General features: G+C 44.8%; 1 protein-coding gene across 3 annotated transcripts; it reads right to left on the reverse strand.

Annotated features, from left to right (window-relative positions):
• Positions 1-7,984: 7,984 nt before the first annotated feature.
• Positions 7,985-91,978, reverse strand: LOC144681475 (EF-hand calcium-binding domain-containing protein 14-like). 3 transcript variants are annotated; one of them, XM_078543094.1, is made up of 11 exons: positions 91,394-91,956; positions 69,682-69,863; positions 47,669-47,766; positions 44,829-44,933; positions 40,543-40,656; positions 37,449-37,622; positions 27,185-27,274; positions 11,276-11,471; positions 10,842-10,928; positions 9,987-10,163; positions 7,985-8,431 (listed from the first exon to the last, which is right to left on the reverse strand). In XM_078543094.1, exons 1-11 carry the CDS (start codon positions 91,696-91,698, stop codon positions 8,427-8,429), a joined length of 1,533 nt encoding a protein of 510 aa, XP_078399220.1. In that variant the 5' UTR covers positions 91,699-91,956; the 3' UTR covers positions 7,985-8,426. The 3 variants fall into 3 exon arrangements, with proteins under 3 accessions (XP_078399220.1, XP_078399237.1, XP_078399229.1); XM_078543111.1 differs by lacking the exon at positions 40,543-40,656 and having other exon boundaries at positions 91,394-91,978; XM_078543103.1 differs by lacking the exon at positions 10,842-10,928 and having other exon boundaries at positions 91,394-91,973.
• Positions 91,979-144,179: the final 52,201 nt, after the last annotated feature.

A 144,179-nucleotide genomic window follows, 5' to 3' on the forward strand; every position in this document is an offset into this window, starting at 1 on the left:
ACTGACCAACTCTTCTACCCATGTGCAATATCACTTAGCTTTTTCTGGGTGACCCACCCAAGATTGGGTGCTAAATGCATATGGAGTATCGTGGTTCTGCTATGTGCATAGAAGTGTAATACTATAATGTGCAACCAGATATCACATGTTTTTGAGCTGTGGTTTGAAACAAGACAGTCATTTTTAAAATATGCAGAACATTATTGGCGCTGTTTTATAATAGCCAGAATACGTCCATCAGTGGCATCTTTCCACAAACACATGGGTACCCCAGAGTTTCTTGAGGTCCTTTTGCTTAATGACATGCTACTCTATGGTAACATCCATAGGCATAGGATCAATTTCCACAAGTACTTTGACAACACCCAACTCCATATCGCCACCATTTATCATAACCTTTCTCTTAAGACAATTTTGCCTCGTTAAACATTCAAAAATATTGTTTTTATTCTTTGGGGCTTGGCAGGCACTGGCTAGGCCAGTATTTTTGTTGCCCATCCCTAAATGTCCTCTAAGGTGGTGGTGAGCAGCCACCTTGAACTGCTGCAGTACGTGTGGTGAAGGTACGCTCACAATGCTGTTAGGAAGAGAGTGCCAGGATTTTGACCCAGTGACAATGAAGGAATGGTGATATAGTTCCAAGTCAGGATGGTGTGTGGCTTGGGTGTTTGGGGTGGGGGGAGACTTGCAGGTGGTGATGTTCCCATGCATCTACTACGCTTGTCCTTCTGGGTGGTAGAGCTTGAGGGTTTGGAAGGTGCTGTCGGAGGAGCCATGGTGAGTTGCTGAGGTGCATCTTGTAGATGGTACCCATTGCTTCCACTGTGGGTCAGTGGTAGAGGGAGTGGACATTGGTGGTGGACTAGGTGCAAATCAAGTGGGCTGTTTTGCCCTGGATGGTGTTGAGCTTCTTGACTGTTGTTGGAGCTGCGCTCATCCAGGCAAGCAGCTGAAGCTGGTTGGGCCCAAGACAATATGCTGAGGAACTCCTGCAGTGATGTCCTGGGACTGAGATGATTGACCTCCAACAACCACAATCATCTTCCTTGGTGTTAGGTATGAAATGTTTTCCTCCAATTCCCATTGACTCCAGTTTTGCTAGGGCTCCTTGCTATCAAGGGCAGTCACTCACCTCGGCCCTTGAGTGAACATCACTTGGAGGAAGCACCGAGGGTAGCAAGGGCACAGAATGTATGTTGGGTGGAGGACTTCAATATCCATCACCAAGAGTAGCTCAATAGCACCACCACTGAATGACCATCACTTGAGAAAACACTTCAGCTGTTTTGTCCATGTTTGGACTAAGTCTGCAATGAGGTCAGGAACTGAGTGGCCCTGATGGAACCCAAACTGAGTGTTAGTGAGTAGGTTATTGCTAAATGCTGCTTGATAGCACTGTTGATGACCCCTTCTACCGCTTTACTAATGATCAAGAGTACACTGGGTGATGATTAGTCAGGTTGGGTTTGTCTTTTTTTTTGTGTACAGGACATACCTGGACAGTTTCCCACATTGCTCGGTAGATGCCAGTGTTGTTGCTGTACTGGAACAGCTTGGCTAGGGGCGCAGCAAGTTCTGGAGCACAAGTCTTCAGTACAATTGGCGGAATATTGTCTGGGCTCATAGCCTTTCCAGTATGCAGTGCCTCCAACCATTTCTTGATATCATGTGGAGTGAATCGAATTGGTTGAAGACTGGCATCTGTGATGCTGGGGATCTCCGGAGGAGGCTGAGATGGATCATCCACTTGGCACTTCTGGCTGAAGACTGTTGCAAATGCTTCAGTCTTGTTTTTTGCACAGATGTGCTGGGCTCCCTGCCATCATGGAGGACGGAGATATTTATGGAACCACCTCCTTTGGCTAGTTGTTTAATTGTCCACCACCATTCGTGACCGGATGTGGCAGAATTGCAGAGCTTAAATCTGACCTATTGATTGTGGGATTGCTTAACTCTGTCTATCTCATGCAGCTTTTGCTGTTTGGCATGCAAATAATCCTAAATTGTAGTGTCAGCAGGTTGACACTTCATTTTTAGTTATGCCTGATGCTTCTACTGGCATGCGCTCCCGCACTCTTCATTGAACCAGGGTTGATCCTCCAGCTTAATGGTAATAGAAGAATAGGGGATATGCTGGCCATCAGGTTACAGATTGTTGTTGTATTCAACTCTTTTGCTGTTGATGGCTCACAGTGCCTCATGGATGCTCAGTTTTTAGTTACTAGATTTGTTCAAAATCTATACTATTTAGCATGGTTGTAGTGCCACACAACACGATGGGGGGCATCCTCAATGTGAAGGTGGGACTTCACAAGGACTGTGCAGTGGTCACTCCTATCGATACTGTCATGGACAGATGCATCTCTAACAGGTAGATTGGCAAGGGTGAGGTCAGGTAGGCTTTCCCCTCTTTGTTCCCTTACCACCTCCCACAAACCCAATCTAGTAACTGTGCCCTTTAGGACGCAACCAACTCAGTCAATGGTGGTGCTACTGAGCCATTCTTGGTGATGGATATCAAAGTTTCCCCATCCAACGCACATTCTGTTCCCCTGCTACCCTCAGTGCTTCCTCTGAGTGATGTTCAACATGGAGGAATATTGATTCATCAGATGGGGGGAAGGCAATAAATTGTAATCAGCAGGAGGTTTCCTTGCCTATGTTTGACCTGATGCCATGAGACTTCATTGGGTCCAGAGTCGATGTTGAGAATTCCCTGGCAACTCCTTCCTGACTGTATACCGCTGTTCCGGCCCCTCTTGTGGGTCTGTCTTGTTGGTGGTACAGGACATATCCAAGGATAGTAGTGTCTGGGACATTGTTCATGAGTATGACTACGTCAGGCTGTTGCTTGGCTAGTCTGTGAGACAACTCCCAATTTTGGCACAAGCCCCCACATGTTCATAAGGAGGACTTTACGGGGTCGACAGGGCTAGTTGTGGCACTGTTGTTTCCAGTGTCTAGGTCAATGCTGGGTGATCTGTCTGGTTTCATTCCTTGTTGTAGACTTTGTAGCAGTTTGATACGTGAGCGGCTTGCTAGGTGATTTGAGAAAACAGTTGAGAGTCAACCACATTGGTGGGGGGTCTCGAGTCATATGTAGGCCAGCCCAGGTAAGGACAGCATCCCTAAAGGACATTAGTGAACCAGATGGGCTTTTACAACAATCAACAATGGCTTCATGGTCAGTGTTAACAAGTGTAGCTTTTCTTAAATTCCAGACTTATTAACTGAATTTTAATTCAATCAGCTGCCGTGGTGGGATTCAAACCCGTGCCCCAGAGCATTAGCTGGCGCCTCTGAATTACCAATCCGGTGACATACCACTAAATCACCGCCTCCCTGAAATTCCTACTTTTTAAACTCAATGGGTGAAAAAATATTGGTTGAGGGGGGGCACGAAATGACAGCGCCCCACAGCCATAAAGTGCTGCATGTGGACTAATGAAGTTTGAGTGGGACTTCTACCCCTCATTGTGGCAGAAGTTCCACCCTCTGGAGCTGCTGGCCAATCTGATTGTCTGGCAGCTCCATCAGTACTGGCAGTGCCATGAAAGTGTCAGTCTAGCTGCTGGGACTGCTGCTGAAGAGAGGAGCCCAAGGCCTAAGATCCTTGGAACAGGGAAGTCTGGGCCGGGATTGTGTGGGTGTGTTCGGGAGAGGGAAAGTGGGGTGGGTGGGGGTAGGGGGGGAGAGGGGTGGGAATGAAGGGGGAGTTCAGTCTGTGGGGGGGGCTACCCTGCAATCGGCAAAAGGGCAGCCCCCGATGAGCAACCAGCCCATCTTTCCCACCCTTTAAGCATTTCATGTGTAAAAAAAAAATCGGCATTCCTGCTCCCGCCCTGCTGCCCACACCAAACCGTTAATGATGTGGACAGCATATTATCAGGGTCAATAGGCTCAATAACAAACCGAATTGGCCATTAATTGTTCATTTAAATAAGGCAGGCAGGCTGCCAATTTCTTCCATTCTAGTCTCTTATGCATTCTCTATTCCCTTTGGCTCACCATCAGTGGATATGACTTCAACCCAAACCAAGAAGTATGGGTTTTCCTAATTGATCCACAGTGTGATCTACAGTGTTAACTACAGGGCATATTAATTTTTTCTAGGTTTCCTGCTGACAGCCTAGATCCCTGTTAAGCAGGGAAGGCTGTGGTGCAAGGCTGCAGCCAAGAGAAACAGGTAGGTTTGATGGGGGTTGGGGCTGATATAGTGCGTCAGGGGAAATAGATGTCAGAGATGACAGGAGGTGGGAGTTTATAAAATGCTTTGATTGGGCCAGGAGGGAATACTCCTGTTCCTCCTGGCCCACAAACATGCTGTAAATGAATTTGCCTTGTGCCTTATGGATTCAGGCTGCCTCACCTTTTATCTGTGGGGTTTCCTGAGACACTGGAAACTGGGCTGACATGAGGCAAACATAGAAGCCTTGTTAAAATAGAGGCACATAGCCCAATTAAAGGTTTCAAAGACCCACCAACATGCCACTCTTCTTCCCTTCCCTCCCTCATCCTGTCTCCTTTAAAATTGAATGTAAGTGTGTTGGGTGCAGATTTGATATTCTTCACTTAACTTCCCACCTATCCTTTATTTTTTTGCAATTACAGTTGCCTCAAATTCTTTGTGAAGCGCCTTGGAACATTTTTCTACATTAATGACGCTATAAAAATGTGATTCATTAAGGCTTTCCTACCTATATATTATAAAGGATTTGGACAATCTACCAATAATAATTCTGTGCACAGTAATAAAAATTATAATGCATTGCATCTTCAGTTAATCAAACACCAAACAAAAGACAAAATCAAGGTAGTTAATCCTTCTACCTGTCCCACCAAAAGAAAAGCATCTTGTGAGAATTGCAGATCAGAAATGCCAGTTGATGCATAAAACTGGAAGACAATTAATAGAGCAGAAGCTGGTTGTTATGAATTCAACCATATCTCTAATGGCTATCAGTTTCCCTCAGTAAAACAAATTGGGAAGAGGTCTGGAAAATGTGTATTTATTGAATGTTATTTCCATGAGAAACACAGCACCTAACGCCTAGCTATTTGGCCTCACACTGGAAAAGGATGATAAATGCTATGATCTCTACTGATTCTGCTAAGGAACTGTTCTGTTTCTGTGGTGACATAATTAACTTACAGGATCATAACTTTGGTATTTAATAAGCAATGCTGAAATCCTGCTTACTATCTAGTGAACATGCAAGTCATTTGTGTGTAGTTCTGTGATCCATCAGAATCAATGCATATCAAACAGCACAATAGAACCCACAAAAATAAGCACCCACTACAATATTGAGAACTTGCACTTAGAAAAGTGTCATCATTGTCACGAGTACCATTTAGCATTAAGCATCTGGTCATTATGATAATTTGGCTGCAGCTGTTGGAGACAAGACACCAACAGAGCAGTAGGTGAGCACAATAAGCAGTTGGCTTACTATGAAGGTGCTTGAGCAATTACTGTTGATTAGGTTTCTAGTAAGTTAGATCAGAGGTTAACTTTTGATTCCCTTCTCTTTCCTGCACTATTCCACCCCCCCTCCCCACCCCAATAAGAGATGAGTTGTGCACGAAACTATTGTTAGTCTATCATGGGGGATGTGGCAACCAAAACTTTTAGAATCATTGACTTAGACCTATAAACACATTAGGGAATCAATGTTAAGTGCATTGAGTAATAATCGGTGTTATCTATTAGGGAAATTAGCAGAGCTTCTGGAGTTTAGAAAAAAACTTGCATTTACATAGCATCTTTTGTAACCTCGGTCGAAGTAAGTGCTTCACAGCTTTTGATCTGTAATCATTCTTGCAAATGCAGGGAAATGTATCAGCTAATTTGTGCAGTGCAAGGTTGAACACAATGCAGAACTCTGAGGACAGGCAGGACTAGGTTTAATGTCTCATCTGAAAAACACTACCTTCAACAATGCAGCATGCCCTTAGTATTACATTAAAGGGTCATTCCAGGTTATGTTCTGTCTCAGAGATGACAATATCGCTGAGCCAAGGCTGGCATTTTGTTCATTGTTCTGCCTCTGGGAGATTGATGCCTGCCTTGGGAAAATGCAGAATACCAAGAGCTGAGCTTGGCACATCAGAACCAAAACAAAAAGTTCAAAGTCAGCAACCTAACCATGATGTCAGAGGACAAAGGTCATACATCAGCTAAGGCCCAAGTGACATATTACGCTGTCCATAGCAATAACTTGGACAAACAGTGACATCAATAGATTCGATTGTTCTCGTGGCCTTCCCTGCAACTTGTCACAAAGTCTATAGTCTTGTTGCAGAAAGAAAAGGTTCCCATTAAGTGTTGTCCTTACTTGTCATCCTGAGTTATAAAAGCACTTAACAAAGTTGGCTTTGTTCTCTTTGAAAACAGCATTGACCCAACTGACATTTTCAAGATTTTGAAAGAAAGTGATAAAATTGCTTAAGAACCTATTTACTATAGTTCCAGTTGAAAATTAATGGTGCCTCTTCACTGGAGGAAAAAAAAATTCAGGGAAGGCACTTATGAGACTTTTTAAATGAGGAATACCACAGATAATGTAGAAAAAAAGCAACTTGCTGACAATTTTTTTTTTAAAAAAGCACATAAACTGGAAAATCACTGGAAATGTGTACAAGAATCTAACAATAACAAGGAAGGCGTTTTTGGATTGTGAACATTTTGCTTAAATGCTCCTTTGATTCCAGAAATCTAGCTACCTCCAATCCAATAATACTTTTCACATTAGTGACCTTCCCTTGTAATTTATTCCAAGGATTGTGTTAAAGGATAATCTGCCTCAGTTCAATACTTGTCCTAAATTTTAGTTTGTTTTATGGTATTTGATATCTAACAGTAATTTTTGACTTGTGCACGCTATGTTAATTTTAACATATTTTAGTAACTTTTAATAGCTTTTTATAGTCTTTACAATGAAATTGTAATTTTAATTTCTCCTGAAATATTACATGCCATTGTGAAAGCATGATTAGAAAACAAAGTTACTGGTTTCTTAATATGCACTGTTAGCAAGGATCTTTCTGTACTCGATTAACAGGTTTTTAAATTGTTAGCTGCTGACCTTTAAATGGACCAGTAGGTAGAAAGATCTGTCAAGGGGTTTGTAAAAACACTCATGGAGCCATCTCATTAAATAGTTTAGGTTCAGGTTTCAGGGACGTACAGAAAAGCCTTCAGGATACATGATGGAACTTTGAATAGCAGGTCACGGAGCTGCATGGATGGAAATCCTGGAACTTTCACATGGTGAGCAGATTGACCAGATAGCCAGCCTGCTTGCCAGCTGCTCTGGCTCCAATTGCAAAATACAATGCCAAGCAATAAGCTGCCCAGGTTGTCATCTTCAGCACGGCTGCAGTACCGTTGCATTTCTTTTAGTTTTTCTGACCTCTCTCATTATCAAGTTAGAAAAGCCCCAAAATATTTCAAATCATAATAAATATGAGACTGCAAATACAATTTAAAAACAAATTGCAGGATTTATGCATAACTTTACTTCCTTATAAGCAGTGAAAGAGTAGTTCATGAGGCTGAAATGGCAAATTTCAATTTTATTGTGTGGTAGATGAGGTTTTCTACTTTAGTATTAGCTATTTTTGTAACTAAAGTCACTGGTTTATGGTAATTTAGTCAAATTACAATTTTATTTCTTGGGATTCCAAAGTTTTTCACCTTAGCACAAAACTGAGCTGATTTTCATCTGATCCAATTGAAAAGCAAGTCAAAACTCATGAGACATACTTTGAATGAACCAAGACTGATGCAATAGGATGAACGTACTTAACTTTGGTGGTAGACCAGTGGAAACCTTGGGGGGAAAAAGTCTTTGTGGTGTTTCTCTGGACCAGTGGGAGAACCCCAAGGGAAATACACACACGTATCGTGATGTATATTGTTCACTATGCTTGGAGGCATAACTCATCAGAGTTGTTTATCAATGAAAATAAAACTATAACATTATTTTCAAAGGAGTAAGTTTATTTTGTCCCATCTGATAATTATTTTATATGTCATTATTTTCTAGGTCAGTTACATTTTTGCACTGCATAATTATGAAATATATTGTTTATCATAAAGCACGCATACAAACTAAATATAGGAGCTACTCAACATTCAATATTATTGAAAATCTGTAACTACAAAAAAATGTTGGGTTAGATACCATCAACCAAAGATCTTTTCCACTGAATAATAGTAATTAATAGTAATTATAGAAAAAGAGATTTAGTCCATGTCTAAGTCTGATAACAGCATTTCTAATTTACAAAAATATCTCTACCGCACGTTAAATTGTGTTGATGTTAGTGCAAAGCATTGATGTAGGTGTTAGCCTGGTTTTGCACAGCAGTAATATATAATTGTGTAGATATCTGTCCTTGATCAGGTTGACTTGACAGCTTTATTCTGGAAAATAAAAATGATATATAATCATCTACATTCTTCGATCGTCGTCTTTAATAAAAATGTGAGTAAATAAAAGCAGACTTTTCCAGCTGGTGGCCTCTTTTTCCTTTGAAGAAGGTTTCAAATCTTTACTCACAAACTATAGTGGACAATTGTCTTCATAAGCAACACTAACTACCTCTTCCAAACATTCTCCCCTGCATCCTCCACCCTTGCCTCGGATTCTAGATATGTGAATCTCATGGTCAACATTTTAAAAATAAGCTTCTGCTTATTTGCCTCTCCAATCTGTCTTTTTTCTTGTCGCTGAGAAAAGAGACTTTTTTGTCAAAGCTTTTTGTCTTGCACTCATCAGGGCAAGACAAGAAGCTTTGACAAAAATAAGTCTCTTTTTTCAACAATACTCAAGTTCTGTACTACCAAACAACTACTTTCTCTTATCCTCCACTCAGTCAAACTCTGTCTCCCATCCCTTACTGCTGCTTCTCATTTTTCTTAGCTCCATACTTGCTAACCTGGAAATATCTCTCCATTTCTTAAGGAATTGTTTCTAAACTTTTTAAAGCTGTTGTCTAATTGCAATCCTTTTCTCCTCTATCAACACAATCTACCAACTTCTTCAACAATTGCCAGCATCCAAGTAACCCTGAAGTTGACTCAATCAACTTTTCTAGTTTTTATTTCAGTTTGGGCACAGTAGTGTGCAAGTGGATAGAAAGCACAGGTTGAAAGAAAACAAAACACCAAGAGTGTCACCATCTACTTCTGGAATGTTCCTCTTGTATATTCCCATCTCATCTCCCTACTGCTGAAATTCTGTCATACGTCTTTAATTCCTTGATCAATTTGTCTAATATCATCCCAATTCACCCCTTCACATTGCAGATAATCCAGATTTCTGCAGCTTGAGCAGTTAATGTTTTTGCATTTGGGGGGAATGTTTTTTCATAGCTTAGAGTTGATAGATTTATTTGCATATTTGAGTACTTTTTACTCATGTAAGTAGAAGAATTCTTGTAAATTGCACTACCAAGAAAGCTAAATGCCCTTGATGTTGGAGCATAAGCATGCAAATTGAGCAAATGGGCTTCCCTGAAATTTAGAAAATTTGAATCAACCCATAGATTATATAAGTCTTTAGTCTAACAGCATCACTCCCAACCTCACGATGAGAAGATAAGTGATGATATGACTGAAGATGGTTGAGCCTAGGGCACTTCACTGAGGAACGTCTGCAATGATGCCCTGGGCAATTCACATTCTTCAGTTGTTCTCCCAGATAGCAATAGCAATTGCTGTAGACTAACAATGGTAGTTCTGTTTTGTGGGCATCCCTAATGTTTAATTATCCCCCCCAACCCTCAATAGTGAAAAATAAATTGTGCTGGTTAAAAATTATTGGTCAAGATATTTTAAATTTAGAAAAGTCACTTCCAAGATTTAAAATTATATAAAGTTTAATACATAAGTTCCTGGAATCTTCAGCTTGTTCTTGGTAATATTGTCAGTTTTCTTGAAATATAAAATATTGAATCATTGTTCCCTTGTTCCTTACCTTGTAGTCCTAAAGCATTTATCATTTCTGTATAGGAGAATCTGTCATCATTATTTTCATCAAACTGCTTAATGTCTTTTTTGGTAGGCGCCCATTGTCCAAGATTATTCACCAGGTCCCTATATGTCAGGTAACCATGTCCAGTCCAGTCTGCATCATAGAAGAAGGACTGGAGTGCTATTAGAAGGAAAGGGTCATACACATTGATCAAAAATCAGTTTTTCTTATTATGGAGCTATCAGATAAGCTCACAATGATACTAAAATTAAAAAACATTAACATAAAAAATAATGCATAATCTGAATATATATATTTATATTTAAACAGTTAAGTTTTGCAAATATTTTCACTGCAAAACACTTGGCTTAAGAGAAACACTGCATAGGGCTGATTCCCTGAAATTGCAGGGTATGTGCTCACAATTTCCTGCTATGTACTCCTGGAAGTTAGAGTTCTTCAACGGGGATGTGCATTATATAAACTTTAGAATATGTCATTAAATGCAAAAGATCAATTCTTAGTGAGAGTCGTTCTGAATTAATTGAAACTATTAACCATTTTATTAATATGCTAGTAGATCTCCCGTTGCATTGCTCATGTAAGTTAGAGCTTTTTAGAACCAATGTGACATTATGCATGATGTATCATGAGGCTCAATCATGACTGAAGATGTGAATTTTTGATTTTTATTGTATGGTGTTCAGGGAGTTATTGCCATCGCATGAGGAACAAATTTTCAGTTACGCATTTGTATATAAGTACTTGCTGTGGTTTGAGACATGGCACAACAAAAGTGTAGTGATTCCTAAAGGAGGGGTTATTTAAATCAGAATAAAATATTAATATATTTCCCACCTTTTAGATTTGTTATTGAAGAAATTGAAATGATATTTCTGACCACAGATTTATTCGTGGTGCCCTTTCTATAAGACGTCTGGACATCTGGAAACAAAATAATAGATTTTTGGTATTGCTGAAATGTAAATTCAAACTGCAATGGTCTGAACAATTAAATGTAAAACAAAAAAAAAACATATTGGCATCTTATGTTTTAACTTATCCTAATATAAAATTAAGCATTGCAAATTAGGTATTGAAGTTGGTGTATAAATGTCATCAAGAAAACTATTAGATTTTTATATGTTACCTTGATTATTATCTGAAGTACATTTTAGATAATCTGATTATGAAGTACTTATAAGGCCGTTTACTGGCATATTGTCAAATTCTGCAACTCTATTATAATTCAGTTTCTACCATATGCATTAACAGTATCCATGACTGGTTACCTAGTTTTCCATCATCCTCATGGCTCACTAATGATGTGACTTTGGTACTTTCCATCTGCTGCGGTGAGTATGGAGTACTTTCAACTTGGAATTGTGGCATGGTTGCAGGGGGCTGGCTTGTGCGGTTCAATGCATCTTCTCTTTGATAAACCTCATCCTTGATCTGGGAGATCTGCCGGTAATTACTGTCTAAATCCTACAAGAGATAAACAAGGTGCTAAAGGTTTGGAAACACAAAGTGATTCAGTAATGGACCCATGCTTCAGCAGCAATCATCAGTTTGTATTCATTCACATAGCAGCATAAGAGGAATTTAAACAATTTTCAGCTTAAGAGGCCTGATAGTAGCGTAGCATCAGTGCTCTGGAGAAATCCTATGTAGGTGCCAGCATAGCCTTTACCAGTTACACTGCTCCCTACTTTAGTACATTTGTTCCTGCAATACGCATAAGCAAGATAAATTTATGTGTGGGCTCTCCCAATCACCCACTAGAACTTCAACAGAAAGGCAGAAGGAACCCTCAGAAATTCACCCCCCAATAGGCTTAAACATGAGCGAATGCTGGGATGCATTATGCTTATTACATGGTTAATACCAAGTAGCAGTCTCACTAGGGGTTGTGTTGTGGAATATTATTAGCTCCAGGGGAAAACATTCATGGATAAGTTAATGGAAGGCAATCGATTTCCCAAAATTTTAATGATGTTTAACTTAGCTTGATCGAATTCATTCATTCCTATATTACCGCAGTGAATATACTTCAAAATGTACTTAAGTTGCTGTAAAACGCTATGGGATTTTACAGTAACAACATGGATACGAAATTGGCTGGAGGAAGGTTCGTAGTGGAGTTCTCCAGGGGTCAGTGTTGGGACCTTGCTCGTCCTGATATATATTAATGACCTAGGCCTTGGTGTATAGAGCACAATTTGAAAGTTTGCGGATGATACAAAATTTGGAGGCATTGTGAACTGTGAGGAGGTTAGTGTAGAAATTCAAAAGGACATTGTAAAGTTGGTGAAATGGATGGACAGGTGGCAGGTGAAGTTCAATGTGGAGAAATGTGAAATTATTCATTTTGCTGGGAAGAACATGGAGACACAATATAAAATAAAGGGTACAATTCTAATGGGGGTGCAGGAGCAGAGGGACCTGGATGTATACATGCATAAGTTATTGAAGTTGGCAGGGCAGGTTGAGAGAGCGGTAAACAAAGCATACAGTATCCTAGGCTTTATTAATAGGGGCATAGGCCGAGGTATTCCGCGCCCAATCATGATGGGCGTGTTTGGTGGCAAGATCAGCGATTCTCCTGAGAAGGCCCTAGGTGCGTTTCCAGGTGATGTGAATCCAGGAAGTGATTGTTCCCTCCTCCCATCAATGGCGGGTCGCGTTTCCCGCCAAATGTTGAGAACTTAATTTGATTGCATTTGCATCTCATTATTGTGGCCACAAACCGGAATCATCACCCCACATCAAATTTAAAGCCCACATTGGCACGATTTTACTACAGTGTGATTTACAACTGCCTTTAAAAGCCGTGCATCTGGCAACCTCAACTTCAAGGGGAACTCAGGGGTCAGTGCACGCAACTTGGGATCAGAGCAGCGCTCGTGGTGATCCCAATGCAGTGAAGTGGCTCCGTGAATTCGGTGGGGTGGGTCACAGGCAAGTCTCCACAGTGGCTTCTTTGTGGCAGACTTGTGGTGCTGGGACATGGGTGACAGTGCAGGGGGGATGGGGGAAAAGGGAACCTCAGGGCAAGGGTGATAGTGCAAGGGGGGGGTCATGGCAGCACAGACTGAAGTTTCAACACAAACACATGCCAGGGTGGGGGGGAAGTAAATGGCTGGGCAAATGTCAAAGCATGTCAAAGGTAAGCACTCTTCTGCAGCTGAGAGCATTTAGCCTGAGCTCAATTGACATGCTTAGAGTCAGGCTAGTCAAGCAAATGTGCCCACTCAAGCAGCACTAATTCCTCTCAGCGCGAATAATTTAGCCTTGACTGTTAACCCCTCACGCACACACATCAAACTTGAATGAGTGCTATGGTGCTGCAGAACCATTGCGCTCCCAATCCCTTGCATTATGTTTAAGTTGACATTGAAAAGTCAATCTCATGGTCCAAGCAAACTGCGAAGCCTTGGAGTCCAGGTTAGGGCAATGCCTACACGTGAGATAAGAGTTCAGGATGCAGTCGAAGGGCCGAAGTCGCTTCCACTCAGTCATATGGTGTAGTTGTGTGGGGGCATGATATGTCATCATGTGCACTAAACACAGGGCATCCATGCAGTGGCCTGGACTCTCCGGCATGTGTTAAGGGGCTTGAGAGGCAGCCACAGGCGATGACTTGACCAAGAGTGGTCCTGAGGAGACAATTGATGACCCTTGCACCTCTCTCTTTGATTCTGCCATAAGGAGCCATCATGGAGCCTGGTGACTTTGCTCTCTGCCTCATTGCTTATAGACAGGTGAGAAGAAGGAAAAGAATGTGATGGAGGTGCCTGGCTCACCAAAGGGACGGGCAGAACCCTGAAGACCAAGGGGTGGCATAGCCTCCTCCACACACAGAGGATGAGCCCCACAGAGCCGTTGTTTGTAGGTGCATCATTAGACCCAGGGTCTACAGAGAGCACATGTGCTACCTGCAGATGAGCGAGAACCAGTATCGCTGACGCCTGCGCATGTCAAGGGAGCTAGTCAAGCACATATGTCATCCTCTGCAGGATTAGGCACCACGGGGACTCGGAGGGCATCCACAGCCATTGGCAGTTAAAGTTACCGCCGTGCTCAATTTCTACAGCAGTGGCTCCTTCCAGGGCTCCATTGGTGACCTTTGTGGGATCTCGCAAGCCTCTACCCACAAATGTATCCAGGCGGTCACGGTCGCCCTTTGTCAATTTCGACAGGGATCAGGCCAGCCAGGAAGCAAGAGCGCTGGGATTTGCTCAGGTTTCCAGATTCCCACAGGTGCAGGATGCCATCAACTGCACCCATTTGGCTCTCAAATCTCCCTGGCAATAAGGAGTCCAGTATGTGTACTGCAAAAGCTTCCACTCTTTCAATATTTAGCTGGTCTGCGACCATAACAAATAGATCATGCAGCTGCGTGCAAGATACCCCAGAAGCTCCCATAACTCCTACATCCTCAGCAGGTCTCAGGTCCCTGACATCACACAGGTTGCAGGGTTGGCTCCTCAGGGACAAGGACTACCCACAAAGGATGTAGCTGATGATGCCCGTGCGGCAGTCTCAGACTCTTGGTGGGAGAAGGTACAACAAGGCTCATGCTGCAATAGGAGTTTGGTTCAACACACCATTGGCATCCTGAAAATGAGGTTCCAGTGCCTGAACAGATCTTGGGGGAGCACTCCAGTACACTCACCAGAGGGTGGCATGCATTATAGTGGCTTGCTTCGCGCTACACAACTTGGCGATGCAAAGGGAGGACGACCTGGATGATGAGGATATGCAAGAGCAGCACATCTCTGATGAAGAGAAAGCCAAAGAGGATGAGGGTGATGAGGTCCTGAAAGGTGAGGGTGCAGGCGATGAGGCCATTGCAGTGGCCAGATGAGGCAGGTGTAGTCATGAGCCCTCACTGCCATAAGATTCTATGAGGATGATGACTAGATGCAATGAGGACACTCTTGAGATCTTCACATTGCATCTGGGGACATCTGACAGCTGTCTGGCTGAGGGCAGCACACATACGCTTTGTGAAGAGGCTCATATCATCGAGACGCTGCTGAGAAACAGCGGGCACATTGACTTTAAGACAAGTTTGTCCTTTGGCAGGCTTCATCGCCTGTTCCCTTCAGCACCATACCTTCAACTGTAGGAATGGTGTTGAGATGGGGGGGGCAGCCATCTGAGGGCATACAGAGAACATCACGGAACCCAGTGACACTTGGGTACGAGATCCTTGTAGCAAACACAAGCCACATGGAGGTGCACGCATCATTAATCTGGAGAGTGACTTTGAAGCTGGACAATCACTGTGCTCAAAAGGTTACACACTGCACAGGGGACAGGCCCTGGACTGTGACACTAGCATTCATTTTGTGTAGAAAACAAGGATTCACATCTGATTGACATAAACACTGCTCATCACAACATAGACAAGGCAACATTGTTGGGAGTTTATTTACAATGGCAAACATTAAGTACTAGTGATTAACACCCGTGTCCAGGCTGTGCAACTACACCTTCTTGACCTTCCTAACCCTGCCGCTACATCTTGTTGCTCCCCGGACATCCACAGCAGATGTAGAGACATCCTGCTGACCGCTATGCCCTGTCTGTGATGACCTTGATGGGCGTCCTCTGGAGAGCCGAGACCTGGGAGGCCTGCTGTATGGCAAGGCACCCTCCTAGGCCTGAAGAGCTGAAGCTGCTAGGGTCACAGGAAGTGGGGACTCGGATGGGCCAGACACTCCTTGATAGGAAGGTGCAGCTGGAGTGAGCTCAAGATTCCCCCTGCCCCTTCTTGCGTTGACACGGATGGATGCCTGCAAGTGCCTCAGCAATGGAGTGCAGCTCCTGCAACAGTGCAGGACCGATGTCCTGGACTAAGGTCTCATTGGCAGCGCCATCCTACCAGAGTTGACCTCGGTGCCGGCGCTATCACCTCAGGCTGAAGGCGGACGGACTCTTCCTTCGTGCTTTGCAATCTGAGGAGTGCATCGGACATCCATTCCTGATATGTCCAGGCTTGCCTTTGGAGCTCCAGCAACTGAGGTATGACTGAGTCCAGAGGCTCCTCACTTGACTCGGACTCAGCAGATTTCTGGCCTCCAGCAATCCTCCGAGTGCCAGCAACCTGGGAAGTCCCTGCTGCAGCCTGCTCTGGATCAGATATTGCGATGCGCTCATCAAATTGTAATTTTGAGGCTACGCTAAAGCTAGGTCCCATGAGGTGTATGCCTCTGTGCTGGTAGAGGGTGTGGGTGAGCGCTGTGACAGGTCTTCAATTCTGGTGTTTGTAGATTCCTCTTCCATGGTGTCCTCAGGGCTGGAGTCGAGGACTTGGCTCGTGGACCTCCTCGGCTGCTTCCCAGAGGTGCCTGAGAAAGCAAGGAGAGATAATTAGTGCATGGCCGGGGACTGCGGATCAGGGGAACTCACTCACAGCATAGTTGTCTGATGGATGTTGTACTGCTGGATTCTCATTTGATTGAGCAGCACCAACCTCACCATCAGGACAGGAATGGTCCAGATCGTCGTCAGCCAGCTGGATGACTCTATTTTCAAAGCCCATGAGGATCTTGATGTCGGACATTCCTCTACCAGTCTGCGACCTCTCCCTATTGTTGTGTGCCAGCTTGTCCTGCATGAAGACAGATGGAGAGAGTGTAAGCAGGATGCCTGCCAGACCAGGTGAGAACGTTGCCTGGCATTTGTGGGTGGTGAGTGGTGCCATGGAAGGGATGAGGACACGATCTGCAAGGCAGATGAAGGTGTGTGTGAGAGTGTGAATGGCAAGGTCCCTTGAGCTGGCAGTGAATGAGATCCCTGTGGATGTGTGATGGGTTTGTGAGTATGAGAGTTGAGTAGTGGGAAGAGTGACTTACCCTGGTGGAACGGAAGAGATCATTCATCCTCTTTCGGCACTGGGTGGCTGTCCTCTCTTGGAGAGCTTTGGTGCTGCCCACTGCTGCCACTGCCTCCCATGCTGGATTTGTCACTTTGGATGCGGTTCTTGGCTCAGAGTGGAGGTAGAGGACATTGAGGTGGGCCTCCACAGCGTCCTGTGGGCGCTCAAGGGAGGCATCACTAAGTTTGAGGGCCGCATGTTTCCTCCCTTCAGCAGCCATCAGTTCCCAGCAGCTTTGTTATGTTCCTTCTACCGGGTTGCTTTGTTCAGCCAACATGGTTGTATGCCTATCTACTGATGAGTGAGTTGATAATCAAGACAATGTAGATGAAGAAACCATTGTAAAATGAAGCACATGCTATTTATTCACGTAAATAACAGAGCACTAACACGTGTGCTTCTCAAACCAAAACCCATTCTAAAACTGCTGATTAACAATGTAACCTGCACTACACAGCAATTGGGTAATGTAATCATGTGGCCATTCTGCTTACCTTCTCTTAAAGGTGTATTGTAACTCAGATTACCACATCCCTCCCCCTTTACTCAAAGGCACAAATTACAATATTTATAATATATCGACTATTTACATAAATAAACTATTTCCAAATTCAGTCTCTCTGGAGACTTCTTCAAATGTGTCAAATGTCATAGTTCTACCACTTCGGATGGTTAATCCCGGGCCTCCCTCTCAGGAGTTATTTGTCTACTAGGCTCTCCAGTAGGAAACTGTAGGTTTGTTTCTTCGACTCTCCCAGGCTCAACGGATCCTACAGGTACCTCCAAGGGGAGTTCCTTCCACATGTAGTGTAGAGTCAAATGGGAATGCTTAGTGCATCCTTTCTTATAGGTCTGTTTTCCTTTTCCTGAGGTGATTGACATGCCTCCTAATTATCCAACCTTCAATCGATATGTGGTAGGAAAGAAGCCCTGTCATTGCACTAACTTCACCTGACAGCCATTTGGGACCATCTCCAAAGTTCCATGCAAAAACTGTGTCTCCAATAGTGAAGTTTCTTTCATGACTGTGGTAATCGTGTCCATTTTTCTGGGCCTCCTAACTTCTCTCTACCCTCCCCGCTAAATTCAGCCTTATAACGTGTCCCGAAACATCTCTTCATCAATAACTCAGCAGGGGCAATGCTGGTGGTTGTGTGTGGCGTAGTCCTATAGTTGAGTAGGAAACGTGATAATCTAGTTGCAATAGAGTCTCCACCCAATTTTTTCATTCCAGACTTGAAGGTCTGGACTGGCCTCTTGGCCAACCCATTGGATGCAGGGTAGGGTATGACGAGGTTTTAATATGTGGCTCAAATATTGGTATGGGAGAATTGGGTTACGATACATGGGTCACTGGCACCAGTACTGGGGAAGGAGAGAGCTGTTCCATTGGGACGGGCTTCATTTGAACCATGCTGGGACCAGTGTCCTGGCAAATCATATAACTAGGGTTGTAGATAGGAATTTTAATAATTAGTTGGCGGGGGGGGCGGGGGGGTGCAGTTCAATTGAAGGGAAGTTTAAAAAAGCAAAAAGAAACAAGAAAGCAGAGGTGCAGGGTAGTGAAGAGGTGAACAATAACATAAAGTGTGACAAGAAGGGGCAGAAAATACAAGCAGAAGAGTGCAGCGGAAATTAGAAGCAGAATGAGTAATAATGGTAAAAAGTCGAAGCTTAAGGCTCCTTATCCGAACGCAAGCAACATTTGTAACAAGGTAGATGAGCTGAAGGCACAAATAGAAATAGATGGATATGACTTGATAGCTATTACAGGGACGTGGTTGCAGGGTGACCAAGGCTGGGAACTCAATATTCAAGGGTATTTGAAGTTCCGTAAAAAAATAGGCAAAAAGGCAAAGGAGGTGAAGTAGCTTTATTAATAAAGGAAAGAATCAGTGCAGTGGCGAGTAGTGATATAAGTGCAATAGATCGCAATGTAGAATCAGTTTGGGTTGAAATAAGGAATAGCAAGGGCAAGAAGTCATGGATGGGAGTCATCTATAGGCCTCCGAAGAGTTGCCTCACTGGAGGACTCAGGAAATAATGGAGGCATGTAAGAAGGGCGCTACAATGTCATGGGTGATTTTAATCTGCACATTGACTGGACAAATCAGATTGGCAGGTGTAACATGGAAGACGAATTTGTAGAGTGCATCAGGGATTGTTTCTTAGAGCAATATGTTCCAGAACCTACTCAGGAACAGGCTATTTTAGACCTAGTAGTGTGTAATGAGGTAGAATTAATAAGAGATGTCATAGTTCAGGATCCTCTAGGGGGAGAGCGATCACAACATGGTAGAATTTCAAATTCATTTGAGAGCGAGCAACTTGGGTCTCAAACTAGTGTCCTCAACTTAAATAAGGGCAATTACAGAGGTATGAAGAAATAGTTGTCTAAAGTGGGCTGGGAAAATAGACTAAAGGGAAGGTCAGTGGATAAACACTGGCAGATATTTCATAATGCTCAGCAAACGGAAAAGGGGAACTAGTAGATGTAGTGTATTTGGATTTCCAGAAAGCATTTCATAAGCTGCCACATAAAAGGTTATTGCACAAGATAGAAGCTCATGGTATTGGGCGTAATGTATTAGCATGGATTGAGGATTGGTTAACATACACAAGACAGAGAGTCAAGATTAATGGGTCTTATTCAGATTGGAAAGATGTAACTAGTGGAGTGCCACAAGGATCAGTCCTAGGGCCTCAATTATTTTTTATCTATATTAATGACTTGGAGGGAGGGGCAAAGTGTAATGTATCCAAATTTGATGACGATACAAAAATAGGTGGAAGGGCATGTTATGATGAGGACCTAAGGAATCTGCAAGGAGATATGGACAAGTTGAGTAAGTGGGCAAAAACTTGGCTGATAGAGTTTAATGTAGGAAAGTGTGAGGTCATGCACTTTGGTAGGAAGAATCAAAAGGCAGACTATTATTTAAATGGAGAGAGACTCTAAAAAAGTGCAGCACAGAGGGATCTGGGTGTTCTTGTGAATGAAACACAAAAAGTTAGCATGTAGGTGCAGCAAGTAATTAAGAAGGCAAATGGAATTTTGGCCTGTATTGATAGGGGGTTGGAGTTTAAAAATAGGGAAGTCTTGTAGTTTTGGTCACCATATTTAAGAAAGGATATACTGGCATTGGAGGCAGTTCAAAAGAGATTCACTAGGCTGTCTCCTGGGGTGAAGGGGTTGACTTACCAAGAATGGCTAAACAGGTTAGGCCTTAATTCATTAGAGTTTAGAAGGTTGAGCGGGGATCAGATTCTGTATAAGATTCTGAGGGGGCTTGACAGGGTAGCTGTTGAGAAGATGTTTCCACTAGTGGGGGAATCTCGAACTAGGGGACATAGTTATAGAATAAGGGGACACTCATTTAAAACTGAGATTCTTCTCTCGTGAATGTCTGGAATTCTCTACCCCAGAGAGTTATGGAGAGTTATGGATATTGGGGAGTTGAGGCTATGAGGAGCTGGCACGAAAGAGGACTTGAGACCTGGTGCAGATCAGCCATGATCTTATTAAATGGCGGGGCAGGCTTGAGGGGCGAATGTCCTACTCCTGCTCCGATTTCTTATGTTCTTATGTTCTTAAGTGTTATGCCATTGAGACCTGTAAGTCTTTGGAATTCCTCCGGTGAATGCTGTTCCATTATTCAACACTACCATTTCCGGTAACCTGTGTAACGCAAAACTCTGATGCAATTTGTCTATGGTGGCGGTAGATGTAGGTGATCTTACTTTGTGTACTTCCATCCACTTCGAGTGAGCAACTATGATCAAGAGGAACACTGTGCCCAAAAAAGGTCACCGTGGAGGTGGACCCATGGCCTTCCTGGCCATTCCCAGGGATGCAATGGAGCCGATGGGGGCAATTTCTGTACCTATTGGCACTGTATGCAGCTCTTGACTAAGTTTTTGATTTCTATCTCCATCCCTGGCCACCATAAGTAGCTGCGCACCAACATTTTCATTCTAGAGATGCGGGGGTGAGCATTATACAATTCGGTCAATAATGGCTTTCTTCCTCTCGGAGGCACAATGACGCTCACTCCCCACAGTAAGATGTCATCCTGGCAGGTGAGCTTGTATCTCCTATTAAAATAGGGCTTCATTTCATCAGACGTTGGCTCGTTAGGCCATCCCTGTAAGAGTTGCTCCTTTACGTGAGACAAAATTGGATTGAGGTTTGTCCACTCTCTTATTTGTTTGGCAAGTACTGGTGACAAATCCAGAAAGTTTAATAACAAGACAAGTTCTTGAGGAATTTGGACGTTCACATTGTTGTCTTTTAGAAGTAATCGGCTCAGTGTGTCGGCATTTGCAACCTGGCTTCCTGGCCAGTGAATAGAAGTATACTCATGAGCAGCTAGAATCAGTGCCCACCTTTGGGTGCATGCAGAGGCATTTGTGGATATTGCCTTCTCTTCGCCAAACAAGCCTGGTAGTGGCTTGTGGTCGGATACAATGGTGAAGTGACAACCATGAATGTATTGGTGGAACTTCTTAATGCCAAATATAATGGATAAGCCTTCTTTCTTTATTTGTAAGTATCTTCGTTCTGCAACACTGAGTGTTCTTGAGACGTAACCAATGGGCCATTTGGAGCCATCTGGTGGGAGAGTACTGCCCTTGCTCCATAAGGGGAAGCATTGCAGGTTAAAATCAATTCTTTCTTGGGGTCAAAATGTACCAAGAGGGCCGAGGAATGTAGCAACTGCTTTACTGTTGCAAAAGCCTCTTGTGCAGCTTGCACCTGTGGTTTTCCTTGAGCAAACCATATAATGGACCCAGTACTATTGACAAATTTGGGAGAAAATGGCCATAGTAGTTAATCATTCCTGAGAAGGACCTGAGTTCTATGGCGTTGTTTGGTGCTGGCAGCTCACGAATAGCTCTCACCTTTCCCTCTACTGGGCGAAGGCCCTGCGAATCAACCCTATAGCCCAGGTAAACCGCTTATTTTGCTTGGAAGATACGTTTTTCTCTTTTCAAACGTACTCTTGCTTGTGAGAAATGCTTCAACACCCCTTCCAGGTTAACCAGGCGTTCTTCCTCAGTTAGTCGTGTTACTAGGACATCATTGAGATAAACTACCACATAAAACAGGGCTTGAAGTAAATTTTCCATGGTCAGTTGGAAAATGGCACAAGCCGCTGAGAGTCCGAAGGGTAACCGGATATATCGATATAATTCCCTATGTGTGTTGAGAGTCACAAAGTCCTGAGAGGCCTTTTCTAGCTCGACTTGCTGGTAAGCATGGTTCATGTCAAGCTTCGTATATGCAGTTCCCCCTGCCAGCTTGGAGTACAATTCAGTTTTCGGTATAGGATGCCTGTCTAGTCTGGCCACTTTGTTGACGGTCAAACAGTGGTTCCCGCATACTCGCACACTCTTGTCAGGCTTTAGAACTGGAACTATGGGTGCAGCCCGTTCATAAAATTGTACAGGTTGTAAGACTCCCAACCTTTCTGGCCTGTCTAGTTTGACAGCAACTTTTTCTCACAATGCAAAGGGTACTGGCCGCGTCTTTATGAATCTGGGGGTTGCCTTCAGATCCACTTGGATTTTAGTTTGCAGCCCCTGAATCTTTCCAAGCTCCTCCCTGAAAACGGAGGCATATTTCCGTAATAATTCTTGCAGATCTTTCATTCTGAGTTGAAATATCTCCGTCCACTCCAACTTTATTTCCTTAAGCCAGTTCCGACTAAGTAGGGTTGGACCCTCCCCTGCTACCACTATTAGAGGTAGACTAACAAACTGATTTCCATACGATACTGGAACCTTTCATATACCTCTTACTCATATGTCTCCACCAGTATACATCTTTGATCTAGCATCTGAATTTTCCAGATTTAATGGGTAGTCTCTTCCATTTAGATATTTGAACGTGTGTTCCCCTATAACTGTCGTGGATGCCCCTGTATCCACCTCCATTCGGATGGGTTTCTCATTGACTTTCACTGTCATGTAGATTGGCTCTGTTTTACCCATTTTTAAGTTGCATAGTAAGTATCTGACTCTGTTTCTTCTGGTTCCTCTATTTCGTTGATTTCATGACTTCTACCTTTTTGCTTAATGTTTTGTCTTAATCTGTCTTTACAATGTCGCATTTTTAAAAATTCATTCACGGGAAGTGGGCTTCACTGGCTGGGCCAGCATTATTGCCCATCCCAAGTTACCCTTGAGAAGGTGGTGGTGAGCCACCTTCTTGAACTGCTACAGTCCATGTGGTATAGGTACACCCACAGTGCTGTTAGGGAGTTCTGGGATTTTGGCCCCATGACAGTGGAGGAACGGCGATATATTTCCAAGTCAGGTTGGTGACTGGCTTGGAGGGGAACGTCCAGGTGGTGGTGTTCGCATTTATCTGCTGCCCTTGCCCTTATAGATCGTAGTGGTGGTGGGTTTTGAAGGTGCTGTCCTGTGAAGGTATTTTGCAGGTGAATTCCTGCAGTGCATCTTGTTGATGGTATACACTGCTGCTACTGTGCATCGGTGGTGGAGGGGGTTAATGTTTGTGGATGTGGTGCCAATCAAGTGGGCTGCTTTGTCCTGGATCGTGTCAAGCTTCTTGAGTGTGGTTGGACCTGCACTCATCCAGGCAAGTGAGGAGTATTCCATAACTCCTGACCTGTGCCTTGTAGATAGTGGACAGGCTTTGGGGAGTCAGGAGGTGAGTTACGCGTTGCACGATTCCTAGCCTCTGACCTGCTCTTGTAGCTATAGTATTTATATGGCGAGTCCAGTTCCGTTTCTGGTCAATGGTAACCCCCAAGATGTTGATAGCGGGGGATTCAGTGATGGTAATGTCATTGAACATCAAGGGTCGATGGTTGGATTCTCTCTTGTTGGAGATAGTCATTGCCTGACACTTGTTTAGTGTGAAGGTTACTTGCCATTTGTCAGCTGGATATTGTACAGGCCTTGTTGTATTTGGACATGGACTGCTTCAGTATCTGAGGAGTAGCGAATGGTGCTGAACATTGTGCAATCATCAGTGAACATCCCCACTTCTGACCTTATGATGGAAGGAAAGTAATTGATGAAGCAGCTGAAGATGGTTGGGCCTAGGACACTATCCTGAGGAACTCCTGCAGTGATGTCCTGGAGCTGAGATGACTGACCTCCAACAACAACAACCATTTTCCTTTGTGCTAGGTATGACTCCAACCAAGGGAAAGTCATCCCCCTGATTCCCATTGACTCCAGTTTTACTGGGGCTCCTTGATGCCACACTCGGTCAAATGCTGCCTTGATATCAAGGGCCGTCACTCTGACCTCACATAATGTGACCATTACGATGGCAGAAGAGACATTCAATTCTTCTAAATTGTTGTTTGTTTGCAGGCTGCCTGGTTCCATTTCTGTCATTATTATTGTAAGTTTTCTCTGTTAACCCATTGCTTTTTGCTGGTCTGTTAATGGTGGTTGTTTCCCGCCTTTCCCCGGAGCCCTGCACTTTCGCACTATTTCTAACTGGTGCTTCCCTCCCGACACGAAGGACGGCGTCATTTTGTGCTCCCTTGATTGCTTCTGAATCCCCGACTGCACTCTCCATTGCGAGCACCAACTCCAGCGCCTTGCTGAAGTCTAAATTCATTTCTGTCAACAACCTGTTTTGCACGGCGTCTTCATTAATCCCACACACTAATTGGTCTCTTAACATGTCGTAAATCAGCGTCCCGAACTCTCAGCGCTCTGTCAATTGTTTTAAGGCTGCTACATAGCAAGTGACCGTCTCTCCAGGGGCACGATACCTCAAATTAAATTTAAAACGCTGCATAGTTACCAAGGGTTTGGGCTGAAAGTGGCTTTTCACTCAATTTGCCAACTCATCAAAGCTCTTGAAATCTGGGGCGTTGGGTGCTGTTAGGCCACGAATTAGGCTATACGTTTTACTGCCACATGTCGATAAGAGGATCTCTCACCTATTCTTCTCCCCCTAAATGTTGTTGGCTAAAATCAATATAATGTGACCAGTTATCTCGGTGGACTGATCAAACGGATCGATGCCAAACTGCGGCATACTGGAGGGAGATAACTCCGACAACTAAGATGAAGGCTGTACTTACAATCGCCTGCAAGGTGTGGCTGATCTACTTCTGTTTAATTCCTGCGGCTTTCCTTGGTGTCGTTGACTGGCCGCGTTTTGCCTCGTTGCCAATTGTTATGTTCCTTCTATCAGGTTGCTTTGTTCAGCGAACACGGTTGCACGCCTATTTACTGATGAGTGAGTTGGTAATCAAGATGATGTAGATGAGGAGACCATTGTAAAATGAAGCATATGCTGTTTGTTCACATAAGTAATGGAGCACTAAAACGTGTGCTTCTCAGACCCAAACCCATTCTAAAACTACTAATTAACAATGTAGCCCATGCTACACATCAATTGGGTAATGCAATCACATGGTCAATCTGCTTGCCTTCTCTTAAAAGGTATTGCACCTCAGATTACGACAAGTTTCCTATCTCTTGAAGATTGCTCGTTCTGTGCAGGGGTGGCCTTTAAACATAGCTCCTGGTTTATTGAAGACCTGAGATCACAGTGGGGCGGGGGAATCAGAGGCTGCCGTGCCAGCGATCCAGTGTAAAACCCGTGCCTCTCAAGTGGCACAAGATACAGCAGAAAAAGCTGCCTTTGCTTTCAGTGGGTCACATGCTGATTTCCCCGCCTGATATTGGACTTTGCCAATTTCTGGAATGATTCTGCCCATAGAGTATAAGACCAAGGAAGTTGTGTTGAAATTATATAAGGCACCAATTTGGCTTCAGCTGGAGTATTGCATCCAGTTCTGGGTGCTGCACTTTAGGAAGGATGTGAAGGCACTGGAGGGTGTGCAGAAAAGATTCATGAGAATGGTTCCAGGGATGAGAAACTTCAGCTATGAAGCTAGATTGGAGAAGTTAGGGCTGTTTTCCGTAGAGGAAAGAAGGCTGAGAGGAGATTTGATAGAGGTATTCAAAATCATGACGGGTCCGGACAGAGGAGATAGGGAGAAACTGTTCCCACTCGTGAAAGGATTTCCAATGAGAGGGCACAGATTTAAAGCCATTCACAAAAGTAGCAAAAGCAATATGAGAAAAGACTTTTGCACGCTGTGTGTAGTTAAGGTCAGGAATGCACTGCACTGTGGTGGAGGCAGTTTCAATCAAATCATTCAAAAGGGAACTAGACTTTTGTCTGAAAAGAAAAAAAATGTGCAGGATTACAGTGAGAAGGCGGGAGAATGGCACCAAGGGAACTGCTCATTCGAAGAGCCGATGCAGACACAAAGGTCTCAGTGGCCTCCTCCTGTGCTCTAACAATTCTGTGATTCTGGGATGTGAATGGTGTTATATCATTGCAAGTCTTTCTTTCTTTGAGTTCTGCATCTAAACCATCAAAGCATGCTTACAATTGGATAATCTCCTATCCTTCTTACTTCCATGTAGTTTCTATGGCTCTTGACAGTGCATTTTTTGCTTACATTTCAAAGGAGACTCTTTCTACAGCCATTTAAAGTTAAGGGACTTTGTGGTTCTGTCCAATTGAACAAGATGGTTTTGAGAAAAGTTGGAAGATTTTAAACTTTTTGTTTTTCTGTTATCTTAGAGATTGAAAATATACCGTAATCCAAAACTAATGGAAATCTCTGATTAGATATCAGAACATATTCTCTTTTGCGCGCTAGTAATTTTTAATGGTTTGGACCTATGGACCATTGTGATTGAATACTCTCCACTTGCCTGGATGAGAGTGGCTCCAACAACATTCAGGAAGCTCAACACCATCCAGAACAAAGCAGCCCACCTAGTTGGCACCCCGTCCACCACCTTAAACATTCACTCCCTCTACCACTGGTGCACAATGGCAGCAGTGTTTACCATCTACAAGATGGAGCAACTTGCCAAGCTGCTTTTGACAGCACCTTCGAAACCTACAACCTGGACAACCTCGAAGGACAAGGGCAGTAGATGCATGGGAACACCGCCACCTGCATGTTACCCTCCAAATCACATACCATTCTGACTTGAAACCATATTGCCGTTCCTTCATCATCATTGGGTCAAAATGCTGGTACTCTTTCCTTAACAGCATTGTAGGGTGTACCTGCACCAGATGGACTACAGTGGTTCAGTTAGCGATGGACAACAAATGCTAATCTTGCCAGCGATGCTCACATCCCATGAATGAATAAAAAAACAATCATGATGAATAGAATGCTTCTGATAAGCTGTGACTTGCTCAATTAGTAAAACTTTACACTGAGCTATCTGAAGTACCTTAGGGACAACCCCAGTTAAACAACAGCATGAGAACAATACTAACCTGCTCCAGTTGACCTTGGTGAGATTTCAAATTTTCTGAAATGTTATGCATTCTTTCTAATGATTCTTCAAACTGGTCCAGTTCAGTAGCCTGAACAAAAACAGAGTGAGATACCTTGGCGCATCTGAAATAAACACAGCTACAGTCTTCTAAGCATGCGATAGTAACAGCCTCACTTTCAGCTTTCTCAATGTTGTTTTACGTCTGCATGCCACTTTATCCTGTTCTGTTGAAAACAATACTGTGCGACAGTTTGGAAGTTTCCTGCAGGTGTCCCTGTATCAATGAGTGAGTAACAGGTTCTGTGGAAATTGTATGCTGTACAACACAATAATGAGTAGAGACGCAGTGCAGAGCCAGCCAAATGTGGGCTAAAAGAATTGAAAGTAGCAAATATTTATATTTGATTTCATAGTTTCCATTACTGGACAAAAGGTAACTTGTATCAAGTTCCTCACTCCACTATTTTAATGGGGCTGTGATTGTTTTCTTTCTGTCACAGCTCATATGGGGTTAAAAACCAGGATCATGCACAGAAAATGGCCCTTTTTATTTTTATATACAATTGCCCCAATACGGGGCAATTGTATATAAAATATATCTGGCAAGATATCTGATGGATGGGCCAAGTTATTCATTTTAAATAAGAGCACCTGATGGAAAATCCTAGTTTGAATGTCACCAATCCAGCTTCTGCCCTTCTCACAGCACTAAGATTGCCCTGGCCAAAGTCACAAATGACATCCTTTGTGATTGTGGCCATAGTCCATTATTCCACCTTGTCCTTCCTGACCTGTCTGCAATAACTGATCCAGATGACCAAACCATCCTTCTCCATCATCTCTCTTCCACTATCAATCTTCATGAACCTGCCCTTGCATGGTTCTATTCCAGTTTGTCTGAGCACAGCCAACCCATCTCTAGTAATAGTTTCTCCTCATGCCTTGACTCCATCAGAATTTTCCTAGGATCTACCCCTGATCCATTTGCTTCTTAACCCGTTTGTCACCCCCTTGCTGACATCATCTGCATGGGCAAACTCAATTTCCACATGTATGCTAATGACCCCAACCCTACCTCTCCACTACTTCTCTCTGCTCCATGACCTACTGTCAGACTGACTGGACCAACATCAAAGCTTATCACCACTTTCTCGAACTGAACTGGATTTTGTGTTTGATCCCTGAATTCAATACAAATTAGTCGTAAGACAGGAAGAGGTATAGAAATAAGGGCTCATCTATACGAGTGGTCTGAAACACTGGGTTCCAAGAAAATATCTGGGGTAAAAATACAAAAGAAAAAGTGAGACATGCACTAATTAACTTAAGATAAAATACTAAGTATTGTAGGATGTCTTTGTCAAATGTAATTCATACCCCAATAAAATTTCCTTGTTTGTAAGTATATTTTGTTGTAAATACAGGAGTAGAAATTCTGCAAGGGATCATTAACCTCTTCCCCATAATTTGGTGGAAAATTGACAGAAGCCCTGAAGAAAGTGCATAAATATTTTAGTGGAAAAGTGGCAGGTATTCCTGAAGAAATCCCGGGTGGAAGACTTTTCTGTTTGATCATTACTACTTGATGGTTTAAAGGTATGGTTTGAAAGCACAATTATTTTTTTATCTCTCTTTGCTTTGAAAATGCAATTTATTTCTGAGTATAGACCAGCCGAGGGATATTCAATTAGTTTGAAAACAGATCTGCTTATCAGAAATGTCAGAGAGCTTTGGGTCTGGAATCCATCATACCCTAAATTATTCATCCTTGATCACTGTACAAGGACAAACACAGAGAAAGCAGTAATGTATTTGTCATCATACCTGATAAGAAATAGGAGCAGGAGGAACGTACAGCTCCTTGAGCTTGCCCCTCCACTCAATAAGATCCTGGCTCATTTTATCTTGGCTTTAACTCCAATTGCCTGCCTGTTCCCAATAACCCTTGACTCCAGTATGATCTGATGGTAATGCAGAAACCAGCAAGGTCTGTTAGTTTAATAATCTATCAGTGTAATACAGGATATTAGTGTTCTTTATGGTGTAACTGGTGGTGTCTGCCTCTTATATGCCTAGCAAGAGTTATTTCCTTCCTAACCACCACCTACAACTGTAGGTGCATTATCAGTTGCCAGTCATATAGGGAAAGGAAACACTTTTTAAGAGAGATTTAAAAATGGCTCAAGGTGTGTTCAACATTATGCATTTTTTGCCTAGCGGTGAGAATCAATCCCCGAATCACTCACATATTTTTATCTTTTTGTTTAAATTACGCATGCCATGTATAATTGATTTCAATCTTTGTGTATGGTTCTTACTGTATTGGTATTTCAGTGAAGAGAACTCTTATTAGGATGGGACTTCTTTTTAGAAAATTATGTAGTGTTATTGCAAAGCATTTTTACAAAAGAGATGTGAGAGTGAATGCAGTTTGAGGGTAGTGACCTAGGTGTGGTTCAGAGCACCAGACTAATCCATGCGACGAACTATGTCTTCAAAGTTGCAATGGTGAGCTTGCTGGTAAAACTGATGGAAGAATGAATCTCCTTATGGTGGTGCTCTGCTGATATTTTCAGGCCATCTACAGTTGTTATAAGCCATGGCTGTAACCCTGCTCTCACAAGATCCAGCGAGAAATCCAGCTCGGTAAAAATCCAGGAATTCCCCTCCTAACAGCACTGTGGGTGTACATACACCACATAAATTGCAGCGGTTCAAGATAGTGGCTCACCACCACATTCGCGAGAGGAATTAAGGATGGGTAATAAATACTGGCCTAGCCAGCATCCCATAAAAGAATTTTTAAAAATTGCCTTTCTGATTGAAAGATCAGTCACAAGTGGACAGTTACTAATATGAAGGTATCCTGTCAGCTGCCGTGTGAGTATTTACTTTCATAATGTGATGTTACAATTTACAAAGGAACTGGTCATTCAATGATTGGAATCCATTCCTGGGAATTGATGACTCCTTGCACTGTGTTGAATCTTGTCAATGGGTAAATTGCACTACATTGTCATGTTGCCACCAATTTTCCATGGTGATGATCTGGCTTGCACTAACAAGAATTACATCCGTGACTTTTAGCCTTGGAAAAGCCACAATTTATTCCAGTTAACCATCGGGAAGACGGTAACCATTGTCTTTAGCTCCCATCACAAACTCCAGAACTTGCTATGAATTCTGCCTTTGTCAGACTTGACTATTCCGATGGCCTTCTAACTAACCTCCCTTCCTCCAGCCTCCAGAAACTTTAGTTCATCAAAAACTCTGCCACCGTATCCTATCATTCGTAACTCATTTCATGACTTCACTCCTTCCTGTCTGATTTAACCTTCTACAGTCCGACAGCCAGCATCCCCTATTAACCCCACCCTCCACTGCAAACTTTCCATTCCCCTGACTCTGGCTTTTATACATTTCCCCCTCTCTTTGTTCCATCTTCAGTAATCTATGCCCCGTGTTCTATCATTCCTACCCTAAACCACTTCTTTAAAACTCACCTTTTCAACAAGCTATTGGTCACCTACTTCTTGGTTAACTTGCAGGTTGAGTCGGTAGTTAGGAAGGCAAATGCAATGTTGGCATTTATTTCGAGAGGACTGGAATATAAAAGCAGGGATGTGCTGCTGAGGCTTTATAAGGCTCTGGTCAGACCACATTTAGAATATTGTGAGCAATTTTGGGCCCCGTATCTCAGGAAGGATGTGCTGGCCCTGGAGAGGGTCCAGAGGAGATTCACGAGAACGATCCCAGGGATGAAAGGCTTAACATATGAGGAATGTTTGAGGACTCTGGGTCTATACTCGATGGAGTTTAGAAGGATGAGGGGAGATCTGATTGAAACTTACAGAATATTGAAAGGCCTGGATAGAGTGGACATGGGGAAAATGTTTCCATTAGTAGGAGAGACTAGGACCCGAGGGCACAGCCTCAGAGTAAAGGGAAGACCTTTTAGAACAGAGATGAGGAGAAACTTCTTTAGCCAGAGAGTGGTGAATCTATGGAATTCATTGCCACAGAAGGCTGTGGAGGCCAGGTCATTGAGTGTATTTAAGACCGAGATAGATAGGTTCTTGATTGGTAAGGGGATCAAAGGTTACGGGGAGAAGGCGGAAGAATGGGGATGAGAAACTTATCAGCCATGATTGAATGGCGGAGCAGACTCGATGGGCCGAATGGCCTAATTTCTGCTCCTATGTCTTATGGTCTTATGGTCTTTGGCTTAGCGACCATCTTTTACTGATTATGCCTCAGTGAAGCAGTTTGGGATATATTTGTACATTGAAGGTGCTATATAGATGCGAGTTGTTCCATTGCCTTGCTATAAGTATCTGTGTAATGCCAATTCAAAAATATTACTGATGTCCTGAGAGCTAGTCAAGGACAATTCCAAAATATAAAACTTCAGGGTGATGGTCACTTTGATGGACAAATCCGTTGGAGTCTACAATAGGGTGGACTGCGGGTCGGATTGCAGCATATGGCATTGTCCATTGATGGTTTCATTTGAAGACTCCCCACACACAGCTGCTGTATGTTATTGAGTGAGATTATCAGAAACTTGGTGCTAAACACCTCCTGTGGTGCTTGATTCTGTATGTTCCTCCTGCTTTTTCTCCAAAGAGCAAAGATAGCAAGGTATTGCTAATGATAAACCCATGAGGCTGAATTTAACAGGACACCATGGTCCCTGCACCCCCAGCTAAAAGGTCAGGGGGAAGCCCACCCATGATCTTGATGGCTACCTTGCAGGAATTTAATGCTGGGAGCAGCATTAATTGCTTTAAAATGAGATTTCTGGCCCTATCTCAGAAGGAAGTTCCGCCTTACAGAGCTGTCAGTCAATCAGATGGCCGGTGGTTCTGTAGTCTCAGCAGCACAACCTGGGAGTGGTGGCCACTGCTAGGACCACAGGCCGTCCCATCATGCCGAGAAGTCCGTGTAAATCTGGAGCCAAGGGCCTTAGTGAGGCGGGTTGGGGGAGCCAGGTTCAAGGGGCCAAAGGGGAGGGTTAAAGGTGGGCATGGCTTAGTGGTAGGTGCCTCTGATGGGCCCAGGAATACCCAAAGGAGGATGCCCCCAACCCCCACCACTCCCACGTTCCTATCAGCAGCTCATGCAGCTAAAGCTGCTGAGCTTTCTGGATGACATGAGCCCCCACACTGCTTACGTTGGGTATAATATCAGCGGCGGTAGGATCAGGCCCTTTAAGTAGCCATTAATTGACCACTTAATGGCTGGAATAGGCCCAAGAAGTGGGCAGGCCACCTCATGGCGGCGGGGGGTGGGGCGGGAGTGGCTTGTGCAAAAATTGGGAGAGCTGCCTCACGGACCAGATATGCTCACAGAATCATACCTTACTGATAATGTCCAAGACACCCCCATCACCATCCCTGGGTATGTCCTGCCCCACCGACGGGACGGAACCACCAGAGGTGGCAGCACAGTGGTGTACTGTCGGGAATGAGTTACACTGGGAATCTTCAACATCGATTCCGGACCCCATGAAGTCTCATGGCATCAGGTCAAACATGGAGAAGGAAACCTTCTGCTAATTATCATATACCACCTCCCCCCCACCCCGTCCCACCCTCAGCTGATGAATCAGTATTACTCTATGTTGAACCCTAATTGGGGAAAGCACTGAGGGTGGCAAGGGTGCAGGATATACTCTGGGTGGGGGACGTCAATGTCCATCATCAAGACTGGCACTGTTGCACAACTGCTGACCGAGCTGGCCGAGTCAGCTAGCTGAGGGAACCAACAAGTGGGGAAAACATACTTGACCTTATCCTCACCAAACTACCTGCTGCAGATGCTTCTGTCCATGACAGTATCGGTAGGAGTGACCACCGCACAGTCATTATGAAGACGAAGTCCCATCTTCACAATGAGGATACACTCCATCATGTTCTATGGCATTTCCACCATACTAAATGGAATGGACTTCAAACGGATCTAGCAACTCAAAACTGGGCATCCATGAGGTGCTATGGGCCATCAGCAGCAGCAGAATTGGACTCGAACACAATCTGTAACCTCATGGCTTGGCATATCCCCCACTCTACCACTACGCCAGGGGATCAACCCTGGTTCAATGAAGAGTGCAGGAGGGCATGCCAGGAGCAGCACCAGGCCTACATAAAAATTAGGTATAAACCTAGTGAAGCTACAACTCAGGACCAGTTGCGTGCCAAGCAGCAAAAGCAGCATGACATAGACAGAGCTAAGCAATGCGACAACCAAGGATCAAATCTAAACTCTGCAGTCCTGCCACATCCAGTCATGAACGGTGGTGGACAATTAAACAACTCACTAGCGGAGGAGGCTCCACAAATATCCCCATTCTCAATGATGGAGGAGCCCAGGACATCAGGGCAAAAATAAGGCTGAAGCATTTGCTACAATCTGCAGCCAGCAATGCCGAGTAGATGATCCATCTCGGCCTCCTCCAGGGTTCCCCAGCATCACAGATGCCAGACTTCAGCCAATTCGATTCACGCCACATGATGTCAAGAAATGGTGAAGGCACTGGATACTGCAAAGGCTATGGGCCCTGAAAATATTCCGGCAATATTACTGAACATTTGTGCTCCAGAACTTGCCACACCCCTAGCCAAGCTGTTTCAGCCCAGCTACAACACTGGCATCTACCCGACAATGTGGAAAATTGCCCAGGTATGTCCTGTACACAAAAAAAAGGACAAATCTAACCCGGCCAATTACCGCCCCATCAGTCTACTCTCAATCATCAGTAAAGTGATGGAAGGGATCATCAACAGTGCTATCAAGCGGCACTTGCTTAGCAATAACCTGTTCACTTACGCTGAGTTTGGGTTCCTTCAGAGTCACTTAGCTCCTGACCTCATTACAGCCTTGGTTCAAACATGGGCATTAGAGCTGAACTCCAGAGGTGAAGTGTGAGTGACTACACTTGACATCAAGGCAGCATTTGACTGAGTGTGGCATCAAGGAGCCCTAGCAAAACTGGAGTCAATGGGATTCAGGGGGAAAACTCTCCACTGGTTGGAGTCATACCTAGCACAAAGGAAGATGGTTGTGGTTGTTGGAGGTCAGTCATTTCAGTCCCAGCACATCACTGCAAGGGTAGTGTCCTCATGGTAGTGTCCTAGGCCCAACCATCATCAGCTGCTTCATAAGGTCAGGGGTGGGGGTGTTCACTGATGATTGCACAATGTTCAGCACCATTCATGACTCCTCAGACACTGAAGCAGCCCATGTCCAAATACAGCAAGACCTGGAAAATATCCAGGCTTGAGTTGACAAGTGGCAAGAAACTTTTGTGCCACACAAGTGCCAAGCAATGACCATCTCTTGCAAGAGAGAATCCAACCATCGATCCTTGACATTCAATGGCATTAACATCACTGAACCCCCCCACTATCAACATCCTGGGAGTTACAATTGACCGGAAACCGAACTGGACCAGCCATATAAATACTGTGGCTAAAAGAACAGGTAAGAGGCTAGGAATCCTGCAGTGAGTCACTCAAATCCTGACTCCCCAAAGCCTGTCCACCATCTACAAGTTACAAGCCAGAAGTGTGATGGAATACTCTCCGCTTGCCTGGATGAGTGCAGCTCCAACAACACTCCAGAAGCTTGACACCTTCCAGGACAAAGCAGCCCACATCCCAAACATTCACTCCCTCCACCACCAACACACAGTAGCAGCAATGTGTATCATCTCCAAAATGCACTGCAGGAACTCACCAAGGCTCCTTAGGCAGCTTCTTCCAAATCCATGACCGTTGCCATCTAGCAGAACAAGGGCAGCGGATGCATGGGGACATCACCACCTGGAATTTTCCCTCCAAGCCACGCACCATCCTGACTTGGAAATATATCACTGTTCTTTCATTGTCGCTGGTCAAAATCCTATAACTCCCTCCCTAACAGCACTGTGGGTGTACCTACACCACAAGGACTGCAGCGGTTTAAGAAGGCAGCTCACCACCATCTTCTTAAAGGAAATTAGGGATGGACAATAAATGCTGGCCCAGCCAGCAATGCCCACATCCCATTAGTGATTGAGAAAAAAGCATAATTTCAAAATTTATGAATGAGACAAAACTTGGAAGTATTGTGAACAGTGAGGAGAATAGTAATAAACTTCAAGTGGACATAGACTGGTGGAGTGGGCGGACAAGTGGCAGATGAAATTTAATGCAGAAAAATGTGAAGTGATTCACTTTGAAGGGAAGAATGAGGAAAGGCAATATAAATTATAGGTTACAATTCTAAAGGGGGTTGCAGGAGCAGAGAGGCCTAGGGTCATATGCGCACAAATCAGTGAATGGTCCAGACCTGCAGTGCATTGCTTGAAAATGTTGTGGAGGCAGATTAAATTGAGGCCTTCAAAAGTAAATTGGATAATTATCTGATGAGAAAAACTTTGCAGGGCTACGGGGAAAAGGCAGCAGAGTGCGATAAGGTGAGTTGCTCTTTTAGAAAGTAGGCACAGACATGGTGGGCTGAATGGCCTACTGTAACTGCAATCATTCTATGGCAAGGATTTAATGTGGGCGAAGGGAGTCTCACCCTCTGGGTTGGTGAACCGGTGAGAGCCCCGCGTTGTTTTTCTCCGTGAGGCACCATGTTATTTGATTCCAATCAAGCACTTACTGGGCAGTCTCGTGCCTCCCATCCAATTAAGCCCCAGTAGGGTGGAGGTCTTGCCCCCGAGAGCTACTGGCCAATCAGAAGCCGCCAGCTCTCCAGTACCTCTCCAGTGGGGCCAGGAGGAGGGATCGATGACAGAGCTGAGTGTGGATGGTTTGCGATCATGAGAAAGGGGTCGCAAGCGGAGAGGAGCGTCATAAAGCAAGGGCAAGGCGGTAGCTTTCTGCACCCATCGCCCCCAACCTACCCAATACCATGTCCATTGATCGGGCACAGAGTACCTGAGAACAATGGGCGCCCACCACCCCACCCCTCCCCAGTAGGCTGCAAACAATCCTGACAGGGTTTTCTGGGCTCAGAAAAAGTCCTTTTCCCACTGCTGGTTGAATACCAACGGGGGTGGGATAAAGGCTCTTAGTGGCTAATTAAGGTCCTCGTTTGACCTCTGGGTGGGAAGCCTGACCATAAGCCCTCTCTCCCTGGTCTTGATTGGAGGGAGGAGGGGGGCAGTAGGATCTCCACCCCATACCCTCCCACCCAATCACATGACCCTCCCCCTCTGAACTCATCTCTGGGAGGTGTGAAGTTATTAACTTCCACCCTATGACTCTATTCAATGGAATAAAATGAATTCACATCATCTTCAGAATTACCTGCTACAACACTTCAGAAGTACAGAAAAGCCTTGAAATCAGGGACATGTGAGGGGCTTGCACCAGGTGTCCCTTATTTGCTGGTGTCCTTATTTTCAAAATGATCACAGTATACACAGTAAAGCGATGAGTGAAATATCCCGGGATTGGCCACAGTATTTCTTCTTTTTAATCACTTTCCGCTGGGATCAAGCCTATGTCTGGAGCCCTGCCAGCTGGGTATGATTTCAGCTCATTTTCTGTTTGTTGAGTTTTCAAATTCATTGCCAACCTCAGGTCCTTTCCATTGAGGAAGGGATATTAGGATCCTGAGAGCTAGCTTGCACAGGACAAGGCGGCTGCTTGTGGGACTGGAGGGCCTCAGACAAGTTGGGGCAAGAGGTGGTGGGGGTTGAAATTAATGTCCTGCGGTTAAATATTATAGTAAGGCTGCGTGCCTCAGATATAATCTGTCTTCCCATTTTAACCCTGGCTGGCCAGGTTTTCCAAGCTTTGGGAAACCCAGCAGATAAAAGGAGAACAGGACTGCTTTGAGCAAAAGCTAAATGACTTTAAAACACTGTTCTTGGGCCCTTCAGTTTCATATTTAAATATTAGTTTCTACCTTAAATGGCTCAAGCAATGAAGGATCCTACGGTCTCATCATCTTCAGTTTAAGAAGCTTCTTCTTCCCATCCCCCTTATTTCATCCACTTTACTGGCTGCTCCTGTCTCAGTAAAGCTCCTACTTTGTGTTATTGAAGGAAATATCCTATTAGTCCCACTCCCCTGCTTTTTCCTGCTATCTTCTCCACTCTTCCTTAATCTACCTTTCTGTTCAATCTACCTTCTGTAGAGCAACCTATTTGATCCCATTTAGTCAACTGTTGGGATATTCTGATGCTGCGTTACAGGTAAACTATAAAAATACAAGAATATCGTCAGCATGATCCACAGAAATGATTAAGAAATTTGATACTAAACCTGTGTGTTTGTCAGCTCTGTGAGAGAATACAGACTCATTTCCATGGATCTGAACTTGTGAGTGAGATCAAATGTTAGGTTGCGAAGCTCACGAATTTCATCCTTTATTTCCACGGAACAGGAGACAGTAGACTCATTCAGTTTCCGCATCAATTTGTACAGTCTGGACAAGTCCTGAAGAAAACAGAGAAATGTCAGTGGGGCTTTTAGTTTCCCCTGGTATTTGAGGTAAAATACATGTTGAAGTCAGCACTGCCTGAATATAAGTTCTGTACTTGTGCAATATTCACTTGTGAATCAGATTTGAGAGTGGGTTTGGTCATTCACGAGACAGAATACAGAATACATTTTCATCCCCGACCTATTGACAAAGATCTACCTCTTCTCATTGCAGGTAGAGAAAAAAATGATAATGACAGTTTGGGAGAGAAAATAATGAGAAAAATAAGATAATTTGTCCCAGATTTAACTTGAACCAAATCAGAGAATGAATGAATTGTTCATAGCCTCAGGAATTATACCAGAACCGTTACCACAATTCATTTAATCTGACTCAGTAACAATACAATCTAATTTAATTAGTAGTTAATATTTATAGATACACGTTTTGTTGCTTCGATTAACATGTTGGAGAGAACTTTTAACTTCCTAAAACAAATGGGTTTGGGTCCGGTGGGACATTGTAGGAAGTGCTGGAAATACTCAGCAAGTCCGGCAGCATCCGTGGGGATGCTGTCAGATCTGCAGAGTATTTCCAGCACTTTCTGTTTTTATTTCAGGTTGCCAGCATCTGCAGTATTTTGCTTTTATTCAGTTGGATAATGCTGTGCAGCCCACTTAAATGCGGGAGGCACCCCAGCAGGAGGCAGGAGAACTTCCCCTGATTAAGGGACTGACATGGGATTCCTGGCTGGCGGTGGTGAGATGTCAAGTAGATTTATTAATGAGCCAGTTGACACCCATTATCCCTGAGGCCACCACAATTTATTGGCGCCTCAGGAATTTAAGAGGAGCAGCACAGCTATGAATTGCATAACAGATGTGTTCAAAGTAACAACGAAACAGTAGCAATTAAATGACATAGCAGATTACAGAAGCCAACAAAACATAACTACTCCTATTTAAATTTAGAAAACAGATGTAATCCTTCATAATTTTGTTAATAATTATTGTGCCTGTGATAACTTCTGTTATTAATAGCTCTTACTGCGGTACTTTGTCACTTTCTTTTCCTCACTGACTCTCTAGTCTTCCTCTTGATGGCTTCAGCATAATTAGTGAGCAGAAGTCATGATCGCTCAGATGCACCTTACCCTTTGATGATCCACTAGGAATAGATGAAAGTCACAGTGCACTTTCCGAAAATCAGGTATAAACCGTCAGTTATACAGATCCTTAAAGACACAAAAAATCTCTGCAACTCCCAAGCACTACCCTTAATAATGTCCAATAGGTTGGACATTTGTTGCTTAGTTACAAAGACTGTTTGACTTACTGACCATTTGCTCAAACAAAATTAACAGCTAGACAAGGTTGCAATGAAAATGTGAACAAACTAGCACCTTCCTGACACATCTAAGAAAGGGAACTTTACTCTGTGTCTAACCATGCTGTACCTGACTTGGGAACCTATTACATTCCAATTAAAAGGTGCCAGCCTTGGTTAAGTGATGGCACAATTGCCCCTGAGTTAGAAGGTCATAGGTTAAAATCCCACTTTAAACACTTAAGCACAAATTCTCAGTGTAGTATTGACCGAGATATTGTCTCATAAATGACATGTTAAATCAAGGTCCGCTCTGTCATATTTGGCACCAATCACTCATAATGGATTGGGTAAATATGTTGTGGGTTCATTTATTAAGACTAAGCACAGGAGAACAGATATACATGGGTCTTAAGCTTGAAGACATCAGAGCTACAGAGCTGTGTGTCTATGCTCTACTGAAAGTAAAAGTTAAACTAAACTGGATTGCATGACACACTTCCTTTCTAGTGATTTCATGCTCCTAACCCTTAAAGTTATATTACAACAACATCCACCTTGTAGAGTAGACATAAAAAATCCTAAGGCATAATTGAAAGATGAGCAGGGATTTGTACCAATTACCTGGCCAATATTCAGCCTTCAATCAATATCACAAAAATATGATTTGACCATTTATTATATTGCTGTTGGTGGGATCTTACTGTCAACTATTGGCTGCCATGTATCCCCACACTACAACATTGACTATATTTATGGCACTAACATTTCTCCCCTGAATAGTTGCATGCTTCAAATTTACAGTAATTATATTTCATCAATGCTGCAAGTCTGATTGAAGGTCACTTAAATTGCTCCTACTATTTGAAATGCATGTAAGATTGTGCAGTTGGTATGTACAGAGCAAAAATCACCACTGTACTTAATCACAAAATAGGAATATCTGTCAGTTAATGTTCATGCCATCTTTCTTTCATTTGGCAATTCATATGTTTTAGCTTTAAATAATTTTTGGCTAAACTTTGATTGGTCTGAAGACAATGATAATAAAAGGCACAGACTTATAAAAAATTAACATTAGGGTGGTTGATCATTCAATTAAATATTAGTTGGAGAGGACATGCAGGTCATTTCTTTTCTATAAAATGAATCCTTTCATTACAAGTTGGAGGTAGTTTTTTTAATTTATGCACTTTATCGGAACCCAATCTGTACTGCAGAATGAAATACAGTATGACTCATGTACAAAGTAACCCAGTTGATCTCATACTGCCAACAACACCAATGTTTAACAGCAGTTTCAAAATATTTAATGGCCATTTGTTTTGAATAAAAATGCGGAATCTGTTTTTCAAAACATTTACAACAGTCGGGCGACTACTGTTGCATTTAATCGCAATGTTAAGTGAAATCGCTGTTTCTAAGAGTAGGCTACTACATTATTTAGAATTTTATTTGCTGATTATAACGTGTATAATGTTTTACTAAATTTTAAGTCTACAGCCTTGAGAATCAAACTGGGTGCTGTAGAACTTAAAATGCCTCTAATTGTCCTATCAACTAATGGTAATGAAATTATGCAGCACAAAAAATATATGAATTTGTTACCTGGTTACCCGTTGGCTTGTCCTCCGCATTTTCGTTTAACTCTTCACATTTAGCCTGAAGTAAATTCAGATTTTCTCTGATATGGATGATGCTATCCTGCATGATGTTAATCTTCTATATATGGGTTGAAAAACAGAGGCAAATAGAAATGGAAGGAATTCTAATTTCACGAAGTAGATGATCACTGCTGTGGAAATATCATATTGGTTATAAGATTCCTCGATAATATGTGGTGAAATAAGCCCAATGGACGTGCAATTGGGTCCCATAGCGCTGCCGATACTGGGCCTGCTGTACGTGCACTGGAAGCATCAGAAGGGGTCCGATCATAACATCAAACAGCCACTCTGGTTGATTTGAAGCTCGTTTCATGAATGTAGTCTATACATGTAGACTGAACCCCTGTGAGCATGAGTGCCCTTTCCCCATCCTTCCAACCCTCAACTGGTGTTATTTAAAGGACAGTTCACCAATTTGTAGGTGAGGCACTTTAGGCAAAATTAGTAGAAGTACAGTGATTTGCATTTGGAGGTGTTTTGGAGAGCTGCTACCTATAGAGAGACAACAGGATTTCATGACCCAATTCTGCATGAGGCATGGGGGCTATGTTTGAGGGTATCTAGGCCTGAAAAAGGAGCAAAAGCAGCAGAGAGAGGAAACTCAATGAAGAGAGAGAAGGAAGAGGGCTCTCCGCAGAAGGCCGTGCCTGCCATGGGTTTTTAGAGACCACTTCCTCTCCCTCTACCTGACAAGGAACAATGCTTGAGGTGACTCAGCTTCAATGAGTAAGAGATCACAGAACTGTGCCACCACTTTCAGCCCATGCTGACACCATAGTGATGTCAGCACTGTCAGTGCCAGAAAGATCACTGCATCCAAATCTTTCCAAGTAGGGGTGGGCTACATTTCCAACATATCCCATCACTGCACCTGTGAGGTGACAAAGGCAGTCAATGCCAAGGGAGTTGAATGCATTGTTTTCTCCCTGAGCAGAGAGAAGCAGGGTGATGGGTATATGGATTTGCCAGGACAGTGGGATTCCCGATGGTGCAGGGAGCCATTGTCTGCACGCACGTGCCTCTGGGAACTCCCATATCAATGGGCAGAGGTACACAAACCACAAGGGCTACCATCCACAAAAACCTTGTCAATAACATCTTTATCCAGCATACATCAGGGAGGATTTTTCCCTCGTATGGTGGGCTCGGAAAGCCGACTGTCGCCTGCGATTGGGGCCACACCGCGATTTCACCTGTGGATGAGGTTTCCTAAAAAGTGCAAAGGCCGCTTGGCCTTTTCACCTGCCCACCAACCATAAGGCTGGCCAGACAGCGAAAAATTTCTTTCAATTAACTTTTTAATGGCCTTAATAAGCCTTTTAATTGCCAACTCCGACTCTGGCATGGACCAGCCAACCGAAATATTGCGCGTGTGCATGATGACGTCAGGACGCTCGCCCGACATCGTCGTGCGTCATTTTATGCTCGGTCGAGTTGGGCACGCGCCCGTCCACCGAGCTAGAAATTCTCCCCATTAAATTATATAAACAGACTGCCTCATGACGCGGAGTGAGTGAAGGTATAGCTGCTGCCTACCAATTCTCTATTGCTCTGTTGTATTTTGTGAGTCCTGAGTCCTAGGGATTGCTGATGCATGAGTGATGGGGGTGTGGTGTAGCGATCCGTGTGAGAGATTGGTGGTGCGGCTTGATAGGAGATGTCATGTGCCAATGCTTTCAGTGGCTTTAACCACCCATGTGAGGTCAATGAACTTCTTGTGGCGCTGTGGCCAGATCCTCTGAGCAAGACTTTGGGGTAGCTCCCTGGTCACCTGCTTCTATTCCCTTCAGAGGCCATTCCTTGAGGGCCTCCTTGCCTCCTGCGAAAACATGACCACACTTTCCTCCTAACCACCTCCATGACTAAAGCCTCCAGAGCTGCATCCATGAACTGTGAAGCCCACTTACTGCCCTGCTGCTCTTGTTTCAGCACTGGCAGTCAGCAGCTGCCTCTGTACAGCTTTCCTTTAAGAGGGACAGACTGCCTTTAAGAGACGGAGGCTAGCTGGAACATTTGCAAGCCTTGCATGCTGTTAGACCTCCTGTTGAGCATTCAACCAAGCAGCCTTGCTGGGTTGCATGCTGAAATCATCGAAATGATGAGGTAGCACATAGTTTGCTTCAATAGGAATGGGAACAGCAAGTCACAGATCACAAACCTCTGCCAACAAGTGGGTGCCATGCAATTCTTTGCCGATTATTCCTGTAAATTCAAATTCCTTTGTACGATATCACTTCATAGACCAGGCCCATTTTTGGTAACTTTCTCTGTCCCAAACCATAAAGGGAGCTGCTGAACAAGTATATTTGTTTGTTTCACTTGGACTCCAATATTTGCAATATGAGTAAATTAAACTGCTGTACTGGCTGGGGGTGGGGTGGGGACAAATTATAATACAATTTACAAATTAATTCTGGATCTCATGAGCATTCTGTGAGATACTGCATCTCATCAACTTGCCTCAAACTCTGCTGGCGGGTTTTAAAAGACATTTCACTCTTAATTGAAAGTATACTTGGGCAGGGTGTATAATGGATGGGTATGGTTAATTTTCCACCTACATCAAGCTGAAAGTACCTCCCTTACTATGTAGCACCCTTGTCTTTGAACCATAAGATTGTGGGTTTGAGCTCCATTAAAGCAGTTGAGCACAGAATCCCAGCTAACACTTCAATACAATACTGTGAACATGTTACATTGTCAGAGGTACTGAGGGGAACTCTAACCTTGAGAAAATGGTGGTCTTGGGTCAGGTGGATGTGAAAATTTTAAAAATCTCAAACCCAAACCTAAGCCCAACTGGCCTCAAGTTCGGCCAGCTCCAGTTTTAACAGAGGCTAGATGGGGTTGGGCAACAAACCACGCCCAGGAGGTACGTTGTTCTTTTAGATTTTTTAGTGAGGCTGCATCACTCAGATGTTATATCTTATCTCTCTTTCAGGTTTGCCACTGGCTGGGAAACTCAGCAGCTCAAGGGAGTTCTGTGCAAGTGCTTTCCCACCACTGCTTGTACCCCAGGAGGAGGAGGAGTGCTTCCTTCTGGCCCAGCAAGCAAACCTGTGAACTTCCCCATGATCACACTACTACCCCCACCCCCCACCCATAATTGGGAACTGCCCCCACAATCATTATATTAGCCCACCCTATGATCATGGACAGGCTCCTCTTGACCCTCTACCTCTGCCTGGATCTGTCCCTTGCCTTCTGCGATCATCCTGCAACCCTCCAAATCAACCTCCAAACCTTGTGATGTCTACCCCAACAGCTGTGGTCTTTGCTGCAGTATTCTCTGCCCAACAGGGAGCAAAGTTTGTCAATCAGGCTGGCTTCTGGGCAGGGATCCTGTTGAAAAAAAGCAAGCACCACAGCAGTTGGGGAAAGCCATCTGTCCAGAGTTTCTCACTCCCTGCTTGGCAATCCGACATCATTCGGGTGAGAGGATGAACCAAAGTTACATCTGCTTTTTCAGGTGGATATAAAAGATTCTGTGGAACTATTGAAGATGAAGCCTGATTAAAACCTTGTAGAATAAAGATGCAGCTCCTTTTGTTTTGACTATCTCTCTGTTTAAGTGCACCTGACATCTCTGCCTCCAGTCCCATTCCAGACTTTCATAATATATAATGGTATTTTCAAAGATAACATGATTTCTATCAACTAACTTTAACCTCAACTGTATAATAGAATTAGGTAATAGGTAACATAGCACATCTATATTGCAAAATCATCTCCAATGTTGTAAGGCTCGAGGAAAGATTTATCAGAACAGTGGGTGTAACACTGAAACAATTGTTCTTTGTAGAAACCAGCTCACGAGTATCTCTTAAAAGTTTTCATTATGACTTTAAGTTTCTGGAAGTGAGGCAGTGAACCTTCCTGATGTCAGCGAGTGTCAAATAAGCCAGCAATATTAGAATTCTAAAAGAAAATTTGTGGCGAGGGCAGTCATTCAGATAATTAGCCTGTTATGCTTTCCCTTCAGAGGGCCCCTGGACATCCACTCTGTGAACCAGGCCTCAGCGGCCCTGGAGGCAATGTTGTCAATTAGGCATAGCATTAAACCATATACCTGACCGACCAAGTATACAAATCCGTGGAATTCAGTACAAAAAGTGTTTTGAAATGTGAAAACGCCTATTTTCTTTCAACTAATAATTACAGTGTTGTTTTCCATTTTCATGCTGTTATTAGGCCAGTATTGATAAGTAGTTTTTTTGTCATACACACCTTATCCAGAGCCTGTATTTCCTGTAAATTATACACGTGTACTTCAGTTGGGTCTCCATCAATCAAAATTTTGCTTTGTGGAACGAGGGGTCTAATTTCCTTGGACTGTAAAAGAAAGGCACTGCAATCGTTAGGAGAAAAGTTTGTAATTGTGGAAGTGAGTAGTGTAAATATGTGTGTAAACCACATGGGCAAAGTGCGAATACAAAAGATACACTGGACTAAAAATCTGCCGGTGCTGCAACCATTTACAGTCATAAATTGGTACCTAAGCAGTATGCATACCCACATTCTGCACTGGAAGCGCACTGTCCTCCGTATTAGCAAAGGATCCTATATTGACTCGCACTTGAAACAGGCATTAGGCCCTGTTCATATGCAGATGGAGGTTTAATACCAGCTTGAGGCCCCCTTTCTAAAATTTGCTCATAACTGACTGCAGTACATGCAATGCATGCTATAGTCAGTGTTCTCAGGCACTTGACAGCCATTAGTTTCATAAGAATTTGTATGGGCCTATTTTAGACCAATTATTAGAGATTGATTAGCATCAATAATCAACAACAACTCCATTATCATTATCATGCAACTACTAGGATGGTAGAGGATGAACTAGGTGAACTTTGACCATCCAGCTTGTCTTTTATATTAGTACAGATAAAATGATGCTTCACCTGTTATGTTATTTGTGTTTGTAGAGAAGTACTTATATTCCTACAATTCTAATCTGATGAAGTTCAAGGTAGCATTATTCCTGTTGATAACAACACTCTCCGCCACCCCCGCCCTCCCCACTCCCACTTCACGATAAAATGTTTCAAAGCACTTTACACAATGAATTTCTTCTTGGAGAATGGTGACTATAAATGAGGCATGGTTGCCATCACCAGAACAAAGAAATTGTCACCACAAGCCCCAGACACAAATTTAAATAGACTGTAGGTTTGGCACCAGAAGCTGCCAAGGTTTTCTTGTTGTCAAGAACTGAATGACTCAACCTGTCCGTGCAGCCATTGATACAATTTTATTGTATTGTCCCTTACTTGCCTGACCAGGCCTTCCCCAGGCATGCATAATCTGTTATGTAGTCATGAGATATGGATTCAAAAGAAATGTTAAGGTGGGACCAGCTGCTATAGAAACCTCCGATTACATAAATTAGTTTCTACTGTATTAAATGCTTGCAGCTTATATTGTAGTACAGCTTCAGCCTGTGGCTTTATGGTGTAAATACAGTATTCTCAAACTCACTTTCCCTCTCACTTCCAGAATCTTTGGTGCTTCATACTGCTCACTGTCCCCAAGCGCTGTGCCAGTTCTTTGTCCCTCTTCTGGTTGTCCATGTTGAACATTTATTCATGTCTCAATTCTCTACCTATCTCTTGTTTCTTAATTAGCCTTTTCCCTCTCTATCTATGTATCTTTTCATTCTCGGTACCTTGTGTATCAGCACTTTCTCTTACTATTTCTTCATTCTCCCCCTTTATTTCTCCTTTCTGTTTTTCTTCTGTTGAATTTAAAATGTTTGGTTGACTGGAAGACACATTTAAGAACATGATCATTCAGGGAGACTAACAACAGGAATCTGGGGAATGACTTTTGGGTTTCCAGCACTCTGTGTCTCTGAGAAGCAACTGTAGCAAATTTCAGTGGGTACTTGAGTAAAGAGAGTAAAATTAGTTTACTGACCGTTTTAATTGTACAGAAGAATGACAACCCAACCATTAATTAATTTTACTTTTTTCAGTTCAATCACAAGGACGGGCTGGTAACTTGCTTTCTGATCTCTGCCGATGGCATCAAAGCCAGCTGTCATGAATGCTTTGAGTTGATTTATCATTCTTAATGTAGAGTATTGCCTCAGTTCCATTTTGCATTTTCTTATAAAGGCCTGAATGAGTTTGAATCTACAATGGAGTCGAGGGTTACAAAGGGCAGGCATGATCTTATTGAATGGCAGAGCACGTTTGAGTGGCCAAATATGCTACCCCTCTCCTATTTCTTATATTCTTATGTCCTTATGGGATGTCACAGGATGAAAATATGCAGGTGCAGGCCTACACCAAACTACTCCGTTATACACAATGCTTCATTGTACAGGGTTAATCTCTGATAAACCACACGCTTACTAGTAAGAAAGAGAATACTGGACAACAAGACAGCCACAACTTTTAGCCAGTCCAAAACTGGGTATAGTAGGGGCAGGAGAGCAGATGGGATGGTGGGTGTTTTACTCCTGATGAAAATCCAAATAGCAACTTGCATCTAAACAGCATCTTTAACACAGTAACTGTCTCAAGCAGGCTCAAAGAGGCTAAGTCAATGTTGGGCAGGAATAAGAGAAGAATTAGTGCCATGCTTTTAGCAGGAGCTGAAAAATATGGGCTGGGGTTCTCCCAAAGATCCAGCAGAATTTCATGGGAAGATCTGGGAAAAGCCTGGTGAAATGGGTTCAGTTTAACTGATTTTATGTTTTAAAAAGTTCTGATTCACCCACAACTTAATGTTGCATAAGTATTCAGACAGCAAATTGGTGGTTATCGAATTTAGGTTTATTCATGGTGGGTGCTCCCATGCATTTGTACAGGTGATGTGGCTAAGAGGGTATATGTCGACAAGAATGGGACTATGGGGCACTTCCCAGGTGACTGCTAGGATGAGAGCAGAAGGTATTCTAATAGTAGCCTAACCAATGACGTGTATCCTAAACAAAAAAAGAATTACCTGGAAAAACTCAGCAGGTCTGGCAGCATCGGTGGAGAAGAAAAGAGTCGACGTTTCGAGTCCTCACGACCCTTCAACAGAACTGACGTGTATCCTAAATGGTTTGTGGAAATTACCTTCTTATACAGTTCCTCTAGTTTGGATTTTAAGTTTGTGTTTCCTTCCACTTTGTCCACTTCACTGTTAAGTTGCTTATCAAACTGTTGAATGGGTTCTAATGGACAGCAACATAAAAGAAAAGCATATTTAGGTTCTTTGAAAGAAATGTGACTTGCTATAGAGAAAATCAATTATGCACAATTCATGATCTAAAGGACAGTGCAGTAGTTGTGACACTTTAGGAGTCATCTGTTATATTTTTATATGGCCAAAGATCTCTAGGGGCAGGATTTTCCCCCTGTTGGGGGAGGGAAGTTGAAGTGCGGGCACGTGGAGGCGCGCCTCCGATCGGCACCCCCAATTGGGGCCGCGCCGCCATTTTACGTGGATGGGCCAATTAAGGCTCGCCCAGCGTGACGTCCGCACAGAAGCTGTATGCGCTGCTGGTGCAGGCGGGGGATGGAATCTCTAAACCCGAGAGTGCACTCTTTTGCGCATGCGCATGAAAGAGCACTTTCATCTCCCTGAGGCTAAGTGCTGCCTCAGGGAGACCATCTCTAATGAACAAATTATTAAAAATAGAAAAATAATCCCTGACATGTCCCCTCATGTGACACCGTCACATGAGTTGGGACATGTCCATAACTTTTAAAAAAAATGTAATTAAATTTTTTAAAACCTACACGACACTTCATCCCGCCCGTGGATGAGGTTTCATGCTTTTTCTAATGCCCGCCGGGGCTCCGGGTCTGCCTACCAGCCTTAAGGCTGGACAGGCAGGTCCATTAATTATTTAAATGACTCTGTCAATGGCCTCAATTGGCCATTGACAGGTCGGTGGGTGCACAGCTGACTCTGCTGAGCCCCTGCCTACCTGAAAATTTAAATGAGGCGCGGTAACGTCAGGAGTTCCGCCCGACGTCACCACACGTCATTTTACGCATCGGTGAGCGGGCCCCACGCCCTGCTCGCCGACGGGAAAATCCTGCCCTAGGTAAAGGAGAGGTTTTGCCCTTTCAGACATTATTATAGAAACCCAGTTCTCTGCAAGTTGTAGGCAGATTCTTTGCTGTGTAGATCATCAAGATGCAGTAGCTTGATTGTAGATAGTGATCAGATTTTTGGTCATTTGAAGGAAACAGGATATTTGATATGTAAACTAAAGTTAACTAATAGTCAGATATAGGAATTGTTGGAAAGTGCGGAGAAACTCTAACGGCTGGAACAGCTATAGGAACGTAGCTCTAAGATGAATCAGGCATGTTGTTTTTTAAATACAGAAAATGCTGGTCACAATCAGTGGCCAGTCAGAATCTGTGCAGAGAGAAATAAGTTAATGGATTGAATTTAATCAACGCGATGGTGGGCCCATCCACCGACTGGAGAGCTTGTGGCAAACCTCCAATTGCGGGAGCCCAATCAAGATTAAAACCCAATCAGGCAGTCTGCTGGTGCTGCCAGAGTTCCTATACCCTGCAAGGGGCATTTCCCACAGGAATTTCTCATAGAGGGTGAATGTCTCATCTCCTGAGCTGTCAGCCAATCAGAGGCCAGCAATTCTCCACTACCAGCAGTACCCAGGATCTCTGAGGCCAGTCAAGAAGGTGAGGTGGGGAAAGGGAGATCGGTGTAAAAGCAAAGGGGGCTGTCTTCCCCCGGGTCCATCTTTTGCCGCTGGAGGTCCCTCCATTAGAGGCAGGGTACCCGAAAAGGAGGGAAAACCAGGCCACAGGCATGTCCGCCAGGGTTTACCTGGCAATTTGTACAGATGGCATGGGCCTGCCTGCCACTAGTATTCAACCAGGAGTGGTGGGATGAAGCCCTTAAGTGGCCACTTAAGGGCCTCAACTGGCCTTTGGACGGGAAAGCTGTTCTCGACCCCTCAGGCCCCAGACTTAATCGAGTGGAGTCAGGAAGGTGATGGGCTTGTCACCCGAGTCTTCCTGTTCTACTATGCGGGCAGCCCCACTCCCTCCCTCAGCGTCCCTGCCTCCCATCCCACATCTGGGAGAGTATTAAATTCTGCTCAAAGTTTCAGATCGTGAACCTGAAACATGAACATGCTGCCTGACCTGCTGAGTGCTTCCAACAGTTTGTGTTTTTATTTAGATGTTCAGCATCCACAGATTTTTTTGCTTTTATTTAGTCATTTCAAAGCAATGGCAGAGATGTGATGCTGAGACAATGCATGATTTCAGCTGATGTCAGGCATCAAAAGTGATTGGTCTATCAGAAGGTTAGGAAGCTAGTGTTCACACCCATTTATTTAAGTCTTAGCAGCGGTCAATCTCTTCATTATCTGTTTGATCATCAAAGTAAAGTTATGCTTATAGTTGAGATCTCCAGTTCCCTGCTACATACTGCCTTGATTACATGAGAGAAATAACCAGGTATCACAGAGAGACCTGGAAAAATTTATCAATTTTGCTTCCAATTTCCACCCCTCCATCATTTTCACATGGTCTATCACTGACACTTCCCTTCCCTTCTTTGACCTTTCTGTCTCAATTTCTGGCGATAGACTGTCCACTAATATTCATTACAAGCCGACTGACTCCCACAGATACCTCAACTACAGCTCCTCACACCCCGCTTCCTGTAAGGACTTCATCCCATTCTCTCAGTTCCTTCGCCTCGATTGCATCTGTTCTGATGATGCCACTTTCCAAAACAGTGCTTCTGACAAGTCTTCCTTCTTCCTTAAGCGAGGTTTTCCATCCACGGTCGTTGACAGGGCCCTCAACCGTGTCCGGCCCATCTCCCGCGCATCCGCCCTCACACCTTCTCCTCCCTCCCAGAAACATGATAGGGTCCCCCTTGTCCTCACTTATCACCCCACCAGCCTCCGCATTCAAAGGATCATTCTCCGCCATTTCCGCCAACTCCAGCATGATGCCACCACCAAACACATCTTCCCTTCACCCCCTGGCGGCATTCCGCAGGGATCGTTCCCTCCGGGACACCCTGGTCCACTCCTCCATCACCCCCTACACCTCAACCTCCTCCCACGGCACCTTCCCATGCAACCGCAGAAGGTGCAACACTTGCCCCTTTACTTCCCCTCTCCTCACCGTCCAAGGGCCCAAACACTCCTTTCAAGTGAAGCAGCACTTCACTTGCACGTCCCTCAATTTAGTCTACTGCATTCGTTGCTCCCAATGCAGTCTCCTCTACATTGGAGAGACCAAACGCAGACTGGGTGACTGCTTTGCGGAACACCTTCGGTCTGTCCGCAAGCATGACCCAGACCTCTCTGTCACTTGCCCTTTCAACACACCATTCTGCTCTCTTGCCCACATGTTCGTCCTTGGCCTGCTGCAATGTTCCAGTGAAGCTCAACATAAACTGGAGGAACAGCACCTCATCTTCCTTTTAGGCACTTTACAGCCTTCCGGACTTAACATTGAGTTCAACGACTTCAGATCATGAACTCTCTCCTCCATCCCCACCCCCTTTCCGATCCCCCTTTTTCTAATAATTTAATTTTTAAAAATATATTTTTCTTTTCCCACCTATTTCCACTATTTTTAAATGTATTTCCATCTATTGTTTTATCTCCACCTTTTAGCCTTTTTCGATCCCTTCCCCCCACCCCATCCCCACTAGGGCTATCTGTCACTTGCTTGTCCTGCTTTCTACCCTTAATGTCACCATTAGCATATTCCTTAGCTAATATCACCACTGTCAACACCCCTTTGTCCTTTTGTCTATGACATCTTTGGCAATCTCTTCTTTGCCTCCACCTATCACTGGCCCTCTATCCAGCTCTACCTGTCCCACCCCCCTCAACCAGCTTATATTTCACCTCATTTCTATATTTCCTTAGTTCTGATGAAGAGTCATACGGACTCGAAACGTAAACTGTGTTCCTCTCCGCAGATGCTGTCAGACGTGCAGAATTTTTCCAGCTATTTTTGTTTTTGTTTCAGATTTCCAGCATCCGCAGTATTTTATTTTTATCACAGAAAGTTAACCTTCTACATTGATTTTAGATTTTATTCTCTTGGTAGAGAGGAAGTTGTGCCCTGCATGCTGAGTATTCTGTGACTAGCTTCTTGTATTTATCTGCTACCATGCAATCATCTCAAATTTAAAATCTAGTGATTTTACCCAGAATGTAACAGTGTGGTATTTACTGCTTTTTGGAGGGAACTAAATGTTCTCCAATGCGTTATACTGTCTGCTTGTAGAAAGTGCCTCTTTCCCATGCTGCAAAATAAAATTGTTAGGAGAAAGCCCAAACTTAAACATGAGTGTTATCTATTATTTAATTCTTGGATCAATTACATAAAGTGGAAGCTGTTGGCATTGGTTAAATAAATCATATTGTGACTTTATTTTATCTGTAGTATCATACTGCATGATGGTAGTCAATCGGCACTCCATCACACAGCGTCCACACATTCAACCACGTAAGTATAAATACGTGTGAGAAAATAAATAAAAAGGGGATGAAGCATTGATCGAAAAATGAATTAAACTTTTAATACAATAAAAGAATTATCTATATACCTTCAAAGAATCCAGTTTATGCTTCAACTGCAGTTGCATGTAAAAGGGAGTGTAGGTACCATGCCTCTATAATATCTCGCAAACTTAATTTATAAGCAGCATGGTGCTATTGTACTCTTTTGAAGTAGATGGCCTTTCTAACTCAATGAGTTTTTACAGATATCAATCTTCACTCTGTCATCTTGTAATTTAACCTTCACTTTCACGTGGTATTTTCTGTGTTAGCTGTCTCATAAAAGACTCTTTGCCTTGCCTAAAAAGTTCATAAAGCTCTATTGATTGATCCAGTACAAAGGAACAAGGGGACTCTTCTACTGAATATAGCTCTCATGTATCCCCCTGCTCACACCTGGCAGACCCTGAGCCCTGTGGGGGCCATAGAAAGCTGACCCCACTTGAATCCCATTTTTTGCTCTATGATCAGGCAACAGAGTTAACATTATAATTTTTAAAAGACAGACTGTCTTAAGAATGTAGGAATGGAAAAAAAAAGTCAAGCCATCTGGAGTGTCTTTTCAGTTAGGTCTATGATCAGAACCAATCAGACTTTTTTAATTTGCCTGATTAGAATTCAAGAACAGCATTTTGCCAATAAATCAAATGTAATTTGATGAGACATCATGCACGGTTAAAACTACACCTATCCCTATCTTTTACCAAGACCACTAATCCGGGCTGCATTTTGTCAGCAACTGCCACTTAAAACTGGCCCTAAGAGCTGCTGGCCCTTAGCAGCATAACGCTAGCAGGGGCCACTGCTGAGGTTGCAGCTCCAGGGAGAGGACACCTCATTGGCTGGATACCCTCAAAGAGGGCTAAGCAGGGTTGGGGAATGGTGGGGCCAGGCCTTGGTGACAAGGGTGTGTGGAAGAACAGGGCTGCTGAGTGCTGCCAATGCCTTTGCCGTTAGGGTAATCATTCCCATTGGGGACCCTCCTTAGGCCATGGAGCGCCCACAAAGAATGCCACTCCACCCAGCCTCCGCCTCCCCCACCCCCACCGGAACCACTGCAAGGGCACAAACTCCCCAGGCGGCATTGGAGCTTCCCAACATGGGCAAAGTGCTGATAGAGGCAGGAAGTGGCACAATTGGCCTTCTGGTGGGTATCTGAACTGCCACCTTTCCCGCCACTGGCAATATTGCTTGGCGACAGCAAGTCATCAGCAGCTCTCTCCCCAGCCCCACCATCACCAACCTGAGACCTCCATCACCATTATGCCAGACTTCCAAGCACCCAGCCTGTCCCCAAAGGACCTGGAAAATTCCGGCTGTTATGTTTCTGGCAACGGAATGCCTTCAAGGCAGAATGGGAGCAAGTGGCAAGTGCTGTTAACGCCCAGACTGTCACTCTGAGGACATGACAACAATGGAGAAAAAAAGTTTGATTACCTCATTCATGAAGATGAGTGAATGCATCTCATCTCAGACTCAGCACATCACACACCTCTCTCACTGCTTATTGCATGTACACCTTCATCACTCTCCCAGCAACACATTCTGGCACTCAGAACACGCGCCTAACATTCTTATGGCAGCCCACACACACCTTCCAATCACGTTAACTGCACACAGGCCACACCAACGCAAATCTATTCAGCTACGGCAGGCACATCACTCCAGTCACTGGCATTCTCCTCTATCTCGCTGGAGAAGGTGACCCACATCAGGAGGGAAAGCCAGAGGACCAGCTGAGGATCAATATGCCAGCATTCCCTCAGCGCCAACGAGGAGATGGTGCAATGAATAATTGGGACAGATGCTATAGAGCAAATGGCAGCTGGCACTGCTGAGGGCATAGAGGCTGATGGTGCGTTACTGCCTTATCCACCTTCTCCTTTCACTCCTCACCCTCATCCTGAAAGGTCCCACGAAATGGAAGCTGCAAATGGTGTGACTGTGGAACTCCTGTTTTCCTTCCCACCAACCTATTCCCTCACCCCAATCCTCCACTTATATTTTAGCGCTTTCAGCAAGCCAAGAACCAACCTTCTTAGAACCATGAGGAAGAGCAAGCCCATGAGAGTGAAGATGAGATACCATCATTAACATTTGCAGCACCAGGTAAAGGCACCATGTGAACTTTAGAGGCTCGTAGGGTTCAGAATGTGGTGAGTGACCGGGCATGAGTGAACTACAGCCGGGCGGGGGGAAGGGATAGCACATATGTGAACTCCAAGGAAGGTAAAGTCATACCCTGGTTCTGCTCCAGGAGACTTGGATGAAGACCTCTTTGGGGAAGACGACAGGAGAATGCTGATGAACATGCACACTGGTGCACTGGCAGCCCTGCCAGAGAGCTCCAATCACTGGTAAAGATCATAAAGGAGTCCATTTACAAGATGGCAGAGGGCATCATTCAGAGATTGGACCCTATCCTTTCCCCCATGGAAGTGGTGGGACCTCCATGCAGCGCTGTCAGACAGACCCATGATGGAGTGTCAGCTGTCTCAGCTTCCACTGCAGCACAGGCAGAGGCCTCTCAAAGTCTCACTGCTGCAGTGGGAGCTCAAATCGAGGTCATGGGATCTTGGCTCAGACTGCTGTCATCATGGCTGCACATACTAGTGCTCAAAGAGGCTTGCAGGCTCTCGCAATCTGTCCAACAATCTGTGCTCCAGCAGATTTACTAGGATTGCTGAGGACCACCCCTCACCCCAGTGGAGCGGAAGTGCTACCGTGGAACACAAACCTGCTACCGTCTCTCAGGATGTCAGCATTCATGCTCTGATGGCTCACAATACAATCCCTGTTGTTCTATGCAGTTGCATGGGATGGATGTGGCCTCCTCCTCCTCTTCTTTCTGGAAGCCTATTGGTGAAACCATGTGTCCTTTGACCCTGCTGTTCCCTCCTCAGAGACCAGAGGATGAAGTCCCCTCTCCTTGTGTACAGTGCCTCTTTGACCCTCCTGATGCATCTATGGATGGCAAACTGCGAAATGTTACAGTCTCTCACTCCTGTCTCGAAGGTTCTGTAGCATTGAATGTGAGCAGAACAGTAACTTTCATGGCCATTGGGAGGACATCCCTGCCCTGCTTTGAGGCTCCAGGTTGGTGTGATGAATGTGGTATAACTCTGCAACTTCACTCTTGGTGAAGAGTAACCTCCTGAGGCACTCTTCCTGCCTCCTGGCTAAGTAGGAGTGGTGCTCCCGGAAAACCCTTTGTGGTTAGGGCCACAGCCTACAGATAAGTTGAGTGAGTGGGCAAAGATCTGGAAAATGGAGTTTAATGTGGGAAAATGTGAAGTTGTTCACTTTGGCAGGAAGAACAAAAAAGCAGAGTATTACTTAAAAGGAGAACGGCTGCATAATTTTGAGGTGCAGAGGGATCTAGGTGTTCTAGTACATGAGACACAAAAAGTTAGTATGCAGGAACAGCAAGTAATTAAGAAGGCTAATGGAATGCTATCCTATATTACGAGATGGATTGGACATAAAAGTAAGGATGTTATACTTCAGTTATGCAGGGAATTGGTGAGACCGCACCTCGAATACTATGTGCAGTTTTGGTCTCCTTATTTAAGGAAGGATGCAAATGCATTGGAGGTGGTTCAAAGGTTTACTAGATTGATACCTGGAATGAGTGGGTTTCTTATGAGGAAAGATTGGACAGGCTGGGCTTGTTTTCACTGGAGTCTAGAAGAGCGAGGGGTGATTTGATTGAAGTATATAAGATCCTGAATGGCCTTGACAAGGTGGACGTCAAAAGGATGTTTCCTCTTGTGGGTGAGTCCAGAACTAGGGGCATTGTTTTAAAATTGGAGGTGCCCTTTTTAGAACAGAGATGAGAAGAAATTTTTTCTCTCAGAGGGTTGTGCAACTTGGAATTCTCCGCTTCAGAAGGTGGTGGAGGGGGGGTCATTGAATATTTTTAAGGTAGAGGTAGATAGATTCTTGTTAGGCCAGGAAATCAAAGGTTATCGGGGTTAGATGGGAATGTGGAAATCGAAACACAAGACGATCAGCCATGATCTTACTGAATGGCGGAGCAGGCTCAAGGGGCCAAATGGTCTACTCCTGATCTTATTTCTTATATTCTTATGTTCTATAGGGAGCTCTCCTTATCCTGCATCCTTGCAGAGCTTCTCTCTGCCTTTTGTTATCCTGGTCATGTTGCAGACCTAGACTTCTTGCGAGAAGTGCCTCCATACTAGTGTAAGGTATTAACCTTTCCTCCCTCACTGTGCGCAACAAATATCTCAAAATAGCTGCAGCAATGCAGCACAGTGATGACACCTCAGCTGCAACTTGGTGAGTGGCCATTTAAATATGTTGACCAAATTTGATATTCCTGGCATTGCATCATTCAGCTGGCAGATATCATAATAAAGTATATTCAAGGTCTTTGGGCTTTTGTAGCAGGTGTACCTGTGTGCACCAGCTAAAGAAGCAACAGTACACCGGTGGTGGACTGTACCTCCAGAAAGTGAAGGTAGGCGAGATGGCAACAAATTTCTATCCAAAATCTCCTCTGGTCTCTTCTAAATTTCCAGACAAAAGGTCACCATTATTTTCAATAACCCTTCACAATGTTTTTGCTGGAACTAGAAAGAAGACTCCAGTTTGAAGCCTAGCCTTTCATTACATTCTCCAAATCATTCAAAAAATCCCAGACAAAATGCATCTCCTCGCCTGAACACATGTTTCTGATAAAAGTTTGAGCAACAATTGCTGTGAAAGCTCTACGCTACCCATAACAGTGGCTTTCCAAATGAATCCAAATGAATAAACTATTATTAAACAAAGAAGATAATGAAATAGCTAAACCTTACAGATATCTGGAAAGCAAAAATATCATCTAAAATAGCATCTGAAAGCTTACTTGTTTATAAAGACAATACGATGTATAAGTAAAGTTTAAATAAATTAATACAAATATAATTGACAACAATACAGAAATCACAACAGGGAATAAAAACACGGGCCTAGATGCTTGGACGCATTGCTGCTGCCCATGAAGATTTCACCAACCCAATGCTACTGCCCATTTTTACTGGCATCTTCCCACCTTCCAATCCCAAAAATAGGCAGCGCAGCATCTTCTGACTAATTCCAGTGAGTGGAGTAAAGTCGGGGCACTAACTGTCGTATTCAGGTAAGCTTAAAGGTCCAGTCCTGAGTGTGGGTTAATGAATGGCTGAATGGGTTGGTGGGTGAAATGGGTAGGTGGATGAGGTCAGGAGGTGGGTGAGGTGGGCAGGTGGATGAGGTGGGCACGTGGATGAGGTGGGCAGGTGGATCAGGTGGGTAGGCGGATCTGTTGGGTGAGATGTGTAGGTGGGTGAGTGGGTGAGGTGGGAGGTGGGTGAGGTCGGGAGGTGCGTGAAGTTGGGAGGCGGTTGAGTTGGGTATGTGGATGTGTTCTGTGAGGTGGGTAGGTGGGTAAGTGGGTATGTGGGTGGTCGGGGGGGGCGGTTGGGGGGATGGCGTGGTAGAGGGTTTGGGGATAGCCCAGTTGGGTTAGTCAGGTGGTCATGGGGTGTTGTTGGGTAGCCAGGGGTAGTCGAGTTGAGAGGTAATTGGGTTGTTGGGGGGAGCGTGGGTAGTCTGGGTGGTCATGTCAGCATGAAGTGATCGGGGGAAGGGGGGGTAGTCGGGTCGGGTTAGGTCAGTAGTCTGATGGTTAAGGGGATAATCAGGTAGTGGTGGGGGTGGTCGGGGTCTGGGAGGCAGTCGGGTCGGGGGGGTAGTCAGGTGGTTGGGGAGTAGTCGGGTGGTTGGTGGGTAGTCAGGTGGTTGGGAGGTAGTCAGGTAGTGGTGGGGGTAATCAAGTCAGGGGACTAGCTTGGCGATCAGGGAGGTAGTCAGCTGGTGGTGTGGGGGTAGTCAGCGGGGATGTGATTGTGGCAGTGTGGGGATGTGGGGGGCTCAGTTGTGGAGTTACCCAGCTGTCAGACCATATTAAACGGTGTAATATTTTCAGAATAAGTGCACAGATAAGTCCTGCGGATCTCTGATCTGAGCTCAGGGTTGGAGACATTTGCAAAGGGTCCCAGGCAGCAGGGAATCAGCCCATCGGAAGTTTAAACTTCCTGGGCAATTCCTACATATGTCTACACATCAGATCTTCTGCAGGGTCCTGACATTCATCTCCTGACATTTGCCCCATTTCTGTGTTTTGGAGGCAGGAAGACTTAGGCCATGAAATTAGGCAAATGGCAATCTTTGAATAAACAAATATTAGTATTAATTCTTAATCTATGGAGAAGACAAATTTAAAGATTTAATTAGTTATTAAATATAATATAGAAAGAAACTACATACATGATGAGTCATGTAAATACAAATGAATTTTGGGTAGCCTGGGGCTAAGGACTTTATCAATGTAACTGGGAATAAATAGCTACCTGGACAAGGATTGCTTGTAGCTCAGATCAGTCATTCACACTTGCAGCTACTAAGACAGCAAGGTTTTTTTTACATTCAAACAGGTAAATGCAATTCTGCCTCCTGACCTCAAACAGCCTATTATATTTTAAGTTTAGAAAAGAACTAATGAGATGAGCTATCACCTTTCTATCGTTGGAAATGATCGGGGATATGCTTCCCTTTATTTACTTTTTTAAGCAAAATTTGAGGGTTAGTTGTTAAATTTAACAACCAGAAAAATTCCAGGCCTTAAGGGTGACTCCTGAATTATTTTTAATTGTTTAACAATAAAAGTTCAGAGTTCAGCTTGCACTTCATCACACTGTGGTTGGTGCATAGCAGAAGAGGCTAAAGCTCATAATCACATCTTCAACTTCACTCTTCGAGCATTCACCCGACAGAGAAAGTCCCCCTCTATTGCAGAAGCCACCCATTGAAGCCAATGGTTTGAAATCTGGGTGGGTTCCAAAATGGGTGGATCATCCACTCTGCAAATTAACAGTGGGCAGAAATTTTTGTTCGATGGGCGGGTGCGCGACCAACCCGCTCGAGTGTGAAATGACATGTGTTGATGTTGGCTGAGCGTGCCAACTTCAACGTGCAGTCGCACGATAGTTTGGTTGGCAGGCGCGCACTGGAGCCGGCAGCACACCCACCGACAATTAAAAGGCCTGTTAAAGGCCATTAAGTTATCAATTAAATTAAACTTTTCGCTGCCCGTCCAACCTAACGGTTGGTGGGCAGGCGAAAAGGCCAAGTGGCCTTTGCACTTTTGTGGAAACCTCATCCACGGGCGGGATGAGGTTTCCAAAAGCAAATAACAATAAAATAAAAACTTCAATCTTTCATTAATAACATGTCCCTGTTCATGTGACAGAGTCACATGAGAGGACATGTTTCATTACAATTTTTAAAAATTATTTTTTTCATATCTCTTCATCTCACTGAGGCAGCTCCGTGCCTCAGGGAGATTATGAAATTTATGAAATGCTCACTCGCGTGATGGGCGAAGTTCGCGCTTGGCCCTGCCTGCCCTCTTCCCCACCCTCGCACAGGCAGCGCTCAGTGCTGCCACTCGCGTTTCACGCTGGGCGGGCTTTAATTGGCCTGCCAGCATTAAATTGCGGTCCAATGCCAAACACGGGTGACAGTCGGCTTCCCAATCAACCCCACCTGCCCCCACCGAGCCCGCTCGCCAAGGGCAAAGCTCTGCCCATTGAAAATGATTGCCACATCTACCTGCTGACCTCAGGCTGAAAAAAAACATTAATTTGGCAGTCACAAAAATGTCGATGAAACCATGTGATCAAGTTATTTGCTGTTAAAGACTGCATTGGTAATATTTAAAAGACAGGTTTACTGTTGTATTCTTTGAGTTACCTTGACATTATTAACCAGTAACTTCATTCCCATTTCTACCCAGGAAGGGGAACAAAAGTTCACCACATAAACTATTAAATTTCCATAAACAATACAGTTAAATGATAAGCAAATTAAAATACCGTTACAAAAAAAGATTAGATGCTCTTAAAACAGGTGACATATCTCGTCCAGGTAATTTATATTCGAAATTCTCACAGGAAATGAAAAATTACAATAGTAAAGTTTTAAGTGACATCCTTATAAATTTAGGGGAGATCCATGAGGATTTCAAAGTAGTAAATCTAACACCATTATTAAAAAAGGGTTGAGGGGTAACTAGAAGTTATAGATCAACAAGTTTACTATGTGCTGTTGTTGAAGTTTTTGAAATGATCTTGAAAAAATATTAATGTGAATGGTCCAGGGATGAGGAACTTCAGTTATGAAGATAGATTGGAGGAGTTAGGACTATTTTCCTTGGAGAAAAGAAGACTGAGAGGAAATTTGATAGAGGTATTCAAAATCGTGAGGCAGATAGAACGCGGATAGACAGGGAGTAACTATTCCCAACCGTCATAGGATCGAGAATGAGAGGGCCCGGATTTAAAGTAATTGGTAAAAGAGGCAAAAGCGACCTGATGAAAAACTTTTTCATGCAGCGAGTGGTTAATATCTGGAATGCGCATCCTGAGAATGTGATGGAGGCACATTCAATTCCAAAGGAATTAGGGAGCATGTACGCAAGGTTATGGTGGGTGGGGGGTGGGAGGGGTGGGGGGGGGGCGGAGGTGCAGAGGGCTGGTTGGGGGGGAAGGTGGGAGAATGGTACTAGGTGAATAGCTCATTTGGAGAGCTGGTGCAGACATGATGGGCTGAATGGCCTCCATCTGCCCTGCAATAATTCTGTGATTCTGAGGGACCAAATGGGAAAACTGGAAAACAGATATACTGGATTCAGGAAAGAAAGGTTATCTTATAATAACTTCAAATTCGCTACTAACATGCTGAACAGAAAGTTGCAGTTAATTATACACTTGGATCTTCAGACAGATTGTCAAAAGTGGCACTTAGTGTATATTAGCCTATATGGCAAGCCACACGTTAGGCAAACCTCTACTTTCTAAACAAAAATCTGATGTTGTATAAAGTGAAGAACTGTACAGAGTGGAGGTTGAGTACTATACTTGCCTATTCTATTTGTAAATTTGGACCTGCTCCACACAGACCTAGTTTAACTATTTAAGGGTGATATAAATTGATCATCTTACGGGTAAATGTGGCTAAATGGCTAAAGTAAGAAATCTTAGAATGGAAATTAAGGTTTGGCACTGCACAGTAAACTGTCTTAAAAGCAGAAAACAGTATCATAAATTTTAAGTTGTAAGGAGATTATGCGCGGAATTTTCTATGCCCGCTGGCGTCGGGCATGTTTGGTGATGTGAGCAGACAATATGGCGAGAAGGCCAGAAATTGGTTTCACGGTGTTTTGAAACCAATTTGCAATCGTCCGCTCATTGCCCATTGATGACAGGCCGCGTTCCCCGCCATCGAACATCAGGAACCTCATTGTAATACATCTGCATATCATTATAAGGCCAGCTCGCCAGAATCATCCCCCTCCCGCTGGATCATCCGCCCACAACAGCGGGAAAACATGCCGGTGCAGAACATGTCTTGACAAGTGTGATGTGTAGAAGTCAGGACTTACAGCCAGGGCCTTGCTCACATCATGGACATCCGAGGAGCAGGAGATGCTGGTGTCTGACAGCAACGGCACACTGGAGGAACATCCATGGCATGTTAGGTGGATTCTCATGGACGTGGCTCTGCTGCAAAGCAGCTCACAGAAGGTGGAAAGTCAACAGGGGTGAGAGGGGAAGGTCTAGGATCAACTGGGAGAGGAAGAGGTGCCGGGGGTGGTGGGGGGGAGGCTGGGAACGGGAAGGGAGTACAGGGCGAGGACCTCTAATGGGAGAGAAGATGGCAACTGGGGAGGTAGGTGCATGGGGGGGTGAAAGGTGTAAGGAAGAAGTTTGGAGAGCGGAGGGAGTTCAGAGGGGGGAAGTATTGCGGAGAGGGGAGGGAGTCTGTGGTGGAAGAAGGAGTGCGCAGAGTGGAGCGAGTCCGGGTGGGGGAGGAAGGATTGCGGAGAGGGGAGGGACTGCTGGGGGAGGAAGAAGTTGAGGGAGTCCAGGGGGGAGGAAGGAGTCCAGAGAGGGCGGGAGTGAGGGTGGAGGAAGCATTAAGAGTGGAGGAAGAAGTTGGGAAGGGGGAAGGAGTAAAGATGGAGGAAGAAGTAAGGGTGTCGGAGGGAATCAGGAAGGGGAAGGTGTAAGGATGGAGGAAGAAATGAGGCTGGAGGAAGTGGTGAGGCTGGAGGAAGGAGTCAGGAGGGGGTAAGGACTAAGGGTGGCGGAGGAAGTAAGGGCCTGAGGGAGTCAGGAAGGGGAAGCGACAAAGCGGGGAGAGGGGGAAGTGGTTCAGGGAGGTTGGGGGAAGGGGGTTGTCCAGGTGAACATGTAAGGAAGGGGTCTGATGGGCCCATGGCTGCCTCCTGAGGAGCAAACTGAGGGTGGGCGTGGTATGAGGGAATTGCGAGGATGACCGAGGGCAGAGTGAGGCGGTAGGATGGGAGGGTGAGGGTTCGACAGTAGTGGTACAAGGGATGGTGAGGGTGGTTGGTAGGGATTGGAGACAAACACGGACTCTGAGGGTTGGAGGGAGGAGGTTGAGGAGGTGAATGTGGATGGGGGTGGGATTTTCAGGAAAGAAGGAAACATGCACATTCACCTGGACATCCCTGCAGGAAAAGGGTTGTGGCTGGTAGGTCACAGAGGGGAGGTGAAAGGTAATACCGGGGTGGGGGTCAACTGTGATTGGGGAAAGGAAATGGGTGACTGGGTGAGGGTAAAGGATGGGGGAGCGAAAGTAAAACCAAATTAGCACCATGCTGTCAAAATCGAAAGTGAAACGAGAGCCGTGGTGGGCGAGACCAGGTGCTGCATGGGAATGTATGGGAATCAGTGGCTGGGCGGAGATGCAGGTCAGCTCAGATGGACAACTGAAAGCAAACCCCAGCAGGCAACACTGAAAATGCTCAGGACATTGAGGTGAGTGTGAAACGTGAAGGATCCACGTGTGTGGGAGAGTGTTTGCACAAGGCTCCGAAAGGCCCTGCCACACACACACTTTCCCTCTAGAATCACTCATGGTCCAACTGCTCCCTCTGCAGTGACAGAGGACGAGGTTGAGGGGCTCACAGGCAAAGGGGACTCGGAGAGGACAGCCTCTGAGATTCCTGAGTGGATGACTCAAGGGTGTCCAGCTGACACTCCTCCTCCCTTTGGGTGCCTGAGTGCCCCAGCCTGACTCCTTGAGGGGAAGGAGCACCTGGAGGGACGTCAAGGTGCCCTGTTTCCCTCTCACGTTGCCACTGCATGAACTCACCCATGGCTCCCGTGACTGGAGTGCAGCTCTGCACACATCTCTGCATTCTGCTGGACCAGGGTCTCCATGGCATCCGCCATCCTCCCCATGAAACCTCCATACACGCACATGTGGGCACCACTTCATCAGAGAGCAGGCAGGTGCGCTCCTTCCACTCGTGTGCCACTCTGTTGAGGGTTTCCAACAGTTCTGCGTGATGTTCCCAAGTCCTCTGCTGACTCTCCAGCTCTTCAATGGAGGAGGAGGGAGGAGTCCTCCTGGCTGGAGGTGAGGGTGTGGATGGAGCTGAGGGACTGGCTGGCTAAGGGTGTTGGTCACTTGGCAGAGCTCCCTGTGAACCACAGTAGAGATAATTAGTGCATAGCAGCAGAGTCAGAAGCAGGAGAAAGAGCACTCAAGGTTGTGTTGAGAGAGGGATGATGTGGTGCAAGATCGTCAGGTGGGTGTTCACCACCGACCTCACCGTCGCTGGAGGCAGGGTCCATGTCCTCACCAGTCAGCACGATGGCACACTCCTCAAAGTGAGTGAGGGGCCTAATGTGGGCCATTCCACCCTTGAACTGGGACTTCTCCCTGCTGATATGAGTAGGCTTCTCCTGCATGGAAACAGATGGAGAGAGTGTGAGCCGGACACATGGCACTGTGTGGAATGTTTGTGTGATGAGCGGAGACATGGACAGGATGAGGACGCGAGCTCCAGATGATATGAGCCTGATGGAGATGTGAGGGTGTGTGTGAGAGTTAGCGGTGTTGTTCCTTGAGGTGTGAGATCCCTGTGGATGTGATGGGTTCAGGAATTTGTGAGTTGAGAATGATGGGAAGAGCGACTTATCCTGGCAGAATGGATGAGACTATTCATCCTGTAATGGCACTGGGTGGCTGTCCTCTTTTGCAGGGTGTTGGCGCTGACCACTGCTACCATCGCCTCCCATGCTGGATGGTGATGCAGCTGCCAATCCTGCGGCCACAGTGGGGATAGAGGACTTCATGGGAGGCCTCCACGGCATTCAAAAGGCACTCGAGGGACGCGTCACTAAACTGGGGGGTTGCAGTCTTCTTGCCTATTAGGACCATGTCTTCTGTGCAGCAGTCATGGGCTGGGAGCACTGAGAGGTGTGCACGTGGCGGGAGTTTAAATATGGCGCCCGGCATGATGAACCGGTGAGGTGATGGTGTGGTGAGCGAATGAGAGCCCAACTGCCATGGAAACAGCATGTTTCCTTGGAATGCATAATTAACGCAGCCGGTTTGTGATAATACGGCATGCAAAGCCACCATTGCGGCCGGCGGGTAAAACATCATTTTACGCTCCTGCTCCCGTACTTAGTGCAAATCTGGGATGATTCCACCCGATGAGTGGGACACTATATGGATCCATCATGAGACCCTTGTTGTTTCTAATGTTCCCACAGATCCCCTGTGTTGTCCATGGTGGGCCAGAGGAAATGCTGGCCGGGATTTTCCATGCCTGCCGGTGTCAGGCATGTTTGGTGGTGTGAGCGGACAATATGGCGCGATCGGTTTCACAACAGTGTAAAACCAGTTCGCCATCGTCTACTCAGCCCGCCCATGGCTGATGTCAGATGTCAGGAACCTCATTGTAATACATCAGCATATTGTTATTAGGCCTCCGAACCGAATTTGTAGCCCACCCCCTTCACGCTGGTTCGTCTGTCCACGTCGGTGGGAAAACATGCCGACGTGTTTCACAACAGCACATAAGCGACATGCACTTGGGGAGCTGCACTTTGCTCGAGACTTCAAGGTTTGTTTGCCTACCTTGCTTCGGTCAGCACTCGCAGTCATCAGCGCCAGGCTTCACTGACAGCACCACATCACTTTTAGGGGGGCGCACAGGCGGGTCTCTACCTACCAGGTCAGCCATATGTGGGTGGCTTTGCAATGGCTGCAGGGCTAGGGCTTTCTTGGGAAAGGTGGAGAAGTGACCTCAGGAAAAGGAGGAGGCTGCAGGGTGAGGGCTGTACTGGGAAAGGAGGGTCTCCCAGGGTGTGTGTGGAGATACATGTTGATCTGTGCAAGTGACCTCAAGATGGTGATGCCTGAGAAGGCAGTCTCCAGAGGAGATGTGGCCAGATGGACATGCGAGGGTGTGTGTGTGAGAATGGGTGGTGATGTCCCTTGAGCTGACAGTGTGAGAGACGCCAGTGAGTGTGTGATGGGCTTGAGTGTGTGAGTTTAGAGTACTGAGATGGTTGTCATACCCTGGCTGCATGGATGAGATCATTCATCCTCTATCTGCATTGGATGGCCAACCTCTTCTGTGCAGCATTGGTGCTGATCACTACTGCCATTGCCTACCAAGCCAGAGAGGTAATGTTGCTGCCCCTCCTGCGGCCAGAGTGGGGGTAGAGGACATTGCAGTGGGCCTCCATGGCCTCCAAAGGATGCTTAAGAGCTGCAGTCTTCTTGCCTTTCTGGGCCATGTCTTCTTTGCTGCAGTCCTGGGCTGGAAGCACTGAGCATGGCTATACTTTAAATGTGGTGCCTGGCATGCTGAAGCGGCGAGGTGATGGCTTGGCAGGCGAATTGGAGCCCACCTACCACTGAAACAGCGTGTATCCGGGAATGCATAAATAATGTGGCAGGTTTGAGGTGATACGGCGTGAAAACCCACCATTGTGGCCCACGGGTAAAACGTCGTTTTTCCCACCCGCTACCACACTTAGTGCAAATCTGGGACAATTCCACCCGCTGTTTTATAACAATAGTAATTATACAATGATGCAATGTAGGTCTTTCCAAAATCCTTCTCCCATTATGACATCAAAGCATGTGTTGCCTTGGTTTCAAGAACCAAGAAGTGTTTAAGATGGAGTGTGGTGAGAATAAGAGAATGGATGTTATTATTGGTTGCCACCTGAGGGAGCTTAAATCACTTTAACAAAAATGACAACAAGGAAACATATTTAGGAAAAAACAGAGGTTGTTACCTTTTGGAGAATAGGTGATTCGAGTTATTTAAAGTTGGATTTGTTTTTATTGGAGCAGCAGAAACATTGAGGTGACTTACTTGGACCTCAAGATTACTAAATAAATTGACAAAATTGTTTACTATAACAAGGCACCCAAATACAAATTAGCAGGAAGGGAAGTCAAGTGAAACTTTCTTTTTAATCAAAAAGTAATAAGAGTTGCAAAATAAGTTACCAGGGAGATCAATGAAATGGACCATATAGAGATTCAAGTGGCAATTGCATGTTTTTTTGTGAATTGATTAGAGATTAAATGATATGGTGAATATTAAATAAGTGGGTGTGAAAAAAGCGATAGCTTTGTTGAGCTTAATGGCTGTTTCTCTTTCCATAAAAATTCATATCACAGAAGTCACAGAATTATTAAATCATACAGGAGGTCATTTAGCACATTGTACCCGTGCCAAATTATTGAAAAATCTATTGGTCCAAGTCCCCTGCTCTTTCCTCATAACCCTGCAATTCTTTCCTTTCCAAGTATATATCCAAATGCGTTTATTCCAATATCTTGTTATATTTAATCCCAAATCAGGAAAATTAAAAAAGAATAAGTTTGGTTGAAATTAGTCTTATTATACATAAAATTGGACTCTAAATCAGAAATTTTTAAATCCTGAACTGAATTTTTAGTCAGGCATAGATGCTGAAAATTACTTTATCAGCACAAGTTAGAGGTACCATATAAACTCGAGCAATAGTTGATGTCATGTAAAAATTGACCCCCAACCTTTGGCCAAAAAATCCTTAACTTTTCATATACCTCAATTCATTATTCATTCAAAGAGTACTTGCGAATGCCAAATGAGTGCAATCCCCCTGCATCAAGTGTTGGGCTCCTACGACATGAAAAGAAATACAACGCTGTATGCTCAAAACTTTGTCCTTATTGCTTTTTTTTTCAAAATGGACTTTCTGCTGAACCAAAAAAGATGGCTGCTATAAGTCACATGTCCACAGGGTTGGCCCTTTTTCTTGGAGCTACCCACTAAAATTACAAGAACAAAAACATTCTTTTCTCAGCTTCTAGAATCTCACACCTCATTGTGTAGACCCCCTGTAATCACAAAAGACTAGGAGACGCGCACATCAGAACTTGCTATGTCTATGTAGCTGCTAGCAAATTCATTCCACACCTGGGACTATTCAGGCCCGTTTCATTTGCATCTAATAAGCTGACCTTGCTAGTGGTGTCAGTGGGTCTGCCTAGGCAATGGCTTCCCAACACCAGACCCTTCAATATAGATGTTAACTCTTTCAACAACTAAGAACTGGGACGTTATCAGTCCTGAACTCAAAGCCAGTTCCATACATTGGATAAACATCCCTTTTGAAGTCAATTCGGAGAAAGAAGGTCACATGACTCAAGTGACCATTTTGAAATCTCTATATGTCGTTGAGAACTGGGAAATCCTCAGACTGATGTTTCAACATCAACTAGACAAGGCTTCAGTAAACTGACTCAGTAAGCAGTCAGTTACCACCTCTCAACTCCACAAAGCCTGCTTGATTTTAAAAATCTCTGATCATTGCCTGCCAAGCAGTCTAAGCGCAGAAAGCCTATCATGCTGCAGTATCGTTCTTTGCAAGGATTTACGTCTTGTTATCTCTAACCAAAAACTCATTGGAACTGAACCCCGCCCCAAAGGAAACTCCCTCTGGACTTTAACTTCACAGACTTTGGAAAACACATGAGCTGATATTCATTTCTATGGTTCTTGAACCGTAAAATTCCTTTTTTCTATCCTCCCCTTTACGTGTATATGTGTGTGTGTGTGTGTTTGGAGTGAGAAGTTGTGAACACACTTCTCCCAGGTTTTTTTGAATGTGGAATAAACTAACCTCTTGAGTTAATCATAACGCGAGTTTGCTACGGATTATTAGTGAATTGGATCACACAAACCAATAGATTGGGGAACCATGCCACCACATGCTTTCAAGTAATTCAAATCACCGTCTGCTTACAGACAGGTGGTAAGAGGAAATAGGTACAGTTTGCCTGTCTCTCTTCACTCAGTGACACAAGGGTTAGGTGAAGGGCTTCAAGCCAACAGCGTGACATTTTCCAATGGTGGGGCCCTTCCTTTTTCTTTCCTTCCCTGGACCGGGAGCAGCATTGAAACCTCAAGCCCAGCCGATGTCGCTGCTTCCTCCTCCAGGCTGTGACGGGTGGGTGGTGGGGGTGGGGGGGGGGGATAGTGGAGGCTGCTTAATGAAACAAAGAGAGAGACAAACATAAATAGCTGGTGTGAGCACCGCTTCCTCCAATACCTTGTGCATTCTCTTGAGAGCCATGTTAGGATGATTATTTACAAAGGACGACAAAAAAGAATTTAGCATGATGCTAGGTAAGTAGGCCATATGCCCCTAAGACTGGCGGATTGTATCAAACAGCATGCCCCAGCCATTGTTCACAATGGGCAAGGTACAGAGCGTACCCAACCAGCCTGTGCTTGCAAAACTCAAAACACAGTGTCCAACATTAGATGTGATTACGTGATTCGACAACGTTTGCTAAATAATCCTCAATGTGCTAAGAATTAAGCTGACAGCCAATTTAAGATAGTCGGGCTCGCAATATGGTGCATTTGTGTGTACTGGAAGCTACATATATTAATACACAGGGCCCTGTTCTTTGCTGACATAGAAAACATGTCGACACATTGTGCCTGTTTCAGCTAAAGTAAGCTACAGCCATTTGCTGACTCGTTCCTCAGGGCAATGCCTTGACCAATCAGGATCAAGCTGCCTGGTTTAAATTCCAAACAATGCTTGGCAGTTAACTGTCAGTCACCATCACTGGTGCATTCTCCGTGACAACACCTCTACCAATCAGAGTCCAATTCCCAACCTATCAGCACTCTCTTCACATACAGTATAAATTGCTGTCTTCGCCTTCTATTGGTATTCTTGTGAAGTGTCCTGAAGAGAGCAAGCCAAAAAGTTTGACATGTCTCTTTTTTCAGCAATACTCAAATTCTGTGTTACCAAAAGACAATCTCTTTTTTCAACAATATGCCAGGATATGGAACAGGAGTGTCCAATAACAGTGGCAGCATTCCTTAATGAAAAATGAGAGAGAGACATACTATAAATGGCTCATGTGCATGCTGCTTCCCCCATTACCTTGTGGATTCTTTTGAAAGCCATGTTAGGTGCGTCTGGCAGATGTATTTTAGTTAGAAGTAAGCCCCTCGAAAACATTACTCATGTAAGAGTCTATCTCCTAACTTTTTGTGCAAAAAAAGTCTCAAAAATTCGACTTTTACATGACCATATATGGTAATTGATTTGCAAACTCCGTTTATTGTAGCCTCTGTCAGTCTTGATGCCAAATTCTCAGTCTTACCTTTTTGCTCATCCACAGTTCGTTCCAGTTTTATTATCTCTAGTTCCGAGTGTAGCCTCAGTACATACAGAAACAAGAATACTTGGGACAAGAGGAGGAAAAAGATGAAGAAACTATGACAAATCCACTGTGGCCGACACCATGCTGAAGGTCTGCCTCCTCTGCTTGTAGTATATTTTTTCCTACAATATAAAAGAAAATTTTGATTACAATATATTCACATAAGCTACATACTGTACACCTGGTGTACTATACATGACACATTGGGTGATGAGTTTTAGTGAGTGGCTTAGGTTTCCACTTTCCTGAAGATTGCTTGTGATGTTGAAGTGTATTGCTACACTTGCCCACCATGTAAGTGTATGATGATACACACCAATACCACAACCAGTCTTCAGGAATGTTGACAATGCAAGGAGAATAAGTGGGATATTAAATGAAAGAATTGTGCAAGATTCCTGTACACTCCAGGCTAGCCCCCCATCTTCTACTTCTCATAAACTTTTGCTCTTGTAAAACCCTGCTGCCTGGATTTTAATTTTCACCAAAATCCCATCACACATCACCCTGTTCTTGCTGACCTAATTGGTTTCTGGTTCACCAAAGCCTTGATTTTAAAATTCTCATCCTTATCTTCAAATCTCTCAATAACCTCATTCCTCTCTAGCCTCTTCCAGCCCTACAGCCTTCTAATAACTTTGCCTTCCTCCAACTCAAATCTCTTGTGCATTCTCTACTTGCTTCACTGTGCTTTCACTGTCTCAGCCCTAAACTCTGGATTTCCTTCCCTAAAACTCTTTGCCTTTCCAGGCTTCTCTCCTTCTTCAAAGTGCTTCTTAATTTTTACTGCTTTGACCAAGCTTTTAATAACACATCCTAATATCTCCTTCTTTGATTCAATGTCTGACTCTACTCCTACGAAGTGCTTGCGAGGTCCTATTAATTTAAAAACTCTGTGTAAATGCAAGTTGTTATTATAACGAGGTAATTGGAATTGTATAATCTGGCTAGTTCAGAGTGCCTATTATTCTTTTTAAAATACTAAATTCTAAGTATGCTGTTTCAATTTTAAACACAAAAAGATGGGTTCTGAAGAGCGACATGTAATTAAGTAACTACTAATCACTACACTGCTGAAATACACTTACAATTCTTTTTGTGGAGGAATCTTTGAGCTGATTAAAGCAATTTTTATTAGAATTAATTACAGAACAGAAACAGGTCATTTGGCACATTAAATCTGCTACAATATTTTTCTTTACAATGAACTGCCAAGTTTGATGTGACTTTCCCGCTTTCACCGCATAACCTTTAATATTCTTCTTTCTGAAACAATTCTCAAATTATCTTAAGAAAGAATTAATGGGCTCTGCTTCAACAAGTCTGTTTCAGAGATTTTCCACATTCTTCACTATCCTCTGTTAACATAGCTCTCACCAACTTTGTGCCCTCAACATTTGAATTTCCCCTTTCAGGCATTTTTTTTCTTTGCCTGTTAAGAGTGAGGTGTGCCTGCAGTTTAAATTACAAAAGTCATGTAGCTACCTATTTTCACATATCAAGATCATTCATGATTTACCAGCTTTTCTGAAGCTATTGACAAAAGACATTGCTAGCTTTTTAGGCTGGCATAAATGTATTATGAATGTTTTTATATCCCTCCCTTTAATTTCATTGTACTGGTTGTGGTAAAAATATAGAACCCAGCAAAACTCTGCATTTTTGCAAAATAAGGTATGGAATAAGAGGAGACCTTTCACCCTCATTGTTGATATGGATGTGATAACCATGACTGGCGTTCTGCTCCATCTTGATTATGGATATAGTAATAGAGAAATAAAGGTGCCAACCTTCTGCAGGAGTTCTCAAAATCCCCTGTTGTAAATTTTATCAGAGATTGGCAGTTCACCTGGAGCAATGGCTTAACTGCCTGAGAATATAAATGGCTGATCTGATGCAAAGCAAGAGTTTGAGGAATCACACATTGACATTCAGGACCTAATTCATTTCAGTTTGGAGGATAATTTTCCAAGTAACCAACGGCAATGGGGATGGTATTGGATTGTACCTTATATTTCCCATTCTAGCAATAAACCTTAGTTTTCAGTCATCATCAAAGATAACTATATTAACGTTGCAACATGTTGGGATGACTTAACCTGATTTGATAACTAATCTTACTATGGAACACTAAGCATATGAATGTTTGCATTCTTCAAATATTCTTGGCAAAAAAGGAATTACTAGGACAGAGCTGAATCAAAATAAGTATCAATTAGATTAACTGATGAACCATCTAGAAAGCATACAGTTGATTTAGTGGAGTCAATCATGACACTGATTATGACTTGCTTGTGCTAGTGTCACTGCTATCTAGGTCCAGGAAGGAACACGTGCTCTTTAGTAGCAAATAGTTTCTATCATAATACACGTGTTTTATCAGTGCTAAGGTTGCATATTTATCTGCTTGTCCAGTTAAATACTGTCCAAAATGTGATGAAATCTACAGTTTGCGAGACCAGTGGGAAACGATTGGGAACTGTGTTTGCATTACCTTTGGTTTCAAAACCTATATTTCTTGAGGCAGTCCATAACTGAAATGAAAAACTAAATCTTCAGGTTTCTGGGAAAAGGGATTGTAACTTGGGATTCCTGGCTGTGGCATCAGACTTTTGACTTCAGCATATGACCTTAGGTTGCTAGGGAAATGGAAGCTGATTGGAGAAAATCACAATGCTGTGAGATCAGTTTTTTCAGCAGGAGAACAGTACAGGCTGGCCATGAAAGGATATATGAGAGAGCTGAAAAGACTGAAACCAAGGCGGTTGTAAACCAAGCTAAGGAGGTTCTGCAGAAATATGCTATTTTGATGATAGTCATATCCGTGGAGCTCAAATGGAGTAAAACTCTTGTCAGAGCTCCAATGAGCAAATCCTGTGTGAGGTAAAGGAGTTGAATTCTACGGGGCCACGGGCCTTTCCGCCATGGTCTTAATCAGGGTGGAGTTGGGAAGATGTTGGGGTTTGCACCTGTCACCTTTCCACCCAATTAAATGTCCTCCTTGCCTTCAAATTCGCTCCGGGGGAGATCATAAAATGCCGCCATGCTTGAGGAAGTATTTGGAGCTGCACGTGGTGCCACAAGTCCTGGGGGAACTGCCAGTAAAACTGTGAGATCTATCTTTGTTGTATTAGCTATTTAAAATATAATTTATAGCTTACATTAATTACAATTTGCCTGTTAATTCATGTTTAATTTATGTTGACTTTAGTTTGATTGATAAAGTAAAGTTCTTAAAAGTGAAATCTTGTCCTTTGGTTTCTTCTGTTTTGGTCATTTGGGAAGTTTGGTGCTTTTAGGTTGTTGGTCTCCATGGGGATCATAACAAAAAGTTATTGCGGTTATAGACCAAAATAGACAAAACCTACCTTTACAATTTTTTACACAGTTACATTCCTTAGATGGACATTACTGTAATAGAATTGACATTGTGTTTCCATCATGAATTTCAAAAAATAAAACTTGAAGGAAATTCTTAGTCACACCACCGCAAACAGAAGCATTTGCAGAGCTATCCACCAATTAGAAAAATGTTAAGTGAAAATTCTGATCAGCAAAAGTGACACTCTTGCCTAAATTTTCAACTGACCTCACCTCAGCACTTTTTGAAGGAAAAAGTTCCAGATTTGAACTACTCTTCGTGTGAGCAAGTGTTTCCCAACATCACTCTTGAACGGCCTAGTTCTAATTTTCAGCATAGTTTTAGTATACACTGCCTTGTCCTGGACTCCCCCACCAGAGGAAATTGTTTTTCTCTACCTGCCCTATCAAATCCTTTTTGATAATCTTACACGCTTCAATCAGAATACCCATTAATTTTCTACATTCAAGGCGCTACAAGCCTGATTTATGCAACCCATCCTTAAGATTTAATCCTTTCACCCCCACTATTATTCTGGGAAATCTGTGTTACATCCACTCCAAGGCCAACATATCCTTCCTGAACTGTATGCTGCACACCAGACACCATCTAACGAAACAAAAGCAGAAAATGCTGGAAAACCTCAGCAGGTCCGGCAGCATCCGTGGAGATAGAAACAGAGTTAATGTTTCGAGCCCATATGACTCTTCTTCAGAGCTGAAGAGAAGTGGAAACGTGATGGATTTTATACTGTTTAAGAGGATGTGGAGCAGGTGGAACAAGATAGAAGGTCAGGGATAGGTGACAGCTAAGGAATGATTGACAAAGATGTCATGGACACAAGGCAAGGTAATGTTAATGGTGATGATAGTGTTAAAAGAAAGTGCTGATAGTGGAATAAAGGTAAGAACAGAATGTGTTAATAGCAGAACAAGGGTGAGCGCTCTGTGAAAGAACAACACAGGAACCAGTGATAGATGGCCCTGTGGGGGGAGTGGGATTTGAGAAAAAGGATTGAAGAAATGAACAAATAAATAAAAGAATAAACTGAAATGTAAATAAAATTAAAACTAAATAAGTAAATAAATAAAAATTGGCTTTAAAAAGTGGTAAAGATGGAGGAGAGAGTTCATGGTCTGAAGTTGTTGAACTCAATATTCAGTCCGGAAGATTGTAAAGTGCCTAGTCGGAAGATGAGGTGCTGTTCCTCCAGTTTGCGTTGGGCTTCACTGGAACATTGCAGCAGGCCAAGGGCGGACATGTGGGCATGAGAGCAGGGTGGTGTTTTGAAATGGCAAGTGACAGGGAGGTCTGGGTCATACTTGCGGACAGACTGAAGGTGTTCAGCAAACCTTGTTTAGTCTCCCCAGTGTAGAGGAGACCGCATTGGGAGCAGTGAATGCAGTAGACCAAATTGAGAGAAGTGCAAGTGAAGCACTGCTTCACCTGAAAGGAGTGTTTGTGGCCTTAAGACAGTGATGGAGGAGGTAAAGGGGCAGGCATTGCACCTTCTAAAATTGCATCGGAAGGTGCTGTGGGAAGGGATGAGGAATTGAGGGCAATGGAAGGGTGGACCAGGGTGTCATGGAGTGAACGATTCCTACGGAATGCTGACGAGGGGGCGGGGGTGAGAGGAAGATGTGTTTGGTGGTGGCATCATGCTGGAGTTGGAGGAAATGGCAGAGGATGATCCTTTGAATGCAGAGGCTGGGGAGGGGGGGTGAAAAGGGGGACCCTATCATGGTTCTGGGAGGGAGAGGAAGGTGCAAGGGCAGAGGCGCGGGAGATAGGTTAGACATGGTTGAGGGCCCTGTCAACCACTGTGGGGTGGGGGGGAACCATGGTTAAGGAAAAAGAAAAACATGTCAGAAGTATCGTTTTTGGAGGTGGCATCATTGAAATGGATGTGAATGAGGTGGAGGAACTGAGAGAATGGGATGGAGTCCTTACAGAAGTTGTAGTCGAGGTAGCTGTGGGAGCCGATAGGCTTGTAATGAATATTGGTGGACAGTCTATCACCAGAATTGGAGGCAGAGAGGTCAAGGAAGGTAAGGGAAGTGTTGAAGATGGACCATGTGAAGGTGAGGGAGGGGTGGAAATTAGAAGCAAAATCGATACATTTTTCCAGATCCAGATAAGAGCATGAAGCAGCACTGATACAGTCATCGATGTACCAAAAAAAGAGCTGTGGGAGGGGCCTGAGTAGGACTGGAACAAGGAATATTCACATACCCCACAAAAGGACAGATATAACTGGGGCCCGTGGGAATACCCATAGCCACACCTTTTATTTGAAGGCAGTGAGGCAAGTTAAATGAAAAATTGTTTAGCAAGAGAACATGTCTAGCCAAGCAGAGGAGAGTGGTGGTGATGGGGATTGTTTGGGCCTCTGTTCAAGGAAGAAGTGGAGAGCCCTCAGACCATCCTGATGGGGGATGGAGGTGTAGAGGGATTGGACGTCTATGGTGAAGAGGAGACAGTTAGGGCAGGAAACTGGAAAATGTTGATATGATGTAAGGCATCAGAGGAACTATGAATGTAGGTGGGGGAGAGACTGAATGAGGGGAGAGAGAATGGAGTCAAGATGGGAAGAAATGAATTCTGTGGGGCAGGAACAGACTGGCACGATGGGTCTACCAGGATAGTCCTGTTTGTGGATTTTGGGAAGGAGGTAGAAGCGGGCTGTCCGAGATTGGGAGACTATGAGGTTGGCGGAGGGAAGATCTCCAGAGGAGATGAGATCAGTGACAATCCTGAAAACAATGGCTTGATGTTCGGTGGTGGGGTCATGGTCCAGGGGTAGGTAGGAGGAAGTGTCTGAGAGTTGGCGTTCAGCCTCTACAAGGTAGAGGTCAGTATGCCAGACAACAACACACCACCCTGGATAATAAAGTCAGGGTTGGACTTGAGAGAATGGAGTGCAGCAAAGTTCAGAAGGAGACAGGCTAGAGTGGTTGAGAGGAGCAGTGAAGTTAAGATGACCAATGTCACGCCGCCAGTTTTCAATGAAAGGATCAAGAGCACATAAGAGGCCAGAGGGAGGGATCCAGGTGGAGGGAGAATACTGGAGGCGGGTGAAAGGGTCCGTTGAACGGGTGGAGTACTGCTGCCCAAAGAAGTGAGCATGGAGACGAAGGCGACAGAAGAGGAGTTCAGCATCATGCCGGCCTGAAATTCATTGTGGTGAGGGCATAAAGGTATGAAACTGAGTCCTTTGCGGAGTACAGAACATTCAACATCAGAGAGCAGAAGGTCAGAGGGTATGGTGAATACATGGCAAGGCTGGGATAAGAAGAAGGGATGGGGTCAAATGGACAGGAAGGAGTGGAGGGTCCTGGATGACGTTGGTATCAGTAAGTTATTGGAGCTTGTTACAGCAAGGGGTGTGATAAGAAGGTCACGACAAGGGGTGGGATAAAATCCAACACATTTCCACTTCTTTTTAGCTCTGAAGAAGAGTCATATAGACTTGTAATGCTAACTCTGTTTCTCTCTCTACAGACGCTGCCAGGCCAGCTGAGGATTTTCAGCATTTTCCGTTTTTGTTTCAGATTTCCAGCATCTGCAGTATTTTGCTTTTAACTTACCATCTAATGAAAGCTCAATACAGCTGTAACATAACTTCCAGTAATTTGTACTCCAGCCTGTTTGAGTTAAAGGCCAACATTTCATTAACCTTTTTATTTTTTTTATACCTGTTCAATAGTTTTAGTGTCTTGTGCACTTGATTCCAAAATCTCTCTATTCATCTACAGTTCCTAGCTTCTCGCCATTTAGAAAATACTGTGATCGCCCTTTCTTAGGTTTGAAATGCTTTCCAACATTAAACTCTATTTGCCACAGCTTTGTCCATTTATCAACACCCCTTTGCAACTTTCTGAAATTTTGAAATATAATGCAACAGCTTGTGGTAATGATACCCTGCCAGTCCTCTCCAAGGTATGAACAGACTGATATATGGCTAATTATCAATCTGGAACCCAAAGATTTTCGGGAGACTCTCAGGGAATTCCAAGTTAGTGGATATCTATGCACTTTGAGGATTTTGTATTTGCTGGTTTACTGCAATGTTTTTGTTCCCCTTGTTGTATACTACTCCTGCAATTAATGCAATGTCTCAGGTAACTGACACAGGAAATCCCAGAAGTGTGTTCATATAGAGGATTAAACATCAAATTCCTAATAGAGCACACTAATCCACAGTGAAATAAAGAAAGTTCTGATGAAAGATTATTGACCTGAAACATTGACCCTGATATTTATGGTGTGGTGGACAGGATTCAAATGAGGCTGAAAACAGCCAAAGAATCCACTCCTACAGACCTTAACAAGAGGGGGAGATAGTTTGGCCATTGGGAATGGGGAAATCAGTAATCATGAGGTCCTGGGCAGATTGACCAATCGAGAGGGAGTGGGGAGGTCATCAATTGGTGGGGGAGTGAGGTCAACAATTGAGGAGGAGGAGGAGTGAGGGTGATAATTTAGAAGGTGGGCTGAGGTCAGCAATATGGAGGGAGTAAGATTAGCAATAGGGAGGGAGTGCGGTGTAGGATCGGAATCTCCTCCAACTGGAAAATTTATGGGACATAATTTCAAACCCACAGACATGTTTTGACCTCATGATTGGAATTATAAATTACAAAAGATAAGCTGCAGTCAGCAATACATGGCTGGGCGGCAAGGGGTTAATTTGGACATTTAGTAAAAACAGTGACTCATTAAAAGGGTTTGGCCATTGACTGCTATCAGGGAACAATGGTACCAGAGAAATGCCATTACCTGCCAACACCTAACGCAATCAAGAAGTCCAGTTACACAATTCAATAGCACAAAGGACACATCATCATTACAATACACTCAAGGAATTGTGCAACTAAGGTCTGCATCACAGGCAATTGCACTAGAATAGGGTCATTCAAACCCTCATTAACTTTGGAGCCAGGTGCTGTTACTGTGCCACATCAAATAGTAGGAGAATTACTCATACAATGAGAACTGATAATATTTGTCTGGATACATCTTCCATAGAAAACCCCATATAGTTTCAATCAGCAGGAGCTGATGACATTTGTCTGGGCTTTGTGTGGAATTAACTAAATGGACATTGGGATAACAGGAAATATGTTTTGACATGTCTGAGCTAAATTATGATAAAAGAGCAGATCTGAGTCTCTGGCTGCAGTTGGAAGGAGGGTCAGGGCTGGTCACCTTGACTCAGGCCTACATTCAACACGGACAGACCAGCTATGTTGGGGATTGTAAGTTTCAGCCAAATTGAAGTGATACTGGTCTGAGGGTTTTGTGAAGAATTGAAGTGAAAGCTTGGTGTTTTTTGTCGGTACCTTGTAACTTATTTCAGCCATATCTTGATGATATTGGTCTGAGGGTTTTTTCTTAAGGTTTCAGGACAAGATGTGGTGTTTTGCCTATGTTTTTGTAAGTTTAAACCGAGTCATGGGGACTTTGTGTGGAGTTAGCATTTTTGTAAGTTTAAGCCCGAGTCGTGGTGACTTTGTTTCGGGTATTGGGAACAGGTTGTTTTAAATTTCAGGGTTTTGCACAGTGGGGTTGTGGATGATTCAATAAAGCAATTGTGAATTATCAGAAGGAATTGTCTCGCTGGTCATTCTGTCTAAGCCATAAACTTGTGAATCTGGTGTCACAAACTTGAGTGTGGGGAGGGTCCCTGAGGAAAAAGGGGAACCCCTACAGAATTGACGATTGCAGCAGGACACCAGTAGGTGATAAGGCTGAACAGACAGAGCTGTGGACAAAGTGGGGGAGGAAAAGTGATCCTCCCATGACAATGGAAATGAGGTTACAGAAGTCTATCTGTGAGAAGCTAAAGCCAAATGAGGCTTGGCTAAGGGAACTAACTAATTCAGAAGATCCATTAGGATGGGTCGAGGGTGGATGGAGTCATCCCAAAGGTGAAAGAAGACAGAAAAGGGCAGCATGATTGTATGGATACAACCATCAACACCCTAAAGATCAGTGCGAAAATATTAAACTCAGACAAGAAGTAGAGATCCTGAGGAAACAAGCCTCAGACATAGAAGCGGTAGTTAACTGTTTGATAAAGGAATTTGAGGAGCTAAAGACAGAAAGGGCCACAGGACAAGTCAAGGCATGAACAGACCTTGAGCTATTATCAGGGCCAGGTCTGTAAGGTAGAGGATGAGAGAAACGAGTATCAGACATTATATTATGAAGTCAAGGCACAGGCTCGGGGCTTGAAGACTAGGTGTGAGGGTATGAAGACAGCTTATCTTTGGTAAAGGAACAGAAAAGGAACAAGGTTCCTTTTAATAAGACCATAAGACATAGGAGCAGAAATTAGGCAATTCGGCCCATCGAGTCTGCTCCGCCATTCAATCATGGCTGATAAGTTTATAAGACCATAAGACATAGGAGCAGAAATTAGGCCATTTGGCCAAAAGTAGAGAATTTGTCTAATAAACAGGTCCAGACACTGCTCACTGAGTCAAAAACAAAAATAGCTGGAAAAACTCAGCAGGTCTGATAGCATCAGTGGAGAGGAAGACAAAGTTAACGTTTTGAGTCCGTATGACTCTTCATCAGAACAACCGTTCTAATGAAGAGTCATACGGACTCGAAACGTTAACTCTGTCTTCCTCTCCACAGATGCTGTCAGACCTGCTGAGTTTTTTTCCAGCTATTTTTGTTTTTGCTTCAGATTTCCAGCATCCGCAGTATTTGGCTTTTATCTTACTGCTCACTGAGTGACTCGAGGAGGGGGACAGGGTCCCTTCTGCAGAAGTTTTGATAATTCAAGAGTGGATGAAGAAGAAAATGCTAAGAGCTGAAAAGGTAACAGACCTTTTGGTTAGAACAGTTTATTGTGCTGAGAAATGTGGCAAGGTTTTTCAGAAGTCAGAGAGTGTAAGATTCAGGGCACACAAGGGAATTCAGAACTTAAAAGGAAAAATGGGCAGGCAACAGGTACTGGTCCCTGCTGAGATGAGAAGACATGAGCTCCTCTGTCAGCGAGACCATGGTCCAGCTGTTTGCATAAGGTTGAAATATAAGAGAAACTTTGGGGTCATGGAAAACAGTTAGGACAAAGTAAAAAATTAAGTTGGTATGCACACAGTATAGCTAAAATGCTGTGTGAACTGTAAAAGAAAACTTGTGTGTATATGAGTGAACTCAGTTTCTGTCTATGTGTTTTAATAGTGTCTTGTTTGATTTTGTGTGTCTTTGCTTTTTTATTTATTCATCCATGGGATGTGGGTGTTGCTGGCTGGGCCAGCATTTATTGCCCATCCTTAGCTGCCCTTGAGAAGATGGTGGTGAGCTGCCTTCTTGAACCGTTGGAGTCCATGTGGTGTAGGTACTCCCACAGTGCTGTCAGGAAGGGAGATCCAGGATTGTGACCCAGCGACAGTGAAGGAACGGCGATATATTTCCAAGTCAGGATGATTAGTCACTTGGAGGAAAACTTCTAGGTGGCGGTGTTCCCATCTATTTGCTGCCCATGTCCTTCGAGATGGTAGTGATCATGGGTTTGGAAGGCGCTGTCGAAGGAGCCTTCGTGCATTCCTGCAGTACATCCAGTATTCAGTATCTGTCACTGAGTGGATGTTGGAAGTGGGTCGTCACTCTGAAGTAAGTAAGGTCATCAATTGGGAGATCGTCAATCAGAAGGGAGTGAAGTCAACGATTGGGAGGGAATGAGGTTGTCAATTGGGATGGAGAGAGGTCACCAATCAGAAGGGATTGAGGTCGTCAATTGGGGCAGAGCAAGGTGGTCAATCGAGAGGGAGTAAGGTTGTCAGTCAGGAAGGAGATTGTCAGTTGGGATGAAGTGAGGTCGTCAACAAGGGGAGAGTGAGGTCTTCAATTGACAGGGGGCAAGGTTGTCAATCAGGAGGCAGATCATCAATTGGGATGGAGTGAGGTCGGCAATCAGAAGGGATTGAGGTCATCGATCAGGAGGGAGGTCGTCAATTGGGAGGGAGGTCATCAATCGAGAGGGAGTGAGGTCGTTAATCGGGAGGGAAAGAGGTCATCAATCAGGAAGGATCAAGGTTGTCAATTGGGAGGGAGAGAGGTTGTCAATTGAGAGGGAGTGAGGTCGTCATTTGGGAGGGCGTGAGGCTGTTAATCAGGAGGGAGATCATCAATTGGGAGGGAGCGAGGTCATCAATTGGAAGTGAGGTCAAGGCTGCAAGGGGATCAGGACTGGGAGCTAAATATCCAAGGATATACATCCTATTGAAAAGATAGGCAGGTTGGCAGAGGGGTTGGGGTTGCTTTGTTAGTAAGAAATGAAATTAAATCGATAGCAAGATATGACGTAGGGTCAGATGATGTAGAATCTGTGTGGGTAGAGTTGAGGAACCGCAAAGGTAAAAAAACCATAATGGGAGTTATGTACAGGCCTCCGAACAGTAGTCAGGATGTGGGGCACAAGATACAGCAGGAGATAGAAAAGGCGTGTAAGAAAGGCAAGGTTACAGTGATCATGGGGGATTTCAATATGCAGGTAGACTGGGAAAATCAGGTTGGTAGTGGATCCCAAGAAAAGGAATTTGTGGAATGTCTACGAGATGGCTATTTGGAACAGCTTGTGGTGCAGCCCACTAGGGAACAGGCAATTCTAGATTTAGTGATGTGTAATGAGGCAGATTTGATAAGAGAGCTTAAGGTGAAGGAACCCTTAGGAGGAAGTGACCACAATATGATAGCATTTACCCTGCAATTTGAGAGGGAAAAGCTGGAATCAGATGTAACGGTATTACAGTTAAATAAAGGCAACTACAGAGGCATGAGGGAGGAGCTGGCCAGAATTGACTGGGAGATGAGCCTAGCAGGAAAGACAGTGGAACAGCAATGGCAGGAGTTTCTGGGAGTAATTTGGGAGACACAGCAAAAATTCATCCCTAGGAAGAAGAAGCATACTAAAGGGAGGACGAGGCAACCATGGCTGACAAAGGAAGTCAGGGACAGCATAAAAGCTAAAGAGAAAGCATACAATGCGGCGAAGAGCAGTGGGAAACCAGGGGATTGGGAAGCCTACAAAGACCAACAGAGGACAACTAAAAAAGAAATAAGGAGGGAGAAGATTAAATATGAGGGTCAACTAGCCAGTAATATAAAAGAAGATTGCAAGAGTTTTTTTAGATATATAAAGGGTAAGAGAGAGGCAAAAGTGGACATTGGGCCGGTGGAAAATGACGCTGGAGAAGTAGTAGTGGGGAACAAAGAAATGGCGGAGGAACTGAATAGGTACTTCGCTTCAGTCTTCACGGTGGAAGACACGAGTGACATCCCCAAAGTTCAAGAGAGTCGGGGGGCAGAGGTGAGTATGGTGGCCATTACCAAGGAGAAGGTGCCAGGAAAACTGAAAGGTCTGAAGGTGGATAAATCACCTGGACCAGATGGATTACACCCCAGAGTTCTGAAGGAGATAGCTGAAGAGATAGTGGAGGCGTTAGTGGTGATCTTTCAGGAATCACTGGAGTCAGGGAGGGTCCCAGAGGACTGGAAAATTGCTAATGTAACCCCCCTGTTTAAGAAGGGAGTGAGGCAAAAGATGGGAAATTACAAGCCGATTAGCCTGACCTCGGTCGTTGGTAAGATTTTAGAGTCCATTATTAAGGATGAGATTTCAGAATACTTGGAAGTGCATGGTAAAATAGGGCACCGTCAGCATGGTTTCATCAAAGGGAGGTCACGCCTGACAAATTTGTTAGAATTCTTTGAGGAGGTAATGAGTAGGTTAGACAAAGGAGAGCCAATGGATGTTATCTACTTGGACTTCCAGAAGGCCTTTGACAAGGTGCCGCACAGGAGGCTGCTCAGTAAGATAAGAGCCCATGGTGTTAGAGGCAAGGTACTAGCATGGATAGAAGATTGGCTGTCTAGTAGGAGGCAGAGAGTGGGGATAAGGGAGCCCTTCTCAGGATGGCGGCCGGTGACTAGTGGAGTTCCGCAGGGGTCAGTGTTGGGACCACAACTTTTCACTTTATACATTAATCATCTAGATGAAGGAACTGAGGGCATCCTGGCTAAGTTTGCAGATGATACAAAGATAGGTGGAGGGACAGGTAGTATTGAGGAGGCGGCAAGGCTGCAGAAGGATTTGGACAGGTTAGGAGAATGGGCAAAGAAGTGGCAGATGGAATACAACATGGGGAAGTGTGAGGTCATGCACTTTGGTAGGAAGAATAGAGGCATAGACTATTTTCTAACTGGGGAGAGAATGCAGAAATCTGGAGTGCAAAGGGACTTGGGAGTCCTAGTCCAGGATTCTCTTAAGGTTAACTTGGAGGTTGAGTCGGTAGTTAGGAAGGCAAATGCAATGTTGGCATTTATTTCGAGAGGACTAGAATATAAAAGCAGGGATGTGCTGCTGAGGCTTTACAAGGCTCTGGTTAGACCACATTTAGAATATTGTGAGCAATCTTGGGCCCCGTATCTCAAGAAGGGTGTGCTGGTCCTGGAGAGGGTCCAGAGGAGGTTCACGAGAACGATCCCAGGAATGAAAGGCTTAACATATGAGGAACATTTGAGGACTCTGGGTCTATACTCGATGGAGTTTAGAAGGATGAGGGGGGATCTGATTGAAACTTACAGAATACTGAAAGGCCTGCATAGAGTGGACGTGGGGAAGATGTTTCCATTAGTCTGAGAGACTAGGACCCGAGGGCACAGCCTCAGAGTAAAGGGAAGACCTTTTAGAACAAAGATGAGGAGAAACTTCTTTAGCCAGAGAGTGGTGAATCTATGGAATTCATTGCCACAGAAGGCTGTGGAGGCCAGGTCATTGAGTGTATTTAAGACCGAGGTAGATAGGTTCTTGATTGGTAAGGGGATCAAAGGTTACGGGGAGAAGGCGGGTGGATGGGGTTGAGAAACTTATCAGCCATGATTGAATGGCGGAGCAGACTTGATGGGCCAAATGGCCTAATTTCTGCTCCTATGTCTTATGGCCTTCTGGTCTTATAACCCGGGAGGGAATGCGGTCATCAATCAGGAGGGAGGGAGGTCGTCACTCGGGAAGGAGCAAGGTTGTAAATCAGGAGGGGGATCATCAATCAGGAGGGAGCCAGATCATCAATTAGGACGGAGTGAAGTTGTCATTTGGGAAGGAGTAAGGTCATCAATCGGGAGGGAGTGAAGTCGGCAATCGGGGCGGAGTGAACTTGTCAATCTGGAGGGTGCGAGCTTAGCAATCAGGACAGACCCAGGCTGTGAATCGGGAGGGAGATCATCAATCGGGATGGAGTGAGGTCGTCAATCAGGATGCAGGCCGTCAATTTGGATGGAGTGAGGCCATCAATTAGAAGGGAGTGAAGTTGTCAATTAGGAGCGAGGTCATCAATCAGGAGCGAGCGAATTCGTCAATCAGGAGAGAGATTGTCGATCGGGAGAGAACAAGATTGTCAATCGTGATGGAGTGAGGTCGTCACTTGGGAGGGAGCGAGGTTGTCAATCAGGAGGGAGATTGTCAATTGGGAAGGAGGTCATCATTTGGGATGAGGGTTATCAATTGGGAGGGATTGAGATCGTCAATCGGGAGGGAGTGGAGTCGTCAATCAGGAGGGAGTGAAGTCATCACTCAGGAGGGAGTGTGGTCTCAACTAGGATGGAGTGAAATTGTCAATCGGAGGGAACAAAGTTGCCAATTGGGAGGGAGAATGTCAATCGGGATGGAGTGAGGTCATCAATCGGGAGGGAGCGAAGTTGTCAACTGGGAGTGAGTGAAGTTGTCAATTGAGAGGGAGCGCGGTCATCAATCAGGAGGGAGCAAGGTTGTCAATTGGGATGGAGATCATCAATCAGGAGGGATCGAGATCATCAGTCATGAGGGAGTGAGGTCGTCAATTGGGATCAGGGTCGTCAATCGGGAGGGAATGAGGTCGTCAATTATGAGGGAGTGTGGTTGTCAATCGGGAGGGAGTGAGGCAGTCAAATGGGAGGGAGCAAAGTTGTCAATCGGGAGGGAGGGCATCAATTGGGAGGGAGTGAGTCCCTCAATCAAGAGGGAGTGAAGTCGTCACTTGGGAGGAGCAAGGTTGTCGATCAAGAAAGAGATCGTCGATTGGGAGAGAGCGAGGTCATCAATCGGGACGGAATGAGGTCATCACTTGGGAGACAGCGAGGTTGTCAATCAGGAGCGAGACCGTCAATTGGAGTGTGGTCATCAATTGGGAGGGAATGAGATCGTCAATCAGGAATGGGCGAGGTCGTCAATCAGGAGGGAGTGAGGTCATCACTCAGGAGGGAACATGGTTGTAATTGGAACGGAGTGAAGTTGTCAATCGGGATTGAGTGAGGTCGTCAATCAGGAGGAAGCAAGGTTGTCAATTGGGAGGGAGTGAGGCTGTCAATCCGGAGACCATAAGATAAGACCATAAGACATAGGAGCAGAAATTAGGCCATTCGGCCCATCGAGTTTGATCCGCCATTCAATCATGGTTGATAAGTTTCTTAACCCCATTCCCCCCTCCCTGTAACCTTTGATCCCTTTACCAATCAAGATAAGACCATAAGACATAGGAGCAGAAATTAGGGAGATCATCAATCGGGAAGGAGTGAGGGCATCAATCAGAAGGGATTGAGGTCATCAATCGGGAGGGAGATCATCAATTGGGAGGGTGCGAGATCGTCAATTCGGACAGAGTGAAGTTGTCAATCGGGAGGGAGCGAGGTTGTCAATTAGGAGGGAGTGATGTTATCAATTGGGAGGGAGATTGTCAATCGGGAGGGATTGAGGCCGTCACTCGGGAGGGAGATTGTCAATTGGGGGAGAGTGAGATCGTCAATCGGGGCAGAGTGAATTCGCCAATTGGGAGGGAGTGAGGTAATCAATCGGGAGGGAGGCCGTTAATCAGAATGAAGCAAGGTCATCAATCAGGCGGGAGTGAGGTCATCAATCAGGAGGGAGTGAGGTCATCAATTGGGAGGGAGATCGTCAATCGGGATGGAATGACTTCGTCATTCGGGAGGGAGCGAGGTTATTAATCTGGAGGGAGGTCATCAATAGGGAGAGAGCGAGATTGTCAATCAGGTGGGAGGTCATCAATTGGGAGGGAGTAAGTTCATCAATCAAGAGGGAGCGAGGTTGTCATTCGGTGGGAGCAAAATTATCAATCAGGAGGGAGATCGTCGATCAGGAGAGAGCGAGGCCGTCAATCGGGACATAGTGAGATCATCATTCGGGAGGGAGTGAGGTAATCACTTGGGAGAGAGCGAGGTTGTTAATCAGAGGGAGACCATCAATTGGAAGGGAAGTCATCAATTGGGAGGGAGCGAGGTCATCAATCGGGAGGGAGCGAGGCTGTGATCGGGGCGCAGTGAAGTTGTCAATCGGGAGGGAGGGAGGTCATCATTCGTGAGGGAGATCATCAGTTGGGAGGCAGGTCGTCAATCGGGTGGGAGCGAGTTCGTCAATCAGGAGGGAGTGAGGTCATCACTCAGTAGGGAGTGACGTCATCAACTGGAACGGAGAGAATTTGGTCAATCAGGAGCCAGTGAGATCGTCAATTGGGAGGGAGATCAACAATTGGGAGGGAGGTCGTCAATCGGGAGGGAGTGATTTCGTCAATCAGGAGGGAGCGAGGTCGTCTCTCGGGAGGGGGCAAGGTTGTCAATCAGGAGGCAGATCGTCAAATGGGAGGGAAGGAGGTCGTCAATCGGGAGGGAGCGAGGTCATCAATCAGGAGGGAGTGAGGTCATCTCTCAGGAGGGAGTGAGGTCGTCAATCGGGAAGGAGCAAGGTCGTAATTCGGGAGGGAGTGAGGTCATCACTTGGGAAAGCGCAAGGTTGTCAATCAGGAGGGAGGTCGTCAATTGGGAGGAAGAGAAGTTGGTCAATCAGGAGCGAGTGACATCATCAATCGGGAGGGAGATCATCAATTGGAAGGGAGGTTGTCGATCGGGAGGGACCGAGGTTGTCCATCAGGAGGGAGTGAAGTTGTCATTCGGGAGTGAGTGAGATCATCAGTTGGGAGGGAGTGAGGTTTGCACATGGCAGGGAGCAAGGTTGTCAATCAGGAGGGAGCAAGGTTATCAATCAAGAGGGAGATCATCAATTGGGATGGAATGAGGCCATCAACCAGAGGGGACTGATGTTGTCAATCAGGAGGGAGGCCATTAAGTGGGAGGGAGGTTATCAATTGGGAGAGAATGAGGTCTTCAATTGGGAGGGAGCAAATTCGTCAATCAGGAGGGAGTGAGGTTGTCACCTGGAAGGGAGCGAGGTTGTCAATCTGAAGGGAGATCATCGGTCGGGAGAGAACAAGGTCGTCAATCGGGAGGGAGCAAGTTAATTAATCAGGAGGGAGTGAGGTTGTCACTCGGGGGGGAGCGAGGTTGTCAATCAGGGAGGAGATCATCAATCGGGATGGAGTGAGTTCGTCAATCGGGGGGCAGCGAAGTCAGCAATCAAGAGGGTGCGAGGTTGTCAATCAGGAGGGAAATCATTTATGGGGACAGAGTGAGGTCGTCAATCCAGAGGGATTGAGGTTGTCACTCAGCAAGGAGTGAGGTTGTCATTCAGGAGGAAAATCATCAATTGGGATGGAGTGAGGTCATCAATCAGAAGGGAGTGAGGTTGTCATTCGGGAGGGAGGTTGTCAATCGGGACGGAGTGAGGTCTTAATTTGGGAGGGTGTGAGGTCACCACTTGGGAGAGAGCGAGGTTGTCAATCAGGAGGGAGATCGTAAATTGGGAAGGAGGTTGTCAATCGGGAGGGACCGAGGTTGTCAATCAGGAGAGAGGTCATCAATCAGGAGAGAACAAGGTCGTCAATCAGGAGGGAGGCCGTCAATCGTGAGGGAGTGAGTTAATCATTTGGGAGGGAGCGAGGTTGTCAATGGGGCAAGGTTGTCAATCGGGAGGGAGATCATCAATCAGGATGGAGTGAGGCCGTCAATCAGAAGGGAGTGAGGTCATCAATTGGGAGGGAGTGAGGTCATCAACCAGGAAGTGGGTGAGGTTGTCAATTGCAAGGTGAAGTGAGGTCAGCCATGAATCATGGTAGGGGTTGGGGGACGAGAGTGCGGTGGAAATGGGGCTGGAGAATGTCGGCAAATTGGTGGGCCGGGGCGATAGGCTGGAGATTGCAGCTGGGTGAGGGAGATAGCTCCCTTAAGGGGCTTGGGAGCAGCACTCCTGCCCCTCCTGGCCCACAATGAGTGCTAAAGCTGCCACTGACATTGGGGAGCTGGCATCTCCTGCCTCTGTTTCACTGCCAGGATTCACGGTCCATGGGAAACCTGAACAGCACTGGTTAATTTTAAATCACGCACCCAACTGCACAACCAGAAGCAAATAAAAATGTTAATTAAATGTCCCACCTTTCCACTTCAGGACACTCAAACTCTCCAATACCATTATTGCACTGGAGGGAATGGTGAACTGGGGTCGTCAACAGTGCATTTCATTTTTTAAATTCCCCCAAACCCTCTGCTGCCCATTGTTAGGTGAGATTGGGTGGAGAGGGGAGCGGTTGGGGTGGGGGAGGGAATTAATGTTAAGGCAGTTAACTCTAGTTTCAGCCATGGTTGAGTTGTTAGCACTCTCAACCCGGGGTCAGACGCTTCTGGGCTCAAGTCCAAATCCAGAGCTTGAGCACAAAAATCAAGGCTGACACTCCAGGATAATACTGAGAGTGTGCTGCAGTGTTGGAGAGTCAGGACAGAGGGAGAGCTGCAGTCCGGAAGGGTCATTACTAAGGGAGAGCTGCAGTCCTAGAGGGTCAGTACTGAGGGAGTGCTGCAATGCCAGAGAGTCAATACTAAAGGAGTGCTGCAGTGTCAAGAGAGTCAGTATTGAGGGAGTGCTGCAGTGTCAGAGGGTCAGTACTGAGAGAGTGCAGCAGTGACAGAGGATCAGTACTGAAGGAAGGCTACACTGTTGAAATGTCAGTACAGAGGGAGTGCTGCAATGTCAGAGGGTCAGTATTGAGGGAGTGTTGCAATGTCGGAGAGTCAATACCAAATGAGTGCTGCAGTGTTGGAGGGTCAGGACGGAGGGAGTGATGCAGTGTCAGAGGGTCAGGACTGAGGGAGTGCTGGACTGTCAGAGGGTCAAGACTGAGTGCTGGACTGTCGGAGGGACAGGACTGAGGGAGTGCTGCAGTGTCAGTGGGTCAGGACTGAGGATGTGCTGCACTATCAGAGGGTCAGGACTGAGGGAGTGCGGCACTGTCGGAAGCTCAGACTGAGGGAAAGCAGCAGTGTCGAAGAGTCAGTACTGAGGGAGTGCTGCAACGTCAGAGAGTCAATACAAAAGGAGTGCTGCAGTGCCAGACAGTCAGTATTGAGGGAGTGCTGCAGTGTTGGAAGGTCAGGGCTGCAGGAGTGCTGCTGTACTGAAGGGTCAGTACTGAGGGAATGCTGTTGTGTCGGAGGGTCAGACTGAGGGACTGCTGCAGTTTTGGAATGTCAGGACTGAGGGAGTACTGCAGTGTCAGAGAGTCAGTACTGAGGGAGTGCTGCAGTGTCAGAGAGTCAGTGCTTTGGAGGGTTACTATTGAGGCAGTGCTGCAGTGACGGAGGATCAGTACTGAAGGAAGGCTGCAGTGTCGAAGCGTTAGTACAGAGGGAGTGCTGCACCGTCAGAGAGTCAGTGTTGAGGGAGTGCTGCTGTATTGAAGGGTCAGTACTGAGGGAGTGCTGTTGTATATGAGAGTCAGGCCTGAGAGAGTGCTGCAGTGTCAGAGAGTCAGTACGGAGGGAGTGCTGCAGTGTCAGAGGGTCAGGACTGAGAGAGTGCTGCACTGTCACAGGGTCAGAACTGAGGGAGTGCTATAGTGTCGGAGGGTCAGGACTGAGGGAGTGCCGCAGTGTCAGAGAATTAGTACTGAGGGACTGCTGTGGTGTCAGAAGTCAGGATTCAGGGAGTGCTACAGTGTCAGAGATCAGTACTGAGGGCGTGCTGCAGTGTTGGTGGGTGAGTAGTGAGGGGGTGCTGCAGTGTCGGAGGGTCAGAACTGAGGGAGTGCTGCAGTGTCGGAAGGTCAGGACTGAGGGAGTGCTGGACTGCCGGATGATAAGGACTGAGGGAGTGCTCTAGTGTCAGCTGTACAGACTGAGGGAGTGCTGCAGTGTCGGAGGGTCAGGACTAAGGGAGTGCTGCACTCTCAGAGGGTCAGGACTGAGGAAGTGCTGCCATGTCCTGGGGTCAAGGCTGAGGGAGTGCTACAGTGTTGGAGAGTCACTATTGAGGCAGTGCTGCAGTGTCAGAGTCAGTACTGAGGGAGTGCTGCAGTGTCGGAGGGTCAGAACTGAGGGAGTGCTGCAGTGTCAGAGTCAGTACTGAGCGAGTGCTGCAGTGACGGTGGATCAGTGGTGAAGGAAGGCTGCAATGTTGAGGGGCAGTACAAAGCGAGTGCTGCAGTGTCAAAGAGGCAGTATTGAGGGAGTGCTCCTGTATCGAAGGGTCAATACTGAGGGAGCACTGCAGTGTCAGAGGGTCAGGACTGAGGGAGTGCTGCAGTGTCAGAGGGTCAATACGAAAGGAGTGCTGCAGAGCCGGAGGGTCAGGACTGAGCGGGTGCTACAGTGTCGGAGGGTCAGTAGTGAGGGAGTGCTGCTGTGTCGGAGATGGGATGAGGTGCTAAACTGAGACCCTGGGTGCCCTTTAACTTGGTGTAAAAGATCCCATGGCACTATTTCAAACTCGATCTGGGGAGTTATGTCCTGGTCCCTTGGCCAATATTTATCCCTTAATCACAAAAACGGATTATCTGGTCACTGTCACATTGCTGTTTGTGGGAGCTTGCTGTGCATAAATTGGTAGCTACGTTTCCGACATTACAACAGTGACTGTACTTCAAATATACTCCATTTGCTGTAAAGTGCTTCGAGCCAGCCAGTGGTGGTTTCTGTACGCAAGTCTTTCTTTCCCTCTCTACAGAAGCTGCCTGAGCTGCTGGCTGTTATCCAGCATGTCCAGTTTGATTTCAGAGTTGCAGCACCAGCAGTATTTTGCTTTCCATGGAATAAGCCTGGTTAGTTTGGAGCCAGTGCTGGCGATCACATTTTGGTGTTGCATTTCTTGGGTAGCTGGGGTGAGGGGATAAATTCCCCAGTACATTCAATGGGCACACAAGACTCCTACAAAGAAAGTAAATGGGACCGGGCGAAGTGCAGGCGGAATAAAGATTCCACTGTGCTCGGAGTTCGCTGCTCGCTCATCCAGCGTTGTTTTGTATGAGAACTGAACTGCCAGGGCAAAATAAGTTTTTTTTTAACGAGACAACTGATATAGTCGGCGGCGATTCCGCCTGGAGCCTATATGCTGCCCATCCTTACCCGTCCTTCACTGAGCGAGTGTCCATCAGAGAGATCTTCATCTTGTTGAACTCCTCTGTCTCGCAGTCGGAATCCTCGTCCAGGAGGACGTACTTCTCCTTCTTCGGCTCGGGCATTTGGGGTGTGGGGGCAGCGATCAGAAATTCCTCTTCCGATTGCAAACTAGCCTTCAAGCAGCCGCCACTCGCAATCCCAGCAAGTTTTGGGCACGGCGACTTGGGGAGGTTAGGCAGGGGAGGGGAAGCTGGTCTCCGAAGACTGGGGAGAAGTTCTGCACCAATTACCTGCAGACTCCACCCATTCATCCAGGCTCCTGCCGTCTGCAGTCAAGCACTGACTCGTTGTTGGTCCGATACAGTTGGGTGCATTGCTAACCCATTTCAACGTGATAGAACTGCTTTTGCTTTCAGTGAGTTCAAAGCGAGATTTTCGCTTGATCCCAATTGCTCCCGCTTCAAGAAGGGGGAGACGATTTTTGATTTCTTCTTTTCATCCGCAGGCTGTCGGGATAAGGATATGTACTTGAGCAAATGTCCTTAAAGCAACTATAAACAAAACGGGGTGCTAGCAGGTGGAAGCCAGGGAGGTTGACTTTAACCCTGCCCACCCAGCACCAACTGGAGCTGCGTGGAATTTATATAGATAAGATCCCCATGGGCTCTTAACTGGGGCCCTGAGTGGCTTCCCAGCCAAGCTAAAGGAGCTCTGCAGACAGAAGAGGCCTTCCACAGGGTACATAAAACCTCCCTTTGTGAGGTTAGGAGGAGCAGGAATGTTCCTCCAGACCCCACGAGGAACATTGCCGTCTATCCTGGTTCAGACCTTCCCCCCTTTATCCCTGCCAATTCCTTGCCACTCTCCCAGGCATTTAACCGCAAGCTGACAGCAAGCCAATGTTTGGCCACAAAGAGAGGACCGGTGTTATTTAAATTGAGGCTGGCAGTTAAAATACCCCGGACCTACGAGTGACAACCCGCAATTCATTTGAGAATAAAATTGACACTGGTGTGGGAGACACATTCAACACACAGCCACTTGGTTTGCACCCGCATAGGAAAGAGATACACCTTGGTCACCTCTTTGGGCCTGATGCAATTTGCCACAAAGAGGAGTGTTCGCAAATTGGGATTCCAGCCTGTTTCAGGCAGGTGGGCTGCTTGCCTGTTGACAAGCCCACCTATACATTGGATCAGAGGTGCGACCAAACTGTTGCCTGAACCCAATTTTTAACAGTTGGTGAAAAACAAGAGGCTGTGAGCTGAATATTTCTCCTGTGGTGTTTATAAATGAATTTAGACCAAGAAAATAATTTGTACTTGAGATTTGGGCACACCTTAAAGCAATGCAAACCGCAATGACTCACATCTGAAGATGAACATTAGCCCGCAAAGGATTTATGATTAGACACACATAGGACCAGTTAGTACATGTTTGACAAAGCCTGCAACACCCTCATCTAAATTAATACTCCATTCTCTGTCAATGCATTTTTTTTGGCCAGGTTGCGAAAAACTAAATAGATAAACTGATTTATGAAATTAAAAGTATGAATGTTTGCACAAACATACATTAACCTGAACCAGTCAACACTCTGTGTAAAGGAGTATTACAACAGCCTAATGATTGTGGTTTAGCAACAGGGCTGATTTTGCAGCATCATAGAAACAGAGATGTAAGCACTGGAAGCCTATTCATGCCTGTACCACTGCTAGCTTTCATTACATTTTCCTGCTCTTCAACTGTATTTCTTAAAAACATTTTTCTTTACAGCAAGTTGTATTGATGTAGATTTTAATGTAGTTAAAAGTCCCAAGGAACTTCATGGAAGTGTTATCAAACACAAAATTTGACACTGAGCCACATAAGGAGACATTAGGGCAGATCGGCAAAAGCTTGGTCAAAGGAGTAGGCTTTAAGGGGCATCTGACAAAGTTCCTCATGAAAAGCTCTTGTTCAAACTCTACTACTATGGAATCAGGGGGCGGGGGGCATTGTTAAATTGAATCCGGCACTTCCTTACCAACAGAAGATGAAGAGTGGTGTGTGATGGGGAATCATTCGTTCCTAGAGATGCCCTTTCCAGATTTTCCCAGAGAACTGTGCTTGAACCTTTACTCTTCTTGACATACATAAGTGACCTTCCCAATAAGTTAAAAAACAGGGTGGAACTATTTGGAGATGACTGTGTGGTTAATGCATCAGGGAAAACTCAACATCATATCAACTCACTGCAAGATGATCTTCTGGAATTGCAAAATTGGCAGCACCAGTGAAGGTAGCATTCAATGCCAAAAGAAATTCTATGTCATGTGCATTACCAACATAAAGAATCCACCAACAGATAGCTTTAAGATCTGTAATTAAATTCTCCAACAGGTAGATACATAACCATACCTGGGGGCTCATCTTAAAAACAATCTTCAATGGGGATTCTACATTCAGCAGATAACATCCAAAGCAAGAAATGTTACTGGGTTTCTGAGGAGAAACCTTCACTATTGCAACAAAAATATCTGAGTTACAGCTTACCAAACACTTGTTGGTGTAATGCTGGGGTATGCAAGTTGTGTGTGAGATCCTTATATGGTGAGATATATAAATAAGATTGAAGCAATCTAAAACATTCACAATTCTGCATAAGCCAGTATGGGAAATACACCAATGTCACATTCTTAATCAAAGATTTGGAACGGGAGTCACTCCAGCAAAGGAGGGAGAAAAATAGAGTGACCATGCCCTATAACAACATGAAATAGACTAGTGGGAATTGACAGAAACAAGTACCTAGTGCCCTCTGGTAATGACAAAACATGAAGTAGTCAGCCATACAAACTACAAAGACCATTTGTTTCCAAGACTATGTATCAACAATCTTTCTTCCCAAGGACAATCCCACAATGGAACATGGTGCCAAAGGAGATAGTCACAGCTCCATCACGTGAAATCTTCAAAAATCATCATTAGATTATTTCCATTTAAAAGTTTTCATTATCAGGACTACCATTTCAGCAGGTTATGCCTAGTTTCGCTAGCACAACCCACATAAATAAAAACAGAAAATGCTGGGAAAACTCAGTAGGTCTGGCAGCAATTGTGGAGCGAGAAACAGAGTTAACCTTTCAAGCCTAATATGACACTTCATCATAACTACCCATATAAATGTTGGCAGAATATGTCAGAATATTAGTCTGTGATGCCGACAAAACTAAAGTGAATGCAAAAGAAGAATGGAGAAGAGAGATGCAGAGAGGTTAGGAAGGAAACTCCAGGGTTTAAGATCATAGCAGCTGAAGGCATGGCCACCGGTGAGGGAGGGATTAAAATCAGAGATGCTCAAGGGGACAGATTAGAAACAGCACAGATATCTTGGAGACTTGTAGGAATGAAGGAGATTACAAAAGTAGGAAGGATTAGACATAAGTGTATATCTCACTTCCTTTGAAATGTTGTGATTGATTGAGTTTCAAAGGAATAGGTGATGGTGGCAGTGAACCCTGTGGTGGTGCTGCCAGTGATTTTCCATTACGAAGTGGTTCCTGTTGTCAGCGAATACTGAACAAGTCATTCACCACAGTGAAAGTGCATTCCATCTATTAATTTGCATGAAATGTTCTTTCCTTTCATGCTTCTAGTCGTAATCCTAAATTTATCACTTGTTACTGATTCACTAGCCAGTGGAAATAATCATTTACTGTTTACCTTCTCAAATCCTGATATCTTTTTGAACATTTTTATGAGATCTCTCAATCTTTCCTGCTTCAGTGGATGCAGCGGTAGTTTATAATGTCCTACATCTCGGCTATATCCTGCTATCCCTGACATTTCCCTAGTGAATTTGCACAGCACTTTACTATGGCTGCTTTCTATAATGGCATACCCTGGGCCAACTCAAGCCCGCTATTACTTGTACATTTGAGGCATATGATGCACAATAAAAATAATCACTATTGACAGTACAATCACATATGTATGAGATTCACTTTGCCTCATACAAAACAAAGGGAAATATATTTTGGAACATGCCACCGTATATGACACAGCATTGAGATGATGCAGCACTCACTCTCAGTCAGAGCGCAGCTATCTATTCACTGTTCATAAAAGCACAGTAAGATTGACATAGCAAACTGATTTCTTGGGCTGGTACAAATTTCTTCTAAGAACCCAGGAGCCAATTATCCTCAGCAATAGCTGCATCCCTGCATAAATGTCAGGAGGCATTTGCCAGGAACCTTTGGTGCTGCTACCTGACCTCTCTGGAGGTAGCAGGTGGTTCCCTTATCTGTATCCCAATTGGTGGGTATTCATGCCACCAAACATGCTTCGAAAACTGCTATCTTCCCTCAGAAGTTAGAAAATTGACTGATTGTTACTGAGTCCAGGAGTTGTCAGCAGCTTCCCTTGGAAGAAAACCAACAGGTACCATATCTTACCCTTTTGTAAAAAGAATTTGAATTTTTTTAAAGCTTTTAGCCTTTTTCTCTTTCAACAGCTTTAAAACCGTCCAGAGTATCCAAAATGTTCCCTCTCTGTTTAACAAAGAGCTTCATTTCATTCAGGAGAGGTGTCTCAATTCTTATTAGATTTATATTTATCTGCAGAGAAAGCAGTGACCCAGCCCTCTAACTCAGTGGGGGAAGTTTTTGGTCAATAATTAAGTGAAATGCTTTTTGCCAATTCTGATGCCATAAGTAAAACATGTACAATGGAGAGTAATGTTTTCTTCATAAATCAACCACAATAATGGTACCTTGATGAATTATAATGCACCCAAGCATGAATTTGTTCAAATCTTCATTCATTAAGTTGTTTATCTCAATAAACTCTCACTTCCTGCTCATATATCACAAATGTGCTATGCATGTTTTAACAATAGTAGAATTTTCTTTTCATGTTTTGTTTAGACAAGTCATTGTTGTGTAGGAACATAGGAACACGAACAGGGCATTTAGTCCCTTGTGCCTGTACCACTGATTCAGTGAGATCATGGCTGATTTATACCTTGACTTCATTGTTACAATCCTCGTATACAACAATAAATTACAGAAAAGATCCTCCCTTTAACTCTGAAATCAATAGAACCACACTCCACCCAATCCCCCCACACCCTCCTCCTGTTGCAGACATGTGCCCGTGTGGTGACCACCAGATTGTGAATGTGAGCCTGCTCTAGATCTAGGTCCCACCGAGGTGTGTGTCTCTGCGCTGGTGCAGGGTGTGGGTAAGCGCTGTGACGGATCTTCCAAACTGCTTATTTCCAGCCCTTCAATGGAGGAGGTGTCCTATTGGCTAGAGGTGAGGACCTTAGACCTCGGAGCTGAGGAATTGGCTAGCTGAGGGCGCCGGTTACTTGGCAGAGCTCCCAGTGAACCAAAGCAGAGTCAAAAGCAGGAGAGAAAACACTTACAGTTGTGCTGAGAGAAGAATGGACTGCTGCAGGATCTTCACAAGATTGTTCACTGCCGACCCCATTGTCGCCGCAGGTATGGTCCACATCCTCACTAGTCAGCGCGATGGCACACTCCTCAAAGTGAGTGAGGGGCCTAAAGTGGGCCATTCCACCCTCGGTTTGGGACCTCTCCCCTCTGTTGTGAGCCAGCTTCTCCTGCATAAAAACAAATGGAGGGAGTGGGCACTGCATGGAATGTTTGTGTGGTGAGCAGAGCCATGGACAGGAGCTCAAGAGGATATGAGCCTGATGGAGATGTGAGGGTGTGTGTGAGAGTTAGTGATGTTGTCCCTTGAGGATAGATATCCCTGTGGATGTGTGATGGGTTTGTGTGTGAGATGAGATTGATGAGGTGGTTGACTTACCCTGGTGGAATGGATGAGAGTATTCATTCTCTTCCTGCACTGGATGGCTGACTTCCTCTGTGTTCTGGTGGCGCTGACCATTGCTGCCACGGCTTCCCAGGCTGGATTGCCTGGAGCGAGGAAGCATTGTGGCCACGGCGTGGTAGGCAAATGCAAGCTGGCCCGCCAGCGAACCGGCGTGTTCCCCATGAATACACAATGAGGCGGGATGTGCCGGGAATGGGACAAAATGGTGCAAAAAGCCATTGCAGCCGGCAAATCTGGGGCGGCTCTGCCCTAAAAGTTTATCCATCGTCAACACAGCTACTCTGGTCAGTGTTTACAAATGTGAATATCTCACATCATCTTCCTAGTAAACAACCTAGGCCCCCACCCCCACCTCCCCTTAACCTTTAACAACCAAGCCACCCAAGCTTGTTGCTGGGCAGAATTCAGAACAGGTAACCTGACTCCTTTCATTCTTCCATTTTATCCTAAATTAAAGAGACAGTCCCAGAACATAAGAATCTTATAAACTTTGGAAGGAATTTTCCATGCCTGCAAGTGTCAGGCATGTTTGGCGGCTTGTGCGGACAATATGGCGAGAAGGCCAAAAATTGGTTTTACGACGTTGTGAAACCAGTTTGCGATCGTCTGCTCTGCCCGTCAATGGCGGACCGCATTTCCCACCATTGGACGTTGGGAACTTCATTGTAATACATCTGCATATCATTATAAGCCCAGCTCGCTGGAATCATCCCCCCATGCTGGATCATCCGAGCTCATCGGCGTGTGCTTCACAACAGCATTTATAAGGCGTGCACTTGGCGGGCTGCACTTTGAGGGGAACTCGGAGGTGAGTGCACAATAACGTTGTGCAGTGCTCGCCAGGGTCATCTGTTGGACTGCAAGGTTGAGGTGCATTCAGGTGAGGGCACAGGCGAGTCACTTTTCCCTGGCTGGCTGACAGTGCAGTGCTGGGGCGAGGGCTGTGCTGCTGTTGATGGTAGTGCACAAGCACCTGCCGGTTGCGGGCGGGAGGGAAGCGGCCATGCATTAGGGAAACCTCCGCAGCTGAGACAGTTCAGGTGCAGCCACATAGACATACTTGGGAGTCGAGCCTCTAGTTTATCTGCCCACTCAAGCAATGCAGACGCATGAAATTGTCACCAAATGATGCTGAACTTTTCACTCCTTGAGCACAGACTGCAAACTAATGGGTGCTTTAGTGGACTGCAAAGCAGTTGGACGACTGGGAGCATTGTACAATCTCCTTGCTAAATCTGGCCATGGAGCAGTTACTGGTGGAGGCGCTCACAGCCCCTTGCAATGTCAGCATCTCTGTTTGGACCAGTCTCCCCCATGGTTCAAGCTAACAGTGCAGCCTTGCAGTGTGGGTTAGGAGAATGCCTGCGCCTGAGCTGAGAGCACAGCATGCAGTCCAGTGGGCAAAGTTGCTGCCAATCAGTCAGGTGGTGGGGCGAAGGTGGGTGGGGTCTTAGGCAGCCATGCAGCGCACTAAACTCTGGCCATCCAAGTGGTGGCCAGCACTCTCTGGCATGTGTAAAGGGGCCTTCAGATTGAACCTAGCGAGGTTCTTAGTACACCCATGCTAACCCACGCGTCTCTCTCTTTCACCCTGCAGGAGGAGTACATCAGGAGCATGGAGCCTGGTGAACAGAGAGTGAAGACGACAGAAAAATTAGTGACGGGAGTGCCTGGCTATGCAGAGGAGGAGCATCACCCTCAGGAAGAAGGGGTGGCTGGGGTTCCCACACTGCTGACGAGCCACAGTGAGCTGTCGCTGTTCAGCGCTTAGCTATACCCAAGGTGTATAGATGCCTCCTCTCATTACTGCAGATGAGAACCAGTGTCGCTGAAGACTGCACATGTCTAGGGAACTGGTCGGTCACACCTGCCAGCTGCTGCAGGATTTGGTGCCACAGGGACATCCACGCCAGTGGTTCCTTTCAGGGCTCCACAGGTGACCTCTGTGGGATCTCACAAGCCTCCACCCACAAATGCATCCATGAGGTCACGGATGTCATCTTCATGAGGGCACACAACTTTGTGCATTTTGACCAGAACCAGGAAAGGCAGGATGCAAGAGTTAGGATTTGCCCAGATCTCAGGTTTCCCATAGGTGCAGGATGCCATCGACTGCAGTCATGTGGCAATTAGATCTCCTTGGCAACAAGCGGTCAACTACGTCAACCACAAGGCTTCCACTCGCAGTCAGTGTGTGATCACCACAGATACATCATGCAGGTCTGCGCACTGTTCCCAGGGAGTGTACATGGCGCCTACAGCCTTAGCAGGTCTCAGATCCCTGACTCTTTCCAGGGTCCACAGAGGCTGCAGAGATGGCTCCTCGGGGACAAGGGCTACCCACAAAAGCCTTGGCTGATGACACCTGAGTGGCGGCCTCAGACTGCAGCAGAGCGAAGGTATAATGAGGCTCATGCTGCAACTCACAGATTGGTGGAGCAAACCATCTGGATGCTGAAAATGAGATTCTGGTGCCTGAACTGGTCTGGTGGAGCCCTGCAATATAGTCCACAGAGGGTGTCAAGCATCATCGTCATCTGCTGTGCCCATTACAGACTGGCACTGCAAAGGGGAGAGGAGCTGGCTGAGGAGATGGAGGAGCTGGATGTCTCCTCCGATGAGGAGGACATAGACGGGGATGAGGGTGAGGAGGTCCTTGAAGGTGAAGATGATGGGGATGAGGCCCTCTCACTGGCCAGATGAGGCAGGTGAGCTCGGGAGGCCCTTACAGCTGCTAGATTTGTGGAGGATGACGACAACATGCAGTGAGGGGAAATCATAGATCCTCATATTGCATCTGTGAATGTTTGACTCCAGTCTGGCTTATGACAGCGCACATACCCTCTGTGATATTGTTCATGTCACGGAGACCCAGTGGAGGCCCCAATAATCGCTTGATTGCAGGAGGATGACGACAACATGTAGTAAGGACACTCCATAGACCTTCACATAACCTCTGTGAATGTCGGACTGCTGTCTGGTCGAGGGCAGCTCATTTGTGCTCTGTGAGTGTGTGCATTGGGGGTGATGAGAAAAATGACTTGCCTTGGCAGCATTGTGGAGATCATTCATCCTTTTGCGGCACTGGGTGGCTGTCCTTTTTTGTAAGTCGTTGAGTGCTGGCCACCACTACCACTGCTTCCCAAGCTGGATTAGTGATGTTGTTGCCCATCCTGTGGGCAGAGCCAGGGTAGAGGACATCACAGCGGGCCTCCACTGCATCCAAAATGCACTCGGGGGACGCATCACCAAACATGGGGGCTGCAGTCTTCTTCCTTTCAGGGCCATGTCTTCTTTGTAGTTGTCCTTGTCTGGAAGCTCTGAGAGGCGTTCACGCGGCTCCACTTTAAATATGGCGCCGGGCATGATGAAGCGGTGAGGTGATCATGTGGCAGGCAAATGAGAGCCCTCCCACCATCAAAATGGCGTGTTTCCCGGGAATGCATTATTAATGAGGTGTGATTGGGATGATACAGCGTGAAAAGCTGCCATTGTGGCCGGCAGGTAAAACATTCTTTTTCCTGCCTGCTGCCGCACTTAGTGAAAACCTGGGACGATTCCGCCCTTTGTGTTTATAACACTATCCACCTGCATTGGTTCCATTACCCTTAATACTCTTGGCTAACAAAAATATATTGATCTCAAATTTAAAATTATTCATTGAGCTCGCATCTCTTGCTTTTTGAAGGAGAAAGTTCCATGCTTTGTTTGGAAAGTAACTTGCCTAACTTATTTTCTGAATGGCTTGGCTCTGATTTTAGGTTACCTTGTATTAGGCTCCCTACCAGCAGAAACAGTTTCTATCTACCCTATAAATTCCTTTCCATTTAAAAAAAAACTCAATCAAATCATCTTTGAATCTTCTATATTCTCAGCAGCACAAGCCTAGTTTAAGTTATCTTGCCCAGCCCGTGTAATATTCTGGTGCTATACTGCTTTCCAAGTCAATTTGTCCTTTCTTAAGGCTAATAGTGCCCAGAATTGTACACAGTACTGTAGATATAGTCTTTATGTGGAATTTAGATGGTTAAGGGCTGATTTGATTAAAGTTTTCAAGCTATTAAGGAGAACAGATAGGGTAGTGTGGTAATTATGGTTTTATGTAATGTGTAGAATACCTTTAAGAAAGATGTTATATAGGAAGGTTACATGATCTTATGTAGGAGATCTTATAGAGGAGTAGCGCTGGCTACCTCTGTAGTCAGTCGTCTGAGTTAGTAAGCAGAAGTATGGAGACAGGGTTTGAGTTAAAGCACAGAAGTGTAGCTGCTGAGTACCTTTGTAAATAAACAGAATGTGTTCCACCTCAGAACTGTCTACTGATCAACTCTGTCTATTGTACCAACTCAGCCATCCCAAAACAAGTGTGCAACCCGAATCCATATGCCCCAACAAACTAGTGATGAGGAAAAAGCAAGGAAAAAGTGAAGAAAACGCGAAGACATAATAAACTGGCTTTGAGAATAAAACAAGTTAACAAAAGAAATCAAACAAAATCGGGCTGTACCTCGCACAGTAACTTTAAGTAGAATTTCTGCTCTAATCATCAAAGCAATTCCCTCACAGAATGCTGCAGCTCAGAAGAATTGATCCTTTCAATCCAGCCACGGATGATTGGTCTCATTATATTGAATGCCTCGGGTTCTTTTTCCAAACGAACACCTTTGCGGGGGAAGAGACGAGGCAAGAGATCCTCTTATCTACGTGTGGGAGTAAAGCCTATGGCGTGATTTGAAGTTTGATAGCACACGGTGCCTCAGATTCAAAAAGCTTTGATGAATTGGTGGACCTCGTGAAGGGTCATTATCAACCAAAGCCCTCGGTAATGATGCAACGGTTCAAATTTAACTCAAGAAATAGAGCCCTGGGGGAGACAGTTGCTTGTTATGTGGCAAGTTTGAAACAGTTAACAGGACATTGGGAATTTGGTATATCTTTAAATGACATGCTCAGAGATTGTTTAATGTGCAGTGCGAATGAGGACGCGATTCAGAAGAGATTACTGTCTGAAACAAATTTGGATTTTAAGAAGGCTCTAGAGATAGCATTGGCCATGGAAAGTGCAGTAAGGGATTCAAAAGCCATACAGGGAGTGCAAAATGGTGCCGTCCTCCTTGGGCAGGAAGCCCAGCCAAAAAGGGTGTGAAAATACTCGACTCTGCCGAGAAGTGGGAAACAGCCACCGTTAGCAGACAAATAAAAAGAAATGACTTAGCAGCGAAAACAAGGAATAATTGCAACAGAGGTGTAAACAGACAACCTTATAACGATTGACAGTTTAAAAAAAATCGAATGTTTTTATTGTCATCAAAATGGACACCGAATGAGACAGTGCAAGGAAAGAATCAGGCAGAATTTCAAACAAAAGAGAAAACCCTGTAAGATCTACCTTGTAGAAAAAGCCTGAGGTAACAAATTCAGATATTTATTCGTTTTTAATTTGAAGGTTGGAAAACAGAACCAATATGTGTAACAGCGAAGTTAAATGGCAAATCTATTAGAATGGAAGTGGACACAGGAGCTTCCATTACATTGATTGGTGAACATACCTTCAAATATCTGAATTATGGTGAGTATAAATTAATTTTGGAACAAACTGATGCCAAATTAAAAACCTACACAGGTGAAGACATCCAAGTCAAAGGCATAAGCAAAGTTACTGGCTATTTCGGAAGCCAATTGGTAAAACTACCCTTGAAGGTGGTAGCAGGCGAGGGGCCAAGTCTTCTTGGACAAAACTGGCTAAAGAAATGGGCTGAAATTTTTCAGTTGAGAGCAAGTGGGTTACCAGAGCAACTGCAAAAATTCACCTCAGTCTTCAAGGACGAACTTGGGAAGACCCAAGGGCTGCAAGCAAACATTCATGTGAATCCAGAGGCAATCCCCCAATTCATGAAGACAAGATCAGTACCTTATGCATTTCGGGAGAAGGTCGACACTGAACTGGAGAGATTAGAGAAAAAGGGCTTTATACAGCCTGTGCAGTTCTCAGAATGGGCAGCACCAATTGTGCCAGTCCCTAAACCCAACCAAAGCGTTCGAATTTGTGGAGGCTACAAATTAACAGTTAATAAAGTGACTAAACTGGACAGACACCCCATACCAAAAATTGAAGACCTATATGCTAAGCTGGCAGATAGAACTGCCTACATTAAGCTTGATATGAGTCATGCTTATCAACAATTCGAGTTAGAGAAGGCCTCCCCAAAATTTGTCACAATTAATACACACAAAGGGTTGTATCAATACAACTATTTGCCTTTCGGCATCTCCTCAGCTTGCGCCACATTCCAGAGAACATTGGAAAGTTTTCTGCAGGAACTGCCCCATGTTGTAGTTTATTTAGATGACGTTCTGGTGACAGGACTCACTGAAAAGGAGCATTTGGCGAATTTAGAAGAAGTCTTAAAATGTTTCTTAAAGGCTGGAGTGCATTTAAAAAAAGAAAAGTGCACATTCCAACCAAAAGAGGTAATCTATTTGGATCACCGGGTAGATTCACAGGACCTCCGCCCGGTTGAGGAAAAAGTGAGAGCCATAAGAGAGGCACCTGTCCCAAAGAACGCCTCAGAGCTCAAATCATTCTTGGGGATGATCAATTATTATAGACGTTTCTTACCCAATTTGTCTACAGAATGGGCACCCCTATATTATTTACTCAAGAAGAACCAGCGTTAGCCTTGGGAGACACCACAGAAGGAAGCTTTCATAAAGGTAAAAAAATTGTTGCACTCGTCCAACCTATTAGTACATTATGACCAGAGGAAAGAATTGGTGTTGACATGCGATGCATCTCCCTGCAGAATGGGAGCAGTGCTGTACCATCGAATGGACGATGGCACGGAATGGCCTTTTGGATATATCTCAACAACGCTCACCACAGCGGAAAATGGATACTCACAAATAGGAAAAGAAACAAAAACAAAAATATCTGGAAAAACTCAGCAGGTCTGACAGCATCTGCGGAGAGGAATACAGTTAACATTTCAGGCCCGTATGACTCTTCATCAGAACTCAGAGAAAGAAAGCCTGTCAATCACCTTTAGTGCCAAGAAATTTCACCAGTATGCACATGGCCATCATTTTACAATCATTTCAGACCACAGGCCATTGCTAGGATTATTCAGCGAGAATAAGGCTATACCACCCATAGCATCAGCAAGAATACAACGATGGTCATTGATCCTGGCAGCATACGAGTATACTTTCATTCATAGGCTTGGAAATCAAATTGCAAACGTTAATACACTGAGTTGTTTACCCTTACAAGAAAAAGATGAGGATGTCCCAGCTCCACAAAAACTGGTTTTGTTGTTGAATTTCATAGATTCATCTCCAAATGAGACAGAACAGAGACTGGATAAGTCGAGACCCAGTCTTAGCCAAAGTACGAGACAAGTGCTTCATGGTTGGCCAGCAGTGCATGTGTCTGATGAAATGAAAACGTACTTTAATAGAAGACATGAAGTAACCTGCCAGGATGGTATCTTATTGTGGGGAGCAGTGAGTGATTGTTTCTCCAAAAGGACGAAAGCCATTGTTAATTGAACTACACAGTGCACATCCAGGAATTTCCTGAATGAAGACCATAGCACGCAACTATCTATGGTGGCTTGGGATGGATGGAGAAATAGAGAGCTTAGTGAAGAATTGTGTACAGTGTCAGCAATTGCAAAAGTTACCTTCAATAGCTCCATTACGCCCTTGGGAATGGCCAGGAAAGCCATGGGTACAATTGCATATTGGCTATGTGGGACCTTTCATGGGAACAATGTTTCTGCTCATTGTTGATGCTCACACAAAATGGATGGATATATGAGGTGAAGTCACCAACGTCTTCTGCTACAATTGAGAAGCTACCTCAAAGTTTTGCCGTTCACGAACTACCAGAAGGAGTCGTATCTGATAACGGCACGGCATTTATGAGTGCTGAGTTTCAGCGGTTTATCAGTCTCAAGGTATCACTCATATAAAAACTTCACCGTACCACCCTCCTTCAAATGGACTGACTAAAAGAGCGGATCAAACATTCAAGGCTGGCATGAAGAAATTAACCGGAGATTATATGTTGCTCTTGACCATTACACTTTAGTGATCTGTGTACATGTGCCCCTGTGATGGCCATTGACCCAGAGTAAGTAACAGTCAGGAAAATTTGTAATCACTTTAAAATGTTTGGGGAACCTGTAATTGCTTTTAAAAATATTTGAAAGGAGTTACAAGTTTGTAAAGGGATCAGTTGTAATAAGAAATATAGGCCATGTTACCTGGTGACCCCTGACCTGGAAGAAGTACTCATAGGAAGGATGTTAAAATTAAGAGGCAGTGTGGCACACAGACAAGAATAGAGAAAGCAAGCAATACTTTGTGGTATCTACTATTCCACGTGTAATTTATGGCTCATAGCGACTGTGATTTTTCTGTTAATTAATGTTTAATTTGCAATGATTCTGATTCATGTTAAAGTTACAAAAAGTGAAATCTTGTCCAGTGATTTCTTCATTTGGGAGTTGTTTGGTAAATGTTGTTATTTTGATTTACAGATCCCCATGAAGATCATAACATCCCTAAATGTCTTTGGACCTCCTCTATTCCTAGCTTTTCACCATTTAAAAAATACTTGGATCTATGCTATCTTGGTCCAAAATGGATGCCCTCAAATTTACTTGTTTTGAAACCCATCTGTCATAGTTTTGCCTGTGCCTTGCTTGTGCCAAAATATTTAATGTAATTCCTCCTTGAGAAAGTCTTCAGCAAGGCTTTTTCTGTTTGTGGAGAGAAAGGAGCAAGAAGGCTCTACTTGGCCATGGATTTCCTCAGAGCTTTGCCCACTTCACCAGCTTAACTCTGCCAGAAATATGAAGGGAAAGCACAACAAAAGTGCAATGATAGAACCGGGGAAGCTGTGAAGAAATTCCTGGTAAATGACTATAGATTTAGGAATGGTAAATGCCCAATCCTATGAACCCGCGTGGTTGTTCAGCAAGCTTTCGTGGCAGTAACAGATCCTGAGGGATTTCTTGGGAGTTCTCTTGATTGGCCACTGTAACTTTGGCTGAAGGCCAGTGGAAACACGACTTGTGCCCAGAATGTCTGCCAATGTTACAGCAGTTGATTGGGAAAATCCATGAGGAAATCTCAGTGAGCATTCCTGAAAATTCACCTCAGCTCCCAAGTTTGATTGTTGGTCTGGATGAGTTAACTGATCTCAGCTGGAGATTGATATGGGCACTGCAATTGAAAATCCAGAAATGCTGCCAACCTCGATTAGTTGCCAAAAGGTACACAGATGTTGTGTTGCCAAATTGCTGAAATCAACTGAGGTATGGTCTATTTCATGGTTAATGGCGTGGCACTCATTTAATGGGCAGAATTTAGCTCTTGATGGGCGGGTGGGCTCCACCGGCTCCGCAGCGGGCGGGCAGCTGAACTCTGCCGCCGAAACGGGCCCTGCCGCCATTTTGAGTGCACGGGCCTTAATTGGCCCGCCCAGCGGGCTGCCCAACAGAAAGTGCTATGCATTTCCTGTGCGGGGGGGTGGGTGGAGGGATTCCCCAACTGTCAAAGTGCGCTCTTTTACGCATGCATGCGAAAGAGCGCACTGCTCCCTGAGACTAAGCGCTGTCTCAGGGAGATTGGTGTCAGTTTAAAAAACCTCAAAAATAGCAAAATAAAAAAATTATTAACATGTCCCCCTCATGTGACAATGTCACACGAGATGGGACATGTTAATAAACATGACATAAAGTTTATTAAAGATTTTTAAAACAGACATGAAACCTCATTCCGCCAGTGGATGAGGTTTCATGTTTTTCTATTGCCCGCTGGGGCTCTTGGCCTGCCCGCCAGCCTTAAGGTTGGATGGGCAGGGCCTTTATTTGGGTTAATTATCCTGTCAATGGCCTCAATTGGCCATTGACAGGTCGGCGGGCGGACAGTGAAATCAGCTGTCCGCCCGCCTTCCTGAATATTTACGTGGGGCGGGATGACGTCATCCCGCATCATTTTCACGTCAGCGAGCGGGCCTTGCCCCCAACTTGCCGACAGAAAAATTCTGGCCAATGGATAAATTGTCCTGCTCACCATTCATGAGAAATACCCACTCAGTAATATTCAGTTAGCAGTGACCAACTAGCGACTATTGTCCTTGAAAAGGAGGTAAGCAGGGTCTTTTTAGAGTTGATTAGACTTCACGGTAATATACTTGGTATAGGACTTTGCAATTGAGATGTTTTTCTTGGGGATCTTCTGATGCATGTATGGCATGCCTGCGTGAGTGCCTTCCTAGTATGGGCACTACATAGGCCATGCTGAAATCAGCCAGAGGCGCTGCAGACTCCAATTGCAGTGCTTTTGGTTTCTGTTGCACTGGCTCAAGCTGTGCTATGGGTCTGAATATTGAACTATAGAAGTTTACAGCTCAGAATGAGATAATTTGTTCCATCATGTCTGTCCCGGCTTGTTACTGGAGCAAATCAGAACAGACCCTTCTATAGCCCCGAATCATCTTCTGCTTCTACTTATTCACTTTTCTCTCAAGAGGTACAAAGGTGACTGTCTTAGCTAATCCTGAGACAAATCATTTTATTCTTTAAAAATTCTCTGAAAAAGTACTGAGTTAAGTTCATAGTAAATATTCTTGTAAAATTTCACATAAGCATTTTAAGGGAGATCAGATCACTTTGTGCTTATCTGAATCTCAATCTCAAATGCATGCCTTTGATTTTAGGAAAAAAATGTCATAATATTTTTGAATAAAAATTGTTATATCTGGTATCTTACATCACAACAAATTAATCATTAAACTATATAAATATACCAGCGCTTTATGAAAAATGTTCAAATTTACAGTTGCTTTAAATAAATGTAGTTGACATTTTAAAAAATGATGTTAACATAAATGTACCATTTTGAATACAGGTCTTATGTAGCATTTTTCCAATATTGATAATTTTCCTCTTAAGTAAGAAATCAAAACCCCCAGTGGCTAAAGTTAAGGTTGTCTTTAGCTTTTAATATTTAGTCTTTGATCACTTCCCACAGATACAGTTGTAATTCTTGTCAGATTCATCTCTCTCGAGACTGTAGACCATGCTAATAATTCAAGGCAACTGATCAGTCTGTCAGAACCCATCTGCTACATTGTTTTGATGATGACCTGCAGATCATATTTCAATGGATTGAATGGATTGTACAATCCCATTTATGGTGCTATACTGGAAGGATTCCCCATGCTACATTGTAGAAAAGTCTTTAGATCTTAAAACTAATTTATTAATTCCTTAAAAATAAATTTGCATCCAAAATGCATTATTAAAGCTATCTCCAATGAAATTAGATATTTTGCCTGAAATATGGTTCCAAATCATCAACACTTAATGTACTTGTCAATAGCTCATTTGGGATGTCTAAATATTTGCCCGAGATATAAAACCTATTATCATGGAGAATTGCTATTACAAATATGAAAATTTTCATAAGTGCATTTCCAAAATGAGGCACATTTTAGTATAGAAGTGGTTGTTTCTGTAAAACATTGACCCAAACATTGCTGTCAAGATAATCGTGAGGCAAATGGTGTTCACTGTTATTTATGTGTAAATGCTACAGCAGCTTCAGGTAAGGGAAGATACACGATTAAACACAGAGATCTAAAAGTTCCTCTCTGGATGTACCACTCCACAGTTAATTTTGCAACATGCCTATATCCCTATTGAAATTCATTTAGGGGTGTGAAATTCCTGTATTTGCACAATAGGATATGAACTAAGCTCATCACAGGAAATTAGGGTTTGTCTATTTCAGTGAAGTGTCCTTTTAATGGTGTGATAGGTGATAATTACTGACAATCAACCTGTAACTCACAGTCAACCAGCCAACTAAAAATTGTGTGGAGCCTCATTCCAGCAGGCTTTAACTATTGTTAGAAATTCAAAAATAAGATTATTTTAAATTAAAAACATTTTAACTTTCTCTATTTGTCTTTTTTCTCACTCCCTTAATTCAATCTTTCTTTCCCTCTTACTCCTTTTTCTGTATCTGATTTGACATTGAATTCACCATTCTAACTTCCACTTCCATGTTTAGACCTAGTGTGCCTAATTTCAGAAACCTCCCATCCAACTGGTTAAGGAGCTAGCTTACCCTGCTCACTCTGATCCTAGATGCCCTTATACAGGGCACTGCACTGTTTTCATTTGCATTTCCAACAATTTACAGGGTAAAATATCGTCAACATTGAATGGGCAGTCTTAACAGCAGGTGCCGTTCATTGGCCGGTCACACCAATATTTGGGCCATTATGTCAGCAGAAATTGTATAATACTGACTGTGTTATTTTTGGAGATTCTGATATTTATGTAATTCCCAGTTGCTTGGAGTCTGTCAGAAAATTGTTGCAGGGTTTTACACATATGTGATGCATTAATCTCAGAAAATGATGTGAATGTTAGGGCTTTTTCATGTTTCCATGTTATAGTTTCTATGTATTAAGTTCTCCCCTGTTGAGCATCAGGATATTAATGCTGAATTTTGAGTTTCTTTCCATTTTCATCCACTTATTATCTCTTCAGAGGTTCTGTTGAACTCCCAGTGACTTACAGCAGGAAGTTTGGACAACCCCCACAAGATTCAGAGCCAATCATTTTTAACAGGTAGCAGTTCACAGCAAATGGAATTTTTATTTTGGTGTTCCCATGTCACTTGCCATGGTGGTGGAAGATGAACGGGGCATGGAAGGCCTGCCAGTTGTGACAGATGACACCTGAGACATAACTGTCATCACTCACCATTATGCCATATTTACATGTCTAGGCACAGCTACCTTAAACTCGACCACTGATGGTCCAGATTCAACAGGAGTTAGTCACAAAATTGTTTCAATGACATGAAGCAGATCCGCAGACCACCTCAAACATAATAGCAGCAGAGGCAGTGACTGTCAAGCTGACCATGTTTTCAGTTTTTATATCTTCATCATTTCCCTGGTTGCTGTAGGTCACATCGGTGCATCAGTCAATTTATTGTGCACAGGTATATCAAATAAATGGTCCCACTGAACGCAGGGCTCTCACATTTCACCAGAGTGTTGATTTTCCGAAAGCACAAGGGGTGATTGATGACAGCTCTGAGGCCGTCTGAGTATTACTCACAGTGTAATGGCTAAATTGAACAAAACGGGATCCTATTGCATCAGTGTACGGCTGGTGAATAGCCAACAGCACCATACAAAGCTGGCCAATGCCTGCTTCCCAGGGAGAAGCCACAATGCTTTCATTTTGTCACAACCGTTTGTGCCAAGCTTACAGGAAGGTAAATGAACACTTACTGAAGATTGCTAGGAGGTTGTTGAACAGGAATTGGCTGGATTACAGTTATACTGTTTTTGTGGATAAAACATACTTGGGCAATGTCTTACATTTTGAGTAGATGCTGTATGAGAACATCCAGTGAACTCAGTTGCTCGTTGATATCACGTAAAGTAAATCAAATTGATTGGACACTGCCATCTTTGTTGGAGGGCTTCTTTGGGGGAATCAGAATTGGATTGTCCACTTGGCATTTTTGGCTACCAATGCTTGGAAACACTTTAGTTTTGACTCTTGTATTCAGCACAAAGATAAAAACAAAAAGCTAAAAGCTACTGCGGATGCTGGAAATCCAAAACAAAAACAGAATTACCTGGAAAAACTCAGCAGGTCTGGCAGCATCGGCGGAGAAGAAATCAGTTAACGTTTCGAGCCTTCATGGCCCTTTGAAGGGCCATGAAGGCTCGAAACGTTAACTGATTTCTTCTCCGCCGATGCTGCCAGACCTGCTGAGTTTTTCCAGGTAATTCTGTTTTTGTCTTGTATTCAGCTACTGGTTGAAGATGAGGAATTTCATGGAATCTCTTCCTTCTTATTTGATACCTCATTGTCCACAAAACCTCTTGACTTGATCTCATACCTTAATTCTTGGCTGCCCCGACAGCATCTACAGAAGAACAAACAAAAGCCAGAGTTTAAGACTGAAGCCAATGCTAATTAACTGCAAGTAGTGTTATGCAACAATGTTCATTAGGCACAATTGAGATCATAAAATCATAAGAAATAAGAGCAGGAGTAGGCCAGTCAGTCTCTTGAACCTGCTCTGTCATTGAGTCGGAGCATGGCTGATCTGATTGTAGCCTTAACTCCACTTTCCTGCCTGCCCCCCAAAACCCTTGACTCTCTTGTAGATCAAAAATCTGTTAACTCAACTGTGCATATATTCAATGACCCAGCCCCCATTGCTTTCTGGAGAAGACAATTCCAAAGGTAAACATCCCTCCAAGAGAAGAAATTCCTCCTTATCTCCATCTAAAATGGCGACCCCTTATTTTAAAATTGTGCCTATCCCCTCACAGTTCTCGATTCCCTTATGAGGGGAAGCATCCTCTCAGCATCTACCCTATCAAACCCCCTCAGAATCTTATGTTTCAATAAGATTACCTCTCATCCTTCTAAACTCCAATGATTATAGGCCCAACCTGTTCAACCTTTCCTCTTAAGGCAACCCTTTCATCCCAGGAATCAGCCTAGTGAACTGCTGAACTAACTTTAACACAAGTATATCCCTCCTTAAGGTAGGAGACCAAAACTGTACAGAATGCTCTTGGTGGGGTTTCACCAACACACTGTTTAGTTATAGCAAGACTTCCTTACTTTTATGCTCCATCTTCTTTGCAATAAAGGCCAACATTCCATTTGCCTGCCCTATTATTTGCTGTACCTGCATGTTAACTTTTTGTGATTCATGTACAATGACATCCAGATCCTTTTGTACTGCAGCATTCTGAAGGCTCTCTCTATTTAAATAATATTCTGTTTTTCTATTCTTCCCACCAAAGTGAATAACCTCACATCTGCCAAATTTTTGCCCACTCGCTTAACTTACCTATATTCCTTTGCAGACTCTTTGTATCCTCCTCACAACTTGCTTTGGTGCCTATCTTTGTAATATCAGCAAATCTGGCTACAATACAGTTGGTCCCTTCACCCAAGTCATGAATATAGATAATAAATAGTTGAGGCCCCAGCACTGAGCCCTGCGGCACTCTACTAGTTACACTTTGCTAACCTAAAAATGACCATTTATCCTGACTCTCATTGCTATTAGTTAGCCAATCTTCTATCCATGCTAATATGTTATCCCAACATCATGAGCTCTTACCCTATGAACACCTTATCGAATGCCTTTTGGAAATCCAAATATACTACATTTATTGGTTCCCCATTATCGCCATCCACCCTCCCACCGCTTGTTACATTCTGAAAGAACTCTAGTAAATTTGTCAAACATCATTTCCCTCTGTGTTGACTCTGCCTGATTGTATTATGATTTTCTAAATGTCTGCTACTACTTCCTTATGGATTCTAGCATTTTCCCAATGACAGTTGTTTCTGGGAGATGTCATAAAATACTGGACATGTTTGTTTATTATGTGACCTTACCATGGGTAAAAACATTGACATGATGGTAACAGTTTATAAACTATTGTGTTCCAACTAGCAGTCATTCTGCTTGTATGTTTTTTTTTATATACACATATCAACCATTTCTAACAAGGTACTCATCAATTTCTTTTAAACAAAGGTGAATTAATTGTGTGACTATATTTCAGGGAAAGCTACAAGGAAAGATAATCAATCCACTGTCCTTATACGTCTCAAGGATTGGAACATGTGGGATTGATGAACTTTTACATTGACATCGGCTAATAAATACATCTCCACAATGGCTGGGAATTTCCTCAAAGCTGCTTCTGCTCTGTTGCCAGAACTTTGCCAGGAGTCCAGTGGAAAACCTTGCTCTTGCTAATGAATGGGTTTTCCGTAGAGTTGCAGTGGTGAAGTAGGAGCACCTACAAGGCTAGGAATTCTTTATCAGTTTCACGCTTCCCACATTGGGTGTTAGAGTGAGGTCTGTCAACTTGAACCTATCTTAATAGAAACACATAGGGCTGGATTTTATGCTCCCTCACCAGTGGCTTTGAAGGGGGGGGGGGCTTGTAAAATCCAGCGGGCAGCATTCCCCACTGCCTACCCACCTGTCCTTGCCCCCACTGTAATTATACCAGTGGCAGGGATGGCATCAGGCAGCCCACTCGCCAGTGGGTCAACTGAGGCCCTTAAGTGGGCAATCAATATCCATTTAAGGTTGTCATCCCAACGCCACCAGATTTAACTGACTGTGGAAGAGGCCAGCCTGGCAGCTTTCCCTGCCCTTTCAAACCTTATTCCCCTCACTGGAGCCTAGCAAGACCCCTAAAAACTTAGGCCCACAACTTCCAAGCTCCCCAGCGTCGGATTTGGGGATGCACTGGGGAATTCCTCTGGGAAGTTCCGAGGTAAGGGAATTGTTCAGAAGTGCTAAGTTCCTCTGGACAATCACATTGCGTTGAGAACCATCCGAAAATGTGGTTTAAATCGCAAACTTTGGATGGTTCCTCCAGGGTTATACCAATAGATACCCAGAAAAAGTTAGAAGAATTAAAACCTCTTCTAACTTCTGAGTAACTATTGTCATGACCCAGCCCAACCCCTCCGCTCGGGACTCCCCCCACTCCCGACCTCTGGCATTCCCAACTCCCTGACCTCTGACAACCTCCCAACCCCATCCCATGAACTCCGTCACCCCTACCTCCCGCATCCCCCCGACCTCCAAAACCGTCCCACCCCACCCGACCTCCGACACCCTCCCAACCCCACCCCGACCTCTGACACCCCCTACTCCCATAACTCCGACACCCCAGGCCCCCGACCTCCGATAGCCCCCCAACCCCACCCCTCAAACTCTGACACCCCCAAGCCCTGACCTCCAACAACCCCCAACCCCCACCCCCACCTGCGACAACCCCCACTCTCCAGAACTCCGACAGTCCCCACCCACAACCTTCGGCAACCCCTACCACCTGACTTCTGACACCCCCACTCCACCAACCTCTGCCACCGCCCACCCCTGACCTCCGACACTACCCACCCCTGACACCCATCCTTCCTCCGACCCCAATGCCCCCACCCCCCTCCAACCCCCACCCCGCCACCAGACCTCCGACCATCTGACCCCTGACCCCCCCCACCTCCGACCTTCCCGGACCTCCGACTGACCTACCCCCCACCCACCCAGACCTCCGAGCGACACCCCACTACCCCCCACCACCGGACCTCCGACCACCACCCTGGACCTCCGACCAATCCCCCCACACACCCGGACTGCCCCAGGATACTGCCACCCCACAAATCCTATGCACTTGCCTTCTCCCCGGCCTGCCAATTTCCCTGGCCCTTTAAACTTACCTGCCTTACAGCAGCTAGTGCCATAAAAAGGGGGGCATGAATCTTTGAATCTGCTGGAGATACATTTCGCTGAGACCTGCAAGAGTATTTTGATGCAGGCCCCAAGCAGCTCCTGCGAACAGAAGTAGCAATGTAATTTTCAAGACCACGTCTGTATGTATTTATTTCTTCTAATTCCCATGGCCCGGCACTTTCCGATGCTAGTCAGAGGTTATGGCGCATAGAGTTGTGATCTCTAGCCCTGAGTGCAATACCAGCAGTGGCCACTGGTCCCGGTGGCATTGCTGGTACTGGAGAGCTGCTGGCTGCTGAAGTGAAATAACGGCAGCAAGAATGCTTCTGGTCACATCCTTTGTGGCCTGCATGGTATGGACTGACTGACAAGATATCAGCAAGGGCATACCATGTGTCTTAAATAGGGTAGCGAAAGCATGGTAGCTAAATTTGGAGATGACACAAAGAGATGTAGGAAAGTATGTTGTGAAGAGGACTTGAGGAGGTTGCAGACGGACATAGATAAGTTGAGTGAGTGGCCAAAGATCTGGAAAATGGAGTTTAATGTGGGAAAATGTGAAGTTGTTCACTTTGGCAGGAAGAACCAAAGAGCAGAGTATTAATTAAATGGAGAACAGCTGCATAATTCTGAGGTACAGAGGGATCTAGGTGTTCCAGTACGAGTCACAAAAAGCTAATATGCAGATTCAGCAAGTAATTAAGAAGGATAATGGAATGCTATTCTTTATTATGAGAGGAATCGAACATAAAAGTAAGGATGCTATGCATCAGTTATACAGGGCATTGGTGAGACCACACTTTGAATACTGTGTACAGTTTTGGTCTCCTTATTTATGGGAGGATGTAAATGCATTAGAGGCGGTTTAAAGGAGGTTTACTAGATTGATACCTGGAATGAGTGGGCTGTCTTATGAGGAAAGGTTGGACAGACTGGGTTTGTTTACACCGAAGTTTAGAAGAGTAAGGGGTGATTTGATTGAAGTATATAAGATTTTGAACAGCCTTGACAAGGTGGACATGGAGAGGATGTTTCCTCTTGTGGGTGAGTCCAGAGCTAACGGGCACTGTTTTAAAATTAGGGTTTGCCCTTTTAGGACAGAGATGAGGAGAATTTTTTTCACTGAGTGTTGTGCGACTTTGGAACACTCTGCCTCAGAAGGTGGTGGAGGCGGAGTCATTGAATATTTTTAAGGCAGAGGTAGATAGATTCTTGTTAGGCAAGGGAATCAAAGGCTATCGGGGGTAGATGGAAATGTGGAATTCGAAACACAAGCAGATCAGCCATCATCTTATTGAATGGCAGAGCAGGCTCAAGGGGCTGAATGGCGTACTCCTATTCCTATTTCTTATATTCTTATGTCTGCTAGAAGCATGTAAGTTGGAGCTTAATTTTGGAAAGAGGTCTTGCCCGTCGGCTCTAGAACTGCCGGAAGCCCCGCATTGCCTCCATTGAGGAAAACCTACCAGAATTAAATGCCCACCTGGCCAGTGTTGGGGGTCTGAAATCCTGCCCTCCAAGAGCAGCCAAACAGAGGCTGGCTGCTCTCCATTGCCCATCAGTGCCACCAGGAATGGTGGCTGTTGCCAGTAATGTACCTGCCATATGCTTAGGATCGACAAAGGGCCAAGGCTACAGGTGACTGAGGGTGAAATGCGGGTTACTGGGCAGTGGGCATCAGAAGAAAGGGCAGGGGTTGGCTCTCACCAGGCCCTCTCTCTTTCCAAAACTGGATCCCTCACTCAGGCACTGAGTGCCTTTGAACATGGGACACTGCCCTCCTCCCTGGAAGCCTGCAAGAAAATCTGACAGGAATTGCTTTTTGGGCTTCCCGTGTGGTGACTCCCGCACATTCTGCTGATTGAATATACTAAGTCCTTGTTTTAGACTGCCCCAATTTAAGTTGATTTGTTATTAAGTGGTGTGTGTTTTAGGTCCCGCTTCCCCAATATAAATCCCAATCTTCGGCACAGCGTTTTCTCACACCATCATGTTTCGCACGTCATTGGGTCCTGTCGGGTTGGTGCCATTGTTAGCTGTGTGGTACTATATTGTATTGGCGGCAACATTGATCATTTTTCTAAAAATCAGAGGCATCCAAAGCCAAAGTTTATTACATTTTTGGAGTTTTGATGTGGATGAGACTTTTAAATCATTTTAATGTTTTTCTCAAACAAAAAGTTGGAAGATTTAAATTTGATTCAAACTTTGGAGTTTAGCTGTGGGCGATACTTTAATTAGTTTTAAGCATGAGGGAGAAATGCCCAGCAAATGGCTCATAGAAGAGACAATGGAAATCATCATGGAGGATGACCCAAACAGAGAGCGCAGTGCCAAAGTGAGCAGGATGATCAATGATGACATTCACTGCTGCAGAGAAACCTACCGGGGGAAGCAAAGGAATACTGCCCAACAGCCCTTGGATCAATTTTTCAGGGTTTTGATGATCCATTTTATTCGCCAGGACCTGGCTGTTGCACGTCGCCTTCAATGTTCAAAACCAAATCACTCCAACTTCAGGCATTGAGTTTCTCAGAAGAGGAGGACCAGGATCTCAAACCCTAAGGTCATGGCACCATGCAGGAAGCTCAAAGCTCCACTAGCGGTATCTTCAATAGTTCCTCCAAACCCAGTGGTAAGAAAGGCAGTGCAACATCCAGGTCTTCCCCCAAGCCAACATGCCCAGCGTCAAGGCTCTCAATCACTCATAGTCACCTCCACTGAAATGCTTCAGGGATGCCCTCAAAGCATCGCTGAAAATGTAAAACATCTCCCCAACCCATCGAGCCAGAGTGGAAGCAAATCATCCCTGAACCCGAGGGACTGCCTAAGAAGAGAGAGAGGGACTGGCGAGTGTTATCTCATTTGATGTTATACAGGATTTCTTTTATATTGAGTGATTTATTTTATTTTGCAAGTTATTTCAGGCTGGAATACATAGTGCTGCACATGTATGGTACAGTATTTCAATTTGTACATTGTTTTTTCTGAGCGAGAAATGTCCGACGGAACCTAATTCCAGCTTAAACATTGATTCCGATGGGAACCCATGATTCACATAAAGTTCATTCACTTAAAGTAGCAAATTTAAGAAACGTAACCGCAACTTACAGTGAGGACTTTCTGTACCAGCAGCAGCGGGGTTTGAGGTCTTTAACTGGCCATTAATTGCATACTAAAAGTGTCTGTGCGGGAAAGCTATCCATGAGACGTCCTGCCCAGACTTAATCGAGCAGAGGTGAGAAGGCTCTGGGATCCCCACCTGCACCCTGCCAAACGATTAAATGCCCGCCAGCTCCAAACTCGCCACGGCAGGGGATATTAAATTACACCCGTAGTGTGGGCTGATTGAGATGTCAACCAGCTTCTAACATTGATTCTACACATGATTTGCCATTTTGGACCACTGTAAACATACTCTCATAATCACTCGTGCCTAAGTATGTGCATGAGGGACATCCCATTAGGGTTATTTAAAGAACCAAGCATTCAAGTTCCAGATGAGGTGCTTTTGAGTAACTTTTGCTCATTGTGCAGGGCTCGTGGCAGGAGCATGTGCTGTTTTTGGAAGAGTTTTGCCAAATCTCAGGATTCTCGAGGTAGTGTTGTTGGATCCAGGTAAGGAGGTCAGAGGAGTTGGTTGACCCATCAGGAGAATAATGATCTTAAAGTAGAAGATCCCCTAGGGAACAGTAACCAGAATATAGTTGAATTTAGCATTCAGTTTGAGAATGAGAAACTGGGTCAGAAACAATTGTGCTAAGTTTAAATAAGGATAGTTACAAAGGAATGAGGGCAGAGTTGGCTGGAGTGGACTGGGAAAGGAGTTTAGCAGAAAAGATGGTTGATGAGCAATGATAGAAGTTTAAGAAAATAGTTCATGACTCACAACAAAGATATATCCCAGTGAGGAAGGAGTTTTCTAGGAAGGGGATAAACCAACCATGGTTAACCAAGGAAGCTAAGGACAGTATCAAATTGAAAGAAAAACCATACAATGTGGCCAAGATTAATGGTAAACCAAAGGATTGGGAAAGCTTTAAACACCAACAAAAGATGACCAAAAAAATAATGAGGGAGAAAATAAACTTTGAGGGTAAACTAGCAAGTAATATATAAACAGACAGTAAAAGCTTCTTTAAATATACAAAAAAAAGACAGGCCAAAATGAACATAGGCCCCTTAGAAAACAAGGCTGGGGAAATAATAATGGGGAACCAGGAAATGGCAGAGTAGTTGAATAAATGCTTTCCATCAATCTTCATGGTAGAAGACACTAACAGCATTCCAAAAATACTAAGTAATCAAGGGGCAAAAGTGGGGGAGGAAATAAATAAAATAACTGTTGTCATGAAGAGATTAATGTCTTCAATGTTACTGGAAATTATTTTTTTTAAATAGAGTTTGGTGGTATCTGTGTCTCTATGTGTGTCTGTGTGTGTCTTAATTGGATTAAAACCAGCTAATCTGGGCACTTTGATGTATAGAAAGAAGTAGGTTTGAAATGGTAATTAGATAAACATGGAGAAGTTTAGAAACATAGGTGTTAAGGTGGACCATTTGCATTTGGTGAATAAAGCATTAAGGGTGGGAGTAAAATCTTGCACCAGCTGGGAGATGCCAAGCAATGTGTTTATACTGCTAATAAAATTAGTGGGATGAAAATGTTATTGTTAGGAGATGTGAGGTTAAAAACCTAGTATTACATTGGGAAATTTACATTCAAAGGAAAAGCTAGGTATAAACAGAAAGGAGTTTGTGTGTGTAAGGCAGAGGCATTTGAGATCTAACCAGCCTGTACCCCTGCAACTGTGTCTGCAAGGAACCTCATTTTGAATTCATAAGGTCAAATGTGCTTTGCCTGGGGTCTTTTTAAATCTATGAGTTTTACTGTTGCCTTAACGGGGGTCTAATTGAAAGTCAGAATAATTTGGGGATTTGTTTAAAAGTTATTATAGTAGGAATTTGTAGCCATGAATATATGTTTAGTTTGTTGTTAAGTTAATAAATGTTTAATTTAGTTTTATATAAAAAACCTCTTGAGACTCGGTGGTCTCCTAACTACTGAATTCAAAACCTGCATCTCGAAACATACAAATTGCAAAAATGGATTATGACAGTTGTGACAAGTTTCCCTCCTAGATTTGAAAAACTTAGCCCTTACCATCGGCTGTGTCATAATACTATCACTAGACAAAAAGTACTAGGGAAACAAATGGGGCTAAAGTCCGATAAGTCCCCTGGACCTGATAGGTTGTATCCTAGGATTGTAAAGGAAGTAGCTACACAGATAGTGGATGCACTGGTAGTAATCTTCCAAGAATCCTTAGGTTCTGGAAAAGTCCCAGAAGATTGGAAACTGCCAATGTAATGCCCTTATTCAAAAAGAGAGGGAGAAAATAAACAGGTAACTATAGGCCAGTTAGCTTAACATCCATCACTGGGAAAATGTAAGAGTCTATTATAAAGGATGTAACACCAGAACATTTAGAAATGCTTAATACAATCAAGCAGGGTCAGCATGGCTTCATGAAGGGGAAATCATGCCTGAAAAATTTATTAGAATTCTGTGAGGAGGCAACAAGCAGGATAGATAAAGGGGAACTAGTAGATGTAATATATTTGGATTTCTAAAAGGCATTTGATAAGGTACCGCACATAAAGCTACTTAAGAAGATAAGAGCCCATGGTGTTGGTGTAGTATATTAGCATGGATAGAGGATTGGCTAACAAGTAGAAGAGAGTAGAGGTAAGGGGGGCATTTTCAGGATGGCAACCTGTAACTAGTGGAGTGCCACAGGGATGAGTGCTGGGGCCACAATTATTTACAATATATATGAATGACTTAGATGAGGGAGGTGAATGTACTATCGTCAAGCTTGTGGATGACACAAAAATAGGTGGGAAGGCTAGTGGTGAGGATGACACAAAGAGTCTACAGAGGGATATAGTCAGGTTAAGTGAGTGGGCAAAAACTTGACAGATGGGATATAATGTGGGAAAATGTGAGGTTAAACACTTTGGCTGGAAGAATAGAGGAACTGAATATTATTTAAATGGAGAAAGACTGCAGAAAGCTGCAGCGCAGAGGGAATTGGGACTCCTGGTGCATAAATCCCAAAAAGCTAACATACAAGTTCAGCAGATAATAGGGAAGGCAAATGGAATGTAGGCCTTTATTTCAAAGGGAATGGAGTATAAAAATAAGGAAGTCTTGCTAAAATTATACAAGGCACTAGTTAGACCACACCTAGAGTACCGTGAACAGTTTTGGTACCCTTATCTAGGGAAAAATATACTGGCATTGGAGGCAGCACAGAGAAGGTTCACTAGGTTGATCCTGGGTATGGAAGGGTTTTCTTATGAGGAGAAGTTGAGTAGGTTGGGCCTGTACTCATTGGAGTTTAGAAGAATGATGGGCAACCTTATTGAAACATACAAGGTTCTTAGGGGACACAACAGGGTAAATGCTGAGAGGTTGTTTCCCCTTGTGGGAAAGTCTAGGACCAGAGGGCATAATCTCAGAGTAAGGGGTCACCCATTTAATACAGAGATGAGGAGGAATTTCTTCTCTCAGAGGACAATGAATCTGGGGAATTCTTTACCGCAGAGGGCTGTAGAAGCTGAGTTGTTAAAATATATTCAAGGCTGAGATAGACAGATTTTTAATCAGTAAGGGAATCAAGGGTTATGGGGGAAAGGCAGGAAAATGGAGTTGAGGATTATCAGATCAGCCATGATCCCATTGAATGGTGGAGCAGACTCGAATGATGTATTTCTGCTCCTACGTCTTATGGAGAATGTTTGCTTCAGTAATGGAGGCTATATTTTCCATTCCTCTTGAGCTGCGGCTAGATTTGGAAATGGAGCACAGGCAGCAGAGAGTGGAGGAAGTGCCAAGATGGAGGAGGAGAAAGAGGAAAAGGAGGATGTTAGAATTGATTTTCCAGGCAACTTTTCTTAGTGGACACATTTAACTTTATTTACAAGATAGCAGCAGCAGCTACATGCATGCATCAAACTCTATAACTAAAGAAGAACCCTCCTCAAGAGATTCCCCGTGCTGCTAGCTCATTGGTTTACACAGATCATGTGATCTTATGACACAGGATTACTCTTAAAGCTACAGTCCTACGTTTATCAGAACGACATTCCTCCCCTTTAACGTTTTTATACATTTTGTATTTACAAGGATATTTATCTCATGACATTACAATATTTACACAGATCATGAAATTACATGTCCAATCTTTCAGCTGGTTTCCTGATCTGTGTGGAACACCATAGCTCCACGACTTCTGATTCTTTTGCAGGGACTACATTGTCTGGAACTGCATTAACATCAGGCACCTTATTAGGTACAGGCAATTCAGTGCCTTCCACTCCGACAGAGACATCGGGCATGTCTGGCCTTTGTTGAGCAACTTCAACAGGAGCCATAGGTTCAGTAATGACTACAGGTGGAACATCATTTTGTTGGGATATCTCCCTTCTTCCTAAATGATCCACATTCTTACAGGTGATCTGGCCCTCCACTTCCACGTGGTACAACAATGGTCCGGTCACAGAGTTTACTTAACCACTTCGGTCCTCCACTGAAATTCCTCACATATACTGCTTTTCCAACAGTAAATTGCCACTCACGACTATTCAAATAATGAGTCACTTTTTGGTTCCCTTGACTTTACTCCACCTTCCCCTCCAAATTGGGAAGTAACAGGCTTAGTCTTGTTCGAAGACAGAGCCTAATCAGTAACTCTACAGGTGTTGCACCTGTCGTAGTGTGGGTGGGGGGCGGTGGGTGGGAGGGGTTGTTCTGTCGTGAAATAGGAAATGAGCAAGTTTAGATTCCGATGATTCACCTGTTAACTTTTTCATTCCCACCTTTTATTGTCTTTTCGGAACCTTCTTCCTTTTTGTCTTCTTCTTTCTACCACAGAGTTTAACCTCGGCCTTCTTTTTGACTTCACTGTCTGCTGGACCTCTCTCAGGTGAAATCTCAACTTGTCTAAGTTCAGTAGTTGAGCTACCCATGATTTCATTATTTATTCGCATCTTGGAAAGTTCTACAACTTTTCCTTTCAAAGCCTCTTTAGCTTTAGATTCTTCAGCTTTTCTGTCTCCTTCTTATATCTGTTGTCTTCCTCCTGGAACCTTGAACATTGCTGTGTCCTCTCTGCCAACTGGTTCTTCAGTTTGTTCAGAGAGATGTTAAATTCTTCTTGTTTCTCTTTGTAATTTTTCCAAGGTACAAACTTTGATCTTAGGGATCCTTGTAGTGTGTGAAGGTCTTTCAACACGTTTTCTTTTTCCTTGCGAAACTCACTCACTTCATCGTGAATTCTGTCATTCAGCAGAGTCTCCTTGAGTTTCTTCTGTTGTTCTTCCATGTCGTTGTTTAAGACAGTCTTCATTTCTTCAGGTTGCTAAATGCTTACACACTCCTTTTTCATCCAGTTGCGGTCCTTGGACTCCCCAGTTTCTTTCTGAAGTACCTTGCCTTGTTCTTTTTCCAACTTAGGAACTCTCCCGGCTTTCTTTTGAAATTGCACTGGCCAATCAAGTTTAATTTCTCTCAACCAATTTTGACCTAGAAGACTTGGTCCTCTACCTTTTAATATCATTACGGGTAGCTGTGCCAATTGGTGACTATAATGAACAGTTACTCTGGTGATACCTTTTACCTGGATTTCTTCACATGTGTAAGTTTTCAACTTGGCAGATGTTTGTTCCAAATTTAATTTTTGAATACCTTTACTTAAATATCTGAAAATGTGTTCTCCTATTACAGTGGTAGAAGCACCTGTGTCAAATTCCATTTTTAATGGTTTATCATCACTTGCACTATGACAATAATGGGCTCTGTCTTCCCAACTTTCATGTTGAATAATGAATAAACGTCAGAATTGGTTGTTTCTGTCTCTTCTACCTCTATACTTCATTGGACTTCGATTGCTGCCTGGAAGCCTGTTTAAATCTCGCTTTGCAATATTGCAGTATGTGTCCATTTCTGTGACAAAAATAGCACTCCACCTTTTTAAATTGCCAATTGTTAGGAGTATGATTGTTCCCACATCAATAAAAATTAGTTTTTGACTTTGCAGCGGAGTCCCAGCTTTTCGTGCCACTTCCGGCTGACTGTTCCCGCCCAACTAGGAGAATGGCACCCTTTTGCACCCCTTGAATTGCTTGTGAATTCCTTACAGTGCTTTCCATCGCAAGCACTATTTCTAACGCTTTTTTAAAATCAAGGTTCACTTCAGCCAGCAATCTTCGCTGAATAGCGTCTTCCTGCACGCCACATACCAAACGATCCCTGAGCATGTCATTCAGGGTTTCACCAAAATCACAATATCTCATTAGTTGTTTTAATTTAGACACATAGGTAGCAATGGTCTCTTCCGGTGCTCTATTCCGTGAATTGAACCTGAACCTCTGCATTGTGACTGAGGGCTTGGGTTGAAAATGTCCCTTAACAAGGTTTACTAGTTTACTGAAGTTCTTTGAATCTGGGATCTGGGGGCTGTCAAGCTTCAAATTAAACTGTAGGTTTTGCTCCCACAAATGTTCAGGAGAATTGCTCTCTTCTTTTCCTCTCCCGTGATTTTGTTGGCTTGAAAGTAGAGCGCAAGATGTTCTATATATTGATACCTGTCCTCCGTGGCTGACTCAAAACGATCAATTCGGCTAAACTGTGGCATCTCAGGTGAGTATATCTTAGAATCTCACAATTGCTGGAGAGGTACAACACTGGATCTGATTTATTGTCGTCGCCAGTTTGTTATCGTGTTGATTTTCCAGGCAACTTCTCTTAGTGGATATATTTAACTTTATTTACAAAGACAGCAGCAGCAATTACATAGATACATCAAAAACTATAACTAAAGAAAAATTCTCCTTAAGAGGTTCCCCATGCTGCTAGCTCATTGGTTTACACAGATCATGTGATTTTACAACACAGGATTATTCTTAAAGCTACAGCGCTATGTTTATCAGAGCTATAATTACTACAGAGGAGGAGGACAAAATGGGGGGTAGGAGGTAATTGGGACCCCTTAATTCCAAATGAGCTGCCTGTGAGTGGGTACTCAGACTCTGGATTCCCCCCAAGATACGAACCCTACAACACAACTGCTCCACAATTCCCCACGTTTCAATCCATTTGCTATATAGCATCATAGTGTCCTCTTGGCCAAAGTCCTGCAACAAAAGACACCAATAAAATCAATTCCATGACAACTTTATCCAACAACACTCCCAATAATATGTACAAAACTGAGTTACTCACCCTTATGCGTTCCCTTAGTGCCTGTCCTAGTGCTCCTACACAGTGCTACCCCAGTGGCATGGTTGGTGGAAGGCTGCTGACTTTCACTGGGGGAGACTGTAGATGAACTTGCTGAATGACCTTGAGCAGATTTGGGCCTTAAGGGCCTGCCTTCAGTCCACACCACACTGGCATGTGCGACAGCAGCCTGAGCTGGCTGGATGAGTGGCAGGAGTGGAGGACTGGAAGCAATGGGTACACAAATGATGTCATTCTGAGACAGCACAGCAGGTTCGTGATCCATGGAGCCACTGTCATTCCCCTGAGGTGGCCCCTCAGCAATCCTAGGAATCTAATGGAGAAAAAATTACAAGACCGTGAGAGACTGCAAACGCCTATTAGCACTGAGATCCACAGCCATGATGGCAGCAATCTGAACTTGCAAGGCAGTAACCTGGATCTCATGGGCTCAGTCTGACCTTTCGCTGCAGCTCTAAGGGGTTAGGTGGATTTTACCTGTGCTGCAATGGAAGATGAGACTTTGGCAATCATGGGTGGGTCTGCAAGTGCAGTCATGGAGTTGACCAGCACCTGCATACTGGAAAGGATGCTCTCCAAGCTTTGCACAAAGCCTTGTGGCAAATTGGTTCTCGACTCCACCATGCTCCTTAACAGTGATAGCTGGCTGTCTGACAGGCCAGCCAATGTAACAACACCTCAGTGTGCATGATCATTGACATTCTTCTGTAGGCCACCCATCAAGATCCTCATCTGAGCTCTCTGCAGCAGAATGCGTCTGTGACTTTGACCTCTGGGGAGCTAGTACATGAACTATCTTTTCCCTCTGCTTTGCTGCAATCCACTTGTACCTGCAGAATCACCACATGCTTATCCAGACTATGTGACCTTCTAAACTGCAGGCAGTTCCAGTATCTGTGCTGGTGGCTGCTGGCATCAGATCAAGTGATGGTGCTTCTTCATCAGGTGTCTTCTCTTGTTCAGGCCTTGATCATGAAGTTGCTCTGACTGACCAGGTGGCAGTTCTTGGGCATCTGAAAGCAAAAAATGCAGAAGGGGAGAGGTAGTATGAAGGAGGAGGGGTGGGGTAGAACTCAAGAAGTCCATGGTCACACCATCTGCAGCTTGCACTTCATGCCTGATAGCAGGATGAGGATAAGGCAGGCTTTGAACAGGGCCAGAAGGCTGGAACATACCATTATCTTGAATGTTCTTGGTTACGCTGGATGCAATGGCTTTTATGACAGCCAGCCCTATGATGTGGAGCACTGTCTCCTCCAGAGGTCTTCGTTGATGCAGACATTTCTGTCCCCCTCCAGTTCTGTCCTGCTCCCTTCTGTTGTGGACCACCTTGTCCTGCAAGAGTGTCACTGAGTATGTTGCAGTGTGTTTGGATGATGTGCCTGCCGTAGCTGGACAGCTGGAGGAACATGCAAGCAGCAAGAGACAGGGGTGAGGCTGGCAAAAATCGGTAGGTATGTGCGGATGAGGTGCAGTATCTGACTGTAAGGCCTGAATCCTGATAACTGCTGTTTGAGTGATGGGCCTGTGATGGATTGAGCAGCATTAGAAGCTGGTGATGTGGTGGAAAAATAGATTTACTAACCTTGAACACCTCTGTGACATCATTATACTTGTTCGGCACTACAGCCTGGTCTTTGGGACTAGAATCCACAAGCTGGCCTCTTGATCCCATTCACTGCAGTGTTTGCCTTGAGATCACTTGTGTCCCAGTGGAAACATCACAGGCAGAAATGTTGCGCCCTTCCCTACGGCGAGTTTGGTGCTGGGGGGGCATTTAATCAAGCTGGAGTGTGGCAGGTGGGGACCCTGCCAACTTCCTGCCTCCACCCCAATTAAGCCCGTGCGGGGAAGACCCGTATGTGCCCTTCCAGCCCACTGCCAGTTGAGGCTCTGAAGGGGAAGTTAATGTCTATTTAAGGGCCTCATCCTGTTGCTGCTGGTATTAACATGCCAGGCAGGGAGCATATCAAGCAAACCTTGGCATGTTTGCTTGCAAGCTCCCAGGGGGTAGGGTGGGATGGTCCCTCGTTCAAAAGCACTCAGTGTCTGATCAAGGGACCCAAAATTGGGACAGGGGGGCCAGCTGAGAGTCAACCCTCTGCCCTTGCTGCCAATCCATCTCAAACTCTGCTCTCACAAACCCATTTCACAATTCCCTTCCTGCCATCACTCACCTGTGCCTGTGTTCCTCCTTGATCTGAGGCTCGAGTAGGTGTCATACTGGTAGCAGCCACTGCCTCCCCAGTGGCGCTGACTCATAGACGTGTATAGCACAGCAGGAGGCCATTTGGCCCATCATGTCCAGGCCGGTCAACAAAGACCTGACTACACTAATCTCATTTTCCAGCATTTGGCCCATAGCCCTGGAGGCTATGGCAACGCAAGTGAATATCTAAATACTTCTTAAATATTACGAGAGTTTCTGACACAACTGAGCACAGAAGAGCTGCCAGCCAGCCTCTGATTGGCTGGCAGTGCTCAACCAGCGCGACTTTCAGGTTCCTTAATCCCGGGAGAAGGTCCACCACTGGCCCGTTAGGTGCTTGAGTGGCAAAAGATGCACCATGCCTTCCTGAAGAGAGATGATGTGGGGATCTTGCCGGATCTCCAGCTGGCGGCTGAGATCCCCGTTGTCTCCACAAGGTTCCGCCATGCATTCCTCCTCCTTTCCATTGTCTGGACTAATGCCACATCAGAAAATCTGGGACTCTTCTCTGACCCGTTGCTTCATTTTCTATGCTTTTGCTTCTCTCCAAGTTTTCCAGTCTATAACGATTTCTGTACATGAGTGCAGCTCCCCTTTAAGAGGGGAGGCTGCCTTTAAGGCATGGAGGGGTAGCTGAAATGTGCTCTCCAGGCATCCTGCTGGTCCCCCCTTTTCAATGTGCAACCAGTCAGCAATATGTTCCATGTTATGCTGAATGCTGAGATCATTTTCATGAGGAGGCAGCATGAACTTTGCTTGCTGCCTGCATCAACCGGACTGGGCACCCCAATACTCTGCAGCCTTCAACTGTGGCTGAGCTCATGGCACTCTCGCCTTTGAGTCACAAAGTTCTGGGTTTCAAGTTACGGTCCAGGACTTGAGCACAATAACTTCAGCTGAGACGTCAGTGCAGTACTGAGGGAGTGCAAAACTGTCAGGAGTGCTGTCTTTCAGGTGAGATGTGAATCTGATGCCCCATCTGCCTTCTTGGGGTGGATGTAAAATGTCCTGTGGCACTGTTTCGAAGAGGAGCATGGGGGTTTATCCCCAGTGATCTGGCAATATTTATCCCTCAATCAACATCACAAAGTAGACTATCTGGCCAGTATCATATTGTTGCCTGTGGGAGCTTGTTGTGTGCACATTGGTTGCTGTGTTTCCCACATTACAACAGTGATTACACTTCAAGAAGTACTTCATTATCTGTAAAGTGCTTTGAGATAGCTGGTGATCATGAAAAGCGCTATATAAATTTACCATTCCCCGTTCCTCCTCTCCACCCCCAGCCGAAAACAGGCCTTGACATTTTTTTCTCCCCATTACATCTTACAGAGATTATCTTTATGTAACTAATAATACAGACTAAACGTGTCCTGGAGTCCTTCAACTGCCTAATCTACCAAACCAATGATCACTCAAAGCCCATTGAATCTTTCGACTTTTATTCTATTAGACTTGGACCCATCCGTCCTAGTTGACTGCAGTGAAAAAACTTGATATTTTATTAGTTCTTACATTCTTTCTGTCCACCTCTCCTTGATAATTCTCACATGCATATCTCATTGATTGGTTCCTTCAGGCATATCCATACTCTTTATTGTTCATTGTTGGTTTGAAGTTTAGTGATGTTGTTTCATCCTGCATGTCTCTTGTTGCAGTTTAATGGAGTCTTATCTCAAAATTGTAGCACTCCATCCTGCTGATCCCATAGCAACCCAAGGTTTGTCCTTGGGCACTAGCTGATTTGCCTGACAAATAGGAGAGTTATAATTGACCCATTCAGAGTTGGGGATGGGGTGGCCGGTACAGCATGGGGAACCTGGAAGTCGGGTTTCCCCGCACACACTGCAGAATCTTAACTTCCCAGACCAAAGAGGAGCAGCCCAAATGAGGCCACAAGACCAGGTAGGTCTCTGACCTGACCAGTTGTGGGGGGTTGGTGGGGTGGGTGACGATCTGAGGTGGAGGAAAGAGGCTGAACCTGGGGGTGGGTGCCAATCCAGGTTGGTGGAGTGGTCCCAGGATCTTTGGGCAGTTGGGTTTGATCCCAGGGACCAGGAGTGGGGGTGGGTGTTGAAGGCCTGAGAAGTGGTCAAGGAGGATTCAAGGCCTCTTTGAGGAGGAGATCGGAAGCCTTGGTGGGAACTCAGAGGTCTGGTTGGGCTTTGTTGGTCTGGGGTTAGCTTGGAAGCCTTGCTAGGGAGATGGTGTGGTGAGGGGGGTAAGTTTGGAGGTGTTGGGGTTCGTATCAGAGGTCTCGTGGGGAAGATCGACAAGAGATTGTAAGGTTTGTAGGAGCAAGGGGAGGATGTCTGATCATGGGGGACGGGGGTGTGAGTTGACCAGAAAGCCTCACTGAATCCAACAGGCAGGCACTTACCTCCTTATCCAACAGTTCCTCTCTCAGTTTAGCTGGCGTGTTCATTGAGGCTTGGGAAACCCGGCTGACCAGAGGTAAATTTTTCATGGTGAATACAAATGAGACACTCAGCCTCATTTAAATATTTAACCTATCATTCTATCTCCTTGGAGAGGTTTGGTTGCCCACCCTGCCCCATGCCCCATCCCGCCTCACGGGGGACAGAGGTGAATCACTGGAAGTACAGCTCATGTTCTGACTTGCTTCAGCAGCCATTGCTGTACTTGCTGTTTGAACAGTAGCGTTTAAAGTTGGAAAAATGGAATGTGCAGACTTTTTACGTTCTGGAACATAGATGGAGCCATGGAACCCAGAATATGTAGGAACGTGGGGATTTGTTAAAATTTTTTTGACTTTTCCTGTGATGGGGTAGGCCCCCCTCTGCTCCACTAAGCCTCTTAGTTACACTTATAAGTTGGTCTTTTGTACTCTAAAGTAGCAGACCCTGTTCTCGCCACACTTGAGCTGGTCCACGTGAGACAGCTCCCGAAGGATGCCCCCACCGACCCTAAAAATTTGTAAAAAAACAAAGGCAAGCTCCTTATGAGCCCCTTCAGTGCCCTGTGTCTTAAGTGTACTGATCATTACTGTGGGCAAGTTTGCTATCCCGCCCTCCTCCCACCCCCGCTCTTGTGTTGCCCTCACAAAAATCGCCCGGGCTGGGAATGAAGCAGCAGAGTGGTACACAGAGCGCCAGTGCCATTTTTTTGGTTGCCCGCCTCCATTCCAACCAATTCAGCCTGCGAAAGTCCAGCCCCAGGAGTAGGTGGGTTGGAGGATGGTTGGGGTCGGGGTTCAGGCTTTAGATACTTCAATCCCCTCACCTGACCAAAACCCATCCCTTTTTGGGGTTACAATTCCTTCCATAATATCTGTTCCTGTTCTTGTTTCTCAGCTTGTACTTTAATGTAGTTTAGCCATCATTAAAGTTCTTCTAATATAATGACTAATTCAGATCTTTTATATTAAAAGCTCTTCCTGCTGTTATGGAAAAATCTGTTTTACAGACCTTAGATCTCTCCTCAGGTGTTTTGATAAGCCTTGCCTCCCAAATACATTTTCTAACTATGTTACAGGTCTCATACATTGAGTATAGAGATCATACAGATTGCATATATATATATGTATATAACATTTTTTTCTTTTTATATTCTGTTGTGTTGTTATAATGATATAAAGGTACCAATCACACATAAGGGATTGAGTAAACATGTGGGTTCATTTATTCAGACTAGGCACATGAGAACAGACATACATGGATAGAAAACTTGGGGATATCAGAGCTGTGCTGTGTTCTGTTCATAGGCAAAAGTGAAACTAAAACTGGATCACATGGCACACATCCCTTCTAGTGATGTCATGCTGCTGTACCTTAAAGGCATGTTACAAAATATTCGTGCCTTTATTATTTATATGTTTTAACAGATGGCAAGAAACTTGTTCTTTTACTTATGGTTTTTCAGCAGTTGCATCATTTCAATTTGATGAGAGCAGTTTTTTTGTATTCCATAATAATTGACAGGAATGCCACAGGGTTACAATCAGAACAACAGTCAAAAAAAACCTTGAACATAAATAAAAACATATGGCGGACCATCGGACTTTTCCTGCATAATAAATGGCTGCCCAGCATTCGTGTTTTCACAGGTTCAGCATATCCATCTCAATCAGCTGATTTCTCTGTTACACATTTAAACCAGATACTTTGGAAGGCGATACCTCAGTTTATCATTGATTCGAGACTAAATGATAGGTGTGGGATTGGGTGTCCCAAACTAATCTTTTTGATCTTCTGCTTCCTTGTACTGGTCAATTCTCAGTAGGACCAATGTTTTGCAATTGAACCTGTACACAACCCTTGCCCATCTTTGTGGTCAGTGTTAACATGTTCATGCTGAGACAATGCCTACGTCTTTCTTATCTTTGTTTTTAACCTCCCTACAAGCTTGCTTTGTTAAGTAATTAATAGGTGACAATTCTAGCTGTAAGGAAATCTTAACTTAAATAGCATTCTCATTACTAAATCTAATGAAACAGAAATACAACTAAAGTCTAGCAAACGTAATATTAAACTGCAACCTAATAATGCTTTAATACTAAAAATGCCAGTAGTTAGTGCCATGACTACATCTACGGATGAGAAGAGATAACACTACAGATGACTTCACCTCACAAACTAGTCCTCCCTTAGCCTGCAATAACAACTTTCTTGTGTATATCAGACATCCTCCACATGCTTCTTGTGGAATTGAAGACCTTAAAGCAGTTCATTGTAGCAGAACTGTAATTACACTTGAGACTTTAGTTATTTAAACCTTTCAAATATAGTTCCACGAAATAACCTCCAAAATCCATATTATTACCGCTGCCTTAAAGGGCAGAAGTAACCTCCAAGCCTATACTCAATAAGTTTTCTCATCTGTCTGTAGGAGGATAATTTCAAGTAACTAATACGTTGACCAAGTCTTTTAAGCATACACCCCAAAGCAACACATTATAAAACAAAGAAAAATCATAGTACATTGTACAGGAAGCTACAGTTTACCAGATAATCAAGAAAATCATAGACTTAAAGGTTCTCCAACTCTCCCATAATCCGTATTCACCTTGGGATTAATTTTTGCTAATTTCTCTCCAGCCTTCAATTGACCCAATCCAAATTCTATCGTGAGAATTTTCTCCCTGTCGGCAGGAGCAGGCGTGGGCGGGCGCACAGCCGATCACCACTTGCAATTGGTTGTGCGCCGCCATTTTATGTGGGAGGGCCAATTAAGGTCCACCCAGCGTGACGCGCACCTGGAAGCACTGAGCATTCCCTGTGCGGGTGGGGGGAGGAGGCTGAGTTGGGGCCTGCCTCAGGGAGATCAGTTTGATATTAAAAAAATTTAATAAAGGAAAAAAAAATTAAGACATGTCCCCTCAAGTGACAGTGCCATATGAGCTGGGACATGCCTATGAATTTTTTTGAACATTTTTATTTAAGTTCAAAAACCTTCATGAAACCTCATCCCACCCATGGATGAGGCTTCATGATAAAAGTGAAGGCCGCCTGGGGTCTTTGCCTGCCCACCAACCTTTAGGTTGGACAGGCAGCTCAGTTAATTATTTTAATTGCTGCTTAAATGGCCTTAATAGGCCTTTGACAGTTCGGGATGTGCGCAGCCGACTCCAGTGCGCGCCCGCCGAACTCAAGATCTGAATGACGTGCGGTGATCTCGGGCGTGCGCCATTTTACGTGTTGGCAAGCGGGCCCCACTCCCACTCACCGACCTGAAGATTCTGGCCTATGGGCGGAAACCTCCAAGGTTTGTACTAAGTGTGGTAACGGGTGCAAAATAAGACATTTTACCCACCAGCCGCAATGGCGGGTTTTCGCGCCATATCACCCCCTTCCTGCCTCATTAATTATGCAGCCACAGGAAACATGTCATCTTGCTGGTGGGCAGCCTCCAATTTACCTGCCATGCTGTTACCTCGCTGGTTCCTCACGCCAGGTCCCATATTTAAGCTGCAACTGTGTGCACGGTTCTCAATGCTTGCAGCCCAGGACTGCTCTGGTGAAGATATGGCCCCAAAAGCCAAGAAGAGTGCAGCCCCCTGATTCAGTGATGCTTCCCTGGGACACCTTCTGGATGCCGTGGAGTGAAGGGTTCTCAAAATTCCCACATTTTTCATATCATCAACAAGGATATGACTTTTGGACTTTTAAACTGTTGAGTTAAATGTAAAACCCTGCAGACATGAGGCTGGGCCCGTGAAGACCTGGGGCTACACATGCCCGGGCTTATGGAGTGCAGTGTGGATTGTTTTGCCTGAAACCAGACAATGAGAGGAGACAGAATACGCATTCTTCCCTTTAATACAATCAACCCAGAGAAAGACTTCACCTCACACGAAACTGAAGCCCATCAAATTCTTGCATAAATAATCGCTACTAACTACTAAGGCAGGAAGGCAAAATCAATTCAATTATGCGAATCCATCAATACTCCACACGTACAATGGCTTTCAGTTCAAAACTAGTTACAAGGACAGGAAGACAACGATAAACATCATGTGAGCCCATTAAAAACAACGAGACCACAATCACCTAAGGAAGCCCACTAAAGTCAAACAAAGAACTAACCTTAATTTGGATTCCGATAAGAAATTCGAAAGACAGTATAATTGGCCTCGTCAGTTGCGAAGGAGAGAGAGAGAAACTAGCTAGCAGGAGGGTGGCCAGTTTTGAAACGGTTGAAACAGAGTTTAAGCAAGGAGATCTGGAGGTTTGCAGGCCCGCAGGCAACATCACGGTGAGGGGCATGGGGTGGCAGGCTCAACCGAAGACAAGGTCGTAACCGCAGCCCTCCACGAAGATCGACCACCCACAACCGTGGACTCCACTCAACTGAGGAACCTTCGCAGATTCCACAGACCAGGACCATGTGGGGATGGCAGGCCCCAGAGGACACAAAGACCATACCCCAAAACTGTAACCGGCTTACCTGGCTGGATTTAGAACTGTCAAGGAACCCTGGGTTGGTGAGCATGATCCCTGACCTCTTCTAATTCAATTTAGTTAGGTTTTGGGGGTGGGACAAGGGTAAGGGGATTAGTAACGTGATTTTCCCTTGTTATGCCATGTGTCCCCCATTCTTAACTAAGTGTGCTTTGTCACAGGAACGTTCCTCTACCATCATCCTCTGCTTCCTACCTCAGCCAATTTTGGATCCAACATGCCACTTTGCCTTGGATCCCATGTGCTCTTACTTTCTTGTCCAGCCTGCCATGTGGGACCTTGCCAAAAGCCTTGCTAAAGTCCAAGTAGATCACATCAAATGCATTACCCTCATCATCACTCCTGGTTACCACCTCAAAAAATTCGATCAAATTTGTCAAACACGACCTTCCCTTAACAAATTCATGCTGACTATCCCTGATTCATCTGTGTCTCTCCAAGTGCAGATATACTCCGTCCCTCAGAATTCTTTCTAGTATCTTCCCCATCATCGAGGTTAGACAAACTGACCTGCAATTTCCTGGTCCATCCCTTCCTCCCTTTTTTAATAATGGGGCAATGTTAGCTGTCCTCCAGTAATCTGGCACCTCACCTGTGGCCAGAGAGGATTTGAACATTACTGCCAGTGCCCCTGATATCTCTCCCCTTGCTTCCCTCAACAGCTTGGGATACATCTTCTCCAGGCCTACAGATTTATCCACTTTTGAGGCCACTAAACCTGCTAGTACCTCCTCACTCTCTATGTTAATTTCCTCTAATATTTCACAGTCCTCCACCCTGATGTCTATATCTGCATCGTCCTTTTCCATTGTGAAGACCGACGCAAAGTATTCATTCAGGACTGAAAGATTGTCTTCCGGGTCCACACACATTACCTCCATGGTCCCTAATTGGCCCTACTCTTTCCCTAGTTATTCTCTTGTTCTTTATATATATATTTAAAAAACCCTTTGGGTTTTCTTTTATTCTACCCACCAATGCTTTCTCATGCACTCTCTTAGTTTTCCTAATTTCCTTTTTAAGTTCCCCGCTGCAATTTTTTATACTCCTCTAAGGACTCTGCTGTATTGAGCCCGCGGTATCTGCCATAAGCTTTTCTTTTTTCCTTAATCCTAACCTTTATGTCCCTTGACATCCAGGGTTCTCTGGACTTTGTTCTCCCCTTTGTCTTTATGAGAACATATTTGGCCTGTACTCTCGCTATTTCCTCCTTGAATGCCTCCCACTGCTCTGACACAGTTTTATCTGCAAGGAGCTACTCCCCTCCACTTGGGCCAAATCATATCTCATCTTAGTAAAATTAGCCTTTCCCCAGTTTAGAACTTTTATTCCCAGCCCAACCATATCCTTTTCCATAATTATCCTGAATCTAACTGAGTTATGGTCCCTATCACCAAAATGCTCCCCTACTGCTATGCCTTCCATCTGCCCAGGCTCATTTGCGAATATTAGGTCCAAAACTGTCCCCTCCCTTGTTGGGTTTTCTATGTACTGGCTAAAAAAGTTCTCCTGGAAGCAACTTAAGAATTTTGCTCCCTCCCTATCTTGGACACTAAAACTATCCCAGTTAATACTTGGGTAGTTAAAATCCCCTACTATTATTGCTTTATTATTCTTACACTTCTCCGAAATTTGATTATACATTTGATCCCCTATCTCTCTCTTACTGTTTGGGGGCCTATAGTACACACCCAACAACATGTTTGCCCTTTTTGTGTTTTTTGCTTCTACCCATGTGGCTTCATTTGATGATCCTTCCAAGATATCATCCCTCCTCACCCACTACTATAATTGATTCCTTGATCAATATTGCAACCGCCCCCCCCCACCCCCCCACCCACCCTACCTCTTCTATCGCCCTCTCTATCTTGTCTGAATACTCTATAACCAGGAATGTTGAGCTGCCAATCCTGCCCTTCTTTTAGCCAAGTCTCAGTCATAGCTATGATATCATACTCCCAAGTGCCTATCTGTGCCCTCAGCTTATCTGTCGTATTCCCAAGGCTCCTTGCATTAAAATATATTCCGTTTAGCTTTGATAAACTCACTTCTTTCTTATCTAGCCTATGTTTCCTCTGCCTTCCAGATTCACTAGTGTTTTAACTTCTAATTCCATCTCAGCTTCTCTCCCCTCTGAACTACTTTTCAGGATTCCATCCCCCTGCCAATTTAGTTTAACTCTGCCCCAACAGCATTAGCAAACCTCCCCGCGAGGATGTTGGTCCCATTCCTGTTCAGATGTGACCCCTCCAACTTGTACAGGTCCCAATGCCCCAGGAGTCTAAAGCGCTCCCTCCTGCACCATCTCTCCAGCCATGCATTCATCTGCTCTACTCTTCTGTTCCTATACTCACTACAGCGTGGCACCGGGAGTAATCCGGAGATTACTACTTTTGAAGTCCTGCTTTTCAATTTCCTACCTAACTCCCTAAAGTCTGCTTGCAGGACCTCATTTCTCTTTCTTCCTATGTCATTGGTCCCGACATGGACCACAACCCCTGGCTGTTCACTCTCCCCTTTCAGAATGCCCTGCAGCCATTCCATAACATCCTTGACCCTGGCACCCGGGAGACAACATACCATCCCAGGTTCACATCTACAGCTGCAGAAGCGCCTGTCCACTCCCCTCACTAATGAATCGCCTACCACTGTTACACTTCCACACTTCTTCCTCCTTCCCTGAGCAGCTGGACTGCCTACAGTGCCATGGTCTTTGCTCTGGTTGGCCTCCACAGAGAAACCATCACTCTCAACATTTTCCAAGGCCGAAAAAAGATTTGCAAGCGAGGTGCACTCAGGGGATTCCCTCACTACCTGCCTGGTCCCCATCTTCTGTCTGGCGGTCATCCATTCCCTTTCTGCTTGCAGTTCCTTAAGCTACAGGGTGACCACATCCTGAAACATGCTATCTATGAGCCTCTCAGCCTCATGAATGCACACTAGTGCCCCCAGCTGCAGCTCCAGCTCCAAAATCCGGAGCTTGAGTTGCTCCAGTCGGAGGCACCTCCTGCACACATGGTCATCTAGACACCGTCTAGGATTTCCCACATAGTGCAGGATGTGCAAATCACGGGACTGAGCTCCCCAGACATATCTTAACTAAATAGACTATGGACCCTTGCTATTATTTTACCCTTACTCTTACTTGAGTATAGACTAGATCTTCTAGATGCTGCTGACTGACTGTCCCAGAGTCCTCCTCTTGCACACTCCTCTAGATGCTGCTGACTGACTGTCCCAGAGTCCTCCTCTTGCACTCTCCTCTAGATGCTGCTGACTGCCTGTCCCAGGGTCCTCCTCTCAGACTCTCCTCTGGAGACTGCCTCTTCAGTCCACACCATCTTGAGGCCACTTGCGCAGATCAACATGTGTCCCCACAAACACCCTGAGATACCCCTCTTCCCCACCTCACCCTACAGCCTCTTCCTTTAGCTGAGGCCACTTCTCCCCTTTCCCCAAACGAACCCTAGCCCTGTAGCTATTGAAAAGCCACCCCCACCTTACGGCTGGACTGGTAGAGACCTGCCCGTGAGGCCCTCTAAAAGTGATGTGGTGTTGCCTGCGAAGCCTGGCGCTGATGACCACGAGTGCTGCCCGATGCAAGGTAGACAAGCAAACCTCGAAATCCAGGGCAAAGTGCAGCTCGCCAGGTGCACATCACTTATGTACAGTTTTGAAACACGTCAGTGTGGTGCTCGGATGTTCCAGCAGGGGGAGATGATTCCAGTGAGCAGAGCTTCTAATGAGATGCTAAAGTATTGAAATTAGGCTCCCAACGTGCGGCGGCAGGAAAGGTAGCCCGCCATTGACAGGTGAAGTGGACGATTGCAAACTGGTTCCACGATGGCGTAAAACTGATTTTTGGCCTTTTTGCCATATTGTCTGCCCACGCCCTCCATGATGTCTGTCGCCAGTGGGACTAGATGATTTTGCCCTATATCTCTCTTTAATTTTAATTCCTTTGACAGGTACCAGTGTGTTTAACTTTATCCTATTTCATTAAAAGGTTGGCTTCTCTATGGAGTATGTGTTAGTCCTTTGATGATTTTTTTTTAAAAAAGCATCACTTTCCTGAGCCACATTAACCATTTCATGTCATTCTGTCATCAATAACTTCTTTTTCTTATCGTGTCCACAGACAGTCTATACATGGTCCAGCCAGAACTGGACACATTTTTGCACCTTGTTGTTGAATTCGGCAGGATCTGCAACAGTGCAGGGTTCCTCTAGCGATAGACATTGCAGGAGATGTTGCATAGTCTGTGGCTCAGTTCCACATTCACAAGTTGTTGGGCAGGTTGTATATCCCCATTTGCTTAGTGACACCTTTGAACGACCTACACCAGTCCTAAGTCTGTTAAGGCACTTCCAGGTTGCCCAGTTGCAATTAGCTCCTGGGGGAAGGCTTTCATCCGGTAGAATTTCCATCGTTGGGGGTTGTTTGAGATTGGCGACAATAACTGTGCATGTCTGAGACCTGCCCTTCAGTACAAGTTCACATGGGGTGGATTTTAAGTGAGGGAGGGAGGATGGATCACCTGCCCCCTCCAACTGAAAAGTCAGTCGGCCCGGTGTTGACCAGAAACCCCGCTGTCCGGCGCAGTAATAGACTGGGAGCAGTCTTAATTGTTTCAGATGGGACTTCCACCCCCAATCTGATTGGCCGACAGCTCTATAGTCCCAGCAATGCCAGGATCGAGTGGTGGCCACTTCTGAGGCTACAGGCAGTCCCCGGGAAAGGAGAAGTAATGGATCCGAGACTTCAGGTAGGTTAAAGATTTTTGTTGGGCCAGGCTGGCAGACTCAAGTGAGCTGGGGAGTGTGGTGTTGGGCTTTAGAGGCCAGGGGGTGAGATAAAGGGGCCTACAATCTTTGTGGGGGGGGGGGGCGTGCTTCCGATGGGCACAGGGGCTCCCAAAAGAGGTGCCCCCCCACTTTCTGCCAACAGCAGCCCGCACACTAATAGCTGTCAGTGTGCTTACCTTGCCCCTCCTTCCCCCGCTGCAGCAGAGGTGGAATGAGGGTCAATAATTAGCCACTTAAGAGCCTCAATAAGGCCAAGTGCGGGTGGGATGCCTGAAGCGTTGGCTGCCCTCCATAATATGGCAGACAGGTCAGGGGTGGGCAGTAATGAAGCAGGCAGGCTTCTCATTTCACAAGAACCCTGGCCTTCAAATATGCCAGGAGGAAACTGAAAAACTCACCCCACAGGCTGAATATTATGTGCCCACGGCGGGGTGTTCCCCATGGGAAGGCATGCAAAATAGGCCAGGTGGCCACCCCGCTGCCTTTCCACCCTCCCCGAATTCACCCCCATATTATGGGGAGGGGTGGGGGGGGCGGGTGTGCGGGCACTGAAATCGGCTGCCCGCCAGCCATATATAAGTGAATAATCAAATGTCAGTTAGGCTTATTATCCAGTCAATTCACACTAATAATATGCTGCCCATGGCCACAAAACGTTTGGCGTGGTCAGCTGGGTGGGAGCGGGAAGTCTGATTCTGCCATTTCCCTGTTTAAAGGGCTGGAAGGTGGGGGGGCTCTCTTCAGGTGCTGCCCTTTGCCGACTGCAAAGCGCCCCCACTAAGGTCGAACCCCCGCCCGCCCCCTTCTTACCTGCCCCTTCCCTTAAACCCAACCCCTCCTCGCCCCTCTTGGTAATCTACCCAAACCCTCCCAGCCCATGAATCTGGACTTACCTGCTCTGGGATCCATCGGCCTTGTTTCCCTACTTCTGCTGCAGGCCTGGCAGCAGCCACTGATGCTTTCCTGGTGCTGCCAGGATTGATGGATTGGCCAGCAGCTCCAGAGGGCAGGATTTCCTCCCCAGTGAGATGCGGGAGTCCCCCTCAGCCCTCGTTAATCCACCCTGTAGCGCTTTATGGCTGTGGGGCGGGTTGGCGTGGAGCATGTTTCCGGGGGGTGCTGTCCGCCCCCTCGTATTATTCTGCCCCATATTTTTCTGCACACTAGTTGTTTCAGATACAACAAATCACATTTTCACACACCCTCTGGGTGTCCCAATATTAGGCATATGTGACATCCTATACAAGCCATTTTTAGCTTTTCGGGTCACTTTATCAAAAAATCTGGTATCTGGAGCTCTTTGCTCATTAATCCCGTCCCACCCCATTATTCTTTACATCAGAGGCAGTAATAGCCAGTCTATCAAATGCAGTTTACTTATTGTTTAGCATTATACAGGCAAAATCACCAAGAGAAAGCTATTAATTAACTATTCTTAACTACATTTCCTTGATTTTCACTTGCGTGTACATTGATATCAGCTTAAGATTTATTGTTGAATTATGTCCAGGTGATTGATTCCAATGCACCTTGGAAAAGCTGATTTAGAAAATTCCCACTTGGTGATGTAATTTTCCTGCTTTTTTCAAATTATATCCTCAATCACTTCCTCTCATTTAATTATACATAATAATTAGCATTTCACCTCATTCATGAGTCCTGTAGAAACTTTACTGTGCAATATAGTATTCTCAAAATATCTTTAAAACATCAATCAAATGTTCCCACTTGGTTCAAATTATTAGGATTTTTTTGTTTATTCACTAATTTAGCTTCTTTATTTCCCAAACATGACTTGTTTTATTGCACCTGAGTCCCTATTATCATTTCAAAATGATCCCAAAAATAAAGAGCTGTATTGCTGGACTGACAAATTTCGTCAATGTTCAATATTATTTCTCCAAATAATCTTTCCTCCTTGATGCACAGGAACCATCTAAACTGTGCTCTCTAATTTAATGAAAATTTGATTAATTTTCTGGCAAATTCCCCTTCTTGAGTTTTTAACAGTAACTCATATCACCCTCTCTTATCAACTACAATTTAAGAAACAAATGATGCACAGGCTAGTGGTTTTGCATTAGAGACAGAATTCCTGCGATTAGTTTGGAGGTAATGTTCATATGTCAACACCTACTCCCGCCCCACCTCCCTCCACACTCCACCCCACTGAACATTGTGTGGGCTGGATTTTCCCATCTCTGTGGAGGGCGAAAGTGTGTTGGGCTGGCTTTTAAAAAGGTGGGCGTGACCCAAATCTGGGATTCGCATGTCAATTCCTGGCACCAGCAAAATTTCAGTGACGCATGATTACGGGCAGGTCAGGAGAGCCCTCATGATGATGTCTCCGTATTGCTGGCACCAGTGCAGAAGTGGGCATTTCAGATCTTCTGAAATTCTGATAGAGCCAAGCCAGTTTTGGAAGTTGACTTGATTCATACCAGCACGGAGGTGTTGTGGCCTGGGGGAACCTTGGTTCGTTGTTGGGAGCTGTATGAAAGTTAAGTTAAAAAGACGTTGCCAACTTTACATGTCATAATGAAATGTGGTATTATAAGTTATATATATATATATATATTTAATACAGTAAGTGATAATAAGGTATTGTCTTTTAAAACAGCAAGTGACCATTAAATAAAATGGTTGCCAGGTTGTTACTTTTGATATTCTATCAAGGGACTGAACAACGTTGTGAAAGAAGAAACATTTTCAGATGCATTCGAATACATCATCCGTTGGGTCAAGTGATATTCTGCATTGTACAATAGTGAGATCCAGAACTGTAGACAACAGGCTACTTTAAATCTAGTATTGTGCAATGAAAAAGGGCTAATTAATAATTTAATTGTAAAGGAGCCTCTAGGAAAGAGTGACCATAATATGAGAGAATTTTATATGAAGTTTGAAAGTGTTTTAGTTCAATCCGAAACTAGTGTCTTAAATCTAAACAGAGAAAACTATGAAAGTGTGAGGGGAAATTTTCTGTGGTAGATTGGGAAACTACATTAAAAGGTATGACAGTAGGCAGGCAATGGCTGGCATTTAATGAATTAATACATGGTTCACAAGAAATTTACATTACTTTGATGCAAAAAAACCCAGCAGGAAAGGTGATCCAACCATGGCTAAGAAGAGAAGTTAGAGATCGTATTAGATCAAAAGAAGAGGCTTATAAAGTTGTTCAAAAAGTAGTAGGACTGAGGAGTGGAAACATTTTAGAATTCAGCAAAAGAGGAACAAGAAACTGATAAAAAAAGAAAAAAATAAAATAGGAAAGTAAACAAGCAAAAAGCATTAAAACAGACTGTAAAAGGAAAAGGCTAGCGAAGACAAATGTGGGTTCATCACAGACAGAGACAGGAGAATTTATAATGGGGAATAAGGAACTGGCAGAGAAACTAAAGAAATACTTGTATCTGTCTTCATGGAGGAAGACTAAACAAATACCTCCCAGGAATACTAGAGAACCAAGAGATTAGCAAGAATAATGGACTGAAAGAAATTTGTATTAGTAAAAAAGTACTACTGGAGAAATTAGTGGGGTTGAAAGTTGATAAATTCCCTTTCCTGATGATCTACATCCCAGAGTGCTGAAAGAGGGGACTGTAGAGATAATGGATGTATTGGTGGTCACCTTCGAAAATTCTACTCATTCTGGAACAGTTCCTGCAGATCGGAAGGTAGCAAATGTAACCCCACTATTTAAGAAAGGAGGGAGAGGAAAACGGGGAACTGCAGACCTGTTAGCCTGACATCAGTAGTAGGGAAAATGCGAGAGTCTATTATAAAGGATATGATAACTGGACACTTAGAAAATAATGGTAGGATTGGGCAGACTCAACATGGATTTACGAAAACCTTTGACAAACCTGTTTGAGTTTTTTGGGGATGTAACTAGCAGAATAGGTAAGAGGAAACCAGTGGATGTGGTGTATTTGGATTTTCAGGAGGCTTTCAATAAGGTCCCACACAGGAGGTTAGTAAGCAAAACTAGAACACATGGGGCAGAATTTTCAGGTTGGCATGCGGGTGTGATCCGCAGGCCTGGGATTGGCTGGGAAACGGGCCGCTGCCCGCGATTGGCCCAGGACCGTGATTTCACGCTGGCGGACCAATTAAGGCCTGGCCAGCATGAAATGCGACTCCCCAATGGTCGTGAAGGGTTGGACAGGGGTGGGGGTCATTCAGCCGCTGGGTCCAATGGTGACCCGGCGGCCAGTTTAAAAATGGCAGAGGGAGATCCTGGAAGGCTGCCAGTGACGAACATGACTTCAGCGTTGTGACCAGGAGGCTATGGCATCAAGTGTGGCTGCAGACGCCAGGCAGGAGGGCAGGTCGGGTGTAGACACTAGCACCCCCCCAGGTTTTCAGATGAGTGCCTTGCGGTCCTTCTGGAGGAAGTGGCTGCCAGGAGCCACACCCTTGTCCCCAGGGATGGCAGGAGGAGGCCACTGCACCTTAGAAAAAGCACTTGGGAGGAGGTGGTAGTGCTGGTCAGCAGCCATGATGTTGTGCGGTGCATCTGCGTCCAGTGCCACAAGAGGTTTAATGACTGGCTGCGCTCAGGAAGGGTGAGTACTGTGTTGGCATGGATCAGAGTGGAGAAGTGTTGAGGTCTGGCCATCCCCCCATGGAGCTCAGGGGTGCTAGAGTCTGAGTGCCAACTGTTAATCACGCCAGAGCTGGCCGAGGGGGTGAGCCCTGGCTGCTTGGACTGAGTGCCTTGCGGCTTGAGGCCCACAACTTGGATGTGCCCTGCAAGGTGTTCCTCAGGTGGGGCTGGCCAGGCTGCAATGGCGCTGCAGGTAGAGAGTGAACTAATCAATGCTCCCCTGTTCTTTCAGGAAAAGACGGCCCATAATAGTATTGAAAGGTCACAGACCGCGGAGGCCCCACTAACCTAACCAGGTATGAGCAGGATGCCCTGCAGCTGGAGAGCTGGCACACAAATCAGTCAACCAGCCACGGGGAGGCAGGGGTGCCAGATGATGGTAAGAGTGCAGTGCATAGGGGTGAGAGTTATGGATGGTGTAAACATTCTAGTGCAGTCTCATCATTGATGGGTGCCTCAAAACTGGATTCCCCATTAATCATTGAAAGACGATGGCACCATGATGCAGGTCTCCATTGTCTCACCAGGGTGCCTAGCACGCACAGTGACAGAGTGCTGACTTAAACTAATGACATGTTGTTGTTCTCCATTTGATTTGGCACCACACACCCAATCGCAGGACCCTGAAGAGCCATCCTTGATGCCAGACGACCACCAGGCTTCAGCTGCACCTGCATCACACCCACTCTCTGAATTAGGCACCAGCGCAGATACCAGCACCTCGTTGGTTGTTAGATCATTGGCTAGATGTCGGTGCACAG

The sequence above is a fragment of the Cetorhinus maximus genome, chromosome 1 (genome assembly GCF_964194155.1).
Source record: "Cetorhinus maximus chromosome 1, sCetMax3.hap1.1, whole genome shotgun sequence".
NCBI lineage: Eukaryota > Metazoa > Chordata > Chondrichthyes > Lamniformes > Cetorhinidae > Cetorhinus > Cetorhinus maximus.

Bases quoted from the DNA above. Each gene is read 5' to 3' on its own strand.
- LOC144681475 (XM_078543094.1), bottom strand. From the start codon at position 91,698: ATGAATGGGTGGAGTCTGCAGGTAATTGGTGCAGAACTTCTCCCCAGT. The intron at 11,472-27,184 runs GTTAGTATTGTT...TATCTCTTGTAG, and splicing joins ACCAAGGTCAACTGGAGCAG to GATTTAGACAGTAATTACCG. The intron at 10,929-11,275 runs GTAACCAGTCAT...TTTTGTTTCCAG, and splicing joins TGAGGATGATGGAAAACTAG to ATGTCCAGACGTCTTATAGA.